The sequence below is a fragment of the Amphibalanus amphitrite genome, unplaced genomic scaffold (assembly GCF_019059575.1).
Source record: "Amphibalanus amphitrite isolate SeventyFive unplaced genomic scaffold, NRLGWU_Aamphi_draft 000434F_arrow, whole genome shotgun sequence".
Taxonomy (NCBI): domain Eukaryota; kingdom Metazoa; phylum Arthropoda; class Thecostraca; order Balanomorpha; family Balanidae; genus Amphibalanus; species Amphibalanus amphitrite.
In genome coordinates this window covers 263,689-405,964 of record NW_024881928.1, presented here as the reverse complement: position 1 = coordinate 405,964, position 142,276 = coordinate 263,689, and the positions used below count along the sequence as shown (strand labels likewise).

Genomic DNA, 142,276 nt, shown 5'->3' with positions numbered 1-142,276 from the left:
ATTGCGTAGCGCAATGTAGTGTCGTACCGTGAAACAGGGCTCTGGCGTTAGGTGACCTGCCTGGCGTAAGGTGGCAAACTTCGCTCCATTCGAGAGATCCTCGAGCAGCACCGCACTGGCCCGTACTGGGGCCGACCCTGGTATCCGATCGGCCTATGTCGCACATGACATGCCTGATTATTGTTGGGCATGTGGAGATGAGGGATGCCGCATTTCATTACTGCGTTATCCGCGTGCTATCCGCATGTAGTCACTGTTGGAATTATAAAGGGACTGTAGCCTGGTCAATGCTTGTGCCAATGGTTGGTGGTGGTGATGGGACCAAGAGGTTGATGCTCGTACGTTTCTCAAGACCGTCAGTAATGTATCTGAAGGCTGTGACAAGCGGTGCTGCATATTTTTACCCTCTGTTGCTGCTGGTACTCGGTACTGGTGGCGGTTTTGAGTAAGAGTTGCGCCTCGGCTGATACCCCGCTCAGGTCAGGTCAAACGGGTGTCTGCTGGCGACGTTCTGACCGCAGACATGGGGACTCAGCGCAAAACTGGCAACCGAGCTGAGCCACCGCCGTTTGGCAACTCCGGTCCGTCCGCTCGGCTGTTTGCGCTCACGCATGACAGGCCTTAAACCGGGGCCGGTGTGCCTATGCAGATGGCAAATCCGGCGTCCTGAGGGGTTGTTTCGTTATTCTCTGCCCTCTGACAGCTGTTGTTTGAGGTGACTTTGCACTTTCACATGCTGGCGGGATAGGATGAACGTTGGCACATACAAGGGATCATGTCATAGACTCGGAACGGGTTTTACCTCTGGTAATTCCACATCGCGTCCATGCGTTTTCATTTGTGGTGTCAGTTCTTTTGAAGGAATTAACTTGTCTAAGGAAGGTGTGCGCTCGTGTGAGAATACTTATCTGATGCATTGTTTGTTTGTTTGTCGCACTTACATGACAATACATACAAAAGCCGTGCAAGATTAGCCTCATTTCAATACCTGTGATGTATCTGATAACCCAGACCATTAAAGTAATGTTTGATACCCAACCTGCGCTGTCCTTTCTAGATGCCGGTACCTATCTGTGTCTTTCGTCTGGTTCTCCGAACGGGACGCGCTCAGCCATTTGTCCAATTATGCTAAGATGGATGATGCAGTTCAAAACCTGTTCTTTCAGGCCAGATAATGCGTGTCCCAATGCCGAGATACGTATCTTGCGATCATATCCCACATTTTACGTCAGTGCAGTCCTAGAAAGCGGTTATTCACTTTTTGTTTTGCTGAGCACAAAGCTTCTGCCATATTGCAAAAGGTGAGAGCGACGAACTCATGCCACTTTGCGCTAAAAAATGTCGTCTTAAAAGTAACTTTTCTGTCTGCTTCTTTTATGTTAACTCTTTTAGGCTCTACACAGTCTACAGTTTGCCTTATCCTCGGAAAAAGTGAAACTAACCATTGAGCAATCCTGCTCGTATGATTCCAATTCGGGTGATTGCTTACTTGAGTCTTGATGCATATTTATTGATGGCTTGCAGATGCCTCGTGTCTCCAACCTTTCCAGAAGCCAATATTCAATACATCAAAGACGCAGTCGAGATATTTCAGTGAGATCTTGCTCATCTGTCGTATATTCTCTCGCATATTTCTACTATGTAGATACTCTAGGAACGGGGCTAAACGCGCCTTGTTTCGCAAACCGCACGGAGTTATTACCGTTTTGTCTATCCCTGCCACCTCACTGAAGATATTAACGGTCGTAAATCGGTGTTGAGCGCGTGACGGCGCGGGTGGACCAGTTCACACCCACCCGGCCGGGATAGCGGTCCTCCGGCTTATCACCGGTCTACCGTGTCGCGGTGGGGACTACCTGCTCGGAGGAGAAGCACCGCCTCCTTCTGGGCCGGTCGGTGGGATCAGGTCTGAGTGCGAACCGAGCGCTGCCGCCGGGTGAAACGCTGCCAGACCTGTCCTGTCGGTACGAACACGGGACCGGGCTCCGCACCGGCCGGCCGGGCTCCGAGAAACAGCCGGGCCGGGCTCAGAACGGGACCGCCGCCTGCAGCCCAGTTTCGCCTTCTTCCGGTGAATCTTCCAAGGATGTGATTCAGCAGGGCGGCTTGTTGCTGTGTGGCTTTTGATTCGTTTAGTAGTGCTTATTTACTGATTTAGGAATACAAACAGCTTGTTTAATTTACGAGACTCTCTCATAACAGTCTTGAGACATTGTATTTCTAATGCGTTCGTGGTACACCTCTGAAGCCACCGTGCCTCGAATAACCGCTTCGCTTACGATGCTCCTAAGCTCAATCAAATCTGTTAGCACTTCTCTCCGTGACAATCTGGTAAGGTTTTCTCAGTAGACGTGGTGGTATTGCTTTTCATAAGGCCGCAGTAAGTACATAAATGTTACTGAAGTTTCCGGTGTCCGGGTGAAACACCAGAGGGTCGCCGGTCTAATGGATCTGATATGTGACATGGAAACGCATCGGTAGATTCGAGAAACGACGTGGTCTAACAATACACCATAAGCCTATTCTCTAAATCATGCAGAAGAATTAGCGAAAATGGAGGACAGATGACTACCACACCATTTTTTGTTTTCCCTCAGCGTCAAAAGTATATGATCAAAAACAAATAAATGCTCACCAAGACCACAAAAACGCATCAACATGCTTGCCTGTTGCTGTGCAGATGCGCCATATAAAGTCCCTTCTATGGTCCAAAGATGGGTATTCTATCTCATTTACAACCAACAAAAAAGGCTGTTGCATACTCTTACCAACCGCGTACTCTTACCCGCACTTACCCTATTTGCTTCGTCATTCTACTTGCTTTGTCACATTATCTTGGGGATATGTTTAGCAATCATACATATTTTGTTTGCGACACGTTCAGCTCTCGTCAGTATCTGCCTACACATATATGACCTTTAATGTCTCAGCGAGATCATCATTGCAGTTATTGCCGCATTAAATATGTTGCAAAATGATCCTTGAAGTCTCGTCTGCATGAGTGCAAGAGTAGCAGTGGGCAACAGGGCGTTGTGAGGTGGCTCAGTAAGCGTAAACGAGGTTTTTGATTCTTTGCACAATTTTAATTTAAACCTTGCTATTTTTGTTGAAAGTCAGATGAGAAGCCGTTATCGAGCTCATGTTAAATTTTACTATATGCACAGTTCTCAAGTCGCGTGGGTTTAGAAGCAAAATTGTCGATGACCAACTCGGTGCAGCTCTTCTCTACAAATACTTTAATGCCCTTTCAACTCTTACCGATTCTTATTCTGTTGAAGTGGTTGGTAGCTCATTTATAAGATTCGAAGTCTGAGTGCTTAACATCTTTTCACTGTTTAAACCTATAGGCGCAAAGGTCCCGCACAAGTGGCAACCGTAAAGTCAATTACCTAAACGAATAAACTTTGGCTTCGTGACCAAGGCATGGTAAACCCTTTAACCCGTATGAGACATGTTTTGCGGACATATAGCACCGGTGAAATCCAAAAATATAACAGGTCGTACTACCTTTTCACCCATTTCTCGTCTCGCCACATAGCTGTAGAGAAATTGTTTTCCATCATAACAGGAGGACTTTGACGGTTATCTTTCTGGATGGATCACGTAGAAAGGTGGTCTGTCCAGCTAAGTCCTGCTTTTAAGCTTTCCCCAGTTGCTGCGAAATCTTGTTCGAATCGGCTTTTGGCCGATTTTCTATCTAAATCCATGTCGGTATGACATGCTGCCTCTACCGGTCTCCAAACAGGAAGTGGGTGTTACAACACGGCCGGCGCGGTCGGTGCTTCTCGAGCTGGTGCGCTTCTCTCGCTGTCGGCGGCTGAGGCGTGCTGTCGGCTGTGTGTGTATGTGTGCATTGACCGCACCGGTACCGGCCTCGGGGCCGCGGTGCGGCACCCTCACCGGCGCGTGCCGCCGAGAGAGCGACGCTCTGAGCTACCGGCTCGGCGGTAACAATTCAGACTAGCGTGGCTTTTGTGAAGAAAAAAGGGCCATATGAGGCGACAGTAGGCTACACTACACGTTTTGCTGTTTTTTTTTCATTTTCTTATTGTTATTACAGCCACGTATGATTCGGGATGTCATCCATGGATCGTTGCTGTTGTGTATATGCTATAAGCACAATAAATCAATTATTCTGACTGTTGAATGTCGGCACTCGGCATTGCTTCAATCGAAGTCGCTACCGAGTGCTTTAGCCGTTTTCTTCAGTAGTCTGCAGATATTTGCAGGGTTATGTGGTCTTGAATCGAGTCTAGAAAGCATTGTTTTTGTGAGTTATTCCTTGCTGGGCTAGGAACAAAACACCCATGCTTAGTAGCGGCGGAACACCTTCAATTAGGGGGGGGGGGGCACTGTCGACTTTTGGTCCCATTCTTTCCATGCAGCGCCCATAGGGCTAATGTTAAATGCCAAAATCAAAGGGGGCACGGTGCCCCGGTGCGCTCCCCGTTCCGCCGCCTATGCCCATCCTGCTATTCGGCCATGGACCTGAGAGTTCCTTATCATATCGTGGACATTTCGTGTTCTCTCTATAACTCGGCACACACTTTTCCGATGTCAGGCATTCAGTCAGTCCCGAACTAGCGCACAGTTTTGATACTGACGCGATGGTCACAATCTATTATTTTTGCTCAGTTGAAAGACAATTAAAGGGAGATAATGACCTTTTTCCACAAAATCTGAGTTAGGACCATTTTCTGACAAAACACAACAAGTTATAATGTAAATTAACCCTCGCACCGACGGGGGGGCGGATATCCGCCCCCCCCCCCTGAGGTTTTTCGCGAATAGCGGGAAAACCGCGGCGCGTAGCGCCGCGAAATTTGGTATGACTATAACCTCATCAATTTTACACATGGTGTGCAAGTTTGAACCTCCTACCTTTTAAGGTCAGGTCACCAGGTCACTTTGAATGACCCAACCTCAAGTCACTTTTTTGCAACTTTGTCACCGTGCCAGAGCTACAGTAGATGTCGGAGGCCTTTGAAAGTCGCAGGATATTATTAGGTCATTAGTAGCTACAATTTGTATATCTCGGAATTTTGATATCGGTGACCTAAGGTCAGGTCAATTTCGCGACCTCCCCATTATAAGTCAATGGGGGAAAAATCAACTCCCTGTTTTTACCACTAAAACGGGTCGGAATGGCCCCATATACCATACATGACTTCATATACGATCAACCTTCACTACCTTGAGGTCTGTTTTGCTGTTGGGCAGCTGTGAGGTCATGTGACGTCATCAAAGGTCACCAAAGGTTTTTGGCCAATAACTCCGTACAGGAACAAGATACAGACGCGTGGATGGTCTCATTGTGTTCAGCTCGTCAAGACGCATCGAATGATATACATGATGACCTCGAGGTCACGTGACCTGAGGTCAACCTTTGACCTTGACCTTTCGAGGTCAACATATATATCATTCGATGCGGATTGACGAGAGGATCACGATGATGCCCTTAGTTTGTTCCTATCTTGACTAATTCGAAAGTTATTCAAGAAAAACTCTCCATATCTAGCGCCGCCATTTTGACTTTTTCGACCCCTGTGACGTCATCTTTGACCTGACCTGAAAATGACCTTAGTAAAAATTGTAGATCTTGGCCGTGCGTATCCGATGCCGTTTACCGCTTGTCGCTATCTTGCTTCGTTCTCGAGATCTCAGGGGGGGGCGGTCATCCGCCCCCCCCCCCCCCCCGTCGGTGCGAAGTTGGCGCAGACCCCCGTCGGTGCGCGGGTTAAAACCATTTTGCTCAATTCGGTACCTTGCCGCAAATATCTCAACTTGAAGTCACGTTAGCGGGGAGCGCTGAAAATGACCGTTGAATAAGTACTTACATCACTTTTTGGTACTTGCATGTAATTTTGTAAAATGAGCGTATTCCTTACATTTGATCTTCATCTCATCTAGTTAGTTAATCTATCTTACTATTTGAGGAGGGCGTAGTTTCTGTCTATTACGAAGGTCGCGACATGGTGCTACGTAGCGCGGGTTACAGGTCACACCGTTGCACCTACCGCGCTGAAATTTGCGCAAGTTATAGAACAAGGATGGACAACGTGCCTTTGATGGGTCTCAGCTCGATCGGATCGATAGCGAGCGCGTGGCGCGTGCCCAAAAAGTGCAAATTCGCGTCATAGACTTTACATGTATAAATCGGCTGGCAAAAACGGGCGAAAATGGCTAAATTTGCCCGACACGGGTCCGTTCCCCGTGCAATATCTCGGTAGCCGTGCGCCCGATCGGCACGGGGAAAACAGCATCGTGTAGAGAATCGAACGGGCAATCGAATAGTGTGCGGTGCAGGGGTGGCACGCGCCACGTGCAAGTGTGAGGGCAATTTCATTTCAAAAAGTGCCATTTTAAACGGATTTTGGATTTTATTTTATTTTCCCGTGACCATCAGACTGAGAGAGTTGAAACCACGTCAATTGGCAAGAGAAATGTACCGCCTCTCATGGAAAAATTGTGAACAGCTAATTGATCAAAAACAATGTGGAAAAAATCGCTGAATTAAATGGTATTTGTCCATAATGTGCCACTAAAAAGTTACACGGGATTTGCTGCTTAACCTGATACGCTTGACAATTGAAAATGCTATCATTAGAAAGAGCATTCAATTCTCTCCAAGATTCAATCATCACGTTTGCATGACAAGCAACAGTATTCTTAAAAATATAAATGTTTTAAACCTCTGCAAAACGATTTTTAGCGAAAATTATCTACGCCTTTCATTTGTCTTAAAACTACGCACCTCAATTATAAAGCACATTTGACAGATTCTGAAGTGGAAAGCATGCTTATCAGACACGGGCACCTCGATGCGGTGGATATTTTTTCCACAAACCAAAACGTTTAGCCGTCAAAAAGCAATCGACCGAAATGGATAGATAACCCAACCGACACAAGAACAACCGAACACCCGCCGATCGAAAATATCCCTTTTCGCGTTGCGGAGCACGCGGGTCACCCTAGTGGTCGTCTATAGTGCCTTCAAAAGATATTCATGGTTTGGGGGTGGTTTATGTCTAAATTTACGCAACTATTTTTCCTGTTCATCATCTGACGCCATATGCTGCTATTTTAGTAGCAACGACTCAATTTTGAATCGGTCCCGCCGACTACACAATAAAAGAAGATAGATACAACACTTTTGCGGCATCACTTAAAAACTTATGCAGTACTGTTATCAAAATTCTCATAACACCGTTCGACAAACCTGAAGTCTTTTTGAAATAAATATGCTTGTATTTTTCGCTTCAGGCTCTGACGCCAAAATAATGAATTTCGTAGTCGCAATCGCAAGATTTGGCTGCGTTTCTGGCGCATGCCGTTCATTTGTGGCGCAAAATAATGTTGGAAACAAAGAAGAGTAGGCACTATGTACCCCCGAATTAGAATCTAATTAATTCTAAACCGAATTAACTCTAATTCAAATTAGGATCCCTACAACCAAGCAACGACAAGGCGATAACATAAACAAAAACCCGCATAGGCGCGGGAGCCGGGGGGGGGGGCAGTGGGGGCAGCTTGCCCCCCCCCCCAACTCTGGGGCCGTGGGGGCGGTGCCCCCACAGCTTTGAGACGGAATACCACACTTTTTTTGCAAATGTTTTCTTTTTTTGTTGAAAAAGCCGAGGGGTGAAAAATAAGTGGCCTAAAACCGGTGAGAAAACTAGATTTGGGGGTACCCTAGGTTGATCTCTATTATGGTGTGCCCCCCAGTCGGAAAGTAGTTCCCGCGCCCTTGAAAACCCAAGCGTCGCTGTTTGAAACAAAAGCGCCATATACTGCGACTTTTTTATAGAGAAGGACAACGCATTTCGGTGGGTGTTACAAGTACTGAAAGTACTGCTTCTTTTTTGCAAAAATAAAAACCTTTTTCACATACGAAAATGTGCTAGGAAATTTTCATATTTTATAGAAACTACAGTAGTAGTATAGATGTCGAGTAATTTTTATTTAAGAAAAAAGAAAGCTCATGCCCTGCCCTGCCCTGCCCTGCCCTGCCCTGCCCTGCCCTGCCCTAGATCGAATCACTGTGCTTCGTCGGTCTTATAGCCGAGTTGTTAGTTTTTAAGCCATAGCCGTTTTCAGTAGCTTTTCGTGGCCCCTTTTTACCCTTTTACTAGTAATGTAGGTATGTGTTTTCTCGTCTGAGCGATATCCGTGTCGGTTTTCGTGGATGAATCGCCCTTTTGTACAAAAAGAACTTTATTTATAGATGTTCTTCGGCTTAACTTCTCATTGATTTACATAGGCATTTACATTTTTTATAGAAAACATCACGTCATTTCCAGGTTGTATTTCATGCTGACATGCACATGTACACGGAACATAACAATCATCAACAAATCATAAACAGCAGCGAGCCATTCCTTATTCATCGGCCATCGTGCAAAAAGCTCATAACAAGGAATGTGCATTTAAAATTAGAAACTTCAGCAAACACTCTGCTCTCCCGTGAAAGCTGCACGATAAAGATCGCCTAAGTAGCAACATATACAGTTAATGTATCGGAAATGGCATCTTGATTGGTTTGGGCCTTTGGGACAAGATTACAAACATCGGTTTCAGCACATCGGTCGCCACAATGGTAATCTGGTGCCGCCCACGGCTTGGGTTCGGCTCAGTGAGAGGCGTTCTATTCTATTTCAGTAACGATAAGCCTCAGTAACGATCAAGCGAGCGTTGCACTCTGCATTGCGGCAGCGCTCAGGACGTTATTGTACACAATCGGCACCGCTGCAGCCACTCAATCACCTCATGTCCAGTGCTACCGGGGTTCCGAGAAATGGGTAGGCCGCCATCTGTGCGCCGGTCGCGTCAGACAGTAGTTCATGAACCCGCCGCCAGGTGACCACGGATGGCTCGGCCGTCTGCCAGGCTGTGAAGCCGCTGGTGGGTTTTTGTGGTTTCAGCAGCTCAGGTGAGCCGCGCAGACCCATCAGGCGCTGATGCTGCAGCCCTCCCAGCGGAGCCTCTGCGTGGGGTGGAGCGGGGGCGATCGTCCGCGGAGGGGACGGCGAGGAGCTAGCGCGCGAGCGGCACAGTCGGCCGACCACCGACTGACAGTGGGCGGGCGGGGGTGTGCCACACCGTACCACCGACACGGGGTGACAGTGGCCGACAGAGATAGCTGGGTGTGCCGCTGGGACGCCGGGCGGTGGGGATGATGAGCTGCCGACTTCCGAGTCGTCGTTGATGATAAGACGGTGGGGTGAGGCCGGGGAGCGTGACCGAGAGCTGCTGATGATGAGACGGCACGACTGTGGCGGCGGCGGTGAACGAGAACACCGGGTGGTCACCAGCGACAGCGGCATGTCTTCTGTCTCTGCCGACGAGTGGACAGTACGGAACGGCACGCTGTCGTCTCTCCCGTATCGCCCGTCCCTCTCCTGGAACCTGTCGGTCCTCTGTTCTGTGTCGTCTCTTTTCCTCAGGTCGGCTGGACCCAGTCGTAGGTCTGTCGGCCTCTCCCAGTGGCTAGGAGCAGGAGTCACCTCTTTCTCACAGCGCTCGACACGCAGGCCGTTTAAACTGGCCGCCGTCTCGCGCATGAACGCGAGCGCCGAGGCCAGTCGCTGTCGCCGAACACTCTCTGCGTCTTGCCCCATTTTGTACACATCTCGCCTTTCGAAGTCGATGTTGCCTAATCCAGCGCGTAGCAGAGCCTCGGGAATAACTCTGACAAATGCCGATCCGGGCAGTCTCTTTGCAAGTGATAGATCTTCCTCAGCTTTTCGTTTGACACCAGAAGTCGCGTCTCTGGAAACGTTTCTCACTGACAGATCGGTTGGAAGGTCGAGCTGTTGACTGCTGACCTCGTTTTCAGCTGAGCAAGCTGTCCGTTGGCTGGACACGCTCTCATTAGTCCGGCTGTCCTTCCGAGCTGCGGTTCTCGGCAGCACGGAGCCCGGCGAAATCACGGTTTGCTGCTGCTCGAAGCCCGGGGACAGAGATGGTCGCACCTGCGCACGATCCGGGGACAGCGCGCTCAGCGGCAGCAGCTCGGGCAGCTGTCTCCGCTGTGCCTTTCCCTGATCGGCGAGCGGCACCAGGGTGGGAGGCGGACGCCGACCGGTACTGGAGGCACTGCCGAGTGGGGAGGAGGCTGAGCGGGAACCTGCCGTGGCCGGGCTGAGCTGTGGATGGTCTGGACTCAGCTGGGTTTGCCCGGGACTCAGCTGGGTCTGTCCCGGACTCAGCTGGGTCTGTCCGGGACTCAGTTGGGTCTGTCCTGGACTCAGCTGAGTCTGTCCTGGACTCAGCTGAGTCTGTCCTGGACTCAGTTGAGTCTGCCCTGGACTGTGTCGGTCTCCTGCCGGCAGCTTGTTGAGCTGACTGAGCTCCTGCTCACGCAGCAGCCGCTCTCGGCGACAGCGTTCCTCCCACGGCGCGTTGAAGCGCTCCAGCTCCTCACGCGAGCCGGCGCTGAGCACCCCTCGCAGCGTATCGTAGTGGCGGCAGCGCGCGCGGGGCAGCTCGCCGCGCTCCACCTTTCGGTAGAGGCAGACCATGTTGTGCAGCTTGGCGCGGCACTGGTGCGCCGTCCGGTAGAAGCCGCGCTCCAGCAGCTCCTCGGCGAGTCGCTCCCAGATGGCCAGGTTGCGACCCGAGCTGCGGAACATCTGCTGTGTCTCGGTGCGCCGCCAGAGCGCCATCAGCTCGGCCGTCTCCAGACTGGTCCACATCACGGCTCCCTCGATCATGGTGGCGGCTGGTGCGGGTCACAGGTCACAGAAAACGTCGTGCCGGCCACCGCCGGTGGCTGCAGCGGGGAAGATTTGCGTACCACCGTCCGTTCACTGTCCTCTGATTCACCAAATGTCTCACACACAACACGCTCTGCTGAACTGCCGCACGTTAGTCACACTACTTCATCAGTCTCGTTATGACCCGGCTGCTCTCTCGTACCGTCCTCTCTCGTTCGGTCCGCGTGCCTCACTGGTTCCTCTCTCGTGTCGCACTCGTGTCTCGGCGAGCGGCGTCGCGCGGCGCGTCCGCCCGGGCCTGACTCAGAGCCCCGTCTGCCGCTGCCGCCGGCGACTCGCCGCTGCCGAGCGGCCCCCGTGCGGGCCAGTGAGCCAGCGGCCCGCCCGACCGGCCCGACGGGCGTAACGCAGTCCTACCGCAATGCGGCGTAATTCCACTGTATAGTGGGGAGAGGGGGGGCTCTTAGACACCCCTGCGCGCGTGCGGCTATGCGCCGGCTTCACTAAGCGGTCTTGTCCAGATTTCGGCGGTTTCACAAGGACTGACAGTGGTGCGTGGGGGAAGGGTGCGGGAAGGAGGTAGTGTGTAATCTTTGTTATCGATGACGCAGTTCAAACTGTCGGTACACCTGGCTGGGAAGCGATGGCTCACACCGACAGACCAGTTTAAAGTGATATTACTCGGCTCGCATGCCGACTTTCACACCCACTCCCCATCCCCATAGCGGAAGTCGTTGAACTCATTGTAAAGCGTTCAGTCTTGACGTTATCGCTAAGCGAGTTGGACGTTTCCTGCTGTCAAATGATATCTCTTGCGCAACTTCGGATACCTTTCTCTCATATCCCGTTTCTTCATTGACTTTCTGAAATGTCAATAGTATCATCGGCATCTTTTATGGTTTGCCAGGGCCTGTAACATTTTGCGATTTTCCGGCGGTCTCCCGCCGTGTTGTAATATACAGTTTGATGTGATTGCCTATAAGTAAGTCTGATCTTTTCATAACATCCGTCCCACTCGCTCGCTGACAACTGTTCGGCCTACATCGGCTTATTATTCATTACAGACTGCTCAATATATGATCCGCTTGACCAGTGTGGCATTTGAGCTTTGTCGTGGCTAAAAGGTAATACCATCCTGCGGAACCTTCCTTCTGGCATTTTTTCCTCTCGAGATGCTTTACCCAGAGCTGCCATTTGTCATCGTATCTATTAAATCCTGATGTCTGCATCACCCGACCCTGGTGACCTTTTCCACTTATTCGCCTTACTGTTGCACGCTCTCCTTGGACCTTGTAGAGCACTCACTCTGACCACCGTTTGGCACCTTAACGCGGGACTGGTGACCTCTGCCGTCGGATTCGGATGGTCAATGGAGTCGTCTGACCCTGGCCAATCGCTAGATAAATTGTGATAGTATTGTGTAACCAGGTGGGGCGCCACCTGGTGGGATACAGTGCGCCATCTGTACGTGACCGTGGCAACTACCCTGTGACCTGTTGGCGGCCAATACAGTATGAATCGAGACGTCGTACCGATTGTGTCAGTGGTGGCAGCGGTCCGAAATGCCTAGTGAGGCTGGAGGAGCAGGCAGGGCGGTGGCCCTCAGCAAGACGTTTGGGACGGAGGTTACCCCAGCGGCATGGCGGGACTTTAAGGACCACTTCCTGTTGGTGAAGGCAGCTAACGTTGCCAGAGGCGTCGCTATCTGGCAGGATGCGTCGTATCGCAGTCTGGAGCTTCGGATGTGCCTTGTCGGGGCACCTGCTGAGTTCATCCGTGAGGAGGTCGCGCAGTCGGCATCGTGGGTGACGAACGACGCCGAGATCCTCACCAAGCTGGAAGCGAGGTACGTCACCGTCGAAGCCATCGAGGTGAGGATCATTCGTTTTGAGGAAGCGTTCCAGGGAGGGGATGAAACGTTGACCGACTTCCTCACGCGGTTGCAGCGCTTGGCAGGGGACGCCTTCGCAAGTGAACCGGCGGATGTAAAAAGGAAAAGGGTCGTTTGGAGGTTCCTGGACGGGCTGAAGGATAGGGATATTCGCGAGCATATTATCCGCGAGCGCTGGATGAAGGACGAGTCTCACGCTAAGGAGTATGATGACATTTTGAAAATCGCAGAAACGGCGCGCACGGCGAAGCAAGCAGCCTCGGCGACCGGCAGCCGGCACCAGCCGGCAGCAGCGTTCGCCGCACCAGCTCAGCAGGAGACGGTCGCAGTGACGTCATTCCTCCCAGCTGGACGTGGCCAGCGCTGGTCGGGTCGCCGGTCAGTGACCCCGGCGCGCCCCCGCCCCTCCCCAGCGATGGGGTCGGCTCACCGGCCCGTGACCGGTCAAGGTCACGCGGGCGGCTCCCAGCGGGGAGGGGGTGGAGGAGGAGGGCGCCCTGTCGGTAGGTGCTACTACTGCGATGTTGCTCACCCAGGTGGATGGTTCAACTGCCAGCGCCGTCTTCAAGAGAATCCAGCGTGGTCACCACGAAGAGTGAGTATGGCACAGCAGCAGGGCGCAGCAGCACCGGTTGTCACAGGCGAGTTGACTGATCGTACGCATTTTCTGTGAGGGGCCCCCCGTCAATCCGTACCCCGGAGGGCCCCGGTGAACCAGAAAAGCCTACTGTGGAGCGCTGGTCACGTGATATCCCGCCAGTGACGTATGATTTTTCCAGTTGTAACGCGGGCACCCATGTTGAGTTGCAAACGATAACGGCCAGTTTGTCACACCAGTTGATGAAGACCGCACCGTATGTGACTGTGGAGTGGGACGACGGGACCCAAGGGCGTGCAATGGTCGATACAGGCGCTGACTGGTCCCTCGTTTCAGACGAGGAACTAACCCCCCGTGAGAAGTTCGCCCTTCGTCCCTCCAATGTCCGTGGGAGAGGGGTGAGTTGTGAAGAAATTCCCATACTGGGGGAAGTGTTTCGCACTCTCAAGATAGGCGATGTCAGTGTTCCCGATCAGCGTTTTGTTGTTGTTCGTGGACTGATCGTGCCAGCTATCCTTGGCATTGACTTCTGGTCACGTCTTGGCAGCCTGAAGCTGGACCTGCAGCGGCGACGCCTGGCGCTGGAAGCATGGGGAGTGGAGCTGGAACTGTTCAGCACGGCTCAGCAACAGCGGGACGCCGGGCATACGGACCTGAAGCTACGGCGTGACATCACAGTCCCAGCGGGTACAGAAGCCCTCGTCCCAGTCCAGAGGAGCACGCTGCAGCACGGTGAGGAGTATCTTGTTGAGCCTGTGGGATCAGAAGAGTCGCCAGTCAGTGCTTCCTACTGTATCGTTAAGGCTACTGATGATGACACGTTGTGGATTAAAGTGGCGAATGTCGGCGCTACTGATGAAGTGCTAAGGAGAGGTTACGTAATCGCTCATGCTTCAGCTGATGTGTCTGTGGAAGTGACGTCACAGTCCCCTGATGACTCTCGTCTGAAGGGAAGTTCGTTTGAAGTTGGAGCTGAACTGAATGATGTCCAGAAATCTGAGCTTGTTGACCTCCTTGCAGAATACGGTGATGTATTCTACTCCGGTGGAGAGCTACCAGTCGTCCGAGTGAACGTGGAACACCGGATCAACATCACCCCAGGGACACGACCGGAGACCTCCCGACCCAGGCGCCTATCTCCACGACTGGAGGAAGAAGTTCGTCAGGAACTGAACCAGCTGGAGAGGATGGGGGTGATCAGGGAGTCGCATAGCCCGTGGGCAGCGCCGATTGTATGCGCCCGGCGCAAGGACGGTCGGCTTCGACTTGCGATTGACTACCGCAGAGTGAATGCCAAGTCGGCAGCCGCAACCCTCCACCCCATCCCACTGATGGAGGACTTGGTGGATCGTCTGGCCAACGCGAGATACTTCTCTGTCCTCGACGCCAAGAGTGGCTACCACCAGCTGCCTCTTCATCCACCAGATAGTGAAGTGACAGCCTTCGTAGTGCCCTGGGGACATTACGAGTGGGCGGACAGGACGCCGTTCGGTCTTCACGGCGCGGGCTTCTCGTTTCAACGCATGATGTCAGCCATCCTGGGGGAGACGAACTTCACGGAAGCGATCTGTTACCTGGATGACGTCCTGGTGTGGTCGGAGACCTGGGAACAGCACCTGCAACGTCTGCGCTCGGTGTTGGAAAAAATTCGCCAGTCTGGTCTCGCCCTGTCTCCTGAAAAATGCCAGTTTGGGAAGCGCACCGTCGAGTATCTCGGAACCGTCATTTGCAACGGCCGCGTCAGCATGAGTGCAGCTCGAGTGCAGCAGCTCCGGGATCTCCCTCCTCCTCGAGACGTGCACGAGCTGCGCCGCGCCCTGGGGTCGTTTGCGTACGTCCAGCGCTGGATCCCCGGCGTGGCAGAGACGGCACGTCCCCTCTATGAAGCACTGGACAAGGACGGCAAGAAAACGCTGAAGTGGACGGAAGAGATGACGTCATCTTTCACCAAACTGAAACAGCAAGTATCGGAAGCAGTCGCACTCTACTTGCCTGACTTCAAGAAGCCGTTTGTGCTGGTAACTGACGCAAGTGACTCCGGAACAGGGGCGATGCTGGCTAACAGAGATGGCCAGGATCTGAAGCCACTGGGATTTTTTCATCACGCGCTTTCCGAACACGAGAGACGATATAGCACGACGGAGAAGGAGCTTTTGGCGGTAGTGCTCGCTGTGAAACGGTTCCGGATATATTTATCGAATGGTCCGTTCTCGCTCATCACGGACCATCGTGCTCTTCGCTGGTTGAACTCGCTCGACGCTGGCGACGAACGGGGCCGGCGTGGACGGTGGATCGATTTCTTGCAGCAGTTTCAAATCACCCCGGTTCACAAGGCTGGCAAGCACCCCGATATGACTATCGCCGACTACCTATCCAGAGTGGGCCCCAACGGTGACCTCGTGGCTTGTGTGACAGCAGGCACTCGACAGCTGGAGCCGGATCTGTCGACCACCGTCTTCACCATCGAGCAGCTCCGGGACGAGCAGCGGATGGACCCGCAGATCTCACCGGTACGCGCAGCCCTGCTCAGCGAACAAGACCTGTCAAGTAAGTCACCTGAGGCCGCCCGTACGCTTTACCGTTTTAGGCGTCATTTGGTCATTGGCAATGACGGCCTGCTGCGCTATCTGTTTAACGGTGGGCGCACCCAGCTGCCAGTTATCCCCAGAGCTATGAGGGCTGAAGCGTTGCGCCTTGTGCATGATGCGCCTCTGAGCGGACATATGGGGCGGGATCGGACTTGGAAACGTGCCCGTAATTCATTCTGGTGGCCTAACATGAGACAGGACTTGTCGAATTATGTGAATGGCTGTGAAATGTGTGGACAGAATAAGCCGCCGCAAACACCTGGTCGTGCGCCCATACAGCGCACCACCTTCCCGAGCAGAACACTAGCAAAACTTCAAGTCGATTTCGCAGGCCCGTTCCCCAAGACCGCAGCACACCCGTACCGCTATGTCTTTCAGATCCAGGACATCCTCAGCCGTTACCTGATGCTGCTGCCAGCTGAGGACTGTGCGGCTGAGACGGCTGCCCGTTTGCTGTTTGACCATTGGATATGCATTTTTGACGTCCCATATGAAATATCTTCAGACGGAGGACCGCACTTTACGGCTGAGACCTTCCGTTCTCTATGTCGGCGGCTGGGAATTCGGCACACACTGGGCACGCCTCTCCACCCACAGGGGCAGGGCCAAGTGGAGCGTCAGAATCAGCTCGTCAGGAATCTGCGCTGCATGTGTTCCAATGATGTGCGTCTGTGGCCATCCAAGCTTCCTCAGTTGCAGTTCAGTCATAACACCGCCGTCAATGCTTCCACAGGCTTCTCTCCGTTCGAGCTGCTCTTCGCACGGTCGGCGCGACGTCCCGAGACCTGCATCAGCGACCCACCTGCCGCCTCCGAGACTGAGCCGGTCACGTCTGGCCACACTCCGGCGGAGGAGGTAACGCAGAGGCGACAGCTGCTCGACCAACTGCAGCGAGATGCTCAAGTAGGTGTCGAACGGGCGCAACTGAAGCGGGTGGAGGAGAGTGTCGCGAGGGCCAGGGGTCAGCCATTTGAGGTTGGAGACTATGTTCGGCTGCGGTTGACGCCGGCAGAGAGGGGAAGGAAAGGGGGAAAAATGTCGCCTGCTTTGTCATCATTGTACAGGGTCATTGAAGTGTTGGGCGGTGGTTGGTCTTACCGTCTTCTCAAAGTGCAAGATAGCACCAAGGCGAGAGTCGAGAAAGTTAGGCATTTCAATGACCTGGTGCGTTCCGCAGCTGAACCTGAGGGAGCCGAGGCGTACCGACCGGTAGTCTACGTCGACGACGACGACGCGGAGTCGGACGACAGCGCGAGCCGCAGCTCCTCCAGTGACGGCGAGGCCGCTGGAGAACCGGACGGTCGTCCTCGCAGGCATCGCGAGCCGCCGGAGCTGCTAGTCGTGGAACCCTGGCGAAAGACTTACCGTGTCGAGAAAATAAGGAGGGGAGTGTGATAGTATTGTGTAACCAGGTGGGGCGCCACCTGGTGGGATACAGTGCGCCATCTGTACGTGACCGTGGCAACTACCCTGTGACCTGTTGGCGGCCAATACAGTATGAATCGAGACGTCGTACCGATTGTGTCAAAATGACCTGTCTTCTGGTGTTATTGGTGACCCATGTCCTATCACTGACCTGCTGACCTGTCGTCTGACCTCTACCTCCTGTTGTCTAACCGCTGACCTTTATCATCTGACCTCTCACTTGTATCGCCTTGCCGCTGACTTGCCGTCTAACTCTAACCCCTGCCGTCGAATCCTACCCCCTACCTTCTAACCGCTGACTCACGTCTGACCGCTGACCTCCCTCTCCCTCAGACGTCCACCATCGGCCTGGTCACGCTGGACGAGATGAAGGCCCGTCAGGAGAAGGTGGTTCAGGAGAGGGAGCAGGAGCTGGCCAAAAAACAGCGCGAGGCAGAGCGCGAGCGACAGAAGGCCATCGACGCCAAACAGGCCAAAAAGGACCGGCAAAAGAAACAGGTGAGTGTGTACGACCGGTGAATAGATTTTGGTTACGTTATATGACGGATTTTCATTGCTTTTGGTGTGATCTTTGTCAGTTATTGCGTCTTTTACAACCTTTTCCTATCTTTCCATCGTGCAAGTTCCTCGTTAATCTTTTGCGCTGTATGATTTGGAAAGGCAGCCATGTCTTGGATCCTGTCGATTAGCGATCCATTGGCTGGGGTAAATCGCCACGACTCTGCTGATCCCAGCTACTCTGTGCCGCCAGATTCAGAGTTTGTCCTTCAACCCTGACGAGGACGAAGAGGATGAGGAAGGGGAAGAGGACGAGGACAAGTCCGACGGAGACCGTCCAGCGGTGAAGGCCGCTGAGGACGCAGCGGACGAGTCCTCGCAGTCCTCCGAACCCTCCTCCGAACCGTCCTCCTCCAACGCTCTGGTGCCGGCCAAATCGTCCTCACAGGCGCCAAAACTAATACCCAGAAAACTGGGTAAAAACCCCGACGTGGACACGTCATTTCTGCGCGATCGTGAGCGAGAAGAGCACGAGAATGAACTCCGCGAGCAGCTGCGACTCGAGTGGGAGCAGAAACAGGAGGCGCTCAAGAACGAGGAAATCGAGATCACCTTCTCCTACTGGGACGGCTCAGGTCACCGGCGCAGCCTGCGCATGAAGAAAGGTCAGTCGCGGGGCGTCAAGAGGGCTAGAGGCTCCTTGGTGGGTTTGTTCTTGTCAGGTATGCGTAATTGTGTGGCATACGGGTACGGGTATGTGGCGTATATCGTTGATTGCTGTTTGGGCTGCGATGGTGGTTGCGCTCTAGGCATACCAGACCACAAACTCCTAATTCATTAGCATCTTCGTAGAAATTGCTGCTAGTGCTCATTCCCTGGTGTACATTCCGTTTAGGCGGCTGTGAAGTCAATTTGTGCGAAGTCATCCTACATTGCACCCTCTGTCTTGCCCTGCCCAAGTAACGGAAATATTCGTCTTTAAGACCTCATCCTGTGCGTTTGATCCCATTAATCTTCTTTCTCTAGAACTGAGTTATGTCGGCGCACCGCGTCCTCTGAAGGTGGCCAGTTTCCAGTTAAATCTTGCGCGAAATCCTATCCAAGACAGACGTAAAGTAGCAGTGTGCGCGAAGTTCCTCCGTTTTGGGTGTGTTTCTGGTATCTTGCGTTTGCGACTTTTCAGCTTTCATTCGTCTACTAGTTATGGGGTTCTGTCAACTTTGCTGCAACTTCCAAATGAGAATGAGATAGGGAGCGACATGGCATAATACATTTCATCATCGGGGAAAGTTTAGCATGGCATGAGCGAGGTTTTAGGATAAGAACATCAGAAATTTGGTAATTTGACAAAAGAGGTTTTCTTCCTGTTTCCGGATTCATCTTTTATTATCAGTTTCCGCCAGGTGAACGTCTGTATTTTTATATAGAGTGACTCTGCCGATTATAATCAGCGGCTTTGCAGCAGTGACCATGGGTTACATAACAGCTGGCACCGCTTCCTTCTCAATACAGTAATTTTGTCATTACATCTAACCGTCCGGCGAAAACCTGTTAGATACTGATTGGATTCCCCGAACACAAAGCTCAAATATGATTCGCCAGTGCTGCTGATTCACGGTATAGATTACGAGCCAAGATGTATGTAAAGGGTATGCTGGTTCTTTATAATAACATGCTCTCAGATTTATGCTGCCAATTTTTCTCCGAATTTCCCGTCAGCTCGCCTATACCGCTGAAAGTGTACTGGTTTATTTTGTAATTATTCTTGACGATATTTAATTTTGATAAATAATGGCAGGCCATTCTTTTTGTGGCGGCTAATGGTGGCTGCCTGGCGCGCAATGTCTTTCTGCTCAGACCGGACATTACATAAGTGTCCGCCGGCGGTCGCCACAGGAGCAGTGTTTGTTTGCACCGGCTCCGCCCTAATCCCTGTGGTAATCGCTTCGACGACTCGCCAGCATTGGGCAAAAATGACCCCACATCGTCGCTCCCCCAATGCAATCCGGGCCCACTCTTCGGCAACACAGCCGAATCATTATGACAACGGCAAGTGTGAATGACTAGGCAGATTCGAGCTGAGATATGAGCCCTAGTTCACGCGCCAGGAGGGCAGGGCGGCCAGGTAACAGTCTGGGCACGAGCTGACATCAGAGAGGGAGGCAATATCGGACTGGTTTGGGCGAGTGCCGTCGTTTTCAAACCCATCGGGAATGACTAATTTTACATCGGCTGCAATAGAACGATCGGGGAGTTTTAAGGCTTCAATGAAATAACGTAAGTGCGGTTGACTCTCTTGACTAATCCTACTGGTTGTCACCGCGAAGGAAAGATCCGCTGATGAAATATGCGAAGGTTTCGCCCATTGTTTGTCGCTGTTTTTCTTTGTGGATTGGTATATCTTGGTATTATCAAAGTGCTCATCTACATATTGGTGGTGTGCCTATGTGGGTATATGGTCACGAATTCTCAGAAAACCAGGATTTAGTTTGAGGTATCTTGTCATCTTCCACATGATTAATTAATAATTCATGGTCGGTGACGTTAGTTTGATCGATGTTGATCAGATCGGCCATAGGGTGCGAAAGGCTGATATATCTGTCCTGAAATTCTCACTATGCTCGATTCCACTAGACGTAATGTTTCTCAGAATCGAAGAAGAGTATGTGTGAATGAATATAATTTCTGCCCCTCCCGTTTATCCAGACGGCGGTCTGGGCTGGCCTCAGAATCATCCTGTCTCTCGGGCCGTATGCATCAATCGTGCCGGGAATCTCCGCTGCTGAATGACGGCTGCACATTGCACGCTGCACACGCTGCACAGGCTCGGTGTTGTTTATTGACGTGCATCTGTTACCCGATGGACCCGTCTGTGAGGTGTGCAGGGTGCACGTGACCGTGACACAGTTCAGCTGACGCCCGGGTCCATCGTCAGGACACGATACTCTCAGCGCCCCTTACAGACCGGGTCCGCGTCGCCATCGGAAAACAAACGATCCTGCAAGAGGCCCGGCCTCGACCTGATTTTATTCTGGGGCTTCGGTGGTAGCGTCGCAGATGACCTTCACTGATAGAGAATATGCACGGACTCAGACCAGACGGGCTGCTGGGTACGACGTACATATTTACGACGCCTTGTTATACAGACTCGACTAGCATTGATCGTGCCTAATCCGTGTCTGCTGTGTCCTCCCGTGCCGAGACCTCTTTCGACGCGGCACTGACAACACGATTGTGGGGAACCCCGACTCGGAGCATGGATATCCATTAGTTTCGAATCTTTATTTGTTCCTTTTTGCTTAATCGATCCATCAGATGCAGGACCGGAAGATAGGTAGGGTGTCCAAGCAGTTAAATCGATCAAATCTGTCACCTCTTCTGGTGCCTGTTAAACGTCATAAGTTATCAATGATCAGAAATCGATTAAAAAGTTGCACGTTTTGACAAACCCCATCGGCTCATTCGTTTTCCTGGGTTAGAGCTATAACGATACTCGCCGTAAGTTCAGCACTCACTACTATTCAGTTTGGGTGAGATGAACCATTCTTCAAACACAGCGGAACGGATAGGAAATACCAGTCGGTAGGTGGCCGCATAGCGTGATTACCTAAGGATTAATTTTTCTCGGCGCTTAGAATGATCCCAGACAGGTTTGATAAGTTCCGGATTTTCCTGATTATTTGACTGGAAGTTACATAAATGCCGGACCTCCTAAAATAAGTTGTCTAAACTGTGAAAAAGCTGGTCTTGCAAGATTGTTGCATGTTTATTGTAATGTTTAATGGTATTTGATTGCCGATTGATGCTTTACTTGGTATTCTATATACCGACGGATAAGAAGGTTTTAGCGTGAAATTGAAACTCGAAATATTTACCCTACCTCCCATACATTCATCGCGACTATAAATGCTCTCATTCCATCAGGAACTCGGCTAGGTGCAATATATGCCTAATCTAAAGGCTTCACCCGCTCATCTAAACTAAAAAACATTTCATCACCACTCATACTTTGACCAGCTTAAAAAAAACAAAAGTGCAAAGCGTCGATTTCGTAGCTAAGTTAAGTAATGCGGCTTATGCTATATTGAAATGCTTCCTTATTGGATGCGTCGGGATCACGTTTTTCTAGGAATTGAGTGGTACCTTTCGTTGGCATGTGACATTTATGAGCGTTCAGACATCTAGGGCCGTGTGGTTAAGAAATTTACGGCATGAATCTGAAATTAGACGACTTGTTAGCTTTAAGCCTGTGCGTCCATGTTCAGAATTTCTGCGTCCATTCCAGGTGGACAGAAGGTACAGAAGTTTATTACTATACGTTTGAGGCTTGAGCGCATTGCATGATTAAAGCATGAATATTGGATTATACATATTTCTAATCAATTTTGCTTTATCTGTGTAATACACATTATTTGTGTCGAATCGGATAATTACACTAAAATAAGTAGCTGGTCACGATATTATACTAACTTAGCTGGCTTTCCTTTCGAGCTCACCTTTCTTTAGCGACCACGCGTGTTTGCGGCGTGGTCAGAGCAGTGAACAGAGGATACCAGGGCTAGAGTCATCTGTACGTCTCTTCATTTGAGGCCTCTTCCTGGAAACGGAGGTGGGCCTTTCCGCCTCCCCTGTCAGCACTCGGTAAACTAAGAACACAGACTTTCTCATTGAGTTCACTGGGTTCGTCGGACTGAGAGGAGCGTTTTTAGTGTTACCTGTTCCATGTTGTTCCCACAGCCAGTTCACTCAGCTCCGGCCTGTCCTCACCTACTGTGGAAGTAGTTTCAAACCCACTTTCTCCATTTATGGCAACGCCTCGCAGAATCGCTGATCCCTTTCTAAAGACCGTCCACAACCAGCCACCTAGGAAATGGGGAAATTGAGAAGACTGAGCGGACCGCCCAGAGTCGAGCGGCTTAACGAGTCCGGACGCCGGGAGTCCGGAGCGGATAGTGTGAACAACCTGCTTCGTTCGGAGTCACCGACCTCTGACAATCCGGTCTCTGGAGCAGACGGCGGCGCCGCTCCTGTGAAAACCGTGCGACGTGCGGTGTACGAACAGACGAACCGACACCTGCCGGGCCACGCGCCGCGGACTCTCAGTTGATAAGTGTCGTCCCCGTCTCCTTCCCCTTCCGCGATGCTAGCTCGAAGGACAGCTCAGCTGAGACATTCAGGCATATCAGATGTTCGGAGAAACAGGGACACGTCTGTCCGCCGCGGACAGGGTGCCGCGGTGTGATGCGACCCAGTTGTTCTCCCCGGCCCCGGAAAGGCTACTACCGACCCAGTGACCGAAGCGAGGAGCCGGCAGTGGCCTTGGCCGCCGTCGGGACACCCTCTCCCCGGCCTGTCATCATGATAAAACTCAGTGACGGAATGTTCGTCTCATTATTCTGTAGCCGAAAATAGCCGGCGAGTTCCGCGCGTCGCTTGCAAATGATCGAGGTTACATAGCGGGCTTTGTAACCATTCGCAGAAGTGTTACGTGCGTGTGCTAATCCCCCCGAGTTGTCAATGTGATTGGCGCTCCCACTGGTGCCTCAGTGTCCGCTCCCAGCAGGGTAGTGCGTCTGCGGACCCACCTGACGAGCTGGGAGCGGTGTGGGGGGTTGTTCAAATTCCTCTAATTGGTCGCTCGGACCGGGCGCGGCCGCTGTGAACCACCCGCTGCCGCTGTGAGCGGCCCGCTGCCACTACTGGCAGAATGGAGGAATGGCTGAATGGAACCTTAGCGGTCTCCCTCACCGGTGCAGAGCCGCCCCAGCTCGGCTCACGGGACCTTGGACAACCGAGCTTTCTGATGGTATAGGTCGCTGCCGGTGTGGCTGATGGCCATAGCGGTACGGACGTGGACCTTTTATAGCTTGTTTGGCTGATAGGTGACCACCAATCGGTTGACGAATCTAGCGGATGAGAATGAGGAGGAATCAACCAGCCGGTATCGCGGCCGCAAACGGGGTTGTTAATCATTACCAAGACAGACTTTTATCGTCTTACTATGTATAGCCTGTCGCGCCTATTTGTCACAAATGATCAGTGAACAACGTTTGTGTGTATGGCCGTGCATACATACGAGTTATATTTGTCTGATAGCCCATGGTCAATGTGTGATATCGCTGTTTTATTCGCAGGCAACTCCATCTACCAGTTCCTGTCGCGATGTCTGGAGATGCTTCGTAAAGAGTTCACGGAGCTGCGAGCCGTGTCCGGCGATCAGCTGATGTACGTCAAGGAGGACCTCATCATCCCACACCACTACACCTTCTACGACTTTATCGTGACCAAGGTGAGACCGACGACCGCCGACCCGCGACCGCTGACCCCCGACCGCTGTCCCTCGACCGCTGGCCCTTAACCTCCGGCCTCTCGTCGACCGTCGCTTTTTCTTTGTTGGTGATTCCCGTCATTTTGTTTCTGATAATTTGATTATTCCCGTCATTTTGTTTCTGATAATTTGATTAAGGTGCTTATTGCTGTTTAGATGTTTATTGAACAGCACGCTAAATTTATTACTGGGTTATATGGTGCGCAGTTGATCTCTTCTTCCGTATTTTCCGAAGTTCAAGACATATGTTTTTCATTTTTATTCTTCCTTATTTCCGGGCTTAAACAGCCGTCAATACTTCCAGGCATTAGACTTACTAATTTGATAATGGAACGTCTTGGGAACGCTGCGCTTGCAAGATTTCACTCTACGATTCCAGTTGGGGCAGTGATTTTGATTACACATTGAGCCATTGTGCCACCGGACTGTGTGAGCCACCTTTTGCAGCGGTAGTTAGCGGAACAGGTGGCGCCGTGATTGCACACTGCAGAGAACACTAGTTAGGCAAACAGCCACCAGAGGGAAAACTTGCACGGCTGCTATCTTATTGCTGAGGGTACCGTTACAAGCCTATCGCTGATGATGATTTATTTGCTTTGTTGGAAAATAATCCATGCCGCCGCCCTGCCCTTTTGTGGTTGTCAGGTATAAAGGCTTCACTAATTGAACACAAATACAATAACCCACCATGTCTGGACCGTTAATTCCGCTCTCACATTCTCTTTTGGTCTCCTCAGGCTCGCGGCAAGTCGGGGCCGCTGTTCAACTTTGACGTCCACGACGACATCCGAATGCTGGCCGATTCGCGGGTGGAAAAAGACGAATCCCACGCAGGAAAAGTGCTGATGCGCTCCTGGTACGAGCGTAACAAGCACATCTTCCCGGCGAGTCGGTGGGAGCCGTTCGACCCCACCAAAACGTACGATAAGTACAGCATCCATGATCGCAAGAAGAGCAAAGGCAAGTGATCTGCGTCAACAGCGCGGAAGACTGGTGAATCGTGTGCTTAGACTGTGAAAGATGCCAAGGGCTCGGGCGTGTTTACGGAAGGCTACGTCTCATTGTGGTACTTACCTACATTCGATAAAATTTATTCCGTTATGACTTATTAAGTGTATAAACAAACAATGTTTCTCATGATGGCTTATCTTTCAAATACGGAAATTATTTCACATTCTGTGCTGCATTCATGAATTTTGATCGTTCACGAATAATGGCGAAGCTTCTCGGCATAATTTGGCCGCCGTATGAGCTCCCATTTGTTGTTGTGGCGGGCGTTCGGTGGGCGTTGCTTGTAATGCACTGGCTGGATTACCTCCCCCTGCTCGGCGCCACGGATCCTGGGCTCGGCAGCCGACCTGTTACGTCAGCCAGCCCCGGAACGAGCGTCCGCTGATGGCGGTGTTTGGGTGCGTCGATTTGCTGCTCGGAGCGGTGTGGGTGGGACGGGGTCGGACTATCTTCCGCGTGGAATACCTGTGTTTCGTTCCAGACGTTCATGATTGTACAAACCATTTGTGTGGTGGCTATTGCATCGTGTTTATAATCAACGAGTGTTCTGTCTGCCCTTGTTCTTTGGTGCTCGTGTAAATAAACGACCGATAACTGTAACGACTATCCCTCCGTCGAGCTTCTTTCTATTCATTTCCAGTCAACGGAATGGTCTGCTCCAACGTCTGAGAGCAATGTAATTCCGGGTTTTCCGCGACGTCTGGATTGTGTGAAACGAAGACAAATTGTGTCCCACCTGGCGGCGTACCGCTTCTAGGACGCCGCTCGGCCGACTGAGTTTGTCGACGCCGCGGTGTTCAGTGACGCCAGAACCGCCAACTTGTCCCCCGACACGACTCTGTACGCCCTCGGATCCGCCGAGCGAGACGCCAACTCCCGTCTCCCCGCGTGACCGAGTCCATTCCGAGCCCACGCCGGCAGGAGTCGGCTAACTTGTCTGACGGCGCGCGGCGCGCTCCCAGAAGCGGCCGCCGCCGGTGCGCGGTGGCAGTTATTTACGGTGGGCAGAGTTAGGCGGACGCTTGCCGGCGGGATGACGCGTTTTGAGCGCCGCCCGGGGCCGGAGGTGTCCAGAGTCTGTCAAGCCCCGCTCACGCGCGCGAGACATGCCATCAGCACGTGGGGGACCGGCAAGGGCCAGATCATGCCATGATCACGCCTTCTAAGAACGGTTAAGGGAGACGAAAGTGGCTTCCCTCGCTCGTCCGCCCGTGGGTTGAGCTTAGTGCTCATTAGCTACCGGAAGTATGTTTCTGCGTCTTTTTTATCCACGGGGACTCTGCATTTTGCGTTTACTTTCTCTGATTAGGCTCTGAATCCAAGCGCTTATATTTTCTGAGGATAATGATGTCGCTCTTTCTCTGATTCTTGAATGGTGCTGTTTTGCCGTACAGCCCACGGTATTTTTCATCGCATATCAGCAGATCTCAGTCTTCTCTGTATCTACCTACGGGCTACATTGCTGTATAGTGTATGACATCATGTAGCCTTTCTATCTCACCTTTCTACGGCGCCTTTCCTGGGTAAACACGACACCATATTGTCCCATCCGCCGCTCGCATCAAATCCGTCCGCTCTGCATCCTTGACGACACGCTCTGCACGGTACTATGTTTAGCCCGCTGTTTGACTCGATCAGCAGTATCAGTGTCAGTGACGCGCGGATTGGACTACCAGCGTGACAGACTGTCTCAGATGGGTCGATGAGGCTGGGATACTGCTGTGACAGACTGTCCAGATGAGACAGATAGGGCTAGGCGTACCGGCTCACAGCCCGTCGTATAGATTTCAGGCATCTACGATGTTTTCCTGACAACCTAGTAAAATTTTGTTCGAAACCGTGCTTGTGTTTTCTCCAGAAAGACAACAGGATGACTTATGAAACGGGACTGTCAACAATAGGCAATATCCTGCAGACTGATACGTGTGGTCATTTATTACCTGAGATCGTTTGATGTTTCAATGGCGGTTGATCAATCCCTTCACGTCTAATTGAGACGCCCTAATGATATCTGACGGCTGAGCGTGGGCGTTGTTTACCGGTTTGGGTCGCGGCGGGGCGGCTTAACCCGTCTGGGTCGGCGCTGCTGGCTCGTCTGTCACCAGTGACAGTCTGCCCGGGGATGGTGTCAGCCTGTCGCGGCGCCGGCAGTGCGACCCGGCAGTGTCCCCGGTCGGCCCCGTCAGGCCGCCCCCGCACCGTTTCCGGCGGTCCGCGGCTGAGAGCCCGCCGGCCGCCGCCTCTCGGTCGCCGATGGTGGCCGACTGAGTCGTAATGACCGCGTTATGTTCCCAATAATGACCAGTCCGAGAGCGCACTGCAGTCGCCGAGCGGGGTCGTGCAGTGCCGGCGCTGCAGAGGCGGTATAAATGTCGACGGTCGGCCGACACAACACCGCGCTACGTTCATTCGGTGGGCGCTCGCGTGAGGGTTTTTTGCGCTACCAGATCCGCGATTCAGCCGGCCAAATAGTGAACTCGATCCAGCAATGACGCATTACGGTAGGCAAGAACATAGGTCCGGGCAGGAATCAAGAATAGCTCCGCGTCATTGCTATGATTGGCTATGGAGGATAATGATACAGCAGAGTTTAAAGGTAGTGTGCCACCTTTGAAAGATTTCCCATTTTATTTTTCCTAGGATAAGAAGCTTCTGTTTTTACCTAATATCGCAAAAAAATCAAAAATGGGCCTGGAATAGTGCCTTTTTCTCCTAAAAGTTTATCGGTTTTTAGATATGTATATAAACGTATTAGTATTGCTTCTTTTATTTGGCTGTCGAACATTATTTATGGTTTGAAATATGATTTTATGTAAAATAATTGATATGAAAAAGCCGTCTTATAAGTTATGACCCCATTTCACCACACGCAAGTGGCAGAAATGACAATGATCAGCTGACGCATTTTTCTTGGCCGAAGTCAGAGCGCGCAGCCCGACGCACCACCACCGCACCACAAAGTATGAGCAGAAGCCGCGCCCAAAGCCAGGGCCCCGGTAACGTGAGGTAGCCGAGTCGGGGCAGCGTGCGCTGACCCAAGCCGGGGCCGCAGCTTTGGGCGCGGTCTACCGCATCCCCGCGGGCAGCCCCGGGCTATCACATGACACCGGGAGGACGCGCGGCTCCGGCTTGGGTCAGCGCACGCTGCCCTGACTCGGCTACCTCACGTTACCGGGGCCCTGGCTTTGGGCGTGGTCTACCGCACCACCTAACAGGCGTGTTCGAAACCGCAGGAGCTGATGATGAACGGGTTTATCGAAACTTGATTGGATGAGCATATCGGTAATAGCGATTTCAGTGTGTGCATTTATTGTTCATAGTGGTGTGAAATGTGGTTGGGGTACGACCGACAACCCGTCGGGGCGAATTTCGCACTGGGGTACTCAAAATTTGAAGAATTTAAGACGTTTCCATGAGTTTTGAATGTATGGATAAGTTCTAAAAATCCGGTTCTCCTTATCTGGGCCATTAACTCCATACGGTCCAAGAAAGCTGGCACACTACCTTTAAAGGGGGATGAACATTTAGGTATGAGGACAGACCCTGTGTTAGAGCATTTAATCGAAAATTAGCGAGGTCGTTGCGGTTTGACGATACGGGTAGGTTAGGTACCCATCAAACGTTATTGTGTCCGTACAAATAAAATGTATCGATATAGGTATGGAAAGATAACGGTATCATGGAAGTCACCAAAATAGCTTGACATGAAAATATACGAGAAATACCTACATTTGCTTCTTTCATTGACAGGCTGACGTGTTTCGAAATTTGAACTGTAATTTTGCTACTCTATGTATCCGGATCTGAAATTGTACCACCAGCTATAATGTTCATTTGTTTTTCCTTTGTTAGCGCCTGTATTTTAATACAATGCCACGCAGTAGTAATGTGAGCCTCGGCGGCCCGGCGGCGTATGGTTCGACTATTGACCTGTGGCCGGTGACGTCATCGGTGCCGGATTTGGCGCTGCCATATCGGCCCGCCCCGTCAGCACATCGTGAGAGGCTATTGAGGCTGGGCGCTTCAGTGGCCACTAATAGCGGCCGCACACTGCCGAGTGCCGACTGAGGCAGACGACCCTTCGTGCGTCCTCATCGTCCGTGTAGCCGCCACGATGATTCGTTATAGGCGATCTAATGATTTCATTTAGATGCAAGCGCTATATTTTATACTGAGGTTAAGTTACCGTTCAAATCAAATACGTATCCGTTCAAATCAAATAATGGAATGTCACCATAGTTCCGCAGTAGGTATGTACCATAGGTCACAGGCCGCTCGACACACGCTTGGCAGAGCTCAGGTTATATTTCAGCCCACGTTCAAGTTTTGCATAGGCGTAGCTAGATGAATATCATAACGCGCTTATGTGTTTATTACATGCCTACACGGTAATGAAAATTAATGAGCACACTTTAGTTTTTATGTCTGACACGGTGAAGGCATATATAGATACAGAAGCCATTAATTAAGGTTCCGTCCCGTACTATGGAGTAAACTTATTACGTGTTTAGTCGTTAGGGGAAGTTGGGGCAATGCCGGAGTTGGGGCAAAGCCGAAATTCGAGATATTTCGAAAACCGTAAGACATGGATGCCACCTGTCAGTGATGCTCTGAAGCTTAAGTGACTACAATTATCGCATGTTTGTTACGAGTCGTCATTCGGAATACTTCGGCTGTGAGGGCGCCAAGAGCGTTTTCAAGGTACGCGTTCCTTGTAAGTTGTACTACATGCGCCTTTGAAGCTGCATTTCTTACTCATTATGCTACCGTTTGTCTGGCCAATTCGGTCAAGTAATCTTCAGCATGTCTTTGCATAAGTGTGCTGCCTATTTGAAATTTATATGACACGTTGAAAAGTTATGGGCCTGCAAATGAAAGTATGGCTGGCTGGGGTAGTGCCGAAAACGTGCAATTACGCACGTTAAAGCACGCTACGTGGACTTTACTGCTGTAGAATAGCAACGCGAATTTTTAGTCACACAAATTACACTTTCAACCGACACAACGGCCTGTTACCTATAAGGAATTATTTACCTGGCATTTTCTTATTATATCACACAATTATAACTTCCAGTGTGCACCAAGCGTCCTCAAGCTCTTAAAACGCGTGTCAGCTTCGATAAATTCTGGATAAAGTTTGAGATAAAGTGGCAAAACATCAATGTCGGCATTCCCCGTAGATCATTTCTCCCATTTTCGGCTTTCCCCGCAGTCCGGGGCAACGCCGAAAAAGTCACTTCTTTGATATTTTTAGTTTGTGCGCTTAACGGTATGCGAATTCATCAAATGCGCCTGGTATGTTTGAGAGGCAAAAGACTGGCCTCTCGAATGACGCCAACAAGAATAGCTTATGTTGTCTACCTTGCGTGCTACGGGCGTCAGAAAAAAAGTATTCGGCGTTCCTCCAACTTCCCCTAATATACAGGATATGTAGGTCCTATAATTGGTAATCGCTGTTATGCACACGAAAGGTGCGCAATATTATACCTACGTTTCTGGAGCCATTAACCAGTCATCACTAATAGGCAAGGTTAAACGACTTTTTAATTCCTCTCGGATCTGCACAAGCTAGGCATTTATTCCATTTTTGATATAAGCGCTGGCTTGTAGCCGTATCAGGGGTGCGGGAACTACTTTCATACTGGGGGGGGGGGGGGGGAGATCATATCATTCACCATATTTATCCACCATTATAATTATGGAGATCACCATAATTAAGATCAACCTAGGGTACCCCCAAATTTAGTTATCTCACCGGTTTTAGGCCACTTACTTTTCATCCCTTGGCTTTTTCAACAACAAAAAAGAAAACATTTGCAAACAAGTGCGGTATTCCGTTTCAAAGTTGTGGGGGCACCGCCCCCACGGCCCCAGGGCCTAGAATTGGGGGGCAGGCTGTCCCCACTGCCCCCCCCCCCGGTTCCCGCGCCTACGAGCTGTATTTGTAGGTATTAGAATGGTTTCGCCCTGCTATTTAACTGGAAGTGCGAAACGCTAACAAGATTACAGGAACATCACAAATTAGAGAGGCACAGACAGGATTTTCCGTCACATGCTACAGTGACAGTTACAAAACAAACAGTCCTTTCCCATGAAGATCGTGTATTGAGTGTAGTATGTGGAGTGTGGACCTTCCTAGCACTCACCTACCTCCCCGGTTCCTAAGCCGTCCATGAAAGGATGCGTTAGCTTACATAGTATGAACGTTTACCGTGTGTTCCAGTGTGCTGATGGAATGCCGCCGATTCAGTCCATCCCGGACATGCGGTAGATAACAAATGGCTGCCAGGGGAGGCTTATCTCAGTTGACGTCAGCTTCCATCAGGGCCGCTGATCGACTGCCGACAGATATATCTGAACCCCATGAACCCCGTGATATACCGTGATACCCCGTGATATACCGTGATATACCGTGATATATACCGTGATATCATATCAGAGATGTAATGAACCCCGTCTTACGGCAACCACCGTCCCATGGGTTACCCGTGGTCACCTGTAGTTATCTTGCTACTCAATGATGACACTCCTGACCCAAGAGGCATTGCTGGAATGAATGGACATTGTTCATTGGACAGCGCCACTAACCCTCGACATAGTCTCGCCCCTGGTTAACCCTGGTTGCCCTGTTTTGCAACCTAAAATACTTCTTTGAACGTAAATTGCTTTATCCACAAGCGTAGCGCACCACCCATGCTTTGTCATAAGTGAGCGTGCGTCTAACGGTCATCTGTTGGGCGCAACTTGACCTCACCTCCACACCCCCGCTGGACAATCAGCTGAGCTCAGAGCGGCCCACTGTCGGCGCGGGGCCGATTCGGCGCCCGATTGGTCTCGTCTGAACGCCCCAGCCTTAATCTGACCGCGCTCTGTCGGTTTTACTTGGCCCAGTCCGTCGGCAGTGCATCGGTAAAACACCTATAAAACTCACTCCCGATCGGCATACACACATACACCGGAGCGGTTTCTTAGCAACGCTACCTCCGACGTCAATATTGCCACGGCCAATGGCAGGCGGCGTTACAGTCGGCCGACGAGAGAGCTCGGTCGTCATTGGTTACACACGCGCTCCATTCATACCCGTGTGGGAGGATGCCGTCCTGTCGGCTATATAGGGAGGTAGACACGGTTCCACGGGCAGATGGTGGATATTCGACGACAGGGGAGCAGTAGACGACCCGAACACGACATGGCCTCATCAGGTGAGTCCAGAGTGCTTGACTTGTTAGGTAAATAAATTTAAGAGAAGTTTTTAATAGTTTACCAAAAATATGCTTTATTAATGCTTTCTGATTTTTGTTACCGAAGGATATGTTCTTTTAATAAGTTGTAAATTCAATCTGAAAAATCCGCGCACGTTAAATCGGCATTTTATTTATGCTCAAAACGGCCATTCGTTTTTGCCCACGATGTGCAAAAGAAACAATTGTTAAAAGTACGATTGCTTGGTTTGAAATGTTTTCGACACTGCTTTGATGCATGTCGCGCTGTCCCGCCGTTTTCAGCGACGAAGGCCGTCTCGGCACTGCTGGTGCTGAGCGCAGGTATCACCGCCAATCCCGTTCCCGTCCCGAACCCCCTGTACCACGAGCCCCAGCCTCTGTACTCCGACATCGGGCCCGTTTACCCCTTCTCCGACTCACTATTTGCGGAACAAAACGCCGCTTACCCGTACCGGGATTCGAACCCGTACCTGCCGGAGTCCCTGGTGGCCGAGCTGGACGGTCCACTGGCCGCTGAGCAGCTGGTCGGGGGCGCGGAGATGTTCCCCGATCAGCTGACCGGCGAGGAGCGCTCCCAGCTGCTGGGTCTACTGACGGGCGAGCTGCTGCCGGCTGAGGGAGATGACTACGGGCCGCTCGGCTACGACCTGCCGCCGCCGGTGGACGCCGACTGGTATGAGGCGCTCGGACTCGCCTCCCCTTACGATAGTGAAGATCTCGGCGGAGAGTACGGCGACTACATTGGCGAGGTGGTTGACGAGCCGCTGCTGTCCTCCGGACCTAGCCGGGCCATGACCAAGAAGGACACCGCGGCCTCCGAAACGCGCGCCGAACAGCCCGCAGAGGAAGACGATGAGGAGGAGAGCGACGACGACGATGATGATGACGATGACGATGACGACGCTGATGGTGGCAACGTTGCAGATGACGAAAGCGAGAATACTGACGCCGCCGCCGCTAACCTCGTCAAACAAATCGAGGAGCTGAGGAAGACGATCCACACCGAGGGTCTCCGGCACCCATCCCAGCCCGCTCCCCAGACCCCCGACCACCCTGTCCGGTCTCCATCCACCCCTGCCCCGGCGGTGGAACCCGGCTCAGGGGACAGCTCTCGGTCGGTGAGTGCAGAGGCGCCACTGGCGGACCAGCTGCGGGCAGCCGCCGCCGAGCCTACCGCCGCACCACTCACAGACTCGGAGACCGCCTACGAGACAATCAAGAGGTTCCTCGTCATGGAGGACGCCCTGAAAAGGGTGAGTCAGCCATCATAGATATATGTCACCCTTATTTTTTTGTTTCAATATGGGCAAGGAGTTGAGTTTTATATTCACAGCTCATTTATTTCAGCCATTTCACAAAATGTAGCAATAACGGCACGGTTTTCATTCCTTCCAACTACTCTCAGAAAAGGAACAAACGCCTATTGGGTCATGGTAGTGCGGAATTTTCTGATCGTTTGCATGTCATACGTCTTAGTTTGGCGTTCTATTGTCTGCTCCTGCGCGCTACAGTAAGGTCGGCTCTTAATTAATCTAGTACCGCGTAGGCATGTGCGGTGTGTGCACTGTGTAGGTGGTATGCAACGCGTATAATATGTCAAACCTTTGAAACACATATACTCATTACTCATGTAGCCAACCATGCACAAAGGAATGCATGATAGGTTTAGTAAAGTAGCAGCCTGGGTAAAATAATGAGAACCTCATCCTGTCATCGCTTAGCAGTGATTCCGGGATTTATCTTTTTCAAATTAACAATGCGCTGGGTAACCATCAAAGGCTCCTGTTCGGGCGGCGGCCACACATTTCCATTAATTATAGTGCAGGCATGCCTATCATTAGTTGCTTCAACGTATCAACTAATCAATGCAATATTGCGTTCCACGTTTGCCGACTCGTGATAGTCAAATGGCTGCGCCATTTGAAATAATGGTTTTGCGTTTTGAGTTACAGCAGACTCGCAGGCGGACACGCGGGAATGGCACTTCAATGACGGGAGTAGACAGTACGCACATTATGGGGGAACATACGCGGGTCACTGGAGAAGAAAAGGTGATGCTTAGACCACGAGCTGGTAACGGCAGCAGGCAGACGAATTACTTTAAACAGTATTATGGTCAGGAGGAAAACACGTAGGTACTAAGTACTAACATTTTCGCATTTAGTGCACTAAGTGGCTTGCATTTTTAACTTTGCACAATCTGTTTGTGACATATGCGATCAATTAATACACATACTTTTTTAGAATCATTCAACAAGTGATTGAACCTAGCTTACCTGGTCACTGTACCTATATACAGTATAATTTCGCATTTTCGTATTCCGATGTCCTTTACTTGTCTCGAAATGATTGAATAATTATCAGGATGATGCTTATTTAATCATTATCAGAATTATCAGTGACTCGAACAAAAAAATCATACTCATCCGATCACAGTGATCATTTAACGGTTCTTGTCCTCATTTCTTGTGTCATTTTGATGAGACATTGGACAATAACCATGTTATCGTAACATCACACTAAAATATTTATCAGCATTCGACCCATACATTACGGCGACCAGGCCTATCAGTCGCCGTTTGCCGTTTCCTCGGAGCCGCCGCCGCCGATCCGACTTCTGGCTGGGTAGACTGTACCGCAGTGCCCGCCTGCCGTGCGGCACAGCCTACCCGCCAGGCAGTCTCGTCGCGGAGCCGGACTGGCTTGCTTGAACTGCACTGCTGCAAAGTGGGGACCAAGACCAAAATTGTCAACGCCACAGGGGCGTCGACACCGGTCCGACTTTTCCGACTAGTCGGACCACTTTTTCGACTAGGCGGTGCCCTGCTGTGGCTCGCGGGGGCCCCTGCTGCAGACCGCGGGGGCCCTGCTGCGGCCGCGGGGGCGCCTGTTGGGGCTCTCGGGGGCCCTGCTGCGCCTCTGGGGCCCTGCTAGACACCGCGGGGCCCTGCTGCGGCCCGCGGGGTCCCCTTCTGCGGCCGCGGGGGCCCCTGTTGGGGCTCTCGGGGGGGCCTTGCTGCGGCCACGGGGGCCCCTGGGGGCCCCCACCGGTGGGGGCCCCCGAGAAAAAGTCGGACCAGTTTTCCTTACGCGTCGACGCCCCTGCAACGCCACCAGGTCAACCTCCCGCGAAATAGATAGTTATTGCATTGCCATGTTGGACGCAGTTGAAGGAATGAAATAACTCCGTCTTCCTCGAAAACAAACTTGATGCAGGGTGTAACGACATATTTCAATGGTTGATGTGGCGGTGATGCGCATATATCTAATGCATACTCGTAAGCTACGATATGTATATTTGATATGATTGGCATAGCCTCGGCGAAAATGAAATAATGTTAAGATTGTAGATACTTTTCTAAATGTCCTAGTCGGAGTCAGCGTACCTATGTATTTGCAGCAGTTCCGTTTTATTATGATTAAGTGCTTTTAACTGTGGCTTTATAAGAGTGATACAGGAAATTGCTCTTATTTTCCTTACAGGCACAGACATATGGTTACCAAAATTTAGGAATAAGAGACTTGTCAAGGTCAAGTTATTCCATCACCAGTTATTATGTCGCATTTTTTAAAACGTACCAATTCAAACAAAAAGCCAGACATTAATCTTTGAAATGGAAGTTGTTTCGTATTAGATATGTTCAACCAGGCAACCCATTCAGCCGGCCACAGTACGCATATTCGTAGTCCAACGTTTCCTTATTGGTAGTCAGGTGCAGTTGCCTTCAGCATTTCAGCGCTAACTTCGAAAGGGATAGTAATTTCCGACAGTCCTATCTCCCGTCATCGCCTCACTTCACGGCACCAGCGCTGACATTTGGAACACGTGCCTAGTTTGTTAGCGACTCGCTCCACTGTGGCATACCGCCCTTTGGCGAATGTCGATCGGGTGTCGCCGCCCCCGCCCGAGCTCCTCCTTTACCGTGTGCCGTCCGCCCCCGCCCGCCCCCCCCCCCCTCCCCTTCCCCGTGTCAGGCCGGCGCCGGCTGGTGAGCGAGTGCCGTTCGTAATCAGGTCTGCGGGGTCTACTGCGTCACAGCGGGCTCCCGGGGGGGGGGGGTGGCGTCCCCCCCCCCCGGTCCGATCGGTCCCGCACGAGCGAGCACCGCCTCTGCAGGTGATAGCCGGAGGCCGTGGAATCTGACCCCGCGGTGACACACTTATCCTGCCCCCCTCCACCCCCGCTTCCCCAGCCCGTTGTGTCCGGCTGGGGGGGGGGGGGGCGGTCACGTGTCACCATATGGTCAGCTTTTGGACGGGCAGTATCAGACGCAACACAGACATTCACATGTCTATAGACCTTCGTTACTTGTTCTGCATCCTTCCCAGCTTTCTTCCCACGAATTCCTCATCAGTCAGCGGCGAGCTGCGCACGGGTGGGCTGGCTTCCTCTCTGTGCTGATGACGCCCTCACCGCCGGCTGTCCGCGGCGCCGGGGTGGGTCCCGGGAGGCGGCCTCAATGGGTAAGAGTGGCGCCGCGGCGCCGGCCAGCGTCAGATGAATCTAGCGGCGAGTATTTTTAGCGGCCACGTATCGACCGGGTGCCTCCCACGCGCCGCTGCCGGCCCCGATCGCCGCGCCGACCGCTCGAGAGCCGCCGTGGCCCGCGCTCACCGCCCTGCCCACGCGGCCGACACTGAAAAATGGCCCGACAAAAACGGAAACAAGGCACCTGAGTCAGAGTGCAGCCGGGCAGCCAGGCGTGCTTTCGCACTTCATCGTCTGTTGCGACAAGTTACTAACGGTGAAGTTTATAGGTAATTCACAATGAATGCAAACTTTCCATATCATTCCATAAGCGAAAAGCACATTCAGGTTTTAACATATGTGGTGCAATATGAGCATTACATTGTGATCTATGCCTGCTGCGGTCGGACTTTAACCCTATGAGGGCTATGACATATTCAGCTAAAGACTCATCACAGCAATCAGCACCGTGCGCATCACTGACCCAGACGGAAACCAATCCCGGATACCTGACCAATGAATGGAGCATTATCCCAGCATGCCACATCAAATCGAGACTCATCAAATCAAAGGCGAAACGCATTACCGAGCTGCAGCAATACAGAACACATTTGGGAGGTCAATGAACTTTGAATTTCTACATAGCTAGCGTGGGAGTGCAATTTGGCGCCGGACATGTATTAAAGCAGGAAGGATTGATGCAATCGCTGCAGGAAGGATTGATGCAATCGCGGCTCTCATGGGGGCGGACTTTGAACGATGCGAACTATAGTTCTTATGTGCGAATATAGAGTATGCGTTGCGACATGCAACAGGTTCCATACGGCACACGCGTGCCATTTCCCTAAGAGCACCACCGTCATTCCCTATGCAAGGTGTGTGCCGCCGGGACCATCTGGAACAAATGACGCCACCTGGCTATCCAGTATGCATCGATCCTTGTTGTCGATGCGCGACAGCGGGACGTTTTCCGGTCAAGGCTGGCGGTCCGCGGACAGACGGGCGGGCCAGGGGTCGATAGAGCAGACGGGCTACATCAGTGTGCGCCTGTGGTGGTCCACAGAGACACAGGGAGAGAGGAGAGAGAGAGAGAGAGAGAGAGAGAGAGAGAGAGAGAGAGAGAGAGAGAGAGAGAGAGAGAGAGAGAGAGAGAGAGAGAGAGAGAGAGAGAGAGAGAGAGGAGGTGTACCTAGGATCCGTTTGGCAGTGCGGTGTAACACTGCATTCATCAGTGCCCGGGTATCCGGCGATAATGCAATGGAACGCAAACAATGCAAACAGCCCTATTAATTAAAGGCTTGTATTCCAGCAAATGCTGTTTCATTAAGAATGCATTGATATCCGGCAGGCCTTGAATAGCGACTCGTAAGATTTGCAAAATCGCATATCAATGGAGGAATAACGTAAAAGCTGCGCATTATCTTGACCCATGAATGTGTTGCCACGGCCATCACTAGCTAGCAAACTAATTTTAGAACACCAAGCAAAAAAAGTCTTCAAACATCAGCCATCAAACACTTATCAAGCTAATCTTTATGGCGTTGTCTCAACTATATATGTTTTGTAAATATTTTCATAACATAACCAGTAACCACGCTCTTAAAAATAAACACATTGTAAAACATCGTTTTATCACCACCTTCAGAAGTACACAATAACCACAAAACCATACATTTCCGGAGCGCATTTAGTCTCTTTGAAGCTCCGATATTTGACAGGGTTCCAGACTGGGCACGTCTGACGTCAGCAGATATCGTTTGACGCATATCCTCGGCGTATTTTGTTCGTGGATCAGCCTGACATTGTCGCTTAATGTCAGACCAACGACCGGACCGGGCCGAACGTCAATGACGTCATAAAACCGCCGTCAGTGACGTCATAAAAATGGAGCCTGGTGAATGGCTGTGATGATGCACTGACAGCACAGCAGTGTAATGGCACCTTACTGGATCGGATGAGACTGTAAGATTCATTAGAACGGCGAGGCCCACCGTTCAGCGGACCGTTGAGTGTCACTGCCAGCGGGCAGAGGAGGGCACTTCCAGCCAGCGGGCCGTGGAAGTGGGACGGTCAGCGGACCGTTGAGTGTCACTGCCAGCGGGCAGAGGAGGGCGCTTCCAGCCAGCGGGCCGTGGAAGTGGGACGGTCAGCGGACCGTTGAGTGTCACTGCCAGCGGGCAGAGGAGGGCGCTTCCAGCCAGCGGGCCGTGGAAGTGGGACGGTCAGCGGACCGTTGAGTCCGTTGAGTGTCACTGCCAGCGGGCAGAGGAGGGCACTTCCAGCCAGCGGGCCGTGGAAGTGGGACGGTCAGCGGACCGTTGAGTGTCACTGCCAGCGGGCAGAGGAGGGCGCTTCCAGCCAGCGGGCCGTGGAAGTGGGACGGTCAGCGGACCGTTGAGTGTCACTGCCAGCGGGCAGAGGAGGGCGCTTCCAGCCAGCGGGCCGTGGAAGTGGGACGGTCAGCGGACCGTTGAGTGTCACTGCCAGCGGGCAGAGGAGGCCACTTCCAGCCAGCGGGCCGTGGAAGTGGGACGGTCAGCGGACCGTTGAGTGTCACTGCCAGCGGGCAGAGGAGGGGGCTTCCAGCCAGCGGGCCGTGGAAGTGGGACGGTCAGCGGACCGTTGAGTGTCACTGCCAGCGGGCAGAGGAGGCCACTTCCAGCCGGCGGGCCGTGGAAGTGGGACGGTCAGCGGACCGGTGAGTGTCTGCCAGCGGGCAGAGGAGGGCGCTTCCAGCCAGCGGGCCGTGGAATACGACGGTCAGCGGACCGTTAAGTGTCACTGCCAGCGGGCAGAGGAGATCGCATCCAGCCAGCGGGCCGGGGAAGTGGGACGGTCAGCGGACCGGTGTGTGTCACTGTGTATGGACTTGGTGCCGGCTGGCGGCCTTCTGTGTGCACTGACATCTGTGCACACCCCTGCCGCGGCCCTGCGTGGACGCTGACCTCTGTGCACGCTCGGCGCCTCGGGCACACGGTGGCCGATCGCGACCGGCCGGTGAGCCGCGCCGGTCAGTCGGTGCCGGGACCGAATACAGGCTGCGTCGATGGACAAGTCTCTCAGTACCATACACCACCTGACATTGCCGCACGGCCGCTGCCGGACATGAGGTGTGCATCCTTGGCCGAAGTCTCCAGAGCCAAGCAAATTCTCACAGCGGTGCTGACATCACGGGATCCAGTGCTGTCCTGAGTGAAGCGTCTTGTCCAAAAGGGGTGGCCGGCCACTCAGCACGGAGTCGGAACTGTCTGCATTGCTGGTAAACGGCTGGAATTGTCCGTATGCTGCGGCGTGCTCATGTGGGGTCACCGAGTCGTTATTTCGAGCAGGGCACGTAAAGCGATCTTGGCCGAGCTCCACGTGGCGCAACCTGGAGTACGTCGCATGAAGGCTCTAGCAAGAGGCTGCGTCTGGTGGCCGCTCATGGACAAGGTCATCGAGCGTGTCGGGAGCCTGTGTCGGGCATGCCAGGGGAGCAGGCCAGCACCTGATCGCGCTGCCCTCCGCATGTAGCCCTGGCCGGATCGTGCCTGGTCACGGATACATATCGACTTGCCGAGCCCACGAAAGGAAGGTACGTGATGGTCGTGGTAGACGCTTATTCTAAGTGGATTGAGGCAGAGTGCTGCACCACTGTCAGCTCCAAGTCGACGATTACTAGGCTGGGAAATGTGTTCCCGATGGGGATTACCAGACACGGTTGTGACTGACAACGCCACATCATTCACCTCATCCGAGTTTCTGTTTTATGCAGGGAAGTGGCAGACATCACAGGACGAAAGAACCTCGCCACAGCCAAGGCAACGGACTGGCTGAGCATGCTGTGCGTGATGTCAAGCTTGCCTTGCAGAAGTCTGACGCCAACTGGGAAGATGCTTTGTCTCGTTGGATGCGCTGTCAGAATATCACACCTCACAGCACGACCTCAGTCGTGCAGTTATCCCTCAGAGCTCATGGTTGGACGCAGCATCCGGAGCCGGCCGGATCTCCTTCACCCGGACATGCGGAAGGGAGTGACTGAGCATCAGGTGAAACAGAAGGAAATCATGACAGCAAGGTAAGATCTGAAAGAAGATTTGGTGTGTCATATCTCGTGTTTTTCCAGAAACTACGGTGTTGGGTCGCCATGGGCTGCTGGAGTGGTCGTTGGTGTCGACGGGCCAGTATCGTACGCGATCGAGCTAGAGGACGGCAGGATATGGCGACGGCATACTGATCAGTTGAGACGTAGACTAAACGGAAACACGGTTACAGAACCTCCTGCGATGACTGCTGGTGCAGCCGAGACCGTGGCCGAACCAGGAGTGCGGCTGCAGAGGAGCCGACGCCGCCGACCCAGCTGCACGCGCCTCTGCTCAGGATGTCGAGCTCCGCCTCCCAGCGACCGCCGACCTGCTTACCCGGACTGGATCCTGTCGCACGGCGGCTGCCGGTGGAAACTTCTGTGACTGGGCACGCAGGTGCCGTTAGCGAAGGCGCCTGCGCCGTCAGGCGATGATTGTCTCGAAGTGGCGGTGCCCCCCGATAGCGGCGGGCTGACGGCTGCGAAACAGTTAACGTCCGTACCGGCGGAGTCTGGTGCTAGCGAAGCTGGTGATCGCCGGTTGGGCCGATTGCGGAAACAAACTGATTTTTTTTTTACATAGTTGTGTGTTGGTGTGCGGCGCAATGGCTCATTTTTTTTGGGGGGGGGAAGGGCAGTGTAGGGACTTGGTGCCGGCTGGCGGCCTGTCAGTGTGCAGTGTGCACTGACATCTGTGCACACCCTTGAAGCGTCCCTGCGTGGACGCTGACCGCTGTGCACGTCCGGCGCCTCGGGCACACGGTGGCCGATCGCAACCGGCCGGTGAGTCGCGCCGGTCAGTCAGTGCCAGGACTTAATACAGGCTGCGTCGATGGACAAGTTTCTCAGTACCTTACACACTGCCAGCGGACAGATGAGTTCAGTGGGAGTGCGACACTGCGACGGTCACCGGACCGGTGAGAGGCAGATAGGCGCGAGTTCCGGTGTAGGTGTGACGGTCAGTGGACATGCTCGTGGCGGCAATGCAGCATGCAGCCATTCTAGCACCCACAGAGTGGCATACGGCCAGCAGTGACCTGACTCCAGCCCAGATGGCCCGCTGCAGACCCGGTGCAAGACGACCCCCGATCAGCTGCGGACCTGCGGTCCGGGCGCCGGGCCAAAGGCCGCTAGGCCACGGTCACGGTCAGCTGACGTCACGGTGGATGAGTCACCCGGGCCGCCTCACGGCGCAGTGACGGTTACGCGACACGCCCGCGCCTGCGCCGCTGGCGGCCACGTGGCTACCAGCAGTTGCTGTCGCTGCCGCCGCGGCGCCACCAGCGCTGGAGGTGTCCACACCTACCGCTGACGTCACGATCACGCGATCGCTGGGCAGAGGTCACACGATTGCTGGTCGCTCCCGCCAAGATGGCGTCAGGGTGGCTTGGCCTTGGGTGCACAGAGACATTAGGTCATGCACGGTCCGCTGACCGTCCCACTTCCACGGCCCACTGGCTGGAAGCGCCCTCCTCTGCCCGCTGGCAGTGACACTCAACGGTCCGCTGACCGTCCCAATTCCACGGCATGCTGGCTGGAAGTGCCCTCCTTTGCCCGCTGGCAGTGACACTCACCGGTCCACTGACCGTCCCACTTCCACGGTCCGCTGACTGGAAGCGCCCTCCTCTGCCCGCTGGGTCTGAAACTCACTGGTCCGCTGATCGTACCCATTCCGCGGCACGCTGGCTGGATATGGAGCAGCGCCCACTGTCCCCGGTCCGCTGACCATACCATACCTGTCTGCTGTCTGTCACGTCTCCCTTACTGACCTGCTGGAACCCATACTCACCGGGTCGTCAAACGGTCCACTTTCTCGAGCCCCCGGCGGCGGCACCAACTACCGATGAGTCACCTATTCATTCGACTAACGTCAGGGGCGACTTACAGGTCCCCGTGCCGCTGCGGCAGCGGCGGTGAAATCAGCCGCCATTCCTTCTCTCAACGCCGACACAGGATTACCGACTAACCTTCAGAGCCGCCGCGGCGCCCGCACCGGCCCGCGCAGAATGAACGATGTTGCACCGACCGGCCGCCGCCGTGTGGCGTGTCAACAGTCTGCCTCGCCCGTGCCTGTCCCATCTGCACCATGCGCGATACCGCTCCCCGAGCTGGGTCTACTCGGCTCGTCACAGCGTTCCCGACAGCCGTCTCGCGGGCGCCGCGCTCGAGGCTGCAGCAGCAGCCCGGACACCACCGACTGGGCAAGCAAAGACACGGCCAGCAGCTCCGAGTGCTCCTCTAGCTCCGCCGTCGCATCACTGCGCGGCCACAAGCGGTCTCGGACGTCATTATCCCTCACCCCTCGACGTCGCTGCCTCCACACCGGAACGGTCGGTTTCCTTACTTTCGGCACCATCCCCTCTACCTCTTGCCAGCCCCCTCCTCCCCGTGGCCTGAAACTGCCCACCGTCAGTGCCACCGCACTTCGCGCGCTCGCCGCGCGCTCCTCGGTACTGTCGGTGGCCGAGGTAGTCTTTCCCCGCCTACCTCCCTCCGACAGCCTCCGCGGTCAGCCGAGGTACCCGCCGCTTACCCCGGCCGGGTACCTGCGTGGTGTCCCGGCGATCGCGACCTCTACGGCCTAATTTTCCCATACATTTGGCAATTTCTTTGGCGTCTTTCAGCGGGAAATCACGGCACTGACCCTATGCAGGACGCTGATCGACAGAGGGCGTGAAAGGAGTCGAGACCGAGTCGCGCCAAAAGAAAATTGGTATATGAAGGTTACGCGTACCACCGATCGCCGAGCACGTGCTAATGGCACCTTACTGGATCGGATGAGACTGTAAGATTCATTAGAACGGCGAGGCCCACAGCCATACACACATCGGCGCCGCAAACGCCCGTATAGGTACTCGGCGGCGGCATCGTGTGAACCCATGACTCATATGAAACACCCAGTGACACCTAGCGGTCGGCCAGACATTGCACTGACGTGGAAGTGACTACAGGCGGCGGCGCCCCACGAACTGCACCCTTCCCTTTGCTGACAAACCATCACAGAGGGAACATCTTTCCCCACCTCCTCCCCACTCCCCCACTATTACATTATCTTCCCTCCCAACCCATTGTCTCCTCCTTTCATCAGTCCGTCTCGTCTTTCAGCGGGAAATCACGGCACTGACCCTATGCAGGACGCTGATCGACAGAGGGCGTGAAAGGAGTCGAGACCGAGTCGCGCCAAAAGAAAATTGGTATATGAAGGTTACGCGTACCACCGATCGCCGAGCACGTGCTAATGTAGCGGTATAAGTCGAATCAGGAGAAAGGCCTTTTATCGGTCGCTCATATACTGTTAACAGTAATATCTGTTCTATGATAAATTAATATCGCGTCTTTCACTGCTAGAAGACAAATGACAACACTGACGTCTTACTTTCTTGTGTTGCAGCTGCCGAAAAAGACGGCGAAGAAGTCGAAGCGGTTCGTCTCGGACCAGTTCACACGGGAGCTGGAGGACCTGAGGACGGTGAAGACGTAAGGGCTGACGTCCAGAAGATGTCAAAGGCGTCGGCGCTCAACACCAGCCGATTGAATTTTCAGCCACGGTGAAACGTGCAACAAAGCAGCGTGGCGGTGCCATAAGAGGAATCAGTCCTTGGAACGCGACAGACAGCAAAAAGCCTCCCCGAATAGCTAAGAAAGACGCAGATGAAAGACTTCGCTGACTGCGTTGATAGTACTGCAGGTCGCTTTTGCTGGAGCCAGTCCCACTGTTTATCCCGCGCGTGTGCACCTTTGAAGCAGAGCTTCCCTGTTGGTCAGCACATTCGAGAGCTCGAGTAGGAGCTGCGTAGCCAAATGTGGCTGGACTATACATAATCGACCTCTGGCGCAGCGCACCAGCTGGTGTCGGGGTTTTAGCGCGGCCTGACCTGCACTTGTTTGTCCTCGAGCGGCGGTGATCCCGCGCGGAGCATGTGATATGAGTGACATAAGCAGTGTATTTTTGTAATCCTGTGACTTCCACACTTTGACAACCTCAGATTATTTATATTTTTTGGCTTGCTGAGGCACCTACCTACCTGTAATAGCGTGGCTGGAGCTACTTGCTTTCAGGAGATTTTAGTAGTCAAGTGGGATGTATTTGTGTTATTATCATTAGATGACTCTGTTTTCTAGCTAGCCGATGAAACAGGTCAGTGTTCGTACCTGAATATCATAGCAGATGCTCTCTCTCTGCTACGCGTATTGTTGAGAAATGCCAGGAATGGATGCTAGACTAAAAAGGACTAAAAAGTTCACAATTATGATGTAATCACTATTAAATCTTTGTGTAGGTCAAGTCTGAGGAGAGAGACTAGGAGACAAGCCGCCATTGCTGCATTATTTCCATTTTCCTGACAACTCTTGGACCGATTATTTCTGTTATTATAGTGTATGCGTCCAGAACCTCAGACCAAAGAAGCGTCATGCTGGACGTTCCCCGGTGTCGAGTGCCGCCTTATATGATCACGTATAGAGGTGGACCTCTGGTGACTGGTTTACTGTGTGTGCGTACATACGTATGACAGCGTAACTTATTTAGTGTCGTGTGTTGTGTGGGCTGATCACACGAATGGATCACGCTTTTGTTCTGCCTAGTTAAAGGCCGTGTAAAGGGCGCTTACATTGTTTCCGCAGGTTCAACTTTTGACTTGCGTATGATCCATATATGTACACGATGATACCTATACTCGTACCTATACATGTATACTACCTATACTTTGCCCGGATCTGACGAAACGTCAATGCGTAAATGACAAGCAAACATCTCGTATATTTTGAAGTGTATGGAATATATAACAATGCACAACTTGTTTTTTTTTTTTGCTGCATCAGTAAACAAAGATGTCAAGACTTCGGCGAATTCGTTTCGATTGCACGACAAATATTCTTGCGCAGTGTATCCCACATGTCGTCTATGCTCGTAGAATGTAGATCATCAAAAACAGCAGTTTAGATGCTAAAATAATGGGAGCATTGTAGTTTTAGGGTTCAAATGCGGAGTCGGAGTCGGAGTCGGAGTCGGAGTCGGAGTCGGTCGGAGTCGACAGTTGTGACCGGAGTCGGAGTCGGAGTCGGAGTCGATTTTAGAAACCCGAGCCGGAGTCGGAGTCGGAGTCACCGAAAATCTGTCGACTCCGCAGCCCTGCTAGGTCTGCGGAGTCGGAGTCGGGAGTTGGAGTCGGTCGGAGTCGACAATTCTGCCCGGAGTCGGAGTCGGAGTCGGAGCTGGTTTTTGAAAGCCGGAGTCGGAGTCGGAGTCGGAGTTGCCGAAAATCCATCGACTCCGCAGCCCTGAATGTAGCATCATTTTTATTCAATCTATCATATCGTCCCCAAGCACAAATAGTAAAAGAATGTTTAGTATGTAAATTCCTTCTGTTATGAGTTCAGGCGCGTAACGAAGCCAGTCGAAGTTAAGTGTATGACTTCTTAGTTTTGAAATACCTGTGGGAGTGTCGCGCCCAGCTCGGAAGCTCAGCTGACGTCCAGAGGCCCGGTCACCATGCGAGATAGGTCACCAACCGAGCGGAGAGGAGGGCGAGCGAGGGTGATCACTGAGGAGTAAAACCGAGCGGGGGGGAGGAGGGACAGTCACTGAGCCAGGTGGCAGTCACCGAACTGGGGAGGGGTTACCGAGCGAGGGGGGGAATATTACGGACGGGAAGTTTCGGACGGGTGGGCGATCCGTGCAGCTAGCCGACAATTATCGACATGAGACCGTATACTGCAGACATTATATTTTAGTCTCTTATCAAACTTGTAAAAAGTTTATTTTATTTTTATTTAAGCGCTAAAGACGGCTCTTAATCAAGACTGACTCGGACTGATGGCGAGTGATGATTCGGAATATAAATTGGACTTACGTGCTCAAAAGAAGCGATACAAGGCTTCAAGATGCATCCGATGCATAATGCACATATTGCCAATATTATCGTTTATATAGCTATTTTATCATTACAGCATGAAAATACATTCAAGGTTACATTTCAGCCTAAGCTTTTTACTGTTCAAATAGTTTATGAGAATAATGATGCATAATTAATTACAGTAATCAAACAGTAATTTTGTGCCAACCTGAACAATGAAAGAAGAGCCAGACAGCACATATGGGTGTGAATATTTGTTGTCCCTTTTTGAAGGTCTATAAAAGCAAATGTAGGTAAAGCTCGGACCTCGACTGTGGAATTTGATAAAAAGTGAAGCAAGCATTGCTGTTAAAGAGAAGACACCTTTATTAAAGTAAATTGTCGTAAATGTAGGTTATTCGCCGTCTAGAGGCTCGTCTTTTGAAATATTGTGTAGGCCTTTCTCCTTACACTATTTTGTGGGTAGATATGTACTTACTAAAATATCATTCAATTGCACCCTCAAGTTCCGATATATGCAATGATATGGAACGTAGTGTAGGGTTTCCGGTATCAATTATCAAACTTCTATACCGGATGCATGCAACACATATCGAATGTCTATTTTGTTTGCAAAGCAATTAGTAGTGCACAAATTGCAGCTAATGCTGCTTATTAGTAGGTACCATCTATATCCCTTACATCTCAGTGGTTCCTTAGTGATCACGTGAGCTCACGTGAATTGTTCTCTGATTTTCTTTTACCTTCTCAATTTGCTGACTCGGACAATATCATGAATGCACAGCAGCTGGAGCCTAAGGATGCCTGCGCTGCCAAATGTATCCCTCCTATATATCACGGTCCGCCCCAGAACCATCTGGCAGCGCTGTGCAGCATATGGCAGCGCTGCGGAGCGAATCGATGAGCTGCTGGTGGCGCCACGATTGGGGGCGGCGTTGGCTGAGTGGAGGCGGCGTGGTGCGGCGCGGCGGCGACGTGGTGCGGCGCGGAGCTGATATCCCATGGGGTACAGAGTCACCTGGTGGTAAAGGTGAGTAGTTACTGAGTGATAAAGTGACCCTGATTGGTGACCTCACTGCATCCCCACCTCTACCCCCGTCCTGCTGCTTTGGCTTGCAACGGAGTACCCACCTCGGCCAAAACACGGTCCAACTGGTGTTGGCACTTGTTGCGCAGAACAGAACTGATGTACTGTTGCAATGCGTTCTTACGTTACAGCCTACATATGTGCAGCCAGCGCATAAACAAATGTGTGAAAATATTAGCGACAGCTTATTCATGAACCGAATCTGATACCACTCTCTACGTAATATTCAATAAAAATCCGTCTTGCAGGGCCAGTTGTATGAGCATTTTTTGTTAAAAGCTGTTTAACCCGCGCCCTGCTGGGGGTCCTGGATTTCCACGCCCTGCTGGGGGGGGTGTTCAAACACCCCCCCTTCTAACTCGGCTCCTGGGCCACGTAGCGATACGCGGAAGGCGGCGTTCGAAAGAGCATAAAAAATAATGACGAAATTACTTCGGTCAATTTTTTGGTCAGGTCAAAGGTCAGGTCACCAGAGGTCATTGAAGGCGAAATTTCGCCGATTTCCAGGTCGAATGTCGACAATTTCCAAGAAGCCAACGCATAACTCGGGAACCAATAGAGCTACAGCGCTGCGGAAAAGCGCATTCGATAGCCCTATTAGCGCTCTTTCTGAATAATTCTCTCAGATTTGACCTAGCGTCAACGGTTTTGCCTGCAGGGGGCAAAAACTGCAAAAATAGCCGATTTTTTCGGAAACAGTTTTTCTGCAATAACTTTTGACCCAAACCTTGTACGAGCTTACTTTTACCGGCATCGTGTTCCTCTCGTCAAGACGCATCGAATGAACTATAACTTGACCTTGAAAGGTCAACTTGAAAATTTGACCTCAGGTCAAGGTCATGACCTGACCGGAAAGGGTCATGTTGCATATCAGTCGATCCGTATCGTCGAGCTGAACACATCTAAGGTGTTTTCATCGCTCTAGCATGCCTCTATCAAAAGTTATTTGCGAAAAACTGTTAGATACCATTCGTGACCTAAGATGACCTCAGGGGCATAACCAGGGGTCACGGACACCATTTTCATGTTCAGTGTGTCTAAACCACTTGTAATTCAGTGTTTGGGAGTGTTTATAATGCTTTTCGTCCAAAAGAGGCGCATTTCAATTTTCTCCCATTGACTTATAATGGGGAGGTCGCAAAATTGACCTGACCTTAGGTCATCGATATCAAAATTCTGAGATATACATTTTGTACATGCTATTGCTCTTAGTAATCGCTGAAAGTTTCAAAGCGATCGGTCACTCGGTGTAGCTATGGCAGACATTGAAACGTTTTATGAGGTGAGGTCACTTCAAGTGACCTGGTGACCTGACCTTGAATGACCTTGGTCTGAAATTTTCCCAACATGTGTAGAATTGATGTATGATAAGGTGGACCAAAAACGGCGGCGCTCCGCGCCGCCGTTTTTGAGATATCCGCGAAAAACCACAGGGGGGTGTTCAAACACCCCCCCCCCAGCAGGGCTTGGGTTAATGATAGCACACATTAAATTATTCAACTTTCCAGTATCTAGACGCCATACCTTTAAACTGTTGAGTGACACTCCGAAGTTCATTTTCAACTTAATCAATGAATCATGATTGGACCGATGTTCTCAAGCATGCTCCCATCGCACACAACTATGACCGTTTGACGTTTGACCGGTGCTCTGGCTCTTACAGCAGGCACCATGATCTCCCGATGTCTGGTGACCCTGCTCTGTCTCCTGACGTCACGGGTCAGAGGAGAGCGATCCGCCTCCGTCCGGGGCACTGGCGATGCTGGAGAACTGATAGAAGACCTCGACTACGGCAGTCTCCCTGACGGCATCACTTCGGACACCGTAGTCGTCACCTACTTCTACGACTCAGGTAGGAAAAGAAATCACGCTTGGACGGACTTAAGTTATCAAAATTAGTCACCGTATAAATTTATTTAATGAGATGATTTTGCACTTCCAGTAGTAAGAAGCAAAAGGGATTTAAAAATGGTAATACACTTTCTGCAGCGCAGATAACGATCATGCGAAGTTTTGCAAGCAAAGCTGTTGTTCTTAGGAAAGTAAAGCGTTCAAAAGTTAAAACCCACACAAATTAATGTAAATCTTTAAGGAAAGATTTGACGTCCGTACGGCTGAACGATTTCACCAGGAACGATCTCGTCCCCACCTACAGAGCACCACTCTGCTGATACGGGACACCAACTGCTGAAAAAGCTCAGCAAGTACTTCAGGCGCAGGCCAGAGGTTGACATCAGACTGTGCAAGGTAAGGGCTGGCGACAGTACTAACGACTAGCTTATTCCCTGTCGAGGAGTGGCCAATTTTGCTCTTCTGTTCTTCTAGCAATATGCCTACAGTATAGCAACAGATCTTCCTTATTTATTAAAGGGACTCAGTCTGCAAGGGTAAAGCGGCTTTGTGGCTATTGAAAAAAAAATTATTGACAGTAAAAAGCCTCGGGCTAAAAAGGCTAACTCACGCTTAGCCGTTCTATTCAATAATTATGAAGTAGGTATGTCACGATTCAAACCAAAAGCTGACAATGATTTCAATTTTGAGTAGTGTTTCAGAAGCGGACGGCAGTTCCCTCACTGTTCTCACCTTTCTCAGGTGTCCTGTACCGGCGAGACGGGCCAGTTTTGTCGGCGGCACCTGGTGAACCGAGCCGTGCACGCGTTCCGACAGGGCCACCCGCGTGTGACGCTCTCTCTGACCGGTCCCAGCCCCCTGGACGCCGCCATCGCTACCAGCCTCCAGTAAGGAGACAGCCTCCGCCGTGCTGAAACTCGAGAATCAGCACCGACACTAGCATATGTGGGAGATTTGGCAGTGGCGGAAATAGCTCTTGAAATGCCACAGCTATAAAAAAGTAATAACCTAATGCTTGGATTTACATATGTAGGTTAGCAGCGTGGGGGCGTATTGTAAGAAGATGTTGCCGGCTGCGGTGGCTGGGAGATTACCTACCGGTAACTATAGAGAGGTCGCTCTGGTTATTTTCCTCGGTAAACCTTATCTCGCCCGTTGTTATCTTCGGAAACAATTAGGTGCGCCCCACGTAGATCCCGATTCTCGAAGGTCGATCCATGACACGAATAGGACCAGCTTTATGGGTGCACCAACCAATCAAGTACTACTTCTTTGGTCGGGACAGGTAATCATGGGTTTTCTTGTTTCCTGCTTGGGCTATTTATAAATGCTGGCATTGTTGAGTTACCTGTCACCTACAAAGACGATCTGTTCCAAGTTTTTCAGTGCCTATAATTTGAAGTGAAATATTCCGTCACGAATTAAAAAAATATTCGAAGTCAGTTTAACTATTCCATGGGGCATTCGGGGATCCCATGATGTTTGCACAGTAAACTCCGAAGCCTCTCTAAGGATTTTAAAGGCGTGTTCACTGCCCAACTGCTGAACTATGCGCTCAGTACTCTCTCTCTCTCTCTCTCTCTCTCTCTCTCTCTCTCTCTCTCTCTCTCTCTCTCTCTCTCTCTCTCTCTCTCTCTCTCTCTCTCTCTCTCTCTCCGACCGCTGTCGCTGAGCTCTGATCCTGCAGTCAGTCAGTTACTACGCCTCAGTACGCGGCATTTTAGCACTGCTCCAAACTAACGCGATCTTCTGCATTTTGTGGTTGAAATGTTCTTACAAGCACTCAATGATGTCTTCTCTTGCAGTCTATGGCTGGCGGAGCGGGTAGCCGTGCTGAACACAGCGCAGGAGCTGGCTGAACTTCAGACCAGATGCCGAGGACGATGTAACATTCTCACCGCTTACTTCCCCTCTCTGGGCGCGTCAGGTGAGTTTGGCGGACCGCGCGTCTGTCCAGATGGGCCGCGATCAACTAATGGGCAACAATATCCGCTCGGAGAGAGATCATTACTGGAAGAAAATGTTGGCATCGTTGCAAGGGGTTAGCAGAATCCCGTGACCTCATTACTGCTCAAGAGCAGAAGCTGTAGAATTGACAGGGCTACAAAACTGCTATCTCGGATTTTTGAAATTTTTGGATTTTGGCCCTCAAAAATCAAAAAATAGATTTTTTGAATATAATAGCCGAAAAATCCAAAAAGTTTTTAGAATTTTGCAAAAACCGGAATATATGTGATAGTCCTTACCGCCTTTTATCCACATACCAAATTTGAGATTGATATCTCTTTTTTTTGGCGAAGTTATAGCGAAAAAACTGTTCAAAATTGATGACGTCAAATTTTCAAACTCAATTTTTAGCAATTCTAGACCCCATAGCGCAAAACAAAGACCACTATTAGACTCCCCGTGACGAGCTGCATCGAATCAATACTCATTTTATGCAAAACTATCAACTTCAAAATTTGACCTTTCTTGACCTGACCTTGACCTGACCTTCACCAGAAAGTGACCTAAGCCGTACCTGATAGTCTTATAACCAGCACCATTGAGTTGGAAATGAAAAATTGGCCATAAAACATGCATCGCACAACCTTAGTACCTAAAGTTAGGTTCATGTGACCTGACCTGTGACCCTTGGTGACCTGACCTGTGACCTGACCTGGTATTGTCAGTGACCTCTTATAGCAACATATGTACTAGGCAACTGACGCCCTATCGCTGATTCTCGACAAAATGCGTTTTCTTCGGTGTTATAGCGCATTCCCTAGATGACCCGTGAACGGTGAAACGTGTCATCTTTGACCTGACCTGTGACGTCATCGGTGACCCCGAGGTCAATGAAATTTGATTACTTTCGACAAATTTGACAGGCCTTTCAAACGGCGTTTGAATTTTGCGGATCCGTCAAGTAGTTTCGGAGATACGAGGGGGTGGGCAAAAAATAGCCCCCCACCCACCAGGTCGCGTTATAAACAGACCCCACCAGGGCGCGGGTTAAATTGAGGTAAACGCCAGTAAACAGTTTTTTTTACATTATGTGTTAAAGATATTTCTTGTCCTAAATGACTTCAATCTAAAATTATTTCATTCTTGCAGCCTTTGGTTCTGCTTTTGATAAAGTTCATTAACTTCGAGCTGTCCCCTCCACGCTTATATGAGGTGCATCATTTTCCTACCGCATTCAGGCCTTCCCAGACTTCTGGACGTGTCTTAGGCGATATGAGTCGGCTCCTACATTAATAACAATCCTTTATTTTCAATTATTTTATTCATATTAACAATAAACACAGTTTCGCAATGATGAGGACAAAAACGTCATAAGCCAAATACAGGGAGCGGCAATAAATCTGTGTATGCTACGATACGACCGAGATGGTGATATGACACCGGCGGCGGACTCGGCAGTCACCGCCGTCTCCGATGCACGCCGTCTCCGACCGTCCCCATGACCGGTGCTGCGCAGCCGACCGCACTAACCCCCGGGCAACTGGTAAGTGGCTCCAAGTGCAGGGTGGTCTGAGAGGCTAGGGCTCTGTTCCGCGGCGGGTCGTCGTCCGGGCGACTGCTCCGTCGTGTCCGGGGTCAGAGGTGATGACCTCTGACACTACCGGCTCGCTCGGCCGCGGCATGTCACGCTCCGTCGAGCACCCATTAGCGGGGGAGGGATGACCGTACGGCACGCAGAGAGGCATGTAGCGCGTGTCATCGGTCGTTGTGCCCACCACTGCACTACCGCACCGCTCGCCGCCATGGTGACTGGTCATCTCGCTCAGCCGTGCCGTTCCGCGCCATAGAGCTGCGTGGGTGTTGTAATGATGGTACTCATGGGCCGCCGTCAGCTTCATGGTTTCCAGCTAGTCTCACCCGGCGGGTATAACCCGACTCATCTCACCTGACTTACCTCGCCTCACCTTTGCTCACCGTCGAGCGGTGTGAGTCCTCACCGACTCACCGCTGCGGCCCTATCGACCAGGGCCGCCCCCGCCGCCGCCCCCGCTCAGACCTGGCGCAGTCTCGCTGCAGCACTGATCTCCCGGATCAGCCCAGTTGCCGAGCAAAGTTATCAAAACGTAATTCCTTAGCACAACTGAGAGGCGTGTTGTCTAGTCTGAATATCCTCGGATAGCTGAATCCATGCCTGTCCCGGGGCGGCTCTTGCAGTGTTGTTTTTGCTCCGTGTTTCTTGTAATACTCAGTCAATTTCTGATTATTGTGATCGTCAGTCGAAGCGCGGGATAGGACAAAAGCTAACTATACTTTTGATCAATGGACGTCAACACACTCGGTGATTGAATTGGTTATATCAATTCATTAGAAACACGGCGATGTAGTTGGCGAGACGTCATTAAGAATTTAAATTAGCAAGCTGAATTGCATCCATTCGCTGTTGATAACGCTCCGATGCTTATTGCTTATATTAGCTATTTTAGGAGCAAAATTGTATTTAACCACTGAAATGCAATTATAAATTATTACTCGGTGCTCAAGCACTATTTGATTTTCATCAGTAAGTTTTTTTGGAAAAGTGGCTGCCGTTGACGATAACTGATTTTCAGCCTCGCTTTCCTTTTAATTTCTTTTCTTGTTTCTTTAATGCTTTTTTAGTTTCGGCGCTGGCCGCAGGAACGCCCGTAAAGCCTTACATTAATTTCTACCAGCAACTCCGCTGACTTCTGAGCCCATTCTGGGAACACGGAGCCGGACCTGACGTGCGGCAGGTTTCGAGTAGCCGCTGCGACTTGCTGCGGTGCGTCTCCAATCGGGCGGACAGCGCTGTGGTCAGGTCGGCTCCGGGCTCGGCCGTGCCCGAGCGACCGCTAACGGCCGGCTCCCCGCCCACACGGCAGTACCGAGCCCTGCATCACGTATCGTCCGCTCGCCCCCGGACCGGAGAGAGCTGAGCGGCCGAGGTACCGAGCGGCGAGCCGTGATTGATTGCGCCGCTCCGACCTACCGTATTAATCCCCTCAGGGCTGATGTGCCGCCCGCCGTGCTATCCGCTGAGCTGAGCTGAGCTGAGCTGAGCTGAACTGTGCAGTGAGCAGTCCCGGGCGAGGTTCAGGTCAGTTCTCCAATACAAGTCGATGAATGCAGCGCGAGTTGACATACCTGCCACCTGGCGACCTTTCTTGTCTCCACGTAATTGTTCGACATCTCTATCATTTTGCTTGTAAATGAATATGATTAATACGTTCTTGTAATAATATGCTCCTTTGGATGAGGTCAACTACAGCACGCTCATGTCCTCTTCAGCATTTCCAGCAATAAACTTAAGTCATTTTTAACTGCGGGATGACAAATTAAAGCATCACCCGGCGCTGTCTGCCACATAATCTACCGAGTTAAATCCAGTGCATCGGGAAAGTAATGGTGAGGGCAATGTTTTCAAAACATTCGGCATCTGCCAACTTTTTATGAGATAACAAGCTTCTGGAATCAAATTTGAAAGACTTAGAAAGCTGGCTGCATAATCCTCACTGCGAGCTCTACATATTTCGTTGTTTCTAGGACGAGTACAAGCACTCAAAATAATACGAGCAATGTAAAACATAGGCGTTAAGCACCGCTACGTAGGTTCATAGTGCTGGAATCGGTCACCAAGGGTGCTGCCTCACAAGCGGTCTTGACTGCACAAGCTCGGTATTTCACTAGGCCGTCTGATTCCTTCCAGTGCCGCTCAGCCATGTAATCCTGCATTCGGTATAAAGTATCGGTGGAGGGCAAAGTGCTGTCTTACGAGGGTTGCCTCGCTCCGCAAAAGTAAGCAGTCAGTTCACTCAATGGTATAGGTAACTAGATACCGGCAGCGCTCTTGCGTTGCCTTGGGCCAGAATTGGAGGAACGGACTGAGGGCACACACCGGGCCAAACCACCGAAACACAGACTGAGCTTGGACTGAGCGGACTGAGCGAGCCGACCAAGGCCATATATAGGGAGCCGACTGAGCTTGGACTGAACCTGAAACTAACCGAAACATCCCAAAAATGTTTGGAAGCACGTGAGATTGGTGTGGATATCTACCTACAGTAAGATATTAATTAACTGCGCGTGCGTAGTTCATGTCCCAGGCACCCCAGTGCAGTCATTTTCATTACACCCTGTAGCGTGTGGCTAGTTCTATCAGTGTACCGACTTTTGTGTCGCTAGCTCGACGTTTCCCGGGATCAGAGGATCACTCGTCAAAACCGTTATCCGCCCCCCGCACGCGCAGCTTGCACCCCTCGGATATTATCTCGCCGGAATGTCGTGATCAAATGTATTCTTCTTATGACCTGCAAGTTTTGAACCAGTTAGAGCTGCCGTTTACCCTGCAGGCGTGGCAACGTACGAAGGGGTGCAATCGGCTTGCACGTGCATAGCTCATGCACCACAGAGTTTAGCTCAACCAAATGTGCATTATTCTGGAGGCCTTGCCTGGGACTACCATTGAACCTATTTTGAGGTTGATAGCTTAAAATTTCTTTGAGCCAGAGGACCTCACGTCAAAACGGTTTTCCGACCCCAGCACGTGCAGCCTGCATCCCTCGCAGACGGTGACCCCCCTGGAAACTGGTTCAAGGTGTTACCGATGTGTCCCGCCAGTATGGCTTTGCCCGTGACCTCGGGTTGACCTGTAGCCTTGACAAAAAATTCGTGTCACCGAAACTTTGAAGCGGAATAGCATGTGCCACGAAGCACCGAGCGAACCGAGACCAGCACCAAAAGTTTACCTCGCCGGAGACGAGTCGAACGGTCCCACTTTCGTCCCGATCGGTCCACCCATTTTGACTCCAGGTCCAAAAATGTTTGGACAAACTCACTCACATACTCACATACTCACATACTCACTGACAAACAGGCTTGGCCTTGGCCGAACTTTTCTTCAGCGACCCACCAATGGGAATTTCCGGATGCAAAAGCATGCTATCGCATGCTTTTGATCCTCCAATTCTGGATTACCCACTAGATGCCGGCAGCGCTCGTGCGTTCCCTTGGGCCAGAATTGGAGGAATGGAACTGAGCAAGGCCGAACTGAGTATGGACCAGGGTATATTGAATTAGGGTATGGACTGCAAAACCAACTGAAACATCCATGAAATGCTTGAAGTTGAAAGCACGTGATATTCATGTGGAGATCTACCTATACAGTAAGATATGAATTAACTGCACGTGCATAGTTCATGTCCCAGGCACCACAGTGCAGGCATTTTCATAACATCCTGTAACGTGTGTCTAGTTCTATCAGTGTACCGACTTTTGTGTCGCTAGCTCGACGTTTCCCGGGATCAGAGGATCCATCGTCAAAACCGTTATCCGCCCCCCGCACGCGCAGCTTGCACCCCTCGGATATTATCTCGCCGGAATGTCGTGATCAAATGTATTCTTCTTATGACCTGCAAGTTTTGAACCAGTTAGAGCTGCCGTTTACCCTGCAGGCGTGGCAACGTACGAAGGGGTGCAATCGGCTTGCACGTGCATAGCTCATGCACCACAGAGTTTAGCTCAACCAAATGTGCATTATTTTGGAGGCCTTGCCTGGGACTACCATTGAACCGATTTCGAGGTTGATAGCTTAAAATTTCTTTGAGCCAGAGGACCTCACGTCAAAACGGTTTTCCGACCCCAGCACGTGCAGCCTGCACCCCTCGCAGACGGTGACCCCCCTGGAAACTGGTTCAAGGTGTTACCGATGTGTCCCGCCAGTATGGCTTTGCCCGTGACCTCGGGTTGACCTGTAGCCTTGACAAAAAATTTCGTGTCACCAAAACTTTGAAGCGGAATAGCATGTGCCACGAAGCACCGAGCGAACCGAGGCCAGCACCAAAAGTTTACCTCGCCGGAGACGAATCAAACGGTCCCACTTTCGTCCCGATCGGTCCACCCATTTTGACTCCAGGTCCAAAAAAGCTTGGACAAACTCACACACACACTCACTGACAAACAGGTTCAGCCGAACTTTTTTTCAGCGACCCACCAATGGGAATTTCCGGATGCAAAAGCATGCTATCGCATGCTTTTGATCCTCCAATTCTGGATTACCCATTCATTGACCTTTTGTCAAAGTAACCAGAGCAAACACAACATGCATAAGTACGAGCCAGTTAAAAAGAGAAATATTGCACAATACACCTGAGTGTAATAAAAACGAGCCCTGCAGCCAATACCCAAGTCTTTTGTGGTTTGTTTTATTAGCTTATTGATAACGAAGTTTGTTTGTATGTGCTTCGTAATCTGTTTTTTTTTGTCGAGTTAATTTCCATATACCTACGGCATCAGCTTTACCTTCTCTAGTTTCGTATTGGCAAAGGAGACTCGTCGCGGATGGCTGATGTAACGATTGAACGTTTTTGCTGGGGATAGGATTGGCATCTTTTTCAGAGAGCCAGCTCCACAGCGCAGAAGGTGGGTCATCTCTGCTCCTCAGACGTCGTTCAGACTGTCGTTCTTTGGTGACCTTGACCGCTGACATAGAACGTGGGCGGGAATCACTTCTCAGAAGTACGACGTAGTTTGTGACTGAAGGAACATCGAAGTTTCTTTACATAAATTGCCGTTCAAAGGTTCCGTGGGCACTTAGTCTTTGCTGCTTCGCTAGAAAAGGAGTTTGCTTCATTTTGTGTTAGTTCTTTCTATTGCCTTAGTCCCTGTGCAGTCCTATGCAGACCTATTATTTCCTTTTTAACGATAGGAAATCGAGATGCGGTGTCTCTCTACTTCGCCGATAGCTTATGAGCCGGTTGACAGTTCAGTTTTGTGTTACGGACATTTACAACAATTCGATTCCCAGTTCCCACCCACCCGCTTTCAACTCCCTTCATCCATCTGTGTAATAATGAAGCGTGTGTTCCGCCACACGCCCCCCCCCCCCCCCCACTCTGAATGGCGAGGAATAGAACCACTGTGACATTCACCCATATTGTGCAGGATGGTGCAATGCTCAAGGGACTAACAATTCAAACTTCACCGGAAACTACAGACCCACACTTCAGTGTCTGTGCGACGCCGTCTTTTCCAAAGCATAGAGCAAAGACTTTCAGCGCACCAAAATAAAACCGTCCGCTGCATTTCAAGTTCCTCGCGACACTGAGCGACAGTGAAATATGCACTCGTATGTTAGACTAGCTGGAAAGGCTGTCGCTTAGTTTCAGCACCCTGTCGCCGAATCTGCCAAAGGAAAAACAAGATTTCTGATTCTGGGAAAAGTTAATTATTCACACTTCAAGCACGGCACGTAGAGGACTGAATTTGCTTTGCGACTAACCATGCACCTCACGCTACACGCTGAATACATACCAAATTTGACCTTGTCCGACCCTGCATAATAATGTGCCATCAAAAGAAGCTCGCAGCTGTCATAGTGAACCTGTACGCATCCGGAGCTCAGCGCAGCAACACCATCCATTTTGAGACGAGTGACGGCACTCAACAACTGGATGTTGTAACATTAATTAGATCTCAAATTTCCTAGCGAGAGCAACTTTTCTTTAAAGGTAGTGTGCCACCTTCCAATGATTTCCCATTTTATTTTTCCTAGGATAAGAAGCTTCTGTTTTTACCTAAAATCGCAAAAAAAATCAAAAATGGGCCTAAAATAGTGCTTTTTTCGCCTAAAAGTTTTTCGGTTTTTCGATATGTATAACAACTGTAGTGGGCTCACCTGCAAACAGGCGTCGGGCAACAATCGCGAATGCGGCGCACATGTGACAATAAGCAAAGGTCATTATAGAGTTACGACGTACGGGAATGAGTTATCAGCTGTCTAATCGTAGACAACACAATGTCGAATTTAAACTGTAAGCCTGTATTGGTATTGTTTCTTTAATTTGGCTGTCGAACATTAATTTATGGTTTGAAATATTATTTTATGTAAAATAATTGATATGAAACAGCCGTCTCTAAAGTTATGACCCCATCTCACCACATGAAAGTGGCAGAAATGACAATGATCAGCTGACGCATTTTTCTTGTCCGAAGTCAGAGCGCGCGGCCCGACGCACCACCACCGCACCTCAAAGTATGAGCAGAAGCCGCGCCCAAAGCCAGGGCCCCGGTAACGTGAGGTAGCCGAGTCGGGGCAGTGTGCGCTGACCCAAGCCGGGGCCGCGGCTTTGGGCGCGGTCTACCGCATCCCCGGGCAGCCCCGGGCTATCACATGACAACGGGAGGACGCGCGGCCCCGGCTTGGGTCAGCGCACGCTGCCCCGACTCGGCTACCTCACGTTACCGAAGCCCTGGCTTTGGGCGCGGTCTACCGCACCACCTAACAGGCGTGTTCGAAACCGCAGGAGATGATGATGAACGGGTTTATCGAAACTTGATTGGATGAGCCTATCGGTAATAGCGATTTCAGTGTGTGCATTTATTGTTCATAGTGGTGTGAAATGTGGTTGGGGTACGACCGACAACCCGTCGGGGCGAATTTCGCACTGGGGTACTCAAAATTTGAAGAATTTAAGACGTTTCCATGAGTTTTGAAGGTATGGATAAGTTCTAAAAATCCGGTTCTCCTTATCTGGGCCATTAACTCCATACGGTCCAGGAAAGCTGGCACACTACCTTTAACCTTATTTGTTCTTGTTCCGAATGTTTCTTTCCTACACTTTTTCTCACTAATCGGACCACTTGTTGCTGGACTAGTGAATGTTTATTTCGTTTCCAGAGCACCGGCTGCTGCTGGAAGCCGCGCTGGAAGAAAACACCGCAGAGGAGGCCACCGATGACGTCACCAATCGGCTGCAGTTTGTTATGACGTCATCAGAGGAGGCAGTCGTCGACCTTCCACCGCCGCTGTACCAGAGTTTGGAAGGTAGAGAAGCAGTCATCAGTCGCCATATCAGACACAATTATGTGCTTTAAATTGTTTATCCATGCGTGGAAAACTGACTTATCTGAACTCTAAAGATTTCGTCAAGGACGGCGAATACTTGAACATGATTTAGCCGTATAACTTAACCCGCGCACCGACGGGGGGGGCGGATATCCGCCCCCCCCCTGAGGTTTTTCGCGAATAGCGGGAAAACCGCGGCGCGTAGCGCCGCGAAATTTGGTATGACTATTCCCTTATCAATTTTACACATGGTGTGCAAGTTTTAACCTCCTAACTTTCAAGGTCAGGTCACCAGGTCACTTTGAATGACCCAACCTCAAGTCACTTTTTTGCAACTTTGTCACCGTGCCAGAGCTACAGTAGATGTCGGAGGCCTTTGAAAGTCGCAGGATGTTATTAGGTCATTAGTAGCTACAATTTGTATATCTCGGAATTTTGATATCGGTGACCTAAGGTCAGGTCAATTTCGCGACCTCCCCATTATAAGTCAATGGGGGAAAAATCAGCTCCCTGTTTTTACCACTAAAACGGGTCGGAATGGCCCCATATACCATACATGACTTCATATACGATCAACCTTCACTACCTTGAGGTCTGTTTTGCTGTTGGGCAGCTGTGAGGTCATGTGACGTCATCAAAGGTCACCAAAGGTTTTTGGCCAATAACTCCGTACAGGAACAAGATACAGACGCGTGGATGGTCTCATTATGTTCAGCTCGTCAAGACGCATCGAATGATATACATGATGACCTCGAGGTCACGTGACCTGAGGTCAACCTTTGACCTTGACCTTTCGAGGTCAACATATATATCATTCGATGCGGATTGACGAGAGGATCACGATGATGCCCTTAGTTTGTTCCTATCTTGACTAATTCGAAAGTTATTCGAGAAAAACTCTCTCCATATTTAGCGCCGCCATTTTGACTTTTTCGACCCCTGTGACGTCATCTTTGACCTGACCTGAAAATGACCTTAGTAAAAATTGTAGATCTTGACCGTGCGTATCCGATGCCGTTTACCGCTTGTCGCTATCTTGCTTCGTTCTCGAGATCTCAGGGGGGGCGGTCATCCGCCCCCCCCCCCCCCGTCGGTACTAAGTTGGCGCAGACCCCCGTCGGTGCGCGGGTTAATTCCGAACACGTTTTCGTTTGTCTTCAATTCCTTCCTAGCTGAGTGGGCTCATCTTCCCTCTGTCCAGATCAGACCGAGCTGCTCAGCCCGCGCCTTTGGATGCTGCTGTGTGGAGGTGGCGGCGACGGGGAGCCGCTCGGCACCCCCGGCCGCTGCCACGCCGCCGGGTTCCACTGGGAGCTGAACGCCGAGGAGCTGAGACACTTCCTCAGAGCCAGCACCCGGCCCGGATGGGTGAGAGCCGCAGGTCACCCCGAGGCCCACCTTCAGACAGTTAGGTTTCCAGCAGGTTCAGAAATCAGTTCGGACTTTGAGTAGAAATCATTCCGGTTTGATTGTTCCGTCATGAGAACAGATGTGGAAGTTAGCATGGCGCATTATGTATCCGCATTTACTCAATTGTATGACATTTTGTAGCCGACCGAGTCGGTTCCGTGTAAGCACGGCTGAGCCCGTTGGTCGGCAGACACTGGTTACAGGCGGGTCACATGGCTTCCTAAGCGGGCAACGTGACTGGCTGCCTGCTCTTCTGTTTAACAATATTGGCGCGGTGTCTGCCTGCCAGCCTACGCTCGCTAAACTTTTCAGAGAGGCCCTCACACCACACCTACTGAGCTTCACCTTTTTGGAAGGGCGCGGATGCAATATTTACGCGTCTTCAAAGGCAAAGGCAGCCGAGACACATGAAACAGTCTGGAGACACTGTCTATACGGTGCAAGTGACACCGTGACAAATAAAGTAGTTCCAGGAATCGCATAGCAAAAGTAAGAATATGATTTCCTTGACAGAGGGGTGAGACACGTGCTATCACACGGGGAAGTAATAATATACCGACGAATTGAAGCGTAGCGCATCAGCACGAGTGAACGGACATATGTGATCAATTATACTGCAGATACATGAGTGAAGAACTCATAAATGTATAATGCGAACGGCTTTGTTGCCGATGTTAAAGGAAAAGTTCAGTTTTATTGCGCATTTCCTCTTTCTTGTAGATGTAGACAATAAATGTTAAACTGTTTTATATCGGAGACCAGAATATCGTAGTGCTAAGTATCGGAGTCGCGTGTCATTCTCTCTCGAGCAACGTGAGGCTGCAGTTGGTCACGACATCTCACAACTAGGAGCCTCAGCCTCTTCCATCCTCTCAGGGACGCCGTTCAACTGCGTGTTGGGCTCACCGGCAGGCCAGAGCCATCGCCAACCGGCGGCGTCAAATCCGGCTGCACCTGAGGCCGTGCTCACAGCTGCCGTCTCATACCGGCGGGATAGTGGCGGCGGCCCTGTCTCTCGCCCACACACAGGCCGAGAGGCGGCACCGGCCGGGGCTCGGAAATAGCCCAGAGAAATATGGCGCCCATAAGGTGTCCAGAACAGACGAGATTGGCACGACGCTGCGCCGGAGGCTGGAACCAGACTGAACTGTGTTATATAATGGCTAAGAAGAACACCGTGGGTTTAATTATTTCCAGGACGAAGCATGCGTGTTATCCCGCGAGTTGCTGGGGGGGGGGGCGTTAAACGCCCCCACTTTTTTCGCCGGGCCATAGCATAAAAACGGCACGCCGCAGGCGCGCCAAATTTTGGGTACCTGTAGGGAATTGATTGAAGTTTATTGTGGCAAAGTTTCAAAAAAAATCGGTCGGAAAATTTTTGAGATATCGAGGTTTTAGTGACGTCATGATTTCTGACTTTTCGACCAAAAACAGCATATGTTCAAAAAATCATATAAAATCACAAAATAGACATACAGACATGCCGTAAACGCCATTAGACTGCCAATACCATGAACAATCAAATGGCTATCTTCGATTATTGATTATCGTTCCGCATTTTCCAAAATCTTGAACTGAATCTTGGCAATTTCTCGTGACTACTTCACGACCATGATACATGCATTTCTTAAATTGAACTTTTTTAGCCAAACACGTACACATATGATAAAATGAATGTCACCATCGTGTTCTACGCCCCAAATTACCCATAAAACATGTGTCACATGCTGCGAATATCAGTTTTGATTTTCGAGGATATGTGCCTACCGGGTTGACCTGACCTTGACCCTGACCTATGCTTGACTGACCCCTACATGGAGCTGACACTCTTGTAGGCCTTATATGATGGATTGTGCACCGTTTTGACAGAGTTTATGACGAGAGGCGCCCATTGCGAAGTCCTGAAGTCCATGCTACTGAAAGCCCGATTTCAGGTGTTTGACCTGACCTTGACCCGACCTGTGACCTCAAAATTCAACTTTAAAGTACTCATCTGAAGCGTCTCGTCGCGTTCTTTCGTTTGCCGCCTCGTGCGTTTCGCTGCGCCTATTGGTTCTCGAGTTATCGGCTGGGGGCGTTTAACGCCCCCCCCCCCCCCCCAGCAAACGGTGGGTGGCGAAATACCCCAGCAACTGCCGGGTTAAGTCTTGCATACCAATTCTATGAGCGTCGTACTTACCTTCGGCTTATAATGCTCTCAGGAAGTACCGCTTGATTTCAGTCACTTCCTGCTACTGACAGGTGGAGGCGGCCGGTCCCGTGTCGGCCCGTGAGCTGCCGTTCGACCTGCGGCGGACGCACGTGACACTGCTGCTGACCGACGTGACCAGCCGGGACCGGGTGACCGCCGCCGCACCGGCACTCGGCACCCTGTTCCGCGGCTCAGTCGGATTCGTTATACTCGACCTGTGAGTAAACAATGAGCACGTATACCTGTGTGTATCGAATGCAACACTATATATGTGGTTAGGAAATGAGGCGTGAGGCTAAAAGAGGCTAAAAGATTATAAGCTAAAAGATAATGCTGAGAAATAATGCGACTTGCATCGAAAAGAAGCGCAGCATTGGATTTCTAGTGGCAAAACCATAATTAACTTTACGATGAAATGTTTTATTTGCTGATAAATCGCCTCCTTTGACAGAGACAGCTGGCCGGCGGAATCACTAGCTGAGTTCGGCCTGGACAGGGAACACCTCTATCTTCCCTCCTTGGCCTTCATTACCAGGGGAACGGTGAGTCAGACATTGATGGAGACGTTCATTGCCAACTGCCGAGACACCATACCGTCTGCACTGTGCGTTATACCGCAATGCCAATTACGTTATGCTTTCTACACTGGGTGACCGAAGTTGACCATCACTCCATTTTCATGTACTACAGGAGACAGCGTCGGCCGTGCTGAACGAGTACGATGACGCCGTAGGATTCATCCAGAGCCAGTTGATCAAGTACCTGAAGCAGGTGGAGCGGCAGCAGCGCGCCGAGACCGAGTGGGACGACCTCCAGCTGCGTACGGACAATGTCCCCGGTCAGCAACAGCGTGCGCGCCCGGCAAAACGGTCCAATCACGCGCTCAGCAACAGTGCCGCTCCGACACAGTCCAGACTTACAGCATTACCCGGAGTTCTAGTGGTGTTAGCTATAGAATAATTGAAAGCTCTCGTGACAAATTGAGACTCTGTAGCGCAATGTAGCGCAATAAGAATCTGTCAATTGAGTCAGGAGTTTGTCTACGTCAATTTTGATTAAAAGGATATTGGACTTGGTTTATTTTAGGCTGTCGTTCCTTCTTTGTTTAGCTGCGTCCCTGCGCAATCTCCGAACCCACCTGCTCGAATCCCGATGGTGGCGTATCTGTGTATTTATTTCTCTTTATATGTGTCGCCGTAATTTGAAAGAGGTTACCTCTGAAACAACATTGAAGCAGCGCACGTGCTCCTTATAGCTACACAAAAATGCACCGCACTAGGTGCGCATATGCTAAGATACCTACACCACAGTAAAGTACTACTTCACTGGTATCGAAAATGCATCACCATCGCGCGATTAATATTGAGTTCCGTAATGTTTTTCAGCCGTGCTGAAGCAAGATGACGAGTTGGAGCTCCTCCTAACTGACGAAGACGACTTTAGTCCGGTCCGGGAGATCGGAGACGAAGGGTTCAACACTCTCTCCCGCTCTGACGAGTTTGCCGTGTTGGTTGCCTACCTGCCCTGTGAGTGATTGCTACCGGTATAAAGATGATGTGAGATGTTGCAATGCAATCCGGCGCCGAATATTGCAGTAATAACTACGTAATAACTTACGCAATAACTGCAACGTAAGTACCAGCAACGGAAAGCGTTCGAACTTCGATGCAGTCGTTTTAAAACACTATACCATGATTATGACTTGAGGATAAAAAGGCATTTCAAATAAGGTTGACCACGTTACAAAATATTCGGAGTTTGAAATCACGTGATCCTGCTGCCCACGAGCGGTGTGAATGAGATATGGCTTTAGCCAATTAACGTGCATGCACCTTCCCGATCTCAAGTCATCTTTATTGCCAAATTGTACCTTTGAAAACGAAAACGAATGGACATTGAGACAGAATGAAGCATTCTAATTTTTTACATCAGAGACACAGCTTTTAGCAGATGATCACGATGTAGTTAGTACCTACTGCTTATGAGAATATTTTTGGCATGTCCTTCATCTAGCTAGTGTACGTTGCTGGAAAAGCTCAAAGAAAAATGTACCCATAGTCTACCATGAAGTATTTTGTCTATTCTTACATCGATGTTGGCTCAGCGAACTGCCTAAGCTGACTTTGTGGATGCAATCTGTGCAGCTACTTGAAGCACGCTCCTTTGTTGAGCCCTGTTCCATGACGACCGTCGCTGCTCAGCAACTGACATCTATTCACGGCGAAATCAATTTTTGCTTATGTGATTGGTCCTTCGGAGGATAAGATTCTGATTGAACACTGACCTTTGGTGAGAAAAGGTCGATCAAAAAAAGTATATTTCTATGGAAACACACGTGGTGTCCAATTGTTTCCGTGCGATGCGCTTCAATCATTGCTACTTCCAATACAAATCCTGAGCACACTGCCGGTCATGCGTCCGCCGCATGGCCCCGGTCTTCTGGGGGACTTCCCATGGTTTTCTGCCCACCTCGCTCTAACCAAATGTGCGCTGTAAGCCGTCTCTGAGACCGCAGCGATGCGCGGTAGTGGCACACCTCAGGCATGTGACCCGGCTGCGTTCCTGGGAAAGCTGTCCCGGTGATGGCGCCAGTCTGCAGTCAGCTGCATAACCAAATTGAATTCCGCCGTCGGACGTGCAGCGATGGCTGTCTGGCGACACGGTGCCCTGACACCCTGTCTGTCCTGCACTCGGTTCCCTGAATAGTGTCGTCTAAGACCCTGCGAATAACCCGAGTGGCGTATATGTACATGCGAGGTACTTTCATCTTAATTCAGCTGGCAGCTCAAAAAGGCTAGTGGATGGTCCCATCAGTGATTTCAATATTAAATTTTATGATATTTTATAATGGAAAGTCTTCGCTGCGTAAATGAAGCAAGGAAACTCTGCTGCTGGAATGTTTTTTCATCTCCTAGAAGGGGCTGCACTATGACCAAAGCGATACGGCGGACATTACGGCATGCATGTTTTTTGTGCTGATTGATAGGTAGATGTTAGGGATATACAAGTCAAACCTGTAGAATATGAAAATGCCGCTATGATTCAGAAAAATGTAAAGCGATTTCGGACCTTCACTAAAAAAAAAAATGTGTACCGCCCACCTAGCCAAATTGTTGTGTGCAGGAAATACTGGCATCAGCCATAAGCTTATCAACTCTAACTGTTGCCGACAAATTGCACCTACATATGCAAGGCGGTACGGGCGAGAGACTCAGGGCTGCTGAGCCGAACCGCCGCTGCGCCGCCGAGCCGAGCGCCGTCCGCGGTCGCGGGACGCTGGCGTCCCCTCTGACCCGGCTGGTCGGCCGGCGCGGCAGGGCGGCTCCCTATTTGCGTAGGACCGGCCCAGGTCCGGGCCATTGTGTGGGGCACGCACGTGCGCGCCCAGCTTGTGTGTCTTCCTGGTGGAGCGCTGGACGCCCGGGCCATTTTTAGCCTTTTCTGTGTGCTCTGACCGTCCTCAACGCGTCTTGTTTCACCCCCTGTCGCCGTATATAAACTAGTTGTAAACACCCCCGGCCCTCACTTCACCTTTCGACTTCGACGGGGACACTGCGCTGCCCCTAGCTCTCTTCCCGGTACGTTTCGCTGCCTTGTCCGCCAAATATAGTGAACTAGAAGACAAAGTGTGTGAGAAGCCCGAGTGAGAAGTGAAACAGTGCGCGGTCTACACACAGATGAGATATTCGACGGAGGTGCGGCAGGCGTATCGGTTCCGGTGACCAGGTCTACTGACTATCCTTTTTTATCCTAAAACATTCCTAAAACTCTCTAAGAAGGGGGTTCCTTTGTCGTCGGCATCCGGCGCTCTCATATTTTAGGCCCTAACATACTCCCTAAGAAGGGGGTTCCTTTGACGTCGGTATCCGGCGCTCTCTTATTTAGGCCCTAACATACTCCCTAAGAAGGGGGTTCCTTTGTCGTCGGTATCCGGCGCTCTCTTATTTAGGCCCTAACATACGCCCTAAGAAGGGGGTTCCTTTGCCGTCGGTATCCGGCGCTCTTTATTAGGTCCAAATATACTTCCTAAGAAGGAGGTTCCTTAGTCGTCGGCATCCGGCGCTCTATCCTGTATCCAATATTTAGTTGTATCTTAACTAGGCTAACGTGATAGGTTATTACATTTATTTTCCCAAATTCCAATTAAACCATTTTCCTCCTGGATCTCGGTCACCAAACAACCAAATGCTGTGCGATGCGCGATTAAATACAGTCCACACCATGAAAGGAGATTCGAACGAAAGCGTCGCCAACATTTTCTGGTCCTCCGGGCCGGATGGTCCTGGCCTGAAGTGAGAACTGATGACCTTCGTGGCTGCCCGTCGCCGACTTAGTGATTGATTGTAGGTTACAAGCTGTGCCTCGTGTGTGCCAGTCGGATCGAAAAGAAAATTCCGATGATGGAAGATTCGACTCAGGCGGAGAACACAGAGACGGCGACGGTGATTCAGGACACTGCCGGCGAGGAAGCTGGAGACACTGCATGCGTGTTGAAGCACCTGAAACTTCAGCGCGGGCGCAAGGCCGCCGCGTTTACTCGTGCCTGTAACACGGCGGAGGCTCAGATCGCGCGCCGAGCTAGCGAGGAAGAACTAAAGAAGCGGCTCGAAACCCTGAATGCGACACTGGATGGTTTCATGGAAGCCAATGACGCCTATGTTGAGAAGGTGCAGGAGGTCTGCGAACTGGAAGAAGCGGAAGAGTACGCCACCCGACTGACGGCACGGCACGCCGAGACGGTGAAAAGAATTGAAGAGGCGACTACGCACCGACCAGTGAGCTGCTGCGCGGCGTCGCAAGCAGATGACAGACCACCACCATCAAAGTTGCATCACGGGGGGAGTAGAGCGAACGGATCCCGTGTTTCAGGAGTCTCCAGAGCGGCGTCCAGGGAAGCTGTAATAACGGCAGAGATGAAAAGCCTGGAGCTGAAGCATTTGAAAGCCAGGCAAGACAGAGAAAGGCAGCTGAGAAACCAGGAAGCAGAAAGAACAGCTCAGAGGAGAAGAGAAGAAGACAGGATGGAAGAAGAGAAGAGGATGATGGAGGAAAAGGAGTTAGAAGAGAAGAGGATTATGGAGGAAAAGGAGTTAGAAGAGGAGGTGGAACGAGCGCAGCAGAGGGCAAGACTTCTGAGGGCTGCAGAAAATGACCTTGAATGGGAGCGGAGAAACGACTTTGATGACGAGATCCCAGTGGAGGTGGAGCCTAACCACTGTGATGTAACAAGAGGCGTCCGTCATACGTCAGGTGAGCAGCGGCCGGCACCCAATGGTGGCGAAGTTCCCCGCTGCATCTCGTCATCACCCAGAGCTGTCGGTGTTCCTCAAGGTGAGAATGGGGTGCTCAAGAATGACGGACTGGCTCGTGCCAGCTGGATCGCAACGCCGGCCTCACCCCGACGTAATGACCTGGCAGGACCATCAGCGTTCGTAAAAAGCATACCGCGACTGACTCTGCCAACGTTCCGTGGAAATGCACGTGAGTGGCCGCGCTGGATTGGTCTTTTCAAAGCCTTGGTGCATGATCAGCCGTCCCTGTCGGATGCTGAGCGCATGGCTCACCTTCAAAACGCGGTGGAAGGGGCCGCGGCCCAGGCCATTGACGGCATGTTATTCAACGGTGACTTGTATCACGAGGCCTTGAAAACCTTGCAAGATAGGTTCGGACGAGAGGAAGACATCATCCAGGCCCACCTGCGAAATGTGTTCATGACCTCGCCACCGTCACTAATGGACCTCCCAGCGATGGAGAAGTTTTATGCGGTCGTCCATAACACAGTCACCGTCCTGCGAAATCTCGGCTATGCGAGTGACCTGTCAAGCAGTGAAAACTTGAGAAGAGTGGTCGAAAAGCTGCCGAGCGAGCTAGCCCGAGAGTGGGGCCGTGAAGTGTTCCGGCTGCGACCGACGAGACCGACTCTGGAGACGTTCACCGAGTGGCTCCAAGTCCAAGTCAGCATCCTGAGCTTCTCTGCTGTCCAGTCCGGGACTTCAACATCGGAACGGAAACGTGCAACAGTTGCTTCAAGGGACGGCCCTGTTCGGCGAACAGCGCTGGCGACAGGAGCTAATGGTGAAACCGAACCAGAGGCCCGCTCTCTGCCGGTGTGCGTGGTGTGCAGCAGTAACCACAGGCTGAGCGACTGCTCAGAATTCAAGGCCAAGACCCCACACGCAAGAAGCGCTGTTGCCTATGAAGAAGGTCTTTGCTTTTCATGCCTCAAGAAGGGCCACTGGAGCAGAAGCTGCAAAGTGTCTCGGCGGTGCAATGTGAAGGGATGCAAGCTCACGCACCATCCGCTTCTCCACCGCGGATCAAGTCGGTCAGGAACCGATCAGAGCAACTCGAGGAGGGATCAGTCGTCAGCAGGGACAACCACGGGAGCGCCTGAATCTTCAGCTGAAGGTAGTTCCGGGAACCAGCCGTTTGTAGCAGCCTCGGTAAAAACGGACACAGACACACTGCTACAGATTGTTGCTGTGCGGGTTCACGGGCCCCGCGGTTCGACAGACGTTCTGGCACTCCTGGATGCTGGAGCTCAGACATCACTGTGTCGTGAGGATGTTCTGGAGGAGCTGGGCGTTGCCGGGGAGCGACACCCGCTCTGCATACAAAACGTGGAGACCAGTGGCACTCAGCGTCCGTCTGAGAGAGTGAGACTGAAGATCAGCCCCCTTGGCACAGGGGCAAAGAAGTGCATCAACATTCCTGAAGTGTGGTCTGTGCCAGCGCTAAATGTGACTGCGAATACGATGACGAAGAGTCAGCTTCAGAGATTTGAACACCTTCGTGATCTGGAGTTCCCGCAATATAATGGCGGGCAGTTAAAGGAAATAGTTCACTTTCACGAAATTATTTTTTTTGCAACGGATTTATGATTTTTTATGTTCAAAATAATCAGCAAAGAAAATAAAACCTTTTTATAACAAAAGATTATTTTCTATATTTTGATATAGGAAGAACTTTTCAGTTTCTGCAAGGCACACGCGATCCAGTATGAAAAGAGCATGGGTCCCGAAAATTTTTCAGAAACAGAGAAATTATCGCAGCCACCGGCATTTGGGCGATCTGCTCGATCTGATAATGTTCCCCTGAATGTCCTAATTGATCAGTACAAGAATTTCTCTAGAGTTCTCGTAGATAATTTCTCTACTTTCTGAAGAATTTTCGGGACCCATGCTCTTTTCATACTGGATGGAAATATATGCAAGGCACACATCCTCAACGCAAGACACCTTTTTCGGGACGAGAAATAGAATATCTTTGCCTAGGGTGATCGTTGGGCTGTAAAAGCTCCTGATTTATGCTCGTCTCAGCCCAAGCTACGGAACTGCTATTCCAGTTCAAAACCCATGTTAAAAAGTGAACTATTTCCTTTAAAGCTGTTGATTGGTGCAAACGTCCTTGAAGCAGTGCTGCAGAAGGAGGTGCGTGTGGGACGTCCGAATCAACCGGCCGCTGTGAAGACAGACCTAGGGTGGACCCTGACGGGCCGCGTGTCTGACATCGTGCCCAGCAGCAGGCGCCGGGTCATGTTCCTGAGACGCCAATCGAGTGAGAGCGAAGTGGAGCTGTGCGCTGCCGTCAACGAATGGTGGTCTACAGAAGCATCTGGAACAAAGTACAGTGAAACGACGTCACGATCGGAAGAGGATAAGAAAGTACTCCAGATGCTGGAAAGAAACACGACCAAAGGTGGAGAGCGACACGAAACCGGTCTGCTGTGGGAGGAGACAAGTCCTACACTTCCCAACAAAAAGCGACAGGCTACTCAGCGACTGCAGGCAACGGAGAGAAAGCTCGAGAAGCTTCCAGAGGTTGCAGGGAAGTACCAGGCCATCATCAGCTCCTACGTCGCAGAGAGACATGTATCGGCTGCTGCTGTCTCAGCAGACGCACTCAGAGAGCAGAATGAGTTTGAGCTGGGCCAGCAGTTGCAGGAGGCCCAGCAGGAGCTGCAGAAGCAGTCCAGCCAGCTGGAGGAACAGCAGCAGGCAGCTGCCAGACTCCAGGAACAGCGGACCATGGCCACCGCAGACTACAGGAAGGCAGATGCCGGCCTCACCAGGGCGTTGGCCGCTGAGCTAGCCGCCTGTCGGGAGCGCGACCAGGTGCTCTCGGACGAGGCGGGCTTGGTACAGCAGCTGGAGCGGCGCGCTGCTGAGGTGGCCCGGCTGACGGCCGAACTTGCCGACCGGGGAGCTGAACTGGCTGCAGCTAATGCGGCAAAGTGTCGGGTGCTGGCACAGGTGGGGGAAATTGCCGCCAAGGAGATCAATTTCCAGTACAGAGAGAGGAAAATGGCGAGTGAGAAGGAGGTGCTGGAGAAGCAGATGTCTCTGCTGCTGGAGAGACTGAAGTCGCAAGCAGAGGAGCTGTCCACGCTGCGCCGCCAGCACAGCGCGCGGATCCTCCAGCTGCAGGCCGACCTTGCCAACAAGATGGACCAGCTGGGGACGGAGCCGGCGGAAAAAGAACGGCTGACACAGCAGGCGGCCGACCTGGAGCAGCGGCTCACCGAACTGGTGGAGAAGCCCCGGCTGCAGCGTGAGGCCGAGATCGAGCAGGAAGAAAACTATCGACAGCAGCTGCGGTCACAGGAGCGGCTGGCGCAGCCCTACAAAGAGGGCGTCGAGAAGGCGGAGGCCAGGTCGAATGAGATGCTGCGCTCGGTGGACGAGCTGCAGTCACTGCTGAGCTCGGCCAGCGAGCAGCAAAGCCAGTTGAAGGTGCATCTGGACGAGACGCACACCCAGCACGGCCAGTACCTGGTGGAGCGCGACAAGGTGATCCTCCAGCTGCGCGACCGGCTGGAGACTTACGAGGAGCAGCTGCAGGCAATCACCCGCAAAGGTAGCCTTTCAGACGAGGCGGTGAAGGCCACGTCACCGTCCGCCGCCGCCGTCAGCCGGCTCCTGTGGCAGGGCATGACGCTCACACAGATCTTCACCGGGTTCAGTCCGGCCAAGGAGCAGCCGACGGCCACAGAGGCCGAGAGCAATCAGTTCAAACTGTGCTTCGGCCAGGTCCTGAAGGACATTGATGAGTGGACGCTGGTCATCCAGAGACAGCGCGAGGATTATGAGGCGGCGGTGCAGACGATCGACTCTCCCACAGGCAACGATGACGAGGCATTATGGGAGCTGGAGACAGCACGCGCCAAGCCTGACGGCGCCCGCCGGCGACTGCGTATCGTACAACACGAGAGGGATCGGCTGACCGACCAGACAGCGGACATGGCAATGCAGTTTTGTGTGCCGCTGAAGAAGGTGGAGGAGGCGCGCGGCGGGTTCGTCGCCACACCCCGGTACGAGCTCGAGCTGGACACCTTCTCCGTCGGACGGCTGATCGCCCAGCGTCCGGTCACCTTCCGGGACAAGGAGGGGCTCCAGGCGCGCAACCAGGAGCTGCTGTCCGTGGTGCGCGAACTGAGCGCCGCCCGGGAGGAACTGAACACGCAGCGCTCATGGCTGCGTCCCGTGGACAACTGATCGCTGCCTGCTGCCGTCATACGCCCGATGTACCAACCGTCCGGCCCCCCATGGCCGGTGCCCCCTGCTCGTCTGTGCTTTCTCGGCGAGGGTATCCAACGGTCGTCCGTCATTCCATTGTGCGTGTGACTTACCGGCCCCCGCCCACTGACCGCCCGCGCTAGCTCCGGTATTTTGTGCCTTCCTGACAGGGACCTGAGTCTGAGTTCAGGGCTGTCTAAAGGTAACCCGTCTCCGCGCGCGAGTGTTAGGCCCGCTTTACCTCGCTCCGTACCTTTCTGGAATGCTGTGCGTGTTTTACTTGTATGGAGCTTGGAAATGATAGTTACCCGCGCCCGTTTCGGTTATCACCTTTCTTGACTGTTCGTTTGCGTTGTTCAATTTGTCGGTCAAATGTATGTGTTCGACGTTCGTAGTGAAGCCGAACACAGGGGGGAGTGATGTTGCCGACAAATTGCACCTACATATGCAAGGCGGTACGGGCGAGAGACTCAGGGCTGCTGAGCCGAACCGCCGCTGCGCCGCCGAGCCGAGCGCCGTCCGCGGTCGCGGGACGCTGGCGTCCCCTCTGACCCGGCTGGTCGGCCGGCGCGGCAGGGCGGCTCCCTATTTGCGTAGGACCGGCCCAGGTCCGGGCCATTGTGTGGGGCACGCACGTGCGCGCCCAGCTTGTGTGTCTTCCTGGTGGAGCGCTGGACGCCCGGGCCATTTTTAGCCTTTTCTGTGTGCTCTGACCGTCCTCAACGCGTCTTGTTTCACCCCCTGTCGCCGTATATAAACTAGTTGTAAACACCCCCGGCCCTCACTTCACCTTTCGACTTCGACGGGGACACTGCGCTGCCCCTAGCTCTCTTCCCGGTACGTTTCGCTGCCTTGTCCGCCAAATATAGTGAACTAGAAGACAAAGTGTGTGAGAAGCCCGAGTGAGAAGTGAAACAGTGCGCGGTCTACACACAGATGAGATATTCGACGGAGGTGCGGCAGGCGTATCGGTTCCGGTGACCAGGTCTACTGACTATCCTTTTTTATCCTAAAACATTCCTAAAACTCTCTAAGAAGGGGGTTCCTTTGTCGTCGGCATCCGGCGCTCTCATATTTTAGGCCCTAACATACTCCCTAAGAAGGGGGTTCCTTTGACGTCGGTATCCGGCGCTCTCTTATTTAGGCCCTAACATACTCCCTAAGAAGGGGGTTCCTTTGTCGTCGGTATCCGGCGCTCTCTTATTTAGGCCCTAACATACGCCCTAAGAAGGGGGTTCCTTTGCCGTCGGTATCCGGCGCTCTTTATTAGGTCCAAATCTGTATTACTATTTGAGGAGGGTGCGTCTGTCCGTTACCGAGGTCCCAACTTGGTGGTGCTTTGCGTGGACTACAGGCCAGACCGTTGCACCTAGCCCGGTGAAATTTGCACAACTTGATCAAGGATGTGCGACGTGCCTTTGAGGGGTCTTTTCTCGATCGGATTGATAGGGAGCGCGTGGTGCGTGCTCAAAAAGTGCAAATTCGCGTCATAGACTTTACATGTATAAATCGGCGTGCGAAATCGTGCGAAAACGGCTAATTTTGGCCGACACGGGTCCAGTTCCCGTGCAATATCTTGGTGACCAGGGGTCCGACCGGCACGTGGAAAACAGCATCGTGTACAGAATTGAAGGGGCTATTGAATGGTGTGCAATGCAGAGGATAGCACGCGCCACGTGCACCGGAGAGGGCACTTTTATTTGAAAAATTGCGGTTTTTGAGGGATTTTGGAATTAATTTTATTTTTAGGTGACCGTTAAATGGAGCGAGTTGAATCAACGCCTATTTGCAAGAGAAAGGTACCGCCTCTCATATGAAAATTGTGAATAGCTAATTGATCGACGCCAAGGTGGTACAAATCGCTAGAGAAAATGGTGTTTGTCGATGATGTGTCATTTTATTAATTACACGGGTTTTGCTGCATAACCTGATACGTTTGGCAATTGAAAATGGCACCGTTGGAAAGAGCATTCAATTCTGTCCAAGATTCACTCTTCATGTTTGCATGATGAGCAACAGTATTCTTAAAAATGTAAATGTTCCAAACCATTACATCGTCATTTTTAGCGAATTCAGCGATGGCCCTCAAAAGACTTCACGCCAGTTTTCGAATCATTCTTAAGTAGAACGCATGATAATACGACACGGGCACCTCGATGCGATGTATCTTTTTGTTTTATTACATAATGCTTGGCCGTCAAAAAGCAATCGAACGAAATGGATACCAACCAAACCGACACAGACCAACCCAATACCCACGGGTCAAAAATAACCCTTCTTCGCGTTGCGGAGCACGCGGGTAACCCTAGTATACTTCCTAAGAAGGAGGTTCCTTAGTCGTCGGCATCCGGCGCTCTATCCTGTATCCAATATTTAGTTGTATCTTAACTAGGCTAACGTGATAGGTTATTACATTTATTTTCCCAAATTCCAATTAAACCATTTTCCTCCTGGATCTCGGTCACCAAACAACCAAATGCTGTGCGATGCGCGATTAAATACAGTCCACACCATGAAAGGAGATTCGAACGAAAGCGTCGCCAACACTAACGTAAACGGCATCGCTGAGAACATTAACTCCGTGAGACAGTTACGCCGCTTTCAATGACTGGCCCCCTTCCAGCGCCAACGGACTTTATTTCTTAAAGGGAAAGTATATATGAATGTGAATGATCTGGAACCGGGTCTAATTGACCTTATCGATGCCATTCAGATCGATTTGCTTAATCGATAATCGACTTTCCCTATGGCTAATGTGTACTGAAAAATGTACGGGTCCCTCCCTTACGCATATCTTTCCCTTATCCCCACCCACCGCGTTATGCACATCGTCGTCATTTGTTACGCATATCGTCCCCCACCCACGGCGTTATGCACATCGTCGTCTATTTGTTGTGCATTTCGTCCCCTCCCACCGCTCGGCTCCTCGGCCGCAGGGGACCCGGTGAGTCGGTGTCTGCTCCGGCAACTGACCACCCTGCCGGCTGACCTGCGCCGTCACCTGGGCCGTCTCAGCTGCCTGGACTGGTCGGAGCTCTGTGACCGGATCGGGGTGCGCTCCCACCCTACCGTGCTGGTCCTGGCGGGAGGTCATCGGAGACGGGTCAATGGGAGCCTGACCGCGGCGGCGGTCACCAGGCTACTCAGCAGGTCAGTCTGGGAGTCAGTCAGTCAGTCAGTCAGTAAGTCAGCCAGTCAATCTATGCATGTTTTTCCAGTCTGGCAGCTTGTGAGTCTGTCAGTCTGCCAGGAGCACGGAGAGGGGCATATTTTTTTTCAACAAAGAGAGACAACTTCCGAAGAAACCGTTTTCGCTATGCTTGAGTTTATTAATGACGCATAATCATATCTACAATGGATAAGAACGATGTGTAACAACTAGAGGAAATTTATTTTGGGGTTCTCTCATATCTTCTCCCAGTTCGGAGACATAGTGCCAGTGTTGTTCACATCATTGTTTGTTTCGGCAGCGGCGCGGCGCCGGTGCCTCTGCCGGTCAGCAGCGCCACTCTGGAACGCTGGATGGACGGCCAACTCACCGGGTCACCGCTAGATGGCGCTGATGGTGTGCTGCTGATAGCCGCCAGCCAGCGCCCTCCCTCCGCTCTCACAGGCCCGCTGAGGGGAGAGGCGCTGCTAGCCCAGGTGGAGGGCTCGGTAATGCAGGACATGTGAGTATGCAGACTTATAAACAGCAGCTCAAGCCTTGTTGGGCTCATTTCATCTACCAGCTTTTTTGCTTTAAATCATTTATGGATTTATTTCTTTTTTATTTTGCTTCATTTTGCTTTATTTTATTTTGTTTTCATTTTTTGCTTGCTAGCAAAACTGATATCGTTGCCGACGTCATCACTTCGGTCATCAGATGTCCGGCATGCATAGATCCATTCATGACTACTGGACGGCTATTTCCACATCAAAGGAAATGTACAGTGGGTTATGTACAGTGGGACTGAATGATCAAGTGTACAACCTTCGCGAAAATGCTCGTATGTTTTTGGCGTTCCAGGTTCGGTAAGTCTTCACCACTCTGCATCAAAAGGAACGACCCGTTCCAGACAAAACTGGAAATAGACCTAGAAAAACTGGAGCTAGCCATCGCTCACTGCGTGCCCGTCATGGTGAGCAATACTTTGTTCTAATTGGTTGCGTACTGCGCCGCAAAATCGTTTTGAATTATCATGTTAGTCGGTAATTGTATTATCGTTTCTAAAATAAAATGAGATGGAATAGCTTCAGCCAAGATTCAGTGTAAAAACTAATAAAGTCAACTTGAAACGATGCATAGGTAAAACGAGCTGAACGTTGTGCAATTTGTATAACAGATTTACTGGAACTTTCTAAACCAGGATATCAATAGCAGAAATCAATTGCCTCTATATCACCCTCTTCCCCTTCTACCTCTCTTTTCCTCTCCCCTTCTGTCTCTCTCCATAGCCGGAGCTGGACGAGGAGACCCTCCACCTGTTGCCAACGTCGCCATGGACGTTCCTGCTCTTCTGTAGTGACGGCAGCTGCCCGGTAACAACTGTCGAGGACCGTCTGACAGAGGCAGTCGGACAACTGGCTCTGACAGTACCCCACTGCTTCTGGATCAACAGGTGGGAGGGGAGCACTACATGTAGAGGGAATCTGGTGGGAATCTGATGGGTCTAGGCAGCCAGACACAGATCAATGCGTTGGTCTGGAAAATGCGACGCTGTGGCTTAGAAGCTTGCTGGTAAGCTTCAATATCTCATGATGTAAAAATGACCCTCAAAATTGAGCGGTGCACAATTTGATCGTCGACGGTGGTTTTACTTTTTAAAGGTACAAAACCACTCACTGAAATAAGTTAAGACAGCTTGACGTTTGCAATTGCGTTCCAATGATCGGTCACATTCAAAATCTCACAAATCATTCCAGCCTGACATCTAAAACTAGCCTACAGATTCCCTTACACCAGCTATCAACCACCCTCAGCGCTGGGTCGGTGGCGTCACCTACGCTTACCCTCTCTAACCAGCACCTGTCCTTTTTCCCGCCAGCTCCAGCCCCGTGGGTCGGCAGGCCCGACAGCAGTACCAGCTGACCTCATCCAGGGCGCTGGTGGCCGTGAACCTGACCTCAGGTCAAGTGGTGAAATATAACGGCCCGGCCAGCGCCGAGCCGGTCCTGCACTGGGCGGATCGGGTCCTCGGTGGTCATATCACCGGAGAGGGTGGGTAGTTTGACCGTCCGTTGGCTTGATGTCTCCTGTGTTTTGCTTACTTATTTCTTTATTTGCCATAAATACTGAATTGATGTTTTGTCAACTTATTGGTTCATCTTTGTTTTCTGTCACGTTGTATGTCTTATATGATATATTTTTGGCAGATGGCAGGTATTTTTGACACAGCTGTCGAAAAAATATATAGCGTACACACTCCACAGTCTACACCATAAATGTTTCTATGTAGCGCATGTACTCAGAAAACGGTGTCGTTCCAGTGCTGATGAAGTCTGAGCCGTGGCTGCCGGTGCTGCCACCTATCGACTTTTCGTCCTCCAGACGGACCGAGTCCGTCCCCACCGCCGAGGCGGACACACTGGATATCATGGACGAATTTCAGGGCGCCGCAGATGGTAAGAGGAGTACACCACGCACGGTAACTTACGCAGGATTGCTTGTCGTCTATAGGTTGTTATACAAAATGTCCGTTTCTAATGAAATTACGTTCAACGTAAGTGAATGGAAATTAAATCCGGAATAAGTAAACCCATCGACTCCTGTGTCTTGTAATTATTTTAAGGAGCTCTGGAAGTTACGTAGGTGTGCAGTTCAAAATTGCAGAGAATGCATATATGTATAGAGTAGAGTGATTGTTACTTGATTAGTCTCTGTCTGCCAGTCCCTATTACTACTTAATGTGCAATAAGTGAGAACTGAGAACAATATTCATATTTCCTGGCTTTAACACCAGTAACGTTTTTCAGGTCCACAAACTCAGCGAGATGAATTATAACCCTGCTGATTCTGAATCGCTGCAAACACGACATAATTAGATGATCGTAATGGTGTAATTGTAAACGATATATCTTTATCAATATACGTCAATTTCGTCGGTTTTTGTGTCATTATTCAAGATAATGATGACGAAATGAATGTCATGTGAATGCAACCGTATTGTGACTTACAGGTCGTGTGTTCACTATGCTTATTTTACGCTCCTGCGTATTTATGTCGTAATTGCTACTAATGATCGCTCAAAAACAAATGTTTGCAAGTCTGCTTAGGCAAGAGATCGGTGTTTGCGTTTCAGTGTACCATTGCGTTTCACTCTGAACTGCATCTTTGTGCTTCATTGCCACGATCCGTGATGTCAGTGCAGCCGACAGCATGGCCCCTGCTGCCGTGTCTTTGTACCCGAGCTTATGTCTTCCAAGAGCGTCGCTGTATTTTTTCAATGTTTGACTTTGAATACACACTTGTAGAGGAGCCAGGAATGTTGGTGTGATCTATGTAGAAATGCGGCTTACTGCCTCACTTCGTCGACTCAGTGATGATGCATGACCGAAACTCGGGAGAATTGTATGAAGATCTTACCGTATGAAATTGCCGCAAAGAAACTGTTCCCTTTCTCGGACTACTACTGTCTATTGATCTGTTGATTGTCTGACACCACTGACCAATTAAACAGCATATAGTAGTGGCTGACGGGGAATCGGAGACATAAGTTCTGTCCCAGGTTCCCTGTTACGGCCATCTTCTTACATAGCAAACCCCAGATTTGGCACGCCAGCAGCTATAGTGTCCAATCCTCTATATCACGTGACAAGCGGCGCTCGTGGGCCAGCTGTCCATTCCCCTGGATGTGCCTGGAATCCCATTAGTCACGTGTCAGTGCGGTGGCGTCCCCTGGTGGCTGGGGGCGCACCTAGCCGGCCGTGTCCCAGTTGTCTTTGAGCGTCCGTCGGGCAGGCGGCGGCCTACAGTCGCCCAGCAATCGGATCGATTTGTGCCGGTTACTGGCGGTTACCGGGTGTGCCGCGGTGCCCGTCGCTGCCGTTACGACCCGGGCCAACCAACCAGTGACGTCAGACAGGTAACGATCGCGCCGTGCCGCTCTGGCGTCGTCCGTCGGACCCGGTGGTCGACAGGTATGTGGTAAACAGAGAATGGCGTTCTGGGTCGACAGGTATGTGGTAAACAGAGAATGGCGTTCTGCCGCCCGCCGACGCTGACAGGTCGAGGGGAGTAGTGGGGTCGTGCCTGTCGGGCGTTGCCTTTTGGTAACGCTCCTTTGTTCTCTGTGTGTATGTGTGGGTGTGTTTGTGTGATTGTGTTCATGTCGGTGATTGCCGCGGGGTACGCGATCCATTACATGGGCATAATCAATAGATTATTTCGTTTATGAACTGTAATTGAATTGGTTTGGAGACTTGTTTGCAGCACTTAAAACAAAATAACTATAAAAGTGTAGAGCGTTCTTCTACTTGTGAGTAATGCTTTATTCACAACGTACCTATTTTAGTTGACATTTTGTTTGATAAGGGAATACAAGACTCTTGGTTAAAAAAGATCATTTCATCGGCCTGAGTGAGTCCATCTGCTGTGGTTGTCAACCTTACTATACTAGCTAACTTCTTGCTTAGGGCACTAGATTACTGAAAGTGAGGAAAACCCTAGCGTAAATAACAGGAATGTTTGGTCTGTAAAATCGATGCGAATGCAGTGTAATGGCCTTATTCCTAAAAATGCTATATAGATCCGGTACGCATAGAATGGGCTTCCGGCACGCAATGTATGACAAACGCCACTAACAAACCCCCAATTCATGCTATGCTATTGCACGACGGCTATAGATACAGAAATCACACGCACGTCGAAGGCGAATGGCTCGGGCTCTCCGCCACCCGAATGCCTGGAATGTAGACTGTACCGCAGCACAGGCGTGCGTAGCGGGACAGTCTACCCTCCCAGCTGCTTCCGCGCCTCGCTTTGGCTGTGTGGTGCCGTGCCAAGGAAGTGTATTTTGTAAGCGTGACACCGTTTTTCACAGGACAGTGAGCGATGGCAACAGTCTCCCGACGGACTAGTGGCATTCCCCAGCCTGTGGCGTCACGAGGACCCAGTCGACTAAGCGCTAAACAGGTGAGAAGACTCGCAACGAATTAGACGTGCTCTTCATCCGTGACATTACTGGAATGGTTCTGCATGGACGAAACACAAAAAAAAATCAGGATGTTTGTGATATGATACCACTACGCGTAATGTCAGCTGTCTTACAGCTTGTATTTTAGGATTGAAGTAACTGTGTAGTATTCAAGACTGACAACATATTGCAGAAGTCGAAGGATATATCGAGACAAATGCTCGTACACAGCGTTACGTAATTTTTCAGCACACCTTGCATACAGTTACAGCTACACAATGTATGATGGTTATACAGTCCAAACGATAAACTGCATGGAAGCATGTCAACGAAGGTATGTATTTTATGGTAATTTTGAAGCATGATTACATAATTAATATCATCGCCATTTTTCATTAGATGTCAGTAACCTTCCATCGCTAACCACCGATCCCGTCACCACATGACCCAATCTCATCCATCAGCTGGTCTGATCAGCCGTGTAATACCACGGCCTTGGTCGGCCCGCCTCTATTGACCGCGTCGGGTGTGCACTCGTCCAGCAATTACTGCCGTCACATGCCTGTGCCAGCGCTACCCGGCACGAAAATGACCGTATAGCTGTGCGCCGCGTGACTGGGCCCATGGTCGTGCCGCGACACGTGTCCTTGCTGACTTGACGCGTGTCCTTGATTCTCTGATGAAGGCAAGGTGTGCTTTCTTGAGGAGAGATTATCTGTTGCTTTCGACGACATCATATTTCTGAGATTGAACTCATCAACAAACATTGCAAAGTGATTCCAACTAATCTTAGAATTAAAAAACAGCACGACCAATAAACAAAAGCTGAATCGTCGTGTTTGTGTGTCTCCAGACGGCTAGCTACCGCTTTACTATCTACTCGCGAATCCGAAATCACCTTATCGCGTGATAGCGAACTCCTCACCATAGGGAACCGATCCAATTATAGCTATTGGAAGCTGTTGTCAGCTTGAATACACCATTTACAGAATGATAAGTTTGCAACACGCATCGTCCGTAAAAATGTGGATGAGCACAATTCAAGCGTGAAGCGACAGAATGCATACCTTCTGTGTCCTTTCGCTACATAGCGGTGGACGGCGGTGATCGAGCGTTAATTGTTATCGATCAGGCGCCTGCTGCATGGCGGCTGCAAGCAAATGCCTACCGACCTTGTATTGATCAGAATATGCCAGTCTTCGTCCTTGTTGCATTTCGCTCCGGTTCGGGCCTTACTTCTACTACAAGCGGTTTATACATTTAAACGAAAACGTTTATTTAGATGTCTTAAGGGAAAAATAACTTTACGATGGCGATGTGTGTGCCAGAGCCAAATTGTTCAAGGACCCACATCCTCGAGTTTAATTTTTGGTGCATTCATGCTGCCGGTATTTGAACATTTTGTGAGCAATACCCGCACAACAATATTCACATCGATGATTGTAGCTGTCGATAATTATAATCTCCGATATTTTGTGAAAGTCGACGAAAGGCTGCCGACGGTCAGCACTGGGCTGCTTAGATCTTTAAAGATATCCACATGGTCTCAGGTCTTCATCTTTTCGAAAAAAAGTGAACTGCAAAGGGCAGTAAGGTTAACAAAACTCACCCAAAACAAGTAAATCACAAATCAGCTTCAAATTGGACGGAATGCACATCAATCGAAAACAGATATTTTGAATACCAACACACCTCCTTACAACACCTATCAGTGTACCATCTCATCTCCCCTCACACCCCTGCGCGTCCCTCCGCCGCCCCTGACCCGGTTGTCTGGCCCGGTGCGTCATCGATTGCGTACCCCGCCAACTGACCGGTCGCCGCGCCGACCGCGACTCGCCAGTGCCACGGCGAGTCGGTGTCGATACGTCGCCCAGGGCAGCAGTGCGCGGTGCTTGGGTCAGTCGCCGGCCAGTACCGACCGAGAGGAGTGGAGACGAGTGCCGGTGGTGTGTTTGGTGTAGTGAGGGGATTTGGAGGAAGTGGGAGAGAGAAATTCAGGTGAGCGAGCGGTTGATGGCGACCGGCCTTGATCGCGCGGTGAGAAAGTGGCAAGAAGGTCACATTAGCACTTTGCACACTAGCATAACAATCATGCATACTAATCGCTAAAGCACTCATAGAAATTACTTCGAGTACTCGCGAGAGAAATAGACCACAAAGGCGACCACCAGGCCGACAGGACAGATCACGAGTGAATACTGTCAAAGCTGCTGTCTGAAATGCCCCTACCAACTAACACAGAAACAGTCAATGCAAAGTTCTTTCCAAAGTCCAAGCATGTAATATTTTAAAAACCCTCATATTAGTAAACACACATCTAAAGCTTGCCTGCATTGTAGCTAACAATAAGAAATTAGTCCAATTCCAAGTTCAATCCCTGTGCGTATGTAGAAGCTCGGCTGACAGTTGGCGGCTGTTATCAGCTGCGCTCCATTGTAAATTTAAGACGTAAATTGTACTTACGCTGATTTATAAGAAGCTCTTGCCCAGTAAAAGCGCCCCTGATGACTGTCGCCCCTGATGACGATCTAGTTACCTTTGTGCCCGAGTGACCTCACTTGAAGCTGTCTTATTCATTTGAATCACCACGTTGTTCGTGATGGCACACTTTCATCCAAAGCACGCTCTTGAACCGGTCCAGAACACAGAGAGCCATAACATTCAAAATTCGAGTGAAACGCTTCTTGGACATCAAACTTATCCATTTGCCCACATACCTACTGTGTGAACCTGGTTATAGGTACGATTTTGGACACCCTTTACTGTTGTTACTCTTATTGCTGCTTGTTTTTTATTTATATACACTGTGTTTTTTCTTTGCTCGTTCAGCCCTTTCTGGTCGATTAACTTAGACCCTTTCAGGCTTAAGGGGTGATAGGATAATGATAAGCCCTTGGGCTGCGTCTTCCAACTAGTGGGCCTCAACGACTCAGCCCGGTCTTGAACGAATCATGTCCCTGTGAGACAGGTCGCAAAGCATGTTCAGAAGTCACCCCGGAAGGACTGTGAGAACAATCCCGCCTGCTGTTCTAGTAAGAATTCTGTAACTGCCCTGTTTTCTGCGCCGGACGCTTGGATGGATGACCGGCAGCCCCCCTAAAAAAGAAGAGCAATGATACTGGCGCAGTTAGTGTCTAGTATCCTGAGAATAGGATGCCTGATAATAATGTAACGTTCTCTTCCCTGCATCTGTTTTGATTTAACCCGCGCCGGGCTGGGGGGGGGGGGGTGTTTGAACACCCTCCTGCGGTGTTTCGCAGATATCTCAAAAACGGCGGCGCGTTTTTGGCACACCTGTTCGTGCATCTTTTCCGCACATGTTGTGTAAATTTCAGATCCAGGTCACCTTAGGTCAGGTCACCAGGTCACGCCAGGTGACCTCACCTCAGAAAAAATAAGAATGCTCGTCATAGCTACACCGATTGATCGATTGCCTTGAAACTTTCAGCGATTGATAAGAGCAACATTATCTATGAAATTGATATCCCGGAATTTTGATATCGGTGACCTAAGGTCAGGTCAATTTTGCGACCTCTCCATTATAAGTCAATGGGAGAAAATTGAAAAGCGTCTGTTTTGCACGAACGCTATATTCTAGACACTCTCAAACATCGAGATGTAGGTAAAATGGACACACTGAACCGGAAAATGGCAACTGTGACCCCTCGTTATGTCCCCGAGGTCATCTCAGGTCACGAACAGAAACTAACAGTTTTTCGCTAATAACTTCTGATAGAGACGTGCTAGAGCGCTGAAAACGCTCTTAGATGTGTTCGGCTTGACGGATATGAACATGGCCTTTTCTGGTCAGGTCATGACCTTGCACCTGAGGTCAAATTTTCAAATTGACCTTTCAAGGTCAAATTATAGTTCATTCGACGCGTCTCGACGAGAGGAACACGATGGTGGCAAAAGTAATGTCGTGTCTTTTTTGAGTCAAAAGTTATTGCCGAAAAAAACGTTTTTCGTAAAAACGGCTATTTTTGGAGTTTTTGCCCTCTGGAGGCTAAACCGTAGACCTGAGGTCAAATTTGAGAACATTACTCAGAAAGGTCTGTAAAAGGGCTATCGAATACGCTTTTCCGCGGCGCTGTAGCTCTATCGGTTCCCGAGATGGCCGTTGGCAGTTTCCAAAATGTTGAAATAGTGGACATTTGACCTTTGGTGACCTCTGGTGACCTGACCTTTGACCTGACCCAAAAAATGACCGAAGTGTTTTCGTCCTTATTTTGGACGTGCTTTCGATTGCCGCTTACCGCGTGTCGCTACGTGGCCCAGGAGCCGAGTTAGAAGGGGGGGGGTGTTCAGACACCCCCCGGCCCGGCGCGGAATCTCAGAGCACCGGCCCGGCGCGGGTTAATCATATGTGCTAAGGACATAAGCTGTCAACATTCTACCAGCTGTCGTGATCTATCATTCAACAACATCCAGCAATATCCTCTTCTCCACAGTGTCCCCAGTGTGCCTCAGCAGTGTTCTCCTATCCACAGAGGTCTACTTCTCAACCGAGGAGACAGACAGAACGCGCTCCTTCACCTGGGTCTTCCTCACCAGAGCCGGCCGAAACTTCGGCCTCGGCGGCAGTCGGGGAAACTTCTGAATACTCAGGCCACCAACAGGCGGCGCCAGAGTCACCCTCACCTCCAACGACGGCTGGCAGCACCAGCAGTTCCCCAGAGCGCCACTCGGCGGCGCCACGGTCGCCGGGCGCGGAGAGCGCCTGCAGTCAGCGCTCGCAGATGAGCAGTCTGTCTGCCTCGCTCAGCATGAACAGTTCCCTGGGACCTGGCAAAGTACGGGCCATGTTCCAGGCTCGCCGCATGGGCGGCACCTCAGCACAAAACTCGCCAGTGGGGTGGGACAAGAGCTACCCGCTGGAGCCCATCAGTAAGAGCTCACCTCCGACCGGCGGCCGGCAGAAGCGGACACCGCCGGCGCGCAGCGGCGCGGGCAAGCGCGCCGACCGTTCACCGCCTCAGCAGCAGACGGTAAGTCGAACCAAGGGGCGCGGCGCTCCGCTGCGCCGGACCAAGAGCCAGGGCGCCATCGAGGCCCCGCAGAAGCGTGCGACCAAGCCGGCCGCACGCAGCAGCTCAGTAGGGCGCGCCAAAAAGAAGCCGCCGCGCAGACAGGAGGATCGCAATCGAATAAACGACGAGCTGCGTCGCCGAGAGGGCGAGCTGCTCGACAAGATCAAGGACACCACGAAGGAGCCGGCCGGTCTGAAGGCACGCGCGCCGCGCAGGGTGAGGACGTAACATCCGTGTGACGCATGGTGTGCCGTGGTGTGCTGCAATGCAACCGACCGGCCGGCCGGTCGCTCGGCGTGACAGTGCAGCCAGCATTTGCGCCTGAGAACCGCTTTAAAGCCACCAGGCACTGAAAGGAAACGGAGCAGATTATTGCGCGCTACGCAGCATTGCCCAGAAATTAGCTAGCTGTTTCAACAAAACATTTTTAAATGTCTCCATGCCCGACCGATTTACCAGGCCGCAGAGGCTCAGAACCCACGCTAGGCAGAGCTTATTGCGTAGAAACTTGTCGCGTATATTATGACCCTATCACCCGATCTGGAAATTCCGTATTCCTGACAGAAGTTAATTAACCCCGCGTTCGATGTTTCTCGGACCACGAAGATTCTACGTCGTCCGGCCACTCCCGTTCAAGGTCAGCGGGGGCTCAGCTGCGGTTATGGAACGTGATTGGCCGGACGGCGTAGAATCTTCGTCGCCCGAGAGACATCGAACGCGGGGTAAGTGTCGAGCGTTCAACGTGTCGAAGCGGCTCAACTGGCTTTTTAGTTGTAAGACGACTACTCCTTCCGGAGAAAATAACGGGCGTTAAAATGGCTCGAAACCGGCTCCCACAGGTGCACTGGTCGGCTCAGGCAAAGGTTACTCAGTACTCTCAACTGTGCCACAGGACCGGGAAAGCAGATTTTGGGCGCCGGGAGTTAGGCGCATTGTTAAGGGTTTTACGATAGCCTTTTTACGTTTATTTCTTCGGTGAGTTTTTACTTGGTGGTTGGATGTGCGACACGTCTACGAGTCTATATGAGTACTTGCCTCAGCCTAGTTTCTAGGTTCCTATCTCTTATGTGTTTGCCATACCATACCACCCCGGTCTCGTAATTGCAACGCCATACCCGACTCGGACTCCGGTTCCCCACTTCGAGTCTAACTCAGCCATTCAACTGAGCCATGGCGAGGCGCTGGAAACACATCGATCCAGGTGTTTGCTTAGCATTATGATGGATGGGATAGTGCCGCTGCCTACATACTACCGCAATAACTTAGAAAGCATCGTTACAGCACTTGAATCGTAATATTTTTGGTGTTCTCTAGCCTCTAGTACACTAGAATTATTTTCCTAGTGCTCAGAAGGCTCCCTTTTGATAACCTTTGGGCTTTAAAGTGCAACCACAACACAATTCAAAACACCTACATATCCAGCAAACTACTTCCACAAAATCAATAACTTCCATTCCTAAGCAGAAGTCAAGGCGCAGTAGCCTACAAAGACCACTGCTGCATTGGAGGGCACCCGGTTCAGACGTCATTCCGTACCGCTGCAGCGTCGACTTCAGGGTTATGCTTCCGCACTCAGGGAACATTAAATTGTCCCTGCGAAAGTGTTATGTGGTATAGAACTGCTAATGCCGTGCCGCCTAATGCAAGTCTTGTCACCACCGTAAATGACGGCTATAACGTTTTAGAGAGCTGTTAAAAGAGTAAGGTGTAAACAATTAGAGTCTCTTCTCCAAAGCGCCTGATGGATCGTCAATAGCCACCTTGTTGGCCACATCGAACGTTATTGAACATTCATTTCATAGCGAAATCGAACCTGAGACCTTGAACTCATGTGTCACTGTCCCCGTGCCGCCGTTACAATGCCAGCGAACAGTAAACGAACGACAATAACCCTGCTAACATCGGCCGGATCGATCTTAGAAACCGTGGCAACGTCCGCCAGCCCCAGCGATCACTGGCAGCGTCTGTTAATATTTCAGGGATCACTGGTGTGTGAATATTGCTCCCTGCAGTTAACTACAGACCGATGCAATAACAGGCTGACAAACAGCTTTCAGGCCCGTCTCCACTGCTGGCGAAGCGTCGCTGCAGTGTGACCGCAAGCCCTCGCATCAGCGCTGACAGCTGGTTGACCGCTTATGTGCCAATGACCCATCCGGGGTGGTTGATCCAAGGTCACCTTTTTCTCGATGACTGGTCTGATTGTTTTCATGTAAGCTCTTGTCATTTTTCCTCAAGCAAGCTATATTTAATTGAAATTGGCATTAACTTAGATCTTTGCTGTTTGACCACGACCGGAAATTTGCGGTGCAAACATATAGGTACACATACCTACACCCTCCCTCTTTATAATAGCCCAGTCGACCTCGACCGGTCGTTTTTCCAACCAGGTTGGCTGACCTTTGGCGCCATACTGAGTATTCCTAGAATGGTTTCCAGGCCTGCACCGTCCAAACACGGGGTACGGGCGTGTGCACACAGAAAACTCACCGTATAACGATTCGAGCCGCAAGTGGCGTGACGTCACACAGGCTGACATTACGTCACGCTGCGCACGCTGGTCGCTGATTGGCCCAGTTGTCACAAGCTTTGCGTCCGTCATGCTAGTAAACGCGTGTACCTATAGCGAATGGGTATAACGATTTGTTAGGCCGCGATAGTCATAAGAAATTGCTGTTGAGACATTATTCGACTCGGAAATATAGACATGCGTCCTCTTTGTTGACCGCAAAGGCCGTTGATGAGCATTATGATGAACTGAAAGCATGCATTGCGTTCGCATATAAGCGTATTACTAATTACTATCTCATTGCCAGCAGCTGGGATCGCGATTTCTTGTAATTACTTACCTTCAAAGACAATTACACGGACAAAGTGTCGCCTGATAGTGACAACCGGCCTGGTGAAGACAACGCACACCTGATAGGTCTTGATTGCTCTAGAGAGTTTTAGATGTAGCGTAAGCAGGGACTCGGCTTTACAACATGTAACTTTATAAATAATGAGATGCATACCAGTGGAGATATCGGAAGAAAGCATAACTTTCGCTGGATAGTAGGACCTTTTTCTTCACTATCAGCCACGCGTAATTGTATTATCGGAAATACCCACGGACTGGGCAGGGGAGGGGAGGGGTATGGGGCACCTGCACCCACCCCCAGCCGGCCCGCTGCCACCCAAAGGCCCGTATTGGCGCGCCGGAGCTGTTTGGCGCCGTTTCCATAGCGTCTGCGCGTGCCGTGTGTGGGGCGCCGACCCTCAGACAGGGAGCCGACCACAGCTGCGCCAACATCGCCGCTCACCCAGCGGACATGGGCTCCGGATCGGTACGGCTTGTGTGACCTGTGACCTGACCTGTGACCTGACCTGACCCGACCTGCACCGAGTGGCGTGTGCAGCGTGGTGTGCTGTGGCGACTGCGACCTGACGTGCGTGCAGATACTTGACGCTGCCACCGTTTTGTTTGCTCTGCCGTCGCGGAATGCTGCGTGTGCCGTGTGCCGTGTGTTTGAGGAACTTGTTTGTTTTACAGTTACTCAAGTTGAATTGTAGTGACGCGTGTTTATGGTGTGACTATCATTCAGTTTATGAGTGTTTGCTTGATTGAAAAGTTTGTGAGCTTCATTGCTTTTCGATGAAAAGACACGCGTGGAAAATTATGCGTATCGATTAGATATAACAGTAAGTTGTGCTGGTCGATTGAAACTGACAGCTTAAAAGTGCACTGCTAATACCTTCTCAACGTCTTTAAATGACGCTTGTTCTATTGTCTAAGAATAAGTTTTCATTTGGTACCCGTTAACCCTTGCATGACCTGACCACACACGGGCGTGTTTTCAGAGTAAATCAAAGTCACCGGCGCCCCCGAAGGCGGCGGCGGCGGCCAAGCCCGCGCGGCAGACGCTCTCCCCATCGAGAGGAAGGAAGGGAGGCGGCTCCCGACGACCCTCGGTCAATGGCGGGTCACGGCGATCATCGGTCAAGGTACGGGTGACCGGAGACCATCGGTCAAGGTACGGGTGACCGGAGACCATCGGTCAAGTTACGGGTGACCGGAGACCATCGGTCAAGTTACGGGTGACCGGAGACCATCGGTCAAGGTACGGGTGACCGGAGACCATCGGTCAAGGTATGGGTGATCGGAGACCATCGGTCAAGGTATGGATGACCGCTGACTGTCCTGGACGCCGGGACGGCCATGGGAAACAGCAAAGTGGGGAACCGCTATAGTAAGTGACCTTGGGCGTTTGTCAGTGTGCTTAATTTCATCTTCTTATACTACTACGCTCGTGAATACCTGTGCTAAGAACACAGGTACTCATCAGCCACGTTTACTTATTGTCGATTTACACGTATATCAAGTGCTTGTGGTTATCCTACCTTCCTTCATTTTTTTTTTTTGCAACAATACATATAATTGATGTACTAGAATTCCACACTTTGTGTGGGATAATTACCTTATAGTTAAAAGAATCTCACCAAGCGATTCTTCCAATAAAATTTATGACTTACAGTTTGTTAATTAATGGAAAACGAAGGTTGCATGTTCATCGCAAAGTAGGTTACAGCTCCGATTTCCGGTTGCATGCTGTATAAGTAGATACGCCAGCTCATCAGGGTATTTAAGGAAATCCTTAGCGGGAGGAAATTCCCTGCCATTATTCGTCTCATGACCTTTAAAAAGTTCCGAAAGGCACGCATACTGATAGCAGACGTGAACCCTGTGACGTTCGCTAAAACACTTGCAACGTAAATGTAGTTAGGCATAACACAAGCCTGCAATATTTCCTACCAAAATATTATATGGTCATTTAAGTCAGACTACCTTGCAGCAGTTCATAATGAATGCGATCGTATGGAATCGTATTGCATCGTAAAAATACTGTTCAGAGATTATAGAGGCGTCTGGCTATTGGCTGAAATGTGACGCGATCCCCGTTATGGTACTGTTTGCCCCGTACCCTGGGGAGGGAGGGAGGGGTTTTGTTGCGTGACTGACGCTCCTCCGTCTGGGTGAGTCATGCTATTCGCGGAACGGTGTCAGCCCGTTGCCGGGATTGGGAGCATGACGTATGGCGTGCCAAATTTCAGACAGGGTAGTAAGGTGTGCAAGAATACGGCTTATGTAACGTCAAACGCATTAAAAGTTCATTATGAACGTCTGCTGGTCAACATAGGCAAGGAGACTGTCTGTTTTTACATACAATTACAGCTTTTTCCAGGAACCATTCCTGAAAACGAAGTTTGTTTCGACATTTCGAAGCCGTCCCTCAGCTTGCATAGTCATGCATAAAATATTAGACCTCTATCCGTCTAGAAATAGCGATAAAACAATGATTATCGCCTGACCGGATACCATACTTGGCAGTGATGCTTGCATGATGTCGATCCATGAATATGTTGCGCGATGAATTATTCATGCGTTCGCGTCCTGCTCCTCAACCAGGTTATTATTGCAGGGAAAATTCATCACAGATATTTGACCAGGCCTGTATTCCGTCCCAGCCGTCTGACCCGGCCTGTATTCCTTCCCAACCTTCTGACCCGGCCTGTATTCCATCTGACCCTGTCTGTATTCCGTTCCAGCCGTCTGACCCGGCCTGTAGGTATTCCATCTGACCCGGCCTGTATTCCGTTTCAGCCGTCTGACGCCCCGCGGCCGCCGCCGACCGACCCCAACATGGCCCAGTGCCCCATCTGCACGCGCTCGTTCGCCAAAGACCGGCTGGAGAAGCACCAGGAGATCTGCGAGAAGAGCCACGCCAAGAAGCGGAAGGTGTTCGACCCGGTCAAGATGCGGGTATCGGGCACGGAGTCGGAGCAGTATCTGAAGAAAATTAAACAGGGCGGCGACAAACAGCAGAAGGTGAGCTTTACCTGTAATGTGAGAAAAGAAAGAAAATGATATATGAGTAACATTCTTTCTTATCCAGAGGCCAGTTTTACCAACAGAAAAATAGCCGGCTGCCGGAATTTTTGGTCTAAACTCTAAGGACCGCTTCACATACGTAAACGCGATGGGCACGTAAGCGGATAGGGCTTTACCGTTTACGCTCCGTATGTGAAGCGGTCCTTAGACAAAAAAAAAATTATGGCAGGTGGCTATTTTTCTGTTGGTAAAACTGGCCTCAGAGCATTTATTACTCGCAGAGAGCCGCCCAGCGAGGCTCAAGGGCCCTCGGTATGTAATAGTGTAATGCGGTACAGCCTACCCTTGCAGGCGTTCACTGCTAACGCCATCTATGAACAGGATTATAAGTATACGGCCGTTACGGCTTGCCGTGACCGGCTGGCGGCAGGTAAACGGGAGGGCTAGTTATACATTACCTACAGACGTCGTTGTTTGTATTACGTGTTTATATACTGATTAAACGTCACGTGAGCCAGCCTAAGTTCCGAATAACCGCTTTGTGATCTCTTTAACATTTCTGTGTTAACGTCACATGACGTTTTATTCCGATAGCCGTTGACCTTTGCTACCGTTTTCTCTAACACTAGAACCGCTACCGACAGTCGCCAAAGAAGGTGGACTGGCGGAAGCAGCACGAAGAATTCGTCGCCAACATCCGAGCGGCGAAGATGGCGCAGGCGCATGTAGACGCCGGCGGAAGTCTGGCCGACCTTCCGCCTCCGCCGCCCTCCGAAAACCCCGACTACGTGCAGTGTCCGCACTGCGAGCGACGCTTCAACGAGGCGGCGGCCGAGCGGCACATCCCCAAGTGTTCGTCCATCTCCAGTAACAAGGGTCCGCCGGGCAAACAGGGCGGGAAGAGGGGCGGCCGGAGGTAGACGGGGAGGGGAAGGTGGTGAAGAGCGGTAGTTTCAGTTTCTGCAGGCAGGGGCGAGGAGCCGACGGCCAGTATTAGGAGAGAAATGGACGAGGGGCTAAAGTTTAGGGGAGCTAAAGGGACGAAGGCAAGGATAAAGGGTCAGTTTGTAGTGGTTACTACGACCGATGTAATCAAGGCCTGAAAGAGGGGTTAAGACGGCGAACCGTCGGCAGAGCTGAGCTGGCGATAGGCTGATGGTCACCAAGGTAAGCCGTTCAATGATGGAGCGAAGGATGTTGTTGTCTGGGAAGATAGGAAGAAACGGCTTCGGAGACGGAAGGGGGGGGGGGGGCGGTAAGAGGGGCGGATAAGAGCTATCGGTGCCGAGGTGACGCTATCGAATAGGGAAGCGGCAGCTGGCGATACCGTTTACATGTATCACCGCGGTCCGCGACCTGCTATGGGATGGGGGCAAAGGGGACAATAGTATCAGTCAAATGAGACTGATGACTGATGAGGGCAGGGATGATCACAGTCCGTCTACGCCCACAAGTTTGAGAGCACCGTTTATTTTACCTTTTTGTAGTATTAATTGTGAGATTTGCAACTGATGTGTACTTTATAGTGATATTTCTGTGCAGTCGTTTTAATTTAGACGTTTGTTTATAGAAATGTCGCTAAATTGCGATACTGATACTGTGGATCAGTTTTGATACTCCGACGTGTGATCTTCAGTTGAGCACCATCGCTAATCGAAATGTCGTGCCTATGCTGTTCTGTGATACATATCCTACCCATATATCAGCTGAGCACGGTCCTTTAGTCCGTTTGCGAGGGCGCGCCGCAGTGTTGTTTGCATTACAGGCGCAGTGTGATATCATGAATGCGAGTGTATGCATGTGGTATTAATACATCATGTGATTCAGCGTACACAGACCACAGTACTCACAAAGTCACAAGACGATCACGAAGGTACTGAACGCATCAGTACGATGTGATCATGAAGAGATACCGGCGGTTAATCACAAAGTGCAGCGAAAATAAATGTGAACTGAGAGTTAGATGAATGATTATAGGGAAAACAATAAAAGGATTGCCTACTCACACGACGTTTTGTAATGATAAGAAAATAACCGCATCAATGATTGTCGGTAACTCATGGTCAGATTACAACCGCAAGAAGCAAACAGGTATATTTATTTTTCAAACATCATTCAAGTTACATGAAAACGGGAACATTCGACCAACCCTGAACCCGACCGTACGTCAAACACAACGTCCCTCGCTCCCGCCTGTGAACGAACACTACCAAGGTCCGTGAAAGAGCAGCTGAGAGACTCGAGACGGAACACCAACCGACAACTTCTGAGCTTTCATTAAACCGGCAACTCTACCAGCAGTGAACTCACTCGCGTACAGCCGAACGGAGGCACCAAGAGACACTCGAAACACAGCACGGATCGAGCGGTTCTGGCCTTCGAGACTGTCGGATACAGCGCCATACCCACGCTCAAGGTCACACAGTTTGTGCCGAACAGCGTCACACAGGGAGAGACTCATCACTGGGATCCGTAACGTAACGTCTGAGCCGTGAGGTTACGGGACGTCAAGTCACACAGCCCGTGGAGTCAGCTTCTCGCAAACGACGAACCCTGAAACTGTCTGCATCGCTGAGGTGATTTATGCGTGCTGACAGTTTGGGTTCTGAGCATCACACGTTCCGAACACGTATCAGCAGGCGCCCATTCAAAGTCTTATCTCAGATTCCATGCAAAGCTTCTTCATCTCGGACTTTTTGCCACCATGTCCTCCCGCTATCGTCTCTAGTTTCTGCGGTACGGGATATCCAACTCCCTACACAGCCGCCTCACACCCGGTTACGGTTCGTCCAACTCACAGCGCCCCGTCTGCTGGAACGGTTTGTGCGCCGCCTCGGGCACATCTCGCGCGATGCTTGGCGGTAGCAGGTGCCGCAGTTTGTTGTGCCGCTCGGGCGTCATATTGAACGCCAGCAGGCACTTTTTGAGCCAGCAGGCGCGGCAGCGCGCCTCGGCAGAGTGTCGCGGCGCCACGGCAGGGATATGGCACCTCCCCAGCCCGAGGAGGCACTGCACCGACTGGTGGGGCATCAGGCGACTGACGAACTTACGGCACGGTTCACAGGCGTAGGAGCCGTCCAGTTTGCAGCTGGCAGTGTGGGTGTAGTACTTGGTGCCGCCACACACGCCACATGTGACGAACCCGGGGGACGGCGGACCGGTCGGCTCCGAGCTGCGGCAGGGGGACGGGGAGGGACGGAAGGTGAGCGTCGGACGCTGAACGATACGCCAGCTGGGTGTCATACGTACAGACCAATTCACGTGCAGGTGGCTGGAATCAGCTTAGAGATGATGCATGTCTTATGCGGGGTCCCTGCGTGCCCATGTCAAAGCTACTTCAAAGATCTAATTAGGCATCGATCAGCTGTTCGCTGAAAGTTCTAAAACATGTTTCCATACCATACACTCCTTATCCAGAGGCTGTCAAACACTCATCCTCACAACAACCTCCACATCCGCTTATGACTGTGAAAAATATGACCCTCACCCTCCAGCCTTCCAAGCAGTCTGCACCCTATCCGATACCCACCTGGGAGCCGGCGGCGAGTGCGGCCGGCGCTGCTGCGGTGCGTGGTGCATCCGCTGCTGCTGTGCCGAGCGGGACAGCTTCAGCTTCATCGGCGCCACCGAGCGGACGGCGAACGTGTTGTCGCCGCCGCCGGCGCCCCTGCCGGCCGCGGGCGGCGGTGCTGCGCCCGACTGACGGTTCTTCAGGTTATCCTGCCACGGGATATAGTGAGGTCAGTGTTAGAGCTTTACTTAGAGCTTTACTTTTTGCTTGTGGAGCTCTAGAGCTCCACACACCCTTTCTTCACAGTTTGAGTTTCGTAAAAACGGCAGTAGATTATGTTAATTAACTAAATGTTTTAGCATGTTGGTCGACATCATATGACAGACGCAAAAAGGATACCGACTACGTCCTATGCATATAGCAGCATTTAAAACAAATAAAACAGCATCTGCATCAGTACATCATTAGCAGCAGGCGTACAGACACAAGCTCGCGTGTCCAATTTAAAGCATTAACACCCGCCCACTGGACACCAACAGCACCAGGTGAGCTCGCTATTTAATACCCCGCCACCAGCTGCCATTCCTCCGCCCACGGCGGCCGGCCAGCGGCAGCTGCTCCCGCTGCCGCCTGCCGGTCATTGACCCACCTGGAACTTATTCCACGCCTTGCGAGCGTGCTCCGGATGGAACTGCTTGAGGTGGTTCAGCACCGACTTGGGGTCGCGGAACTTGGAGTGGCACACACGGCATACGTATGCCTCCTTCTTTCCTGTAACGACACAACAGCGACGAGAGCGTTATAAGATGGCCAGAATCATCAGAATGTATCCAATGGACACTGGGAGAGGAAACTTTTCACCATCTGGATATCAAGCATTAAGCCCAAAATACGCCCGCTAAAATGTTACAAAGGTTCTGTCACACAGCTTAACCCGCGCCCTGCTGGGGGGGGGGTGTTTGAACACCCCCCTTGTGGTTTTTCGCGAATATCTCAAAAACGGCGGCGCGGAGCGCCGCCGTTTTTGGTATACCTTATCATACATCAATTCTACACATGTTGTGAAAATTTCAGACCAAGGTCATTCAAGGTCAGGTCACCAGGTCACTTGAAGTGACCTCACCTCATAAAAACTTTCAATGTCTGTCATAGCTACACCGAGTGACCGATCGCTTTGAAACTTTCAGCGATTGCTAAGAGCAATAGCATGTACAAAATGTATATCTCAGAATTTTGATATCGATGACCTAAGGTCAGGTCAATTTTGCGACCTCCCCATTATAAGTCAATGGGAGAAAATTGAAATGCGCCTCTTTTGGATGAAAGACATTATAAACACTCCCAAACACCGAATTACAAGTGGTTTAGACACACTGAACTTAAAAATGGTGTCCGTGACCCTTGTTTATGCCCTGAGGTCATCTTAGGTCACGAATGGTATCTAACAGTTTTTCGCAAATAACTTTTGATAGAGGCATGCTAGAGCGATGAAAACGCCTTAGATGTGTTCAGCTCGACGATACGGATCGACTGATATGCAACATGACCCTTTCCGGTCAGGTCATGACCTTGACCTGAGGTCAAATTTTCAAGTTGACCTTTCAAGGTCAAGTTATAGTTCCTTCGATGCGTCTTGACGAGAGGAACACGATGCCGGTAAAAGTAAGCTCGTACAAGGCTTGGGTCAAAAGTTATTGCAGAAAAACTGTTTTCAAAAAAATCGGCTATTTTTGCAGTTTTTGCCCCCTGCAGGCAAAACCGTTGACGTTAGGTCAAATCTGAGGGAATTACTCAGAAAGGGCGTTAATAGGGCTATCGAATGCGCTTTTCCGCGGCGCTGTAGCTCTATTGGTTCCCGAGTTATGCGTTGGCTTCTTGGAAATTTTCGACATTCGACCTGGAAATCGGCGAAATTTTGCCTTCAATGACCTCTGGTGACCTGACCTTTGACCTGACCAAAAAATTGACCGAAGTGATTTCGTCATTATTTTTTACGCTCTTTCGAACGCCGCCTTCCGCGTATCGCTACGTGGCCCAGGAGCCGAGTTACAAGGGGGGGTGTTCAAACACCCCCCCCCCCCCCCAGCAGGGCGTGGAAATCCAGGACCCCCAGCAGGGCACGGGTTAATCTTCAACTGCGTATATCATGATATTTCACAGCAGCAGAATATGCTTGATGAGAAAGGACACGAAAATGTATATTTAGCCTCCGTCCATCAGAAACGAACGTGTTGCCCGGTACCAAACATTGACCTACGTCATGAAAACTGAATGATACTCAGGCTGTCGCAAATCAATGGCCTGTGGAGTGACATCAGCTACATTAGTCAAATACTTGAACTGTCCGGAACTGCATTTGACCCAGAAACACCACTAAAATATTCAACCAAACAGCCCACTGTACTCGCTGAAGTGAAACCAAGGACGCTGTGCCGCACGTTATATAAACTAATAACACTGCGGCGTAGAAGTTGGTATAACATTCTCAGAACAAACATACGCACTTATACGTTAAAATGTGCCCCCCCCCCTGACCCGTGCGGTTTTCGCTTACCATTCGGCGGTGCGGGCCGGCGGGCCTGGGCGGCCGCTGGGGAGGCTTTGGGCGGTGGCGGCCGGGGTGCCGGGGCTGCCGGCGGCGGACGGTGGGACACGGGCCGGGAGTGCGGCGGGCTGGGCCAGCGGCGCGCCGGCTCCTCCGGCTCGTCAGAGTCCTCCGAACTGGTGTCCTCCAGGCGGCGCACACGGTCGTTCTGCGAGAGAGGAGTGGAGATAGGCAGGTCATGCGGCGTGTCGGATCATCGTTTGATGCTAGGGATGTTCAGCTGCCAGGATTACTGTCGCCATACATCATCTCCTGCGTACAGCTTTCACTTAATATAATCCCCTCAGTTCAGTACGAGCAAACACGAAGAGATGGGAGAAACGTTAGCAACACGATGTAGAAAAACACACGCTGGCATAGTAACAATCACTTGACATTGCTGGTTCGTATCCAAGTAAAGATGACTGATCATCACTAGAGCACAATTACGCCATCCCCACCTACAACAGAACCACAACTCACACTCGATACGGCACCCCGCACATCCTCCATCCCCTCCTACCTTGGATGGCCGCACCAGTAGCGGCGGCACCTTCTGCCTCTCGAGCCGCTCGCGCTCCTCCTCCAGCTCCCTGCGCCGCTCCTGGCGCTCTCTCCGCTCCTCCTCACAGGGGTGTCTGTCCAGCTCGCGCTGAGTCAGGTACGAGAGTCCGCAGCGCCGGCAGACGGAGAGCCGCGCGCAGTGGGCGGCGGCGCCGTGCAGCCGCAGCGCCGCCACAGAGGGACACACGGCGTGACAGAGCACGCAGGTGAACCTGGGACAGGGGGCGGCACCGTCAGTATAGATGGAAAACGTACGGTCCTCCAGCATAAAAGTGGTTGGTTAGCCTATGTGCTTTTGGTGTAATAACTTTGAATGACAGGGACACTCCCGTAAAATGACTCAATAGAAATGAGAAGTGAGTTCGTGCACACACTTCGGCAATGGTTTTCAACAGCCATTAGACGTATTCATCAATGCAGATCGCTTATTGTGATGTTGGAAACCAACCACTAAATACCTGGAGGGCCGTACACACGGCCTGACAGAGGTCACGGGTAAACCTGGGACAGAGGGCGGCACTGTCAGTGTAGGGGTACGACGAACACACGGCCTGACAGAGGACACGGGTGAGCCTGGGGCAGAGGGCGGCACTGTCAGCATGTGGGGAAATAAGGCACCATCAGTATACGGGGAGAGACAGACTAACGGCACTGTCAGTATACATACATGTACAGACGGATAACAGGACATCGGCACCCTCACCATACGGGACAGCAAGGGACACACTGCACCATCAGTATACGGGCGCCGCCACCAACACACACAGTGCGTATAGAACTGTCACAATCACTCAGCCTCGATACAACACCAGCCAGTCCGTCCTCTGCGGCTCACTTGGGTCCAGCGCCGGCCTCCTGTGTGGCAGTGGCCGCCAGCAGGTGCAGGGCGCTGGTGGCAGGGTCGGCGGGTATCGCCGGGGTGACCGACTCCGATCGGGACCCCAGCAGCTGTGCCGCGTCCCGCTTCTTGTAAAAGTCGGCCAGGTTCACAACCACCACCTGATGGCGAGTCAAGAGGAGGGGTGTGGGGTCGTGCCAGAGACATTAACTAATGTTCGTGAAACATCAACCTATTAACCCTATTCCTGGCGGGCTCCGCCGGGACAAGAAACTGGCGGGGGGGGGGGCGATTCGGCCCCCCCTTCAGATCTCAAAAACTACACATCGCAGCGACAAACGGTAAACAGCATCGGATACGCACGGCCAAGATCTACAATTTTTACTAAGGTCATTTTCAGGTCAGGTCAAAGATGACGTCACAGGGGTCGAAAAAGTCAAAATGGCGGCGCTAGATATGGAGAGAGTTTTTCTCGAATAACTTTCGAATTAGTCAAGATAGGAACAAACTAAGGGCATCATCGTGATCCTCTCGTCAATCCGCATCGAATGATATATATGTTGACCTCGAAAGGTCAAGGTCAAAGGTTGACCTCAGGTCACGTGACCTCGAGGTCATCATGTATATCATTCGATGCGTCTTGACGAGCTGAACCCAATGAGACCATCCACGCGTCTGTATCTTGTTCCTGTACGGAGTTATTGGCCAAAAACCTTTGGTGACCTTTGATGACGTCACATGACCTCACAGCTGCCCAACAGCAAAACAGACCTCAAGGTAGTGAAGGTTGATCGTATATGAAGTCATGTATGGTATATGGGGCCATTCCGACCCGTTTTAGTGGTAAAAACAGGGAGTTGATTTTTCCCCCATTGACTTATAATGGGGAGGTCGCGAAACTGACCTGACCTTAGGTCACCGATATCAAAATTCCGAGATATACAAATTGCACATACTGGTACCCTAACTAAAGCCTGAAGAGAAGAAATTGATCGGTCAAAAACTCTAGCTCTGGCGTGATTGCAAACTTTTCTGAGGTAGGGTCACCAAACCGCCTCTGGTGACCTGACCCGAGGTCAGATCAACTCAAAATTTTCAGACATGTTGCGTAGAAGCCTTTTAGGAAAAGTCAGAAAATTTGAGCTTCCTAGCTCAACGCGTTTGGGAGAAATAACCAAAAAACCTCAGGGGGGGGGGCTCCTGAGGCCCCCCCCGCCAGGAATAGGGTTAAACTTGCAATATTAAACTCCTGATATCCCCAGGTAGTATTAACCCTCGCCCGCACATGGGGGGGGGGGGGTGGTTGCCACCCCCCCCCCCCAGGCAGTCTTTCTGCTCTGCACTCAACATTTTTAGAGCTAGAAGGCTGATTTTTCGTATAGCTGCTCGTCTATCCTTTCTTGATGTCCACTGAAAATTTCAAGTTTCTGTGATTTTTGGTTCCGGAGATATGACCTTGTTTTTCAGGTCATGTCATGACCCAAATGGCCAATTCTCAACATCTTGCGTTTGCAATGGGCCTTATGAGCTTTTGACACCCTGATTTCGGCCTTTTTTGCCAGTCTTACCTCCTACCTATCATGGAACATGTTGTTCGACGATGTACAGGGGTCAAGGTCAGGATCAAGGTCAACCTAGGTCACCTAAGATAATTGCGTTTTAGGCAAGCTGAATTTACTTTTTTTTGAAGTTTTTTGACTGCATTTTTGGTAAAAGCTTCTCAGATCATGATTTCATGTAATATGGACCCAAAAACAGTCGGTGCACACATCAGTATACACACAGACACACACAGACATACAAACACATATAATTGACCTTGACCTAACTTGACCTGAAATGACCTCAGCAGCAAAATTCTGGTCGGGTAGTGTGACAAAGAGGTTCTAGCTGGCTTGGCACCAGAAAACAGCATCGTCATCGGTATTTGATAAGCAGCACACTTGATATCCAACGGTGACCCAAAACAGCAACATTTTTTAGTTTGACCTGACCTGGAAGGTCAATGACTGACCTGAGAAGGTAAAACTGGGTATCATTGGATTCGTCTCTTCCCAAAGAATCTTTTTGGTCTTTACTGCTAAGCTCTATCTCCAACAGGAACGAAATGGCGCGGGGGGGTGGCAACCCCCCCCCCCCATGTGCGTTCTAGGATGGGAAAATGGCATGTGCGGGCGAGGGTTAACGTACTAACAACACTCGCCCACATTTAAACCTCATAATTCCATTTTTACCGTTCACTCGCAGTAAAACCCGTGCAAATAACCGGTAAAAACGACGATAAAATATCAAGAGCCACGCTGTAGGCATCGTACCTGCGAGCCCACATCGATTTCGACGCTCCTATTGACAGCGTCGATGCCGATCTTGGGGATCCACTCGTCGATGGGCGGCGGCTCGGTGGGCGCCCCGTCATTCTCGATGAAGGGCGTCACCACGTCCAGCAGGTGGTCCATATAGCCGGGGCCGTGGTCGGTAGAGAGCCGTTCCAGGCGGCGCGCCTGGCCCGTCGACAGGCTGACCGTCACCTCTGACATCTCCATGGTGGTGCCGCCCAGCCTGACAGCAAGGACGGGTGGAGCACAAGGTCAATCAAAGCCATAAGTTATTTTGGAGGGACCATAAGATGGACCATAAGTTATTTTGGGTACCTATATCCTTATCCATTAGTCTTAGCATAACTGGGGTATATATTCCATAATCCATGATGAAAATGACTGGGGGACATATAATTTCATTTATCTTGAAGTCCCCAATGATGTCACCAGTGGCGGATCCAGGGGGGGGGGCAAAATGGGCATTTGCCCCCCCCCCCCCCAAAACGGCATAATATTAACATTACGCCTATGAACGAGGCATGGAAAGAATCGATAAATTGTTATGGTTTGCCCCCTCCCCCAAAACTCTGAGCTGGATCCCCCTCTGGATGTCACATGTCAGGTCACGAAGTAAAAATTATCAACAGTTAGGAATTACACATTTTTACACATCTGGCTCTGGCTGCCGCCAAGTCACATCAATTCCATAACACTCATCATCATAACTGTATGCTGATGATACCCTGTGGGTACCAATCTTGTATTTGTATTTTGTATTTGTATTTGTATTTTACGTCTGCGGGCTCTCCACATAAATAGCTGTGGCTATTATGAGCCTATTGTCAAAAAGGATAAAAGCAAATGAATCAGGACGCAAAGTCAAGAGGCAAAACACTCACACGTCACACACAAGCAACACATCCATTCGAAACATACAACTCGTACACACTCTGAACTGGTCAAACTATCAATTATCACAGATGAATGCCTTCGCTGCCCTCTTATATGCAGTCGGCTGGAGCCGCAACAGGTCGATGGGCATGGTGTTTAAAAGCGATGTGGCACGATACATAAAAGACCTCTTCCCCGCCGCAGTTTTCACGGAGGGCGGGCGAAGAAGCCGGTCCTGATGTTTTGGTGTTTTAGGTCAAACCCTGATCAGTTTAGGTCACAAGTGGTCATGGACAATAAAGGACTATACTATACTATACTATGGAGATTTTAACTAGGCTTGTACAGGTAGTGAAGTGCATTTTATATGCCCCATTTTGACCGTATACCTAATTTGGAGGTCTAAAACTAATTTCAGCTAGATATGGTATCGTGAGGTTGAGGTTATAGTCAGGTCAAAAAAGATGAAATTTTGGTTGATTTATCACAACAAAAAGGTGCTCATCCAATTTTATTATTGCTGAGGATCATGATGGCACAATTTTTTTTGGTGTTTAATGTCTAAAATATACTGGAAGTTACATTTTATGTATTTTAATAGTAAACCATAAAAATGGAAAGGCAGACTTGTCAATTTTTCTGTAATATTGGGCCAAACAACAGTATGTCATAAGTGTGTGTTTTATAACTATGACTATTACATATGTTCCTTTCTAACTCAAAAACCTTTAAGTACCTAAAAGCTTTGAAATATAATTTTTGTGATTGTATGGATGTAATTTCCTAAAATTGTCAAAATTTAGAAAATCCCCTCTCATGCAAAGAAATCAGTGCTAAGTCAAAAGCTGGCCTCAAGAGTGATTGCCATAAACCCATGTTTCAATTTTGCATCAAAATCATACAAACCTGACAACAACTGAGCAACATTTCTGGCCGACCTATGACAACTAAAAATTTTCCTCTGGTCAAAATGTGTCAAATTCATGTAGCCAAAGGTAGGTAGGGGAGAGTGGGGCAAAGCGGCCACCCTAACGTTTCTAACGATGCCGACGCTTGATTTTTAAACTTGGAAATATTCTTTCTATGCCAATGTGATCCCTATTAAATTGTCTTTTATTCCAACTGCGTTTCATTTCCAAAGGCGTTCACATATGGGAGATATTGAAAAAACTTTAAACCTATAGCATATTGGCCACTTTGCCCCATCCCTGAGGCAAAGCGGCCACTGGCGACTTCTCAAGTCCCGATATGAGAAACAGAATAGTTGCCTCATGCACGACTAGGGTATTTGATGGTGACAAGGTTTAAGGGAAGATGGATGTTTACTTTGTTATCTTCCCACCTATTGCTAAACAAAGAAATAATTTTCTGTGAAAAACATTTAATTGCATAATTTGGTAACTCATGTAACCGAAAAGTGGCCAAGACGAATGCATGACGACACATTTGAATATAAATAATGTTTTTATCCAGATGGAAACAACTTATGGCCAATTGGGGGCTGGCCACTTTGCCTCGGCCGCTTTGCCCCGCGCATACCGTCCGAGACAAAAATATTCCAGCTCAGCTATTAGTGGGGTAAAAAGCATTAAAATTGGTAGAAGGTATGTACGATAACCACGCAATGCATGGACAAAAACGCTTATAAAAATTCCAAACGGTTATGGAATAAAATAACATTTAAAAATTGTTAACATAATTGGTAACCTGGCAAGAAATGCTTTTCCGTGTTTCACAGAACAATGACGATGGGCCTGAAACCCCGGTCTGGCTCATTCGAACGACCGCAAAGAGAAGTATAATTGGAAATCATAAATTGGAACTGACGCCAGCTGTGGAGGGCTAAAACGATGGATGGCCGCTTTGCCCCGGGTGGCCGCTTTGCCCCACTCTCCCCTAATGAAAGTTTTGTGATGAAACATTCAACAGTTGTGAAGATCAGATAATGTTTGACAGATCAAAATCATTAACCAGAAATCAGGGCCCTGTGCCACGGGTGTTGCGCAAGCTAACTGACATAATGTGATGACGTTGTACTGCTGACGTAAGGGGCAATTCTGGCACACAATTGCCGCAATATTGTTTGACATCATCAACTAAATGTTCAAAGTTTACGTCCAAATTTTTTCAAATGCATTACACCCTCGCCCCGTTGGGGGGGGGGGCATTTTGGCCCCCCCTGTGGTTTTTCCTGAATAGCAAGAAAACGGCGGCGCGCAGCGCCGCCAAATTTTCAGTACCTTCCCGGGCATCAACTTGACACCTTCACACAAAATTTCAAGTCTTAGGTCACCTTAGGTCAGGAGTTATTGAGGTCAAGCTGAGGTCATGTTCGAGCAAAAATGAGCAAAAAACATGCAATCTTGAAACGCTCACCAAATCTACAGTTATCAAGCAATTTCAAAGTTCTTTATATGGTCTAGTAGACAAAAAGCGGCGCTACAAAACTGCTATCTCGGATTTTCAAAATTTTGGGTTTTTGACCCCCAAAAATTCAAAAATTTGATTTTTTAAAGAAAAACTAAAAAAAATCCAAAACTTTTCCGAATTTCGAAAAAAACCCGGAATATATGTGATAGTCCCTGCGCTCTTCTATATGCATACCAAATTTCAGATCGATATCTCGTTTTTTGGCCAAGTTATAGCGAAAAAACTGTTCAAAAATGATGACGTCAAATTTTTGAACTCAATTTTTAGCGATTCTAGACCATGTACGGCAAAACAAAGACCATCATTGAACTCCCCCGTGACGAGCTGCATCGATTCGATACCCATTTTATGCAAAAATATTAACTTTGAAATTTGACCTAATTTGACCTGACCTTGACCTGATCTTGACCAAAACGTGACATAAGCTGGCCCCAAAGGCTGCCTGACCCACATAATCGCATTTGTCCTGTAAAATGGACCATAAAACATGTATCACACGACACTTTCATATTGTGACCCCCCAGTGACCTGACCTCTGTGACCTGACCTGGTATCAGTGACCTCAAATTGCAAAATATGTGTTTGAAGAACATTTCCCCATCGATGATTTTCAATGAAATACATCATCGGTTTGACCTAGGTCAATAAAATTGGGTCACAAGGTAGTTCCCTGATAGGGCTATCCAACACCGTTTGCCGCTTGCCGCTAGGTTGCGTGGTTCTTGAGATCTTAGGGGGGCAAAATGGCCCCCCCTAACGGGACGCGTTGCTCGGCAGAGCCCAACGGGGCGTGGGTTAAGAAACATCTTTTATTGATAAATATACAATGACTGCGTACTCTTACTTTTAGGCTAATAACCGCGTCACTAAATGTCAAGGCCAAGGTCACAGCAATCGTGTGCCGGAACTGCCCATCACGTCAACAGTATGGCATCATGACTCATGACATTACGTCAACTCACGAAGCGTGACAGGCCCAGAAAAGACTCGGGTCCTTCAGAGCCAAAAACGGTGGCCGGGCCATAACAACTTATGGATTCAAGGACAAACCGGCATGGCTGCCTCCCAATAAATTTTTTGTTTGTTTCTCCCAACACACACCAAAATAAATAAAAATATAGCATAGCCTGACCTCAATGTTAACTATCGCTCACACGTCGTAGCCTTCGACCCAATGCATAAGAAAACTATTATCTCATCTGACGATTTCCATTCCCAGAGAGTCAAACACCAATAATTGCCAATTACTAATATTTATATGCAATTGGTATGCGTATATACGTCGCGAGGAACCATGGGAATTCACCACTGAACCAACACTGAACTCTATAATGAATTCACCCACCACCAGGCACCAACACGATCACAAAACACATCTGCAAATCTGGCAGCACTAAGATTTGCCGTTGAATCGTTGAAGTATTTTTTAAAGTATTTGGTATGCGGAATAAAATAATTTTTACGGTCGATGATGTTAAAAAAATTATTATTTTAAATATTTATTTTTTCAATTTATTAATTGAAAAATAATTTGTCGAAAATTAACAAAAAAGCAAACACAAATAAAATCATTTATATTCTTAAAGAATAGAGTTTTCCTTTCCCAAAGGGAAAACTTTCCCTTTTTCCCTCATTGACCTCTATAATACCTAGACGGCCCACTCACTACATTTACCCTTTCCCAAAACGGCAGCGCCGCAAGTGGTCAGAGATTCGCAGTGGGAGGGGGGAGGGGGATTTCGCCCACCCCTCCTGTTTTTCGCCAATAACTCGCGCCGCAAACATAACATTAATGTGAAATTTTGGCTACCTGGCCAGAATTGAATTGCGGATCTTCTCGTGCAAGAAATAAGAAAATTGGCTCACAAATTTTCTAGCAATAGCGGTGTAAAGTCAAACATTCGGCCGCCGCACGCGGTGCGGCGGCGCGTCGGCCGGCGTCAGCCGTTACGCGCCGCCTGAATTGTAGACTGTGCCGGGGCAGGACGGTTCCGTCTTTACATCGCGCTCCTTACCGCTGATTATATTCGATTCGTGTCAAATTTTGTGTTAAGACTAAAAAATGTACAGGCAATCTTATGGTCAAAAAATTTAAAAAATCGGCCGGTAAAATTTCAGTTATGAGGGTGTAAACACAAAATTGTGATTGCCGTGTTTCCCGCGTCGGCCGGTCCCGCTTCAGCCAGCGACATCTTACCCTTAGCAGGCTTCTTATTGCCATTTTTATTGTTGGATTTACTAGAAAATTCATCATACATTCTCACAAATGTATGTTCTTTCGTATAGTGAAAGAACAAAGAAAATCGGCCGGTAACTTTTTGAGTTATCGGCGTGTAAACGCAAAAAGTCGCTCATATTTGACCACATTTGACCTCATTTTACCTTGAAGATATTGACCTAGGGTCATGAAATTCACATACAACAGAGTTCTTTAGAGCCCCCACCTACCATCCAAATTTCGTCTTTCTAGCTCCAGTGGGAGCTGAGATCAGAGGCGGATCCAGCTCAGAGGTTTGGGGGGCAAACCATAAAAAATTTATCGATTCTTTCCATGCATCGTCCATAGGCGTAATGTTAAAATCATGCCGTTTGGGGGGGGGGGCAAATGCCCATTTTGCCCCCCCCCCCCTGGATCCGCCACTGGCTGAGATCTTAGGGGGCTACTCCCCGCCCCCTTCCACTGGGCGTGTTAACCCGCGCTGGGCCGGGGGGGGGGGGTGTTTGAACACCTCTCTGCGGTTTTCCGCAGATATCTCAAAAGGTCATGACCTGAGGTCAACTCTGAGGATATGTTGGCGAAAGAGCGTTAAAAGAGCTATCCAACGCGCTTTTTCGCGGCGCTGTAGCTCTATCGGTTCCCGTCCCGAGAGTTAGACGTTGGTAGTTTCCAAAATGTTGAAATAAGCAACATTTTACTTTTGGTGACCTCTGGTGACCTGACCTTTGACCTGACCCAAAAATGAAAAGGTCCTTGAGTTGTGAAGGTGCGCACTGCGCATGTTTCGGACTTTGACCTCACCTCGGGACTTGACCTTTTGGGCTAGGGGGTCAAAAGTTGCACACAAGACGTGCTATTTAATTGTGCGCATGCATGCCAGGTTAGCCATGGGTTGCATACCGCCGTTTTCAAGATATTCGCGGAAGTCAAGTATGTGGGAAGGCAGATTCCGCCTCCCCTCCGGTGTTGCTCCGGTGCGCCTTATCCCGCCCTTATCACCATTGTTACCGTCGTGCTGAAAAAACGAGCCTGATGTCATATGAGAAAAGCATGGTTTGGTTTGAGAAAAGTGTTAAATGTACCACGAACACGATATTTCCCGCTTAAATCGCATTTAGAAAAGTGCCACCCATCATTGCCGACTGTGGCGGTCGGGAACTTCTGACCACTTCCAGGTGGCGCTAGTGAGCCTCCATGCGGGAACGACTCGGCGCTGGTGGCGCCGCGCGAGTGGGCCGTCTAGGTACTAATAGAGGTCAATGTTTTCCCTTGAAAAGCAATTCTGGCGCAGAGCCAAAGCATCGAGAGAAACACGTGCTCCCCGTGCTCCGCGTGTGCTCCGCGTGCTCCTTCAAAAAAGAAGTTGAAACTTGAAAGAAGTGAGACACTGACGGTGTGTCTTTTCGATTGGTATATGCCTGATATCGACGTGAATTTTTGAGGCTTTGGGTTTTTTCAAATTGTGATCTGGTGAGTGAAGTTTCTTGTTTCTATGTCGAAATATTGTCTGGTCTGGGAATTGGGATTGAATAGTCACTATAGAGAAGATGCAGCAACCTCTTGGCTCTTCGGGTCATGTGTTAAAAATGTTGTATTTTTCACGTGCACTAAAAAGCAGTAATCTATCCAGACGCACTTTCAACTGACAGCGCACAGAATATTGTCCCATTTTTAGTGAACACCCTATATACGAACTGACCTGACTCTGGCTGGCTAAAAAATTAACTGAGATTCTTCGCGGGCTTTCGGCGGGGACGGACGCACCTGATCGAGCTCCTGCCAACGCACAGTGACACAACAGCTAACACGCAAACTCAACACTAAGCACCGAACTCATAACAGATAATCGATAAACGTCGTAGATTTGTCCAAGTGTGCTTCAAAGCAAATTTAGGACTGAATTAGCAAGTGGCTGAAAATGATACAACGCTCCCCGGTCCCGAAGAGACGAAAACCGGCAGCTCAACTTGGGACGCCGACGCCCGACGCTGCGGACGCGGACGCGTCGGAAATGTCGACGGGCGGGCGTTCCGCGCCAAATTCTTCGGAACCGGCCCCAACGGAGTTGAAAAAATGTGATACAAGAGACGCAGTGGAGGAGGGTGAGGAACTGGATGTGGATGATGAAGTAGAAGCTGGTCCAGGTAAACAGAAAGACAAGCCGCCTGTCGGTAAGTTGGATCGAGACATATATAAGCCCTGGGGTACCTGTTCTAGGTCCTCTAGTGACACTGGCAGTTCAGATACCACAAGCAGTAGCTGTGCCACAGCGATTTGTAAGGGAGGTCCTGGGAAGGCTTCCTGCGGAACACTTGTAACAGACAGTGACCGCGGTATCCAATGTGACATATGCACTGGATGGTTCCACCCTAAATGTCAAGGGGTCAGTAAATATGCTTTGAACGCTCTCGAGAAACACATTTCAACGCTGGCATGGCTGTGTTATGACTGTAAGCAGTCTGTCAAAAAGCGAAGAGACAAGGAGGATGAAAACGCCACCTCCGAGCTAATCAGTAAGCTCGAAGCAAAAGTAAACAAACTGTCTGAACTCGTACAGGTCGGCCTCGAGTCACTGCACCAATCCACAGGGTGGGAATTCTCTTTTTTTTTCTTGGTGTCTGAGTACAAATTTTCGGGGAAGTGAGTACAAAATTTCATGATGCAGTCACGGCATATCAAATATTAAAAGTGATGATTCAAAGTGATGTACCTAAGTATGATAAAAAAGGACAAATTCAGCACTGCAAACACTACTGACAACACTACTGAGAATTTGCCCATAAAAGACAAGTTGGTCAGCTGGATGAACATGATAGCGAAAACAAGGTATTTGATTAATAATAAAAATAGATATTCCTCAGTAGGCAGCAGTCAATCGTCCGCAAGTGAGCGAGCAGCGAGCACTCAGCAGGTGCCGAAGCCTCACGTGAATCAATTCAGAACAAGTTGCTCTTTGTTACACACACACACACAAAGAATACATTTCTGATCGTCGACGTTTCGCACGTAGCACTGCACCTACCGGCAATTACGTGCAGTGGTTGATTGATTTCACACGACCAATACGCCTTACGTGCCCGCGCCTCACACCAACACCACGCGCCTGCCTTTTGAAGAGCACTTTGCCTGTAGTTCCACCGCCTTCACTGAACAGCGGCCAATGCGCCATTGAGGAGCATGAGGGGTATGGGTTCTCTTTCACTGCGCGCTAGTAGCGCTCACTAACATAAAAAGCGCTTTCGGTTTCCATGGAAACTTGATAAACTTGTTTAGCTTTAATCACCGAACGCTTGACAGCCTTTGCCTCTCTTTCAGAAAAGAACATGGCATTGACTTCGGGCGACATCTATACTATTCCTCACGAGACTGCCGACCAGCGCCATCTAGCCAGGAAAACAAGAGAAGAGACTGAGAGCCACGAATGCGGACTTCTGACCAAGACGACCCTTTATAACATTTAATCCAGCTAATCAACGAACGCCGAGTTTTCGTAATACTCTATGGTTGATTTATGTAACTATGGCCGACATAAGATAGCTGCCGTCCAGTCGCGAGGCAGCGCTGCGCCAGTGCTCACGATCGCGTCGTACCCTGATGGATCCGTGTTTCAATCATTGCTTCTTTGCGTTGCTTCTGCTGGTATATATTGCGAATAATAATATATACTGAGACACGAACTCTTTTTTATCTTTATTAGCAAAAAAGGTCGCCATCGGGCAGCCAGCCACAGTGTACCTACTACAAAAACGGTCGCCGTCGGGCAGCTAAGCTCAATAAAAGCTGAAACAGACTCTTTCCGCAGTCAGGAAATCGCACGCGAGAGCCTATTCAAATGCATTAAAATCCTTCCCGCATCATTCGTATGCGGGAGGTGCGTACGATTGATGCGAGCGTGATTTAATGCATTTGAATAGGATCTCGCATGCGATTTCCTGACTGCGGAGAGTCTGTTTCAACCTTTACACCATAAAAAACAGCCACCGCCGGCTCACAAAGTCGCACAACACTACACAAACGGTCGTCACCGGGCGGTCAGCCATCAGCTGAACGAAAGGTCCCATCATAAATGCCACTGAGAATAAGAAGCCATGATGATGATGATGATGATGATGACGGCGATGGTTTGAGGTTTTTGGGCGTCCGGACTGCAGTGGTCATCGGCGCCCATAACACGACATTAGAAGATCACGTTATGATTATAAAAAAGAAAACGCAGGAGAAACTACTTAGATCCCAAATTAATACGCCTGAGCAGAAATATGTTTACCTACGCTCCTGGAGAAAATATGACGAACATCAACTACTCATCACAGCCTTCGCCTCATATGATTTGTACTTGTCATAAGGAACCAAGGACTAGCATGAAGACCATCTGTTCTAGAAGGTATCCCTGATAGTGATGTCAGTTACAGAAAATCTGAATACCGATACCAAACCAAATACCAACCAAAACCGTAGGAAAATACTGAGACCGAACCAACTAGGAAATATGATGGAAATACAACCTTTTAACCAAATTCACAGCCCCTTTCACATTAGCGAGGATCCATGATACAAACAAAAATACCAAACACATTTGGATTGAAATACCAAATACCAAGTCGGTATCGGTTGGTATCGTTATACCAAAAAATTGGTATCTGATTGACATCTCTAATCCCTGATATCAGCAGAATGGACCATATCTGGACTACATAAAGCTAGAGAAAGATTAAATAAACATAAAGCTAAACACTTGACACGTGGCTACAGGCCAGCACTGCGCTGGCCTACTCGCTGGTGAGGCACAGCCTCACCAGCTCGCGCCTGATGGCGCTGTATGCTGACGGCGTCAGGTGGACGCCGTCATCATCATACAACGCCGAGACCGGTGGAGCGGCGTTGGCGTCCGGCGGCGGCGGGCGTCCGGGAACCCACCCCGTGGCCCAGGCGACGTCCGGGACCGGCGCGCGCTGGGCCTCGGCGAGGGCAGCTCGGCACGCTGCCACCTCCCTCGCCGCCCTCTCCGCCTCCTCCAGGACCTCGGTGGCGACGGACGCCACGGCCCGCGAGGCCGTGAGTAGCCGGTTGGGTAGCAGGCCCTCCTCAGCCTCCTGGTGTAGATGACAGAACAGGGTTGGTTTTTAACTTGCAGAATACAGAAACTTTATGCACTCATGGAAAAGTCAAAAGCAATATCCCACTACGTTAATTTGCGGCCCACCGCCCACATAAACAGTGCTAAATCAAAACTTAAATATGTTATGGTAAGTGGAAAATATTGAACATTGTCAGCAAGCTTACTGATAAGTACGACAAGCACATACATTTCATGGCATACATACATTTACATAAATTACATTTCATACATACATAAATACATTTCATGCATACATTTCATACATTTCATCTATTCCGGTTTTTTTTCAAATTTGTGTGACATTGCACTGCACATATTCGGTACATTATATTCCTTTCTTTTTTAATTCACAATGCATAAATGACTGAGACTTCATCACTTCTTCGACACTCACCAGCTGTAGGTGGCCTATGGCGGCTTGGAGGGCCGCTCGGCTGGTGCCGCGCCCCGGGGCCGTGTCGTCGGTGGCGGGGCGGGAGGAGGCGTGGCCGGGCGTGACACCCTGGAGCACGGCCGGGTCCGGGGTGGCGGTGGCGGAGCTTGGAGCCATGCCGGCGACATCCCGGCGCAGGACCGCCTCGACGTCCAGGAAGGCTGCCCCGCGCTGCCTGGCGACCTGCCAGAGGGTCAGGCTGAGGCCCCGGAACATGTCCAGGGCCTCCGCCGACAGGTCCCTCTCCGGCAGGACGCTTAGGATGACGGCGCGGGTGCCTGGGATCACCAGCTCCAGGGTGCTGAGCCAGTGCTCCATGCCGGAGACGACGCGAGCGGCGGCCCCGGCGGCGTCCTCGAGCAGAGGCACTGGTGCTCCCTGGACGCGGTCACCCCGCCTCGGGACGAGGGCCGGCCCGCCAACGCAGATGACTGCGAAGGAGGGCCAGACCCCGTCCAGAGCATGGGTGGCGGCGTCCAGACGACGCCAGTCCTCGCTGGAGCCGCCACCGAGGCCACCGATCGTGCCGCCGTCCGGCCGCACCCACTTGACGTCGAGACGGTGCCGCCCGATGTGCCGGGAAGCGTCCTCGGCGATCGGGTGCACGAAGGCGCGGATGGCGTGTGAGTTACCAAACACGGCCACCCGCACCTCCGCGCACAGCGCCGGCTGCCGTGTTGGCCGGTGGCCTCCGCGCCGGCTCCGGTAGGGCTCTCTGCCGGTACGCAGAACCAGCGACCGATCCCGAGGCCGCCCCCCGTCCTGGAAACGTCAAAACAAGACACAAAGGTTGAAACCTCTGGAAAATAATCAGTTAGAAACACGTCGAGGAATATCGGGTCTGGTGTTAAGGTTCATGCTACATTGGGATGAGGGAATCGATAATCATACCATAGCACATGGTTAAGGTTTTACTCAGTATTCTTCGCCAAGTGCAGTAGAGTCAGTCATAGATCATACTTATCGCATTTGTTATTTTTTAGCCGTTGAAGGGGAGATGTCGGCGGATTGAGGCACATCAAAAACGTTTCCTCACATGTTTCCATCTCTCAGCGTGGCGGGCAAAATCAGCCACCCCAGGCAGCGGCGCGAGGAGCCGGATGGAATGATACATGAATGTACCTATCAAGGGCGATGAAAGCGGTATATCTGTGGAGGTTGCTCCAAGAGATACATTCATGTACCACGCTGCCCGCACTAGACGCAGCTTATTCTTATTCCGTAGAGAAATTATTGATGCCCATTTGCTGCACCGTTACTAAAAAAAAAAAATTAACGCAAAAGCTACGTCTAGAGCCCGTCCAAAAGACGGACAATACGAATGAACAATGACCAATGCAGTGAACAAGGGTAACACATTACGCCACACACATTCACACGAACAGGCAGACATGCTGAAAGTGACACAGCATCATGACCCTAACAAGTGAAGTACAGTAACGCACCTGCATGCATCACTCACATGCCCTCCTCCAATCTGCCACCGCCCTTTCCAGCATACAACACCAGCATGTACACAACACACACACAAACAAGACACACACACGAGTATGACAATGCACATCTTATTCGGATGTATTCTACGCCCGCAAGACGATAATACGTCATGGGTATTGTAGATACTGAAACTGTCATGATTATTCACGTCTGATCCAGACGTAGTCTACGCCCGCAAGACGATTATACGTCATGGGTATTGTGGAACTGGATACTGAAGCTGTTATGATTATTCACGTCCGATCCCGATGTATTCTACGCCCGCCAGACGATTATACGTCATGGGTATTGTAGACACTGAAGCTGTCATGATTATTCACGTCTGATCCAGACGTAGTCTACGCCCGCCAGACGATTATACGTCATGGGTATTGTAGACACTGAAGCTGTCATGATTATTCACGTCTGATCCAGACGTAGTCTACGCCCGCCAGACGATTATACGTCATGGGTATTGTAGACACTGAAGCTGTCATTATTATTCACGTCTGATCCCGATGTATTCTACACCCGCCAGACGATAATACGTCATGGGTATTGTAGAAAAATGCAGTCGTAAGTACTAACGTCCGATCCGGATGTAGTTACTTGACAGTAACGGCCATTTCTGCTGACTCGGATTCCGAATGACAAATACCGGTAATATGTCACTGCTAGGAGGTATGTTTGCACTTCCTGTCAGCGCCAAGACTGCATCATACGATAGATTAGGATGCATGCGTTATAAGAAAGTAGTTCCTTAACTGTTTCTTGATTAACATTGCTCACTTTTTCGTCATCACATTTGAAAAAAAACTCGCCTCTTCTTATCAGGCATTGGTAATGTCCATGCTCCCTCGTTCCCCAATGTAATATGGCACCTACCAAATGATAAGCTTTATTTCCGCCTGGTATACAAAGTCCCTCTAGAGGACAATCAAGTGCAATTTTTTGACGCCTGTCATAATCCGGACGTTGCATATTCAGTACCATGACTTCAGGCTCACAAGAGATGGATGTCGTGTGTGCCCCTCCACGCCCAGAACATTCATCGTTGCCACAACTGAAGTCGTCTAAAATTGTTGCTGAGCAGTAATCACTCAAACATTCATACACGGTACTTCTTTTATTGCACCAAAGATGTAACTGATGCTGATTTACATGTTTGTCTGATGAGTATGAGCAATGTCTGCACTTCAATGTTGTTGTTGTATCTATTCTAGCGCTGTCGATATTCATTCCGCCTTCTAGGAATACCTTAAAAATGCATTCTAGCGCCTCCGACGAGTCCTGTTGTTCGTCATTATGGAATATCTCAAACTTTTTTGCAAGGATACCCTTGATGGTTCCTGGATCGGAACATATTTCGGAATTATAGCAATCACGCAAATTGTTTATCAATAAATTTGCATAATGATCATGGCCCGAGCCACCTCTTTTTATCCTCAACAAAGGAAGAATTTGGAGAACAGTTATAAGATAGCAGTCGTTACGGCGGTTGATCATTCCCCTGGGAGTTTGTTGCGCATGAAAAAGAACGGCATCCGAAAAGGAATACTGTTCAGCATTATCATTGTCATCGCCACCTGGAGACATATTAGTAGTACTCATCTCGGAAAAACGTGTGTCGTCTTCAACAGCAAACATTTCCGATGGCCGGGCCTGGGAAGTCGGTGATCCAACACTACGTCCACTTTCATTGCGCTTATCACGAAGCTCTATTTCGTTGTGCTCCTTCTCATGCCTTAAATCAATCAGTGGTGATTTGGCAGCTTCAGGCTCTTTCGGGGGTTTAGAAACGTTCTGCTTGCTTTTTATAAACGTGAGGATCGAACTCTGCTTCCACTTTGTCACTGCTGCTAGTTCCACTGAATGCCCAGATGCAATTGGCGAATCTAAATCATCTGGGTCGTTATCTGAGTCATTAACATCTACCTGTCGTTGAGATCGTAGTTGCTGTGGTTCACTTTGTTCAAATGACACCTCTTTGTCAGTTTGCGCTCGAGCCTGAACAAAATCATCAACTTCCATAGCATTATCATCTGACGCAACATCAGCATGTTCAGAGGCAGTTTCACCAATGCTCTGCGACATATGATCTTCACCTGAAGAACTATGAGCGTGTACATCACTAGAAGCGTGGACAACATCTGTACGGAGATTCGAATCTGTGTTCACTGTACTATCACCCGCAAGACCTTCATTGTTATCTGATGTCAGCACGGGGGAGCCCACGCTACGATCCTCTTGCGTAACATCATCTGACGTGGTACCTGCTTCTCTGGGCTGTTGGTCCAAATGGTAAGATGTCATAAATTTCACTTTCGATGGTTGATGCTTACGAAGGTAAGCAGGGGTTTTCTTGCCTCGTTTTTTAAGTACACCATAATGAAACTTTGACCACTCCTCTTTAATGGCATCAATTGGTAGATCATGTAATTCAAGTCCTAGCTCACGGATGTAAACTTCTTTAGCACACCTGTCCTTCTCCAGCGGTTTCAGTTCATTAAACTTGCCACCGAATCTGTTTTCCGAAAGATCCTTGACTAATTTACCTGTTCTTTCCGTATCAGACTGTGATCGACATAGCAACACTGCTATTTCCATCAATTCAATAACATCTGGAATACTGACGTGCAGCTGACTCGAGGGCCTTAGAAAATCATGTAGAATGAATCCGACCGACAATATCTTTACACCATTGTCGTCTGCATACCATTCAGCACGTAACTGAATTTGACCAGATACGCGGTTCTTAAAAACGATATACTGGTCTTCAACGCACCTGCATTCTTTTTCGTGCCGGCACATGGAACTATGTTTCCCTGGAAAACGTATGTTACTGTGAGTACAGAAGAACTTGACTACTTCGCGAAGCTCCTTATTCCTGAATTGTTTCAAAGCCAACTTGTCGTGCAAAGGAAATGTGGGAATATCGAAAATTTTCATCATTTTATCTTCAACCTCTGTAACGTCCAAAAAGGCGTCAAGTTCATCAAGAAGAGCTTGGGCTAGCTGAGCCTGCCTTTCCATAGCTCGTTTGAGGGCGTCTTTGAGTGTTGAATGGTAACTGCTACCGATTCTAGTACTCCGTTTATGAGAAGTGACTAATAAGCTCACGTTTTCGAAGTCGAATCCGTTGAACCGTCCTTTACGGAACTCTTTACCGTGTTTCCGTATCAGAGGATTGGATTTGCCGTCGCAAGCTTCTTGGAGAGCAAGACGACACGCATCTATCGCTTTACGATCATCCCACAAAGAATAAGTAGCTTTCTGTGCAGCTTTACTGACTTTCTTGACAATATCTAAGACATATAACAGCACCAGGGCGGTAGGAATGAAATCGATATCGCACAAGACATCTAGGGCTTGAAGTTTATCTGGATCGTTATCACGGCGCCCATCATTCTCTATCGTCATAACTACATTCCCATACTGTTTGATAATTGAATTAATCGCTAGTACAGTGTACTCAATAAATCTCGTGTCAACATTTCTATAGAGAACAGTAAATGTGGGATCGATCCTTCGAGCCAATCGCATAAGTTTTGATGACCGATTAATTGCCCCTACCACTTTATCAACATTTGATCTGATGAAGACTCTTGCCCACTGAAATTCGTCTTTTCTAAAAACACTGTCAGTCCATAATTCTACCTTATGGGCTCTGTCAAGCAAATGCAGAAATGCGTTGTTATTGAATCTTTCACGCCATCTTACCGCTACACCGGACTGTTGTCCTGCATAAACAGCTTCTTTATCAGAGCTCATGGAGAAGCACATTGTACCGACACTCCGAGGCGAAAGATCTAGGACTGATTTTGTCAGGACATCACATATGTGTTCTAGACAGCCAACAGCGTCCGACTCGTGCGTGACACCTTCCGCTGCGTCAGCCTCCGAAGCCCTATTTCTGATAACATCGACTGACAAGTTTGTTACCTTGGGAGCACCATCCACGTCAATAAACCTTATATTAACTACCTGTCTTGACGTTCTTTCAGCCGTGACTTTGTCAGCACTAATGTGGAAGTGTCTTAGACGTCCTGTTGTCGGATTTACAGATTTTAAAAAACTGCAATGTGACTTTCGAAGCACTTCATATACCAGTATAACGCCTTTTGGGGCGACTAACGGAGCGAGCGAGAGGGTGGGCCTTGCACGTGCGAACTTTCGAGGGGGTACCTCCAACTGACTTGTGCACGGCACCTTACTAACCGGTCTCTAGCGATGTGCCAAATTTGAGCACAATCGGCCCAGCCGTTCTCGAGATCTGGAAGCGGCACCCTGCACGTGCGCACGTGCAAAATGCGTCCCAACTGACTTGTGCACGGCACCCTACTAACTGGTCCCTAACCGTGCACCAAATTTGAGCGCAATCGGTCCAGCCGTTCTCGAGATCTGGAAACGACCCCTGCACGTGCGCACGTGCAGCAGCACCCCAACTCTGGCACATGGATATGCAGTGCCTAGTGGGTGCCTACCTACATGCCAACTTTCAGCGCAATCGGCCAAGTAGTTACCGAGATATTGCAACAATTACAAAAGTGACACCTCTTCGTTTTGCACGTGGCACGTGCATAAGGGGTCACCCACATGCATCGGGAATAGTGCAATACTTGGTAGAAGGAATGAAGCTACCCTATAAAAATTACCGCATGTAAATCGGTCAAGTGGTTGCTGAGATATAAGCCTCGCAAAAGCGTGACCACGGCCGGCCGGCCGGCCGGCCGGCCGGCCGGCCGCTCATACTCAGAAATTTCCGTTAATCTAAGGAAAGACTACGCTCGCTTCGCTCGCTCCGTAATAACGTCTATTGCAGAGGCAGCAGCCTTACGACTTGTGTTCCAATCAATGTGTGAGAATGTTTCTTTTGTAGACATCATATTTGAGAACAATCTATTCATAAGTGACTCAAATGCAGCATAAGAATGCCCCAATAGCAGGTTATGATATGCAGCCATCAGCATGTCCCTTGTCAGATTATCATCTAGCCGTTTATGCTTCTCGCACTGTAAACCAAACAGGCTTTGTATTCTGTCACGCTCTTCAGGCACCTGCATGCATGCCTTATGAACAGCAGTGGCTGCATGCCTAGCGATAATTTCAAGTCTATTCTTTTTTAGCGAAACGCCTTCCGTTGTCCAACGCAGTGCTTTATGCTGGCCTCGCATGGCCGAAACAGTTGCCTTATTAGCAATGCACGTTGAACAAAATCCTAATTCCTCTGAGCCTGTACCCCGAGTGAGAAGCCATGGAAACTGTTTGGCAGTGTCAGCACTTCGTGCCTTTGCTGCTCCTGGAGAAATTTTTTTCTCAAGCTCAGTCATCTCTTTCCTGAGAGAGGCGCGCGAAACAAATTCAGAGTCGTGACTATCGATTTTCCTAGATAGCATACGAATTTCACACAGTATGTCTCGTAACATCTGGGATTCAACCAAATCGTCACCCATGACACCTGGCTGCTGAGCACCACCTTCACTTATACACTCAGCCTGCTGCAGCCGTACGGTCGGTGTCGACGTGCTCTGCGCTGTGTCCCGTTCTTGTGTGGTATCTGTCACAGTTACGGGGGGGCTCGTGCGGCCGGGATAATTATCACAGACTTGATTAATTCGATCCGGAGATGGGTGCTCGTGGTATGATGATTGAACGGAGTCTCTCTCAGTGTCACACCCTGTCCCAACGGTGTTTCGGCATTGGCAGTAATGTCAGGCTCGTTGTCAGTGATAATGACAGTGACTGGCTCATTGTCATCGTTTTCCCTTGTAGAACGAGATTTTACAATAGCCTTCTCTATGAGATAGCCAGTAACACCACGGGGATTTTTTCTCATAGCATCTAAGTAAGCTTCTCTATGTTTCGATTTCACATGACGTGGGAAATTCTTTGTTGAAATTGACTTAGGGCATAAATGACATGTTACTGTTCCTTTAACATGTGAGCGTGTAGCGAACCGTATTCGTTCAGAAGACTTCCTACTAGCCTTACTCTTGACGACAGGTCTCGGACGTTCATCGTCATGCACCTGAAAAGAAAAAGTACTTTGTTTTACTGCAAAAGAAAGTTAACACTTACCCCTTATCCACTAATGTTTTATATACACCTAATGGGGGGGGGGGGGGTCAACCAACTGCGTAAAGGTTTGGTGGTGGGGGGGGGGGGGGCAGGGCACTGCAGGGGTGGTGTCTACTCAACAACCTCTGCTCAGCGTCGAATAAGCAGAGAACCACAACAATGCCCCTTAACCCTCGCCCGCACATGGGGGGTTGCCACCCCCCCCCCCCCCAGGTAGTTTTTCTGCTCTGCACTCAACATTTTTAGAGCTAGAAGCCTGTAGCTGCTCCCCTATCCTTTCTTGATGTCCACTGAAAATTTCAAGTTTCTGTGGTTTTTGGTTTCGGAGATATGACCTTGTTCTTCAGGTCATGTCATGACCCAAATGACAAATACCCAATATCTTGCGTTGGCTATGGGTCTTGTGAGCTTTTGACACCTTGATTTCGGCCTTTTTTGCCAGTCTTACCTCCCACCTATCATGAAACATGTTGTTCGACGATGTCAGATGTCAAGGTCAGGGTCAAGGTCAACCTAGGTCATCTAAGAATATTGCGTTTTAGGCAAGCTGAATTTACTTTTGTTAAGTTTCTTTGACTGTATTTTTGGTAAAAGCTTCTCATTTCATGATCTCATGTAATATGGACACCTAAACAATCGGTGCACACATCAGTATACACACAGACACACACAGACATACAACACATATAATTGACCTTGACCTAACTTGACCTGAAATGACCTCAGCAGCAAAAACCTGGTCGGATAGTGTGACAAAGAGGTTCTAGCTGGCCTGGCACCAGAAAACAGCATCGTCATCGGTATTTGATAAGCAGCGCACTTGATATCCAACGGTGACCCAAAACAGCAACATTTTTTAGTTTGACCTGACCTGGAAGGTCAATGACTGACCTGAGAAGGTAAAACTGGGTATCATTGGATTCGTCTCTTCCCAAAGAATCTTTTTGATCTTTACCGTGAAGCTCTATCTCCAACAGGAACGAAATGGCGCGGGAGGGGGGGGTGGCAACCACACCCCCCCATGTGCGTTCTAGGATGGGAAAATGGCATGTGCGGGCGAGGGTTAAAGCTAGTTTTCATATCAAAATATTTAAAGGGATAGGAAGTTAGAAATTCCTCTAAAAAAAACGGGGATGAGGGTGGAAAACCGCTGGTCAGATAGGCCCAAAAAGAATGAACAAATAATTAATATTGATAACATTCATTTCTATACAAATGTGTTAATGCAGGATAAACAGCGACCATCCACGCAAATACTTTTTTCTGTTTAATTGAGAGTGCAAAATTGTTCTTAAAAACTGTAGGTGAGAGTGCAAAATAATTTTCATTTGGATGTTGCTTCCCACCCAAATCAACAAATTTTGAAACACTGTCTCAACTCAAATCTTATGTTAAGGTGGGATGGTCACTTTAAGGAGTGAGTAAGCACATGCATCAAATAAATGTTTGCAGCCCAGCTATAAAGTAGAAACACAAACCTGACACCAGCTGTCAAATGTCAACCTGCCACCAACCATCATAAAAAGCCCAATTATCATGGCATCATTACCATCACATGCAATCACTTACAACTCAATGATGATTTCACATGGGATTCTCTGCAAGGGAAAAGTGAAGTAAAATCTTATTTATGTGAGACTAAACAACTTTCAAATTTCACATAAAACTGATAAAAGCATTAAGTGCACCTCAATTTCATACCGAGTGGTGCCCAGTGGTACCTATTTCATTATCGTCTACAAAAGCAGCACCAAAAGGTAGGTACCTACTGATTTTCACAACACAAACAATGACACTTGATCCAGTAGTCTATCTGGATAAACAAAAACACCAAGAAATTGAGAACATACAATTCCGGACATCCAAAGAGGAAAAAAATTTGAGACCCACATATTTGTATTTCATTTTGCTATGGAAATGTCTAATAGCATTCATAAAAGTCAATAATGCTTATCAGAATCATGGAAACAAACTTACGTTTTGACTCATTACTGCTGATGCTGAGGTTGTTGGGCTGCCACCTTGCCCTGCATCTGTAGCCCTATAAACACAGGGTGGGTGGGAGGGCGTAAGAGCACTGGTTGTGGTCCTGAATGTTTTGGTTTGGTAAGTCTGGCATAAAGTAACACAAAGATACTAGATAGCATGGCATGGGCATCACATCACTTTTCAAATTTGTACGCAAGATTAATTATTAATTTTAGGATAGCGTCTAGCAAAGCCATTCTTGCCAATTGCCATGCACTGTCATAAGATTAATGTCAATGTTAAAATTCTGAAATTATTGTTATTGGTAGCACTGGCGCCCTACCAAGCCTATAGAAAACGATGCCCATGGATCATGATGCCGATGTCCGTTCTGTGTTCACCATTACAGACAACAAACACAAAGACATGTCAGAATTAAAAATCATGCAAATCCTAGCCTTCTCAGGTCGCGAGGTTTACATGTAAGCACATTGCACACCAACCCGAACTGGATGAGATTGCAACTTTTCGATTTCATAAATCGTAGGTACCTATATCCTACATACTGCAAGGTAAGTTAGGTACTTACAACAATGAACAAATCACTCAGCAATGATCGTCGAGCGACGCCGGCAGCAAGACAAAGAACCCTCGCTGGCGGGGGTGTCCCTCCCCCGGCGCCGGCTTGTTTGCGTCGCTTCCATGCTTCCATATCCTCGGGCTTTGGCCTCGGGCCGAGCCTCAGGCTCCCCACCCTCTGTCCTCTCCCTTTACTTGTACTCGCCTCGCTCTTTCCCTGGCGGTCGCGGGCTCATGCCCTGATACAAGCTAGATGCGGCTGCTAAATTAAGGACTTCATTTGGAGAGGCGCAAAAATATTTGAAGATCCCATCTCAGTATACGTTTTCTCATCAACCATGCATACAATGACATCAAAACGCCGTGTGCTAAATCTACAAAGAATTTGCTTTGAATTTCAGTAAAAAAAATAAAAAAAACTAATTTCGTTTTCAAAATTTTTTTGGAGTTTGAATAAGTTGTGACCGTGAAAAAATAGATATTTTAAAACCGAAAATTTTGCTACAATTTCTTTTTCAAAGGGTATAAAATGCCAAAGATGATTAGTTAGGGCTTTGAAGATTTGATTTTTGACAATTTTGTTACATGTTACTGTCTAAACATTCATAATTTGTTGAATAAGATGAACTCTCAAAATTGCTCGGTTTTAGGCTCCGACCCCAAGAACGTCAATTTTGCCAACTAGGCGAAATCTCACCAAGGCATTTACGACGCAGATCTTAGGTATTTGTCTCGAAAGTTTTGTGGACGCGTGGTAATGGTAATTTTATAGTGTGTGGTAGGCTCCGTCTAATGCTAGTGATTGCAAGTTTTTACTTTTGGTAAGTTTTGATGGTTGCTAATACTTATTCTTGTTTTAACCTACTAATTCAGTGGCTGGTACTACTGGTGATTTTATCTAACTTAGATATCGTCTGCCATTGCTCATTTGTGATTCAGATTGAGGTTCCTACCTACCAATTATAATTCATGGATTATTTGGCTGGTACCTACGCCATACTGAGTGATTACTTTTATGACCATTTAAAACCTCTTTATTCATGCAACGTAGCTTCCAGTTATGAATATATTTGTATTTGATTTCAATTAACATTTCACAAGTCAGAGTCACCAGTCACCACTCATTACAATGCATTCACACTTCAGCATCATACCGCTCAAAAAATGAAATATCAAGGAACGGTAAATCCTATTACTCTTCATATCGGTGCTAAGGCTTCTTTTCTTTGTTCTTTATATTAGGTATTACTGCTGTTTTCATTGGTGATGTCTTGTAGATTTCCTGAAAAGTGAGAACAAAATAATCATTATTTTCCAGTAATGAGTACTGAGTACAAAATTTCTCAGTGTCTGGAGACACCAATCAGCGGCAACTTTGCCAACCCTGCCAATCCAACAACCGGATCCAGGTGAGTGTAGAAAAAGGATCAGCCAGTCTGAAGGAGAACATGGAACAAAGGATAGTAAAAGTGGAGAAAGTAATGCGGGCCCATGCCAATCTGATCGAAAACCAGGAGAGGATGCTTGATGTTGCTCTGAAGAAAATTCAAGATGACAAGAAGTCATATGCTGAAACTGTCAAAGGAAGTTGTGATGTCATGCAAGAGGTTGCAAGGAAGATCGAAGCAATCCCTCTCCGTGATAAAGACCAGGGAGGCCGTCATACTGAGACAGCCATAGCGGGAGTCTTCGACAACTTCCTGGATAAGGAAAAGCGAAAGCTGAACGTTGTTGTACACAACATCCCTGAGCCTCAAGGTGAGAGCTTCTCTGAGAGAGTGGAGCAGGATAAAGCCACATTTAAGGAGATCATCAAGGAAGGGCTGAGACTCAATATTAATGTGACAAAGGCTTACAGAGTTGGAAAGGTCGGTCAGGAGAGGCCAAGACTGATGATAGTTGGTCTGGAGAATGCTGAAGTTAAGATAGAAGTGCTGAAGATGGCCCCACAGCTCAGGTCAACAGAGAGATGGCAAAATGTGTACATCACTCCAGACCTTACTTGGAAAGAACGTGAAGAAGGCAGGAAGCTGAGGGAAGAACTGAGAAGACGCACGGATGCAGGGGAGGGAAACCTCATCATTAAGCGAGGTCGCATTGTGAAACGGACCAGAAATGAAGATGAAAACCTGACAGCAGCTCCAGCTCGGCAGCAAATTCAAGCCAGTGGGAGCCAGTCGGCTGCCCATGCAAGAACATCTGATCCCCAGCAGAAAAGCGTTAGTCAGCTGCAGCGGGGAGACGGTGTCCCACCGGATGCGGTGAGGCAGTATTGACAGTCTAGCACAGCGAAGAATGCAACAGGTTTTAAGGTGCTTTATACAAACGCTGATCAATTCATTAGTAAAAGAGACGATCTTTGCATGCTCATTGCAGGTAATGAGCCCGACTTCATGTTAGTTAATGAGGTAATACCGAAAGCCCAGCTCCACCCTATCTCTCCATCTCTCTTAACTATCCCAGGCTACAACATGTATGTGAACTTTGACCCCTCTGCATGTAACCTTGGCAACAGTGGTCAGAGAGGGATATGTATCTATGCGAGGACAAATCTGCATGTCAGAGGTCACCTTCAACGTGTCATCCCCCAAGGACCAGCTCTGGATTGAGATGCCTTTGTATGGCCAGGACAGCCTACTGCTAGGGTGCATTTACCGCAGTCCTTCTGGAACGGCAGAGCAAGATGTTGTAGAGATTGGTGAACTGCTAAAGACAGCATGCAGGTCTTCTCACTCGCATGTAGTCATAACCGGTGATTTTAACTTGCCACAAATTGACTGGGACCTTGGCGCTTCCACTGCCTCACCTGCACATTGCTCCCACAACTTTGTTGACATAGTGAATGACTGCTTCCTGCACCAACATGTCACTCAACCAACGAGGTTTAGACTGGGTGAAACACCACACACATTGGACCTGGTTCTGTCAAATGAGGAGGGGATGATCCAAGGCCTACAGTCCCTCCCTGGACTAGGATCAAGCGACCATGTTGTCCTCAAATTCAAGCTGAACTGCTACTCGGAAGTAGTAGAACCAGCTGAACCTCGTTACAACCTGAACAAAGGGAACTATCGTCTCATGAATGCTCGACTGTCTTCAATTAACTGGGCACCCACGACAGAACTCGAGACCGAAGTATTGTACAATGTCATCAAAGACACGCTTCTGTCTCTGGCATCCAATTGCATACCCCTTGCCAAACCAAGGTCAACGAACAAGAGCCTGTATGTTAACCAGGAGGCCCTGCGGCTCAAGAAACACAAGCGCGCTATGTGGTTCCAGTATGTGCGCACAAGAGACCCACTGGACTATGCACGCTTCACCCGCGCTCGGAATAAGCTCCGCACCCTTACCCGAAACCTCAGAGCAGATTTTGAGAAGAGGCTTGTCTTAGATATCCGAGAAAACCCCAAGGGATTCTGGCGTTACACTGGCTCACGATTGCGCACCAAAATAAGAGTTGAAGACCTCAAAAACGACGATGGGACGATGGCACGGAAAGACAGCGAGAAAGCGAACCTGCTCAACCATTGTTTCCAGAGTGTTTTCACCACTGAGTCAACTGTCTTGCCCACGGTGACTGCCTCCTATGGGGGCCCCCGTCTGGAAGACGTGGACATCAGCTCTGCATCGGTGAAGCGGAAGCTCCTCAAACTCAACGTGGACAGTGCTCCGGGCCCAGACGGACTACACCCCAGGGTTCTCCGAGAGACGGCTGAAGCGATGGCGGAGACATGGACGCGGCTGTTTCGTTCCTCCGTGGACTCGAGCCACCTCCCAAGGGACTGGCGCGTGGACGAGATCGTCCCAATCTTCAAAAAGGGCCTCAGGACGTGTCCCCTTAACTACAGACCGGTCACCCTCACATCAGTCCCCTGTAAAGTGCTGGAATCACTGATTCGCGACCAGCTGATGGAGCATCTCACCCGGACGGGGCAGTTAAGTGGCGCGCAGCACGGATTCAGACCCAGGAGATCCTGTTGTACCCAACTGCTTGAGACCCTCGAGGAGTGGACCAGTGGACTAGAAAGAGGTGAGGCAATCGATGCCATCTACCTCGACTTCAGCAAAGCCTTTAACTCTGTTCCACACCAGCGCCTGCTTCTGAAGCTGCGGGCCTGCGGCGTTGATGGCAAGCTCCTGAACTGGGTGCAGGCGTTCCTCACGGGGAGGCAACAGAGGGTTCGGGTGAACAACTCAAGGTCGGAATGGGCCGCTGTGACCAGCGGGGTGCCACAGGGAACTGTCTTGGGGCCGCTGCTATTTGTCGTGTACGTCAACGATCTGCCCGGTGAAGTCGCGTCCTCAATCAAGATGTTCGCAGACGACACGAAAATTTACAGGAGTGTCAGCCGGGCATCAGACGTTCTCACCCTCCAAGCTGACCTAGATACACTCGTTGAATGGTCGGAACGCTGGCAGCTGCCCTTCAACCGAACAAAGTGCAAGTCACTGCATCTGGGCTCCCACAATGGAAACTACGTCTACCACATGGGCGACACGCAGCTGGACCAGACCTCGGTGGAGAAGGACCTCGGAATCCACGTCGACCACCAACTCAAGTTCCGTGAGCAGGCAGCCGCGGCGATTTCGAAAGCATCGCGCATCCTGTCCGTGATCCGGCGAAGCTTCGCCCTTCTAGACGAGAACACTCTGCCTCTGCTGTTCCGAACGATGGTGCGACCTCACCTGGAATACGCGAACTCCATCTGGGGACCTTTCAATCGGGAGGACCAGAGGCGCGTTGAAAAGGTCCAGAGGAGAGCTACGAAGCTGGTTGCCGCCATCCGAAATCAGCCATACGAGGAGAGGCTCCGGATTCTCGACCTGCCGTCTCTATACCATCGCCGACGCCGGGGCGACATGATAACTGTCTACCAGGTGCTCAGACAGGGGATTGACCTCGAGGCAGAGAGATTCTTTGCGGCGGCAGCGACAGGCAACACCCGCGGACACCAATGGAAGCTGTCGAAACCGAGGGCCGTATCCCGAGTGCGTCGAAATGTCTTCTCCGTCCGAGTCATCAACGATTGGAACGGACTCCCGCCATCAGTTGTCGATGCCCCCAGCCTAAACGCCTTCAAAGCCAGACTGGACAAACACTGGGCACATTTGAAACACACAACTCACCTTAACGACTGAGTCAGGACACTGAGTCAGTAAGGAGCTCGATAGGACCGGATCCTTGAGGCCAAGTGGCCTTTCAAAATTCCGAACTTTATAAGTATAAGTAATAAGTAAGTAAGATTCTGGGCTGAACTGTCAACCCAGACTGGAAATAATACACATTATGCCGAATATGTCTGGCGTAGTGGCGGGATTGCGCTGAAAATTTGAGCGCACGTCCGGCGTAACTTCGCATGCGCCGAATTCAGCGCATGGCGGCGGACAAATTTTTTGGCGCAGGGCGGTCGCATAATTTTTTGGCGAAAGACGGTCACCGAATTTATGCGGTACTCTGGTCAATCTAGCAGCAGATTTGCCCCGCAGGCGGCTCTGGAGAGGTTTCGCGACGAGACCTCCCCGCCCTGGTTGTCGCATGCTCGAACTGGTGAGCCGCTCGAACTCAGCGGAGAAGCGGCTGCCCAGGTGAGGCCTCACTCCTCGGCGTGGAGATAGGTATGGAAGACCTTGTTGAACATCACCAAGCGTCGTTAAGCAATACTGCAGTGGGTTCCTGCCCACTGCGGTATTGAGGGGAATGAGAGCGCGGACGACCTGGCAAAACAGGCGGCCGCCCTGCCCTCAAACGCCCACTCGCTGACCAGGGTGGTTCACTGTGCGGCATCGCATCAATGGCGCAACAACTGCTCAGAATCACTATTCAAGCCACTCCTCGGGAGCACGTCGCCGCTCCCTAGTCCCTATCCCCGGAGCGGACCGAGAGGATGCCGTTTCGGTGCACCAGATGAGGGCGGCCCACTGGGGCCGCTCGCTCCAATACGGCACCGAATCGGCTGTCTCCACTCCGCGGCGTGCCAGCAGTGCCCATACAAGCGGTGCCCCGTGGCGTAGTGTGCCGAGAAGAGGGTGATGTGCCTGAGCACATGTTGCTCCGCCGATATTAACATCGGCACAAATTTGTGGCCCCGGAACTCACGGCTCCAGCTTTGTTCACGGCATGAAGCTAGAGTGCGCTAAGACTATTGAGGTATTGTATTGGGTTTCTGTGGAAATGAAAAAACTCATTCGGATGCTCAAACATGGGAGAGCATACATGATACAAGGCCCCGGAACACTCTGTCTGGTTCATATAGCCTTGATCGGTAGATGTGCACATGTGCTTTATATAAAAAGGGCTTAATTTTCGCATAAATAGGCATCTAATTTTTGGCGCAAATCACAGAAATTTCAGCGCAAAATCGGTTGCGCCGAATTTCGGCGCAAGAGGGTCTCACGGGCGTCCGGCGTAGTGTATGGATGTTTTCCAGTCTGGCTGTCAACTCCAACCAACTGGAACTGACTCCACAGCCATGTGGTCTGGAGACTGGAGTCATCGCTTGATGTGTCGCAGGGACTGACTCCAACTCTGACCCTGGCTACAAAAAAATACTCACCAGTATAACGCCTTTTGGGGCGACTAACGGAGCGAGCGAGAGGGTGGGCCTTAAACGTGCGAAATTGCGAGGGGGTACCTCCAACTGACTTGTGCACGGCACCCTACTAACCGGTCTCTAGCGATGTGCCAAATTTGGGCACAATCGGCCCAGCCGTTCTCGAGATCTGGAAGCGGCACCCTGCACGTGCGCACGTGCAAAATGGGTCCCAACTGACTTGTGCACGGCACCCTACTAACCGGTCCCTAACCGTGTACCAAATTTGAGCGCAATCGGTCGAGCCGTTCTCGAGATCTGGAAACGACCCCTGCACGTGCTCACGTGCAGCAGCGCCCCAACTCTGGCACATGGATATGCAGTGCCTAGTGGATGCCTACCTACATGCCAACTTTCAGCGCAATCGGCCAAGTAGTTACCGAGATATTGCAACAATTACAAAACGGACACCTCTTCGTTTTGCACGTGGCACGTGCATAAGGGGTCACCTACATGCATCAGGAATAGTCCAATACTTGGTAGAAGGAATGAAGGTACCCTACAAAAATTACCGCGTGTAAATCGGTCAAGTGGTTGCTGAGATATAAGCCTCGCAAAAGCGTGACCACGGCCGGCCGGCCGGCCGGCCGGCCGGCCGCTCATACTCAGAATTTTCCGTTAAAGGAAGGGTGCCACCTTTTGGACACAACGCAGTTTTTACAAGATTAGCCTCACATGAACCTAAAAACCGGCTTCACTTACCTATGCTCGAGACGGTCAGCATTGAATCCGCACGTGAAGTTATCATTTGCGGGTTTTGCTGCCAGCATTCGGGCAGGCAAAAATCTTCAGCACTATTTCCTCGTCGTGTTAAGGGTATTTTATAAAACATGAAATCAGCAAAGGTATGTATAAAAGTTATACTTTTGAAGCATGTTTTATCATTTTGAAAGGGTATATTTTTCTTTATGGTATACACTTAAGTTTTAAAATTTTAATTGGGAAGTTTTTCTAGTAAGTTGCATGAAGGGTGAAGGGTTCCATAGATCTCTTAAGCATTGTAAAGGAAAAACCTTTACTCGACTTATTTGATGTTCTTTAACTGTTGGCAAATATGGCGAACAGTTACCTACTTGGTTACCTACAACTTAGTTCAAATCATGTTATCTTCTTCCTTTTTATTTGTTCATCTTTTTGTCTCAGTTGCGCCATCAATGCAAATGGCAGAATGATATGTTGCCATGACAACAGGATATGCCAGCCGTCCTAGCTGCCACATCAAACGACCTTGAGTTGTAGTGGTGATATAAGCAACGATCTTTTTTTTGGCCAATGTATTAAATGCAATGTTTCGGTTTTTTGTATATTGTGGACGCGCTAACCACGTCTAAAAATTCAAATAAGTAAAATAGATTCATAGAACAAAAATTTCGGAAGGTGGCACCCTTCCTTTAATCTAAGGAACGACTACGCTCGCTTCGCTCGCTCCGTAATAACTCCTCAGACTCTGGACAGAACTGTTGACTCCAATGACTGACTGACTCCATAGCCCTGATCACAGTTTTGTCAAAGAAAATAATGTGGAACACAATGAACTGCATTGTGACCAGAAAACAGTGTTCAAGAAAAAGGACTGCAAAGCAATGCCTATGTAATGGCTATGCCTGTGCTATCTGCTATACGTAGCTTGCACTTTTCTTGGTGGCTCCGGGGTTATGACTGCTACATGTTTATGCTAGCAGTGAACATAGATATGTCGCCTCGTAAAGCCGCAACCGTGCCAATGACAGACGTGCGTAGTCTTGTCAGGGGCCATACATACATACGTTGACGTTGACCAACGCCCTTTGCGGGGCACGGGCCCAGGGAACGGCCAGACGGGTCGGCCGCGGGGCGTAATTTTCCCAGTCAGCTGATCAGGACCGGTGTCAGGTGGCGTCTGGGCTGGCTGCGGCGGTGACGGCAGAGAGGGAGATAGGGGGGGGGGGGGGAACGGTCGCCTGCGACGACCCGGGGCCGGCGCGCTGCGGGGTCGAAGATGGGAGCGATGACGCACGAACAGTCGGTCGTCCATCATGAACTCGCGACGGGTACTGGTAACCATTTGTCGAAGGCGTTGGAGATTGCTGTAACGTTGGCCCAGTCATCGGACTGAACGCCTGTCAGCTGCGGTGTGATTGGCACATGTGGCACGCTCCCACATCGCACATGCTCAAATTTCCATTCCAATACGTGACTCCTCGCGAGACGTTTCATCCGACTGATGCCGGGATGACCATCTACAATGACCGGCACCCCACCGACCGTAGCCATCTTGCAAGCCGAGCTTAAGGCGATGGTGATGATCTCGCTCAAACTCATTTCCGAGTGATGGCACAGTCCACTGCCAGTCAGCGTCGAACCCATGACTGAATGGCATTGGGGTCGTTTGCAGCGCTGACAGAATTCACATCCACTGACTTATTTGAACGATTCTTTGAAATTTTTATAGCTTTCTATAGGGTGCATTCGCTAATTCGAGGCCATATAAACGTAAAGCTGCTATTTTGGCTTTTCCCCTTCCTCCTATTGGTGTCACCAGTGCTTGAAACCTTGCCATGAAGGTTTCAAGCACTACCTATAAATAGACGGACCTATAAATAATGAAATAAAGTATGCTTGAATATTGGTTTCTCGATATACACTGACTAGGGCCTGGGCATTCTTTCCGCATCATTTTCATCCTGTAAAGGGCTTCCATTTCCACCAGTAAAGATAAAGATGTTCACTCCGCCAAAGCGCACGTGTGACTTAAGTGGCACGTACAGGCACGTGCATTTTTTTTTCTGCTGAAACTTTTGAGCTCAATATCAATACAAGCTTCATTCGATTGTTTCAGTTCTCAAAGTGATTAACTCATGTCTTATTCGAAGCTGACATTTGCAACAAATGTTCGGTTAATAAGTAGAACAAACGAATGTTTTTGCTTGTTTCATGAAATAACCTAGAACTATTGTTTTTCAGGAATTATTTTGGAAATGGAAGCTGACTACACAACAGCCCTGGCTCACCTGGTTCAGAGGCAATGTGGTGAAGAAACATTTGCAACATCACTTGACATTCTATTGGAGCAATACAGCAACAAGACAAACTATGAAGACAAGAGTGCTGTAGTGATAGGTATGGATTACATGCTAGGCTCAGGTAATTTACATGACCTGAAGCCTGATCTAGTCTCAAAGATAGTCTCCCAAGTATGCATGCCTCAGATGGTTTCAGTGCTGAGCACGATCCAAGAATCCGAAGGAGAGTACCCTGCTGGGGCCATTTCAGAGTGCACCATCTCTATCCTGGAGAAATGTCTGCCGGTTTGTGATTGTGACAAGCTCAAGACCGAGCTGCTGGAAAGAGCTGTCACAGTGCTGTCGGCAGTCTTTGTCTGCGGTGACGGTTCGTACGCCTCTGAGCCGTGGTCACGGGGCCTGCGCTGTGTCTCCAGACTGGCGGCCGCCGCGGTCAGTTCGCTCTCGGACGTTTCGTTGCAGCCCCACCTGCCGGCTCTGGCTGCCGTGCTATCCGGTCTGGTGAGCAGCGCCCGGCCGGCCGCCGCGCTGGCCGGGGTCGCCACACTCGGGCCGCTGCTGCTCTCTCGGCCGGAGTTCCGTACCGCCCACGCCGCCCAGCTGTGGACGCTGCTGCGACCGGCCGACTCCGCCGACTTGTCCCGCTGTCTGGCGGCCGCCTGTGCGATGGCCGACCACCTACTGTCGCCGCCGCCGGAGCTTCTGTGGCCGCTGCTGGGCGTCGGGCTGACCGCCGACGATCCGCTGCAGAGGAAACGGGCGCGCTACTTGCTGCAGCGAGCCGTGGAGACGCGCCGTGCCGCCGGAGAAGATACCCAATGCCGCTGGCTACCGTGGAGCTCTGCCTCCGCCCGCCGCGCCGCGCCGCTCTGGGACGACCTGGCGCTGCTGCTGGAGACCCTGGAGGGGAAGCAGGTGCACCTCATCCGGCCCGTCATGGCCAAGCTGGACACCCTGCTGGTAAACACCGAGCTGGTGCCACTCTTCTGGAGCCTGTGTGTGCTGCGACGCGCGTTCGGCCACGGGAACGCGTTCGTGGTGCGCTGGGGCGTCCTACGCGCGCTCCGCCTGCCTCATGTGGACGAAATCGAAACGTTCGTTACCTCGGCGCTGATACCGGCACTCAACGATGCAGCGCTGTTTGCTGATGTGGATCTCCACGCTGTACTGTCATCCTGGGAGCCGGCGGAGGCGGGATGTGAGTACCAGTGTGACTCGATGCCTCCCCCGACTGAGACCGGTGGCCAGCTGAGGACGTTCCTTTGCGCCTACCTGAGCGGTGAGGCAGTGGAGCGCCGCGCCGCCGCGCTAACGGACGCAGTGGCCGGCCAGTTGTGGTCGTCTGTGGCGCTGCTGCACGTGGCCCATGCTCTGGCCGCCGTGCCGGCCGGCCGGTGTCTAGACGCGGCGCCGGCGCTGACGCTGTGCCGCTCTCTGTCTGAGCGGCTGGCGGCTCAGGAGGCCGTGCTGCGCCTGGCCTCACGCCGCCTTCTACTGCGTGTGGCGCTCGGCTGGCTCCGGACGGAAGCGCCGGTTCTGGAATGTGCCGTGGCGGCGGCGGCGGCCGATGGCACTGCTGCGCCTTCCGGTCTCGCCGCGCCCGAACCCGCTGCCCTCCAGGCAGAGGTGATGGCAGCGCTGGCGGCGGAGCGGAGCCCCGTGCGGGACAGGCTGCTCGGCGGCGCACTGCGGATTCTGGAGACTACGCTGCCACTGACGGCGGACCACCCAGCCCTGCCGCCGCTACAAGCCGCGCTGGTGGAGTGTCACACGGACCTATACCGGCCGCGGAACGCTGTCGTGAGTGACATGGCCCTGCTGGCTGCCCTGGTCGGAAAACCTGTCGACAAACAGGCGCCCTCTGCTGCTGTGCGGCAGCTGATCGGTGTGGTGATACCCTGTGTCGGGGAGTACATTGTGCGGCAGGTGGAGGCAGCAGCCACCGCCGAGGATCTGACGCTCTTCGAGTTTTACGGCGAGTTGCTGCGCGCAGCTGCCGCGGTCGGCTGGAGGGTGGAGGTGGAGACTGTCGTCCACCGACTGTGCAGTGTTTCCACCAGTGCCCAACCGCTGCGGGTGCATGCGGCTGTGGTGACGCTCTCTGGTGTCGCTGGTGCGTTGGTGTCGGCCGTCACCAGCACTAACCTCGGTGACTCCCTGGTGCCGCTGGCGGAGCTCGCCCGCCACGACTCCGTCCCAGCTGCGCTGTCTGCCTGTCCGGGCGCCGGTACTTGTGACACGCCGCTGGCTGCCCGGCACTTTGAGGCCACCTGGCGACTCACTGAAGCCCTGCTCTCGGCCGGCCTCCTGTCTGAGTCAGCCCGGCGGTGGGCGGCGCCGGCAGCAGTGTCAGCGCTGTCCGTGTGTCCGCGGCGCGGTCTGGAGCCGCTGCTCGGCTGTCTGCCGACCCTGCTGGCCGGCTGTAGCCCAGAACTGCTCCGTGAGGCCGCCACCGCCGCCTGGACCGCCCTGCACGAGCACCGTCGCAGTGAGGTGTTCGTGCTCTCCCTGCCCGGCCTGGCACGTCTCGTGTTCACTGCTGACACACTGACCAACCTGGATCTGGCTGACCTGGTGCAAGACATGAGCGAGCGGCTGCTACAGCTGGCGGAGTCAGTCCCGGCCGCACTACTGGCTCTCATATCACAGCTGAACTTTGTGTGGTCGACGGACAGCAGCAGCCTGCCCCGCCACCTCCCGACCGTGACTGCCGCCCTCCTGCACGGCGCCGTCCACCGTCGCGACCGTCGTGCGCTCCAGGACACTGTCGGCTTCGTGAGCGGCCCGGCGGCGCCGCCGATCGCCGACCATCTGCTCGACAAGGCCGTACGTGCCGCTGGGGTGGCCGCGCTAGGGCTGCTGATGAAGAGAGGTCCGGCCGCGGCGGTAGCTGAGCTGGCGGAGGAGCTGAGGGGACGTGCCGACCGAGCCGGAGAGGGACGACACTTTGGCAACTCGGCCAGTCACCGAGTGCAGCAGCGGGCCTATCAGGCGCTGCTGGTACTGCACACGGCTCTGTCGCCGGTTAGTGGCGGGGAGGGGAGGCGGGGGAGGGGTACCAGTGGGCCTACCAGGCTCTACCGGTACTGCGCACGGTACTGCTGCGAATCAGTGACGGAAGAAGGGAGGGGGAGGGTAGACAATGAATATGGAGCCTTGATTACGAGCGAGCGAGCGCAGCGAGCGAAGCGAAGTCTTTTCAATATAACGGAAAAAATCTCAGTATGAGCGGCCCGGCCCGGCCCGGCCTGTAACGCTTTTGAGAGGCTTATATCTCAGCAACCGCTGGACCGATTGGCCTGCGGTCTTTTTTGCTGGGTAGCCCCATCCCTTCTACCCCGTAATTGACTACTTTTGATACATCTCAGTGACCGCCGTGGCACGTGCCACGTGAAAAGTCAAGGGTGTTCAAGCAGTTTTGCAAAAGTAATGATTTTGAGAGGCCCATATCTCAGCAGCGGCTTGAGCGATTGTCTTGCGGTCATTTTTATAGGGTAGCTGCATCCATTCTACCAAAGGTCGGATACTCTTCATCTATGTGAGTGACCCCCACTGCACGTGCAAAATACAACAATAAGAGGTGCCAAATTTGTTCCCATTTCAGTAACTCGGTAATTACTGGGGCGATTTCGCTGAAACTTGGCATACAGGTAGGCACCCACCAGGCAATGCATTCCCATGTGTTGCGGTTAGGGTGCTACTGCACGTGCGCACGTGCAGGGGGCGTTTCCAGATCTCGAGAACGGCTGGGCCGATTGCGCTCAAATTTGGTACACTGTTGGGGACCGGTTAGTAGGGTGCCGTGCAAAAGTCATTTTGGACCCCGTTTGCACGTGCGCACGTGCAGAATGCCGCTTCCAGATCTCAGGAACTGCTGGGCCGATTGCGTTCAAATTTGGCACACCGCTAGCGACCGGTTAGAAGGGTGCTTTGCACAAGCCCGTTGGAAGTACCCTCTCGCCCTTCTGCACGTGCAGGGCTCACAATCTCGCTCGCTCGTTCTTCGCCCAAAAGGCGTTTTACTGGTTTTTAATTACCAGCGAGCGAGCGCAGCGAGCGAAGCGAGTCTTTTCAATATAACGGAAAAATCTCAGTATGAGCGGCCTGGCCCGGCCCGGCCTGTAACGTTTTTGAGAGGCTTATATCTCAGCAACCGCTGGACCGATTGGTCTGCGGTCTTTTTTGCTGGGTAGCCCCATCCCTTCTACCCCGTAATTGACTACTTTTGATACAACTCAGTGACCGTCGTGGCACGTGCCACGTGAAAAGTCAAGGGTGCTCAAGCTGTTTTGCAAAAGTAGTGATTTTGAGAGGCTCATATCTCAACAGCCGCTTGGGCGATTGACTTGCGGTAATTTTTATAGGATAGCAGCATCTCTTCTACCAAAAATAGGATACTCTCGATGCATTTGGGTCACCCCCAGTGCACGTGCAAAATACAACAATAAGAGGTGTCAAATTTGTTCCCATTTTAATAACTCGGTAATTACTGGGGCGATTTTGCTGAAACTTGGCATACAGGTAGGCACCCACCAGGCAATGCATTCCCATGTGTTGCGGTTAAGGTGCTACTGCACGTGCGCACGTGCAAGGGGCGCTTCCAGATCTCGAGAACGGCTGGGCCGATTGCGCTCAAATTTGGTACACGGTTGGGGACCAGTTAGTAGGGTACCGTGCAAAAGTCAGTTTGGACCCCGTTTCCACGTGCGCACGTGCAGAATGCCGCTTCCAGATCTCAGGAACGGCTGGGCCGATTGCGTTCAAATTTGGTGCACCGCTAGAGACCGGTTAGAAGGGTGCTTTTTGCAAGCCCGTTGGAAGTACCCTCTCGCCCCTCCGCACGTGCAGGGCTCACTATCTCGCTCGCTCGTTCTTCGCCCAAAAGGCGTTTTACTGGTTCTTACCTTTGCGTAATGCTGTACGGTTGATATTTTACCATTCTGCATTGCCTTTACAAGCTAGGTTACCTAATACCTGTGACAGGCAGTGTTCTAAAATTGGTTTTTGGTTGGGTGTGGCGATGAAGAAAGAAAATTCCTAGGATGAGAAAAAAGGAAGTAAATACCAATAGTATTCTCGCAGAAGGGCGTAACGCCCTTTTACGCCATTTGATGAAGCAGGATTTCATGTCAGGGTTTTGACAGGATCTGAAAGAAAAGTATGTGGATGCATCGACTGCCATGTGATATGTAACCTGGCTGTTTGAATGCATGAAACATTTTCCAAAGATGACATCCAGTGTCACTTTTTCTGATTATTGGGATGAAAATATTATCTTCATTAGGTGTGAATTTCCACCCAAAATTCTGAAAAACGGAACACTGGTGACAGGTTTTGTCGTTTTTAGTTCCATCGACCGCTCACCACTTAATTTTACCTTGAGAGAAACTTAGCTGTGTGACATTCCATAGCAGTACCCATTCTGACTTGGCCTGACCCGACCTCTCTCCTTACAGGATGAGCGGGAGAAGTTGTGTATCTCCACGTGCGACCGGCTGCTGCGCTGTCACCCTCAGCCCAGCGTGCGGTACCTGCAGGAGTGGCTGGTGGTGCTGCTGTGCGTGCAACAGCCGCCGCTCATAGCACACGTCTGGGACCATATGGACAAGGTGAGGTGGCGACGAAACGCTAATGAGTAGGGCACGGGTGATGGACGGCGTTAGAGAGACTGATTTGGTTTGATGTGATTGTGCTACCTGAAATGTTTCGATAGATGCTGTTCTGCTATGCTGTCTGTTAGCGAGAAAACGGCCGGCGCTCGTCGGGGTCGGTCCGCCGCGCCAGCGCACATGTGTGTGCCATGTGGCCCCTGTCCTGGTTCTCATGCCCACATGTTGTGTCCCACGTGGGCTGAGACGGGACGGGGGCACGACAGTCTGGAACGGGACTCCACCGGTGCGCGACGGCCCGGTGTACATACGACGTGGCCGACGTGGCCTGACGAGTACGAGTCTTCGACGCGACTCCGCCGGCGTGCGACGTTGCCGACTTTGCCTGACGACATGTGACGAACGTGAGCGTATCGTTTTAACCGTTTGCTTTCTCCCACAGGCGGGCGAGGGTCGAACCGGCAGTATCGGCTCGTTTGTCGCCATTCTGACGCACCTGGCCCAGTCGGGCGCGGCTACTCCCAGCTCTGGGGACAGGGGCGACTCGGCAGAGCAGTTTGTGCGGCTCTGCTTCCGGCGCATTCTGCCCTGGTGCATGGCTCAGCATTTCAACACGCGAGTCTACGCCCAGGTGAGATTAGGTGGACGACGATCGAGTGTAACAAAGCTGGTGTTTGCATCTCTTTTTAGACGGCGTTTGCATCTCTGTGGCGTCACAGTGACAGGATATTGAGCGAGTGACCCGTTTGAGGGGCGGTACCGTATTGTCTACGCTTGCGTGGGGTCCGCCGGGCTGAGCCCCCGGCAGTCTGTTTTGGATCGCCATCCATGACTGGGCAGCTTTCCATCTGGAATTTCTCTGGACCACTTCAACTATCGCTTTTGTGCTTATGCATTATACCTATATCAACCGAAATATGTTTAAGACTGCCACTCTTACAGTTACAGAGGTGTTCACTCGATGAATTGCGTCTGTTTCAGGCAGCTCTGCACCGTCTCTGGCTTCTGGCGGAGAAGCGCGCTATGTCCGCCATCCTTTCCGAGTTTGAGGTAGTTTACGCCAGCGTATCCCAGTCTCTGGAGTACGGCAATGCCAACAAGAACTCGCAGCTGATTCTCAACGATTTCTACTTCACCGTGTTCGACCCGGTCCGACATTTCTCACTGGAGGTGAGCTCAGTTTGGCGATATTCTGCGAGCTAACGATCACCAGACACCATACAACTTCACGTGGGCTTAATTGGACTGAAAAAGGACCATTGCTTTCTCTCGAGCTTTTAATAAAATTAGAGCGGGAATCGGAGTCATTGCTGCTTTTGGCGTCCCAAGATGATGGGCTCGTCTTATATGCTGTTGCGGATGTCATTCGTCACTGTTCGGCCGTGACGTCTTTCCTGCCCATTGCAGAAACATCCTGCTCCAATTTGTGAACCAAAAACCGCGTCCTCTCTCATGTGCGGGGCTGCGGAGTCGATGGATTTTCGGCGAATCCGACTCCGACTCGGGACTCCGGCTTTCAAAAACCAACTCCGACTCCGACTCCGGTCACAACTGTCGACTCCGACCGACTCTGACTCCGCAGCCCTGATCATATGCTACTGGTATTTTAGCCAGTATCCACAGCTCTAACTCAGCGTTTCCCCGCTTGTTCTTATCTCAGGCGATCTACTGTTCTCTACCGCGGCTGGCGTCGGTGGAACAGGACGAGTGGGTGCCTCCGGAACTGTTCCCCGACCACCTTACCAAAGGGGCCGGGGATGGAGAGGAGCCACAGGCCGGTCCGCTGCGTCTGAGCCGGCTCTGCCCCGGTCTGAGGGACGCCCAGCCGGCCAGCTGGACGGCGCGCACCGGCGACCTCAGAACGGCACCCGCAGGTAGGTCGGGTTAGAGCAGTGGACTGCGTCAGTGGATGCGGCATGGCAGAATACAGTGCAGTGTGGCGCCCGCTGCCCGCAGTTACGCGAGGTTACAATAGAACCTGAGGGCGGCGCCCGCGGGTAGGTTTGGTTAGAGCAGTGGTCAGTGGACTGCGTCATGAGTGGGTGCGAATTGTTAGAAATAGAATACTGGACGAGGACTCCGGCAACTCCAGGGCGGTGTTTCACGGCCGCGCGCTGCTGTATTGGTGCGGCGTTTGAGACGAATTCGGCTCGACCCTTCAGCGTTGCGAGCGTCCGAGTTTGTTGATGTCTCCATGGAAACCGCGCCGCTGCTCGCAGCGCGCGGCCGTGAAACACCGCCCAGGACGACGCCCTTGGGTACGACAGGTCAAAGGAGGACCTGGGGACGGCGCCCACAGGTACGAGAGGTTACAATAGGACCTGGGGACGGCGCCCGCAGGTACGAGAGGTTACAATAGGACCTGGGGACGGCGCCCGCAGGTACGAGAGGTTACAATAGGACCTGGGGACGGCGCCCGCAGGTACGAGAGGTTACAATAGGACCTGGGGACGGCGCCCGCAGGTACGAGAGGTTACAATAGGACCTGGGGACGGCGCCCGCAGGTACGAGAGGTTACAATAGGACCTGGGGACGGCGCCCGCAGGTACGAGTGGTTACAATAGGAGTTCAAGACGGCGGCTGCGGGTGGGTTAGGATAGATCTGTGGATTTAGCTTGCAAGTACGGCAGGGTAGGATGGCGGATAGAGCCAGCAGGTACGGTTTAGCTGGATCTCAGGACAGTACCCGTGGGTAGGCTAGGTTATAGCAATGGATCGAGCTTGCAGTACGGCAGGTTAGAGACGACGCCCTGCACAGATGGGCCACTGCCAGACTCGCGACGAACAGAACAGGGAGGCACGGTACTCTACACCTTTTTACGACTTCGCTGAGGCACGCCCCGAATAAGCCCGGACTAGAGCCGCCCCTGCGCTGTGGCGCGCCTCTGATTTGTCCGCGCTGGGCTCGCCCGTGCGACCCGGCCGCGGCCGCGGGGCATTGGCGGAGCCGGCCGGCTGTGGTCGGCGCGGCCGGCCGGGCATTCGGTGTGCGGCGGCGGACCGGTACAGACTGTGCGGCTTATCGAGCAGTGTCAGAAGGAGTAAGGACCTCGGTAACAAAGTGGACCGAACGGAGCAGATACGGGCTACGGCAGACAAGGGTAGTGTAGGTGGACCTGACAGGCCGGGGTGTTTATTAAGTTCTTTTCCGATTGAATGACGGATTTGTCGGTGCGTGGAATTCAATTACACTTCTTTGTACTCGATTCTCCGTCACCGGATCTCAGTGATTCCCGTCTGACTCGGGTCCGGGTCAGCAGCTGGGGTGATATCTGTGTCATGGACATTCGATATGGTAGTGACTGCTGACTATGGTGCTACCGCAGATCGGTGGCATCGATTGGGTCGCTTGAATATGTGTTTTGATGAATATGAGACGAGATGAATATTAGCCGAGAGGGCATGATGAAAGATTTGGAAGTAAAAAGGTCAAGGTGTATGTTTACTGTTTGACATGCATGACCCAGCAGATTACTTGAACTGCTCCGGTTGTCTTTCAATAGAAGAAAGACAGTTCTAACGAAT

The 142,276-nt window shown here is 50.7% G+C and overlaps 7 protein-coding genes and 1 long non-coding RNA gene across 10 annotated transcripts in view; 5 read left to right on the top strand and 3 right to left on the bottom strand.

The window, feature by feature from the left end:
* LOC122391368 (protein FAM50 homolog) overlaps positions 1-25,654 on the top strand; it is a 32,469-nt gene extending 6,815 nt beyond the window's left edge. The window contains exons 3-6 of the mRNA XM_043385175.1: positions 17,551-17,715; positions 17,969-18,380; positions 23,850-24,004; positions 24,781-25,654. Of these exons, the coding sequence (XP_043241110.1) occupies positions 17,551-17,715; positions 17,969-18,380; positions 23,850-24,004; positions 24,781-25,011 (963 nt within the window). The 3' untranslated portion in view covers positions 25,012-25,654. The remainder of the gene's footprint in view (positions 1-17,550; positions 17,716-17,968; positions 18,381-23,849; positions 24,005-24,780) is intronic.
* A 6,512-nt stretch (positions 25,655-32,166) lies between these two features.
* On the top strand, positions 32,167-45,603 carry LOC122391347 (trigger factor-like). The gene is made up of 3 exons (XM_043385149.1): positions 32,167-32,256; positions 32,560-33,530; positions 44,200-45,603. Exons 1-3 carry the CDS (start codon positions 32,196-32,198, stop codon positions 44,287-44,289), a joined length of 1,122 nt encoding a protein of 373 aa, XP_043241084.1. The 5' UTR covers positions 32,167-32,195; the 3' UTR covers positions 44,290-45,603.
* Positions 45,604-47,594: 1,991 nt separating this feature from the next.
* On the top strand, positions 47,595-79,989 carry LOC122391372. Its single transcript, XM_043385183.1, has 18 exons — positions 47,595-47,693; positions 49,414-49,602; positions 49,906-49,997; positions 50,343-50,488; positions 51,407-51,528; positions 60,241-60,387; positions 61,610-61,776; positions 64,060-64,226; positions 64,461-64,551; positions 64,700-64,847; positions 65,395-65,535; positions 76,461-76,674; positions 76,995-77,195; positions 77,534-77,645; positions 77,962-78,125; positions 78,552-78,724; positions 78,994-79,128; positions 79,480-79,989. Exons 2-18 carry the CDS (start codon positions 49,422-49,424, stop codon positions 79,506-79,508), a joined length of 2,430 nt encoding a protein of 809 aa, XP_043241118.1. The 5' UTR covers positions 47,595-47,693; positions 49,414-49,421; the 3' UTR covers positions 79,509-79,989.
* A 401-nt stretch (positions 79,990-80,390) lies between these two features.
* On the top strand, positions 80,391-94,536 carry LOC122391349 (zinc finger C2HC domain-containing protein 1C-like). 3 transcript variants are annotated; one of them, XM_043385152.1, is made up of 6 exons: positions 80,391-80,588; positions 81,546-81,637; positions 86,132-86,887; positions 90,512-90,655; positions 92,313-92,537; positions 93,185-94,536. In XM_043385152.1, exons 2-6 carry the CDS (start codon positions 81,557-81,559, stop codon positions 93,458-93,460), a joined length of 1,482 nt encoding a protein of 493 aa, XP_043241087.1. In that variant the 5' UTR covers positions 80,391-80,588; positions 81,546-81,556; the 3' UTR covers positions 93,461-94,536. The 3 variants fall into 3 exon arrangements, with proteins under 3 accessions (XP_043241087.1, XP_043241086.1, XP_043241088.1); XM_043385151.1 differs by having other exon boundaries at positions 93,170-94,536; XM_043385153.1 differs by lacking the exons at positions 80,391-80,588; positions 81,546-81,637 and adding an exon at positions 83,502-83,639 and having other exon boundaries at positions 93,170-94,536.
* A 100-nt stretch (positions 94,537-94,636) lies between these two features.
* On the bottom strand, positions 94,637-107,048 carry LOC122391348. The gene is made up of 8 exons (XM_043385150.1): positions 107,022-107,048; positions 102,353-102,596; positions 100,035-100,198; positions 99,159-99,411; positions 98,606-98,804; positions 96,701-96,822; positions 96,070-96,260; positions 94,637-95,712 (listed from the first exon to the last, which is right to left on the bottom strand). The coding sequence occupies exons 2-8, from the start codon at positions 102,578-102,580 to the stop codon at positions 95,319-95,321; spliced, it is 1,551 nt and encodes a 516-aa protein (XP_043241085.1). The 5' UTR covers positions 102,581-102,596; positions 107,022-107,048; the 3' UTR covers positions 94,637-95,318.
* A 2,156-nt stretch (positions 107,049-109,204) lies between these two features.
* Positions 109,205-111,571, top strand: LOC122391352. The gene is made up of 3 exons (XR_006258336.1): positions 109,205-109,364; positions 109,840-110,065; positions 111,210-111,571. It is a non-coding gene; the product is annotated as an uncharacterized LOC122391352 (long non-coding RNA).
* Positions 111,572-111,884: 313 nt separating this feature from the next.
* On the bottom strand, positions 111,885-115,825 carry LOC122391351. The gene is made up of 2 exons (XM_043385154.1): positions 113,408-115,825; positions 111,885-112,987 (listed from the first exon to the last, which is right to left on the bottom strand). Exons 1-2 carry the CDS (start codon positions 113,762-113,764, stop codon positions 112,664-112,666), a joined length of 681 nt encoding a protein of 226 aa, XP_043241089.1. The 5' UTR covers positions 113,765-115,825; the 3' UTR covers positions 111,885-112,663.
* LOC122391359 lies at positions 115,339-123,989 on the bottom strand. The gene is made up of 5 exons (XM_043385162.1): positions 123,558-123,989; positions 122,978-123,041; positions 122,570-122,598; positions 115,840-120,950; positions 115,339-115,364 (listed from the first exon to the last, which is right to left on the bottom strand). The coding sequence occupies exons 4-5, from the start codon at positions 118,703-118,705 to the stop codon at positions 115,339-115,341; spliced, it is 2,892 nt and encodes a 963-aa protein (XP_043241097.1). The 5' UTR covers positions 118,706-120,950; positions 122,570-122,598; positions 122,978-123,041; positions 123,558-123,989.
* Between the last annotated feature and the right edge of the window lie 18,287 nt (positions 123,990-142,276).

Bases quoted from the DNA above. Each gene is read 5' to 3' on its own strand.
- LOC122391372 (XM_043385183.1), top strand. From the start codon at position 49,422: ATGATCTCCCGATGTCTGGTGACCCTGCTCTGTCTCCTGACGTCACGG. The intron at 49,603-49,905 runs GTAGGAAAAGAA...CCCCACCTACAG, and splicing joins CACCTACTTCTACGACTCAG to AGCACCACTCTGCTGATACG. The intron at 60,388-61,609 runs GTAGAGAAGCAG...CCCTCTGTCCAG, and splicing joins GCTGTACCAGAGTTTGGAAG to ATCAGACCGAGCTGCTCAGC.
- LOC122391349 (XM_043385151.1), top strand. From the start codon at position 81,557: ATGGCAACAGTCTCCCGACGGACTAGTGGCATTCCCCAGCCTGTGGCG. The intron at 81,638-86,131 runs GTGAGAAGACTC...TCCTATCCACAG, and splicing joins GTCGACTAAGCGCTAAACAG to AGGTCTACTTCTCAACCGAG. The intron at 86,888-90,511 runs GTGAGGACGTAA...GCGTGTTTTCAG, and splicing joins AGGCACGCGCGCCGCGCAGG to AGTAAATCAAAGTCACCGGC.
- LOC122391351 (XM_043385154.1), bottom strand. From the start codon at position 113,764: ATGGAGCACTGGCTCAGCACCCTGGAGCTGGTGATCCCAGGCACCCGC. The intron at 112,988-113,407 runs GTGAGTGTCGAA...CATCTACACCAG, and splicing joins CCATAGGCCACCTACAGCTG to GAGGCTGAGGAGGGCCTGCT.
- LOC122391348 (XM_043385150.1), bottom strand. From the start codon at position 102,580: ATGGAGATGTCAGAGGTGACGGTCAGCCTGTCGACGGGCCAGGCGCGC. The intron at 98,805-99,158 runs GTAGGAGGGGAT...CCTCTCTCGCAG, and splicing joins TACTGGTGCGGCCATCCAAG to AACGACCGTGTGCGCCGCCT. The intron at 95,713-96,069 runs GTGGGTATCGGA...CCCCTGCCGCAG, and splicing joins CACTCGCCGCCGGCTCCCAG to CTCGGAGCCGACCGGTCCGC.
- LOC122391359 (XM_043385162.1), bottom strand. From the start codon at position 118,705: ATGTGCTTCTCCATGAGCTCTGATAAAGAAGCTGTTTATGCAGGACAA. The intron at 115,365-115,839 runs GTATACCAGGCG...TGGCGGGCGTAG, and splicing joins TTGTCCTCTAGAGGGACTTT to ACTACGTCTGGATCAGACGT.
- LOC122391347 (XM_043385149.1), top strand. From the start codon at position 32,196: ATGGTGGATATTCGACGACAGGGGAGCAGTAGACGACCCGAACACGAC. The intron at 32,257-32,559 runs GTGAGTCCAGAG...CGCCGTTTTCAG, and splicing joins ACACGACATGGCCTCATCAG to CGACGAAGGCCGTCTCGGCA. The intron at 33,531-44,199 runs GTGAGTCAGCCA...CTTGTGTTGCAG, and splicing joins TGGAGGACGCCCTGAAAAGG to CTGCCGAAAAAGACGGCGAA.